We start from the raw sequence: 112681 nt of genomic DNA, 5'->3' as shown, positions 1-112681 counted from the left end.
TGACATTTGTATTTGTATTTGTCCAATCTCAGGTGTTAACTTGATATCAGGGGAAATTAGCTTTTTGATTTTCGACACAAACTCTGAAACATTTGTTCTTCACATTTCATTTGCTAACCACTAGAGGGAGTAAAAAGACCACAGCTAGGAGGGTACTGTCAGTTTGTCCCATTGTTCTCAAATCAAAGCCAAGGCGTCCAAATGTTCCGCTGTCATTTGAAGTTTGATTGGCATTGTGAATACCTGAATGCTTCATATGGAAGTGATGTGAGAAAGGAAGAATGTTTTTTTGGCTCTCCTATGCATGCTCTTGAAATGGATCGCAGTTAGTTCTTGCTGGTATAATACACGGTATACAGATCTGTAGTTCATAAATGCATTTTTTTAGAAGCGTACTTCTGTAAATTGAGGCAGGTTTATTTACTTTACTTTTTTCAACAACAAGGCAACGCACAGACATAAAAGCCATTAAAACTAGAATACACAAGAAACACAAGGCAATATCAAAACACACATGAATAGGATTTTAAAAAAAGTGAGATACAATTAAACTAAAATAGAATAAAATAGATTATTACAAATGACAGTGCAGCAACTGTACAGTGAAAAATATAAAAAAAAATAATCCCAATTCATTTCATAATGGTAGCGGCAAACCGAAAAAATCTTAAACTCTGATTTAAAAGACCCGAGAGTTGTAGCAGATCTCAAGTCTGTACCAGGTGTGTGGTGCACACAAACTGAATGCTGCTTCTCCGTGTGTAGTTTTGTCTCTGGGGACAGTAAGCAGCCCTCTCCCAGGCGACATGAGAGGGTTGGATGGCCTGGTCAGAACAGCACCTCAGAAATATATTTTGGCCAACAGCAACAGTCAATAATTTGATGCAGAGGAAGCCAGTGTGTCAGGCAGACATCAACTCCTCTCTTTACTGTGGAGAGCTTGTTAAATGTCCTTTACACGACTTGTTGGAATGACACGTGGCTTCATGGGCCATAGGTATTCATCACACAGACATTGATTATAGCTCACAGTCGTTTGGTGTAGCAGGGGGACAGTGTGCTTCTTCCGTAAGATCTTAACAGCAGTTGAACAGGTTAATGCTGTTTTCCACTGCATTATATATGAAGTACGAATGCTATTCAAGGTGAATGCACTTTTCAGTTCATCATTTAATGAATAGATGATAGCATTAACATCTTGCATAAGGCTTTACATTTACATTTATAGTTTGCTTTGCAGTTAACACAGAACTTGAGAAATTGATTTGAACATTCATACATCAGAATGATTTTTTTAATCAAATCTTTTTTTTCTTGGATTTTTGTTTTCAGTTATAGTTGAATTACATTTCATTGATTGCGTTTTATCAGATTAGTTGTAATTCAGCACTTCAGTTTAATCACAGAGGTATTACTCACATTGATGTGATCGCGGAGATAATTTAATTTAAAATTGACACAATGCAATAATGGTATTGATACATCTGTAAGGGTCTCAAGATATATAAAAGAAAAAGAAACTGGAAGTTTAGGAAAATAGCAAATTCAATTTATGAAATCTAACTAATAATCTAAATGCAAGATGTTGAAAACTGTAAAATAACCCGGTGGACTGATGCAACCTGCTCAGCCAATAGAACTAAAGTAGGCCAAAAGTGTACACGCACACGCACACACACACACACACACACACACACACACACACACACACACACACACACACACACACACACACACACACACACACACACACACAGACAAACTCCAAAAGCATCATCCACATACTGATATCATTTTATTTTATTGTCACTTCAGTATCATTTTATTGTTTATTATCAATAAAGACATGTTTATGATGGCTTCAACATAATGCAAGGCAATGATTCAATGCCTTGCATTACAAACTTTGTTGAGAAACAAAAAAATCCATTTTCAAAGTCTCTCGTGTTTTTTCTGATGCAATTGACTGATCATCCCTCAGTTGAATCTTGGTAAATATTTAATTTTAAGTTGCAGGAGTTTTGTTATGGTCTTTAGTCCCTACTGGGTCAGACGTCTTTGCAAGTAAAGGTGTGTCCCTCCCTCAGGGCATCAGGTCACCCTGCATAGTGGACAGACCTGTTCACTGCCACCTGTGTGTGTCCCTGTGAGACAGCTTTGAAAGGCCCTGAGGATGAATGAATAGATTAACAGGCTGATGTGTGGATGGATGTGTGGATGGAATAGAAGGGCCCTCCAGGGTGCACCTTCCAGTGGAGAAAACGTGACGCAGTGGGCACTTCTGCAGACAGTATCAACATATTTCACATGCTGCAACTACTGAATTTCTGCCATTTTTTGGTTAAAAGAATGATGTATACAATTCATCAATAATTACAATTTTAGCTGCCAACATTTCTGTTGAACCATTCATTTAATTGACCAATTGCTTTAGTTCCAATACAACCCACCTTCCCTCTGTGTCTGCTGCAAGGCAAAGGTCACGGAGAAAACTGAGTCACAGGCGTTTTGCTTCAGGTTACAAAGATGTTTCCATTGACATCGTTTGAATTTCTTGAAGTTTTACACCTCTGGCGCCAAGTTGAAGTGCTTTTGTATACTGTAATTTACAAGAGTCGAGGAGCTTTTCCAGCTAACGCGTGCATAATTTACATTTCTCACCTTCAACACTTTTGAAAATACCCACAAAAAGCAACGTTATTCTCCACATCCTACTGTAAAAGATGATATATTTTATAACTCTTTTCTGTTTACTATCAACGAAATATCTTTGTTTTCCGTCTCTTCTACCATGCAGTTTCTCGTGATGCGTGGGCGACGTCCACCATCTCCGGGAGGAATGCTCAAACGTTAGCGACAAGCATGGCGGTGTGTATGCATGAACTGCCAGGCCTGTTTTAAAAACCAAACAGACCAGCATCCATTTCTAATGACTGAGGAATGCTTGTATGTTGGGAACAGGGAATGAAGGGGGATGTAGTCAGCGCTATATGGCACCATGCAACAGGAAGTCATTTGAGTTGAGTTGAAACTCCAACTGGTGAAGGAATGTTAACACGTTATAAAGTGGTGGTGGAAGAGCAGGCTTTTCCTAAATGCTCTGCAAGTCCAGGCCTGTCGGGAACATTTCTAGCAGTGACTCCAAGGTGACAATGATGACAAGATAATAAATATAGGCTTGATGAAATATTTAACAATAATTGAGCACAGCTTGTAATTATGGGTGTGATGCTTATTGTAACAAGGCAACCTACTATTGTGATTGTTGGGCATCCCTCCAGAACTCTGGTTTCGATGACATTGTGTGTGCATTTGCCCATCAGCCAAACAGGATGACGAAACATGTGGGACAAAAGAAGAGTCAGAATCAGTTTTTAGTCACAGTAAATAACACGGTTATCCCAGACAGCTGAAAATAAATTTCCAACAATGAGAAAAGGTTCACGCGTTCTTATTCTTGTTTACTTTGATGAGTATCCGGACTCTCTATTGGGCTGAATGCTTGGAAGCAAATTGAGCTGTTGAAACATTTCACCTCACACTTTTTATGATTCAAAAATGTTTCATGTTCGTGACACATTCACAGTGCACACTTTAATTTACCCGTTAAAAAGATATCTATATTATTACACGATTATCCTATTATTGTTACCGGCCCTCAGCCCATTTCATGAGAAAAATCTTTTCCCAGTTTTGTTAGAAAATCCATTTCAGCGAACTGAATCACCCCAAACTCTTTCAAATTTACGGACAGAATTATGACGGAAGGATGCCCCAAAACATCGGACTCTTGAGATAATAATCGTAACAAAACTGTGTCCATCTTACCTCCCAGTGGCCCTGTGCATCAAAGCTCAGACGTCTGTTGTTCTCAGTGTCATAACTGGCGATCATGTGTGAGACGAGAATTACAGCGTGCTAATGCCTGTAATTAGGGACTTCTGTTCCATGAAAGGCCACAAACGGTCTGAATGACAATTCTGCCTTGATTCCATTAAAAGAGCATTTCTGATGGAGTGGAATTCATGAATAGTTCTGATACATGTTCAGATCATATGTTGCTTTAGTCTGTGGTTGCTTTATACAGCCATTTATATCATGTGGCTGACAGATGTCATGTAATACAAAGCCCTAATCCAAAATGAAACAAGAAAATGGGATTGTTTTATAAGTAGTAAATGGCATAATTGATTAACACACACACACACACACAGACTCACAATTAAATTACAGTGTGACTTTTCATGCAATTGACCCAAACCCTGGATATCAAGCTTTGAAACAATGGCATAGAGAATGTTGTGAGAACCCACATTCAACACTGCTCATGGTTTGCAGCCTTTTCCTTTTTTCACCCCCAGTTATGAGAAGAGTAAGATAACACTTTGCCTCAACTGTTGACCCTGATGCACTGTATACGTTACACATCTCAAGAGTGTCGCAGCAAATTACTGTGTGTGTGCGCGTGGGTGTGTAAAAGATGTGGCGAAGAGTTATTTTATTCCCTCTTTGGTTTTAACGGTACCATTTATTGTATTCTTTTGAGAAAAACTGTTTAATTCTGTTGCGCTCACTGAGTGCACATGATTTAGTTCACTGATTTAGTTCAGTCTGCAATTATTACTTTTTTTTGGCATGTGTGCATTAATAGTAGAGATTCAAATTGAAATGCTGCTTGTACATGAATTAATCAGTAATATTACGCATTGTATACTACATGTATACTTCTCCTTTAATCTTCCTTTAGTAAGATTTTGAACTTCCACTGAGATTTTCTTCAACTGTCTTTGTCTATTTACTAATGAGTGAGTGCTGTACAAACGCATGAGAAGTGACTTGGAGTGAAGATGTGCAGGTGTGTGTGTGTGTGTGTGTGTGTGTGTGTGTGTTTGTAGGACTGCTCATGAAGATTGACTGTACAGATGCTTCCTGCCTGCTTCCTGAATGCCTGGCATCGCAGCATCACATCAGAAACGGAAGACCGTGCACAACTTCATCCTTTCTGCCACATTTCTTTCCAGCCCTAAAGAAACTGCCTTTTTTGGGATTGCGTGTTTGTTAGTATGAGAGAGAGGAAGAGAGAGAGAGAGAGAGAGAGAGGACGGGAGCTCTCGTTTGTCTGAAACCTGAGGAGGGAGAGGAGAGCAGAGCCAACAAAAGCCAGTGTTTAATTTTCTCTTCTTTTCGTCTGTTGTCTTTGGTTGTTCCTTCATATTATTTCAGCGCTTTGCAATCACGGCATCTTGTTAGCTCAGATTCAGGTTAAACTTGTTGCAGGGGACGACAACTCCCTCCCTCCCTCCCTCCTCATCTCCTCGTCACCTCCTCACATGTTCTCCTCTCTCCCATTCACACTTGGGGATTTGCATATTCTTTTTAAACGGGTGCCACATTTGTCTTAAGCATGACTGACTCTCCCGGCCTTTTATAATCATTCTGTCCTTTCCTCTCTCCTCCCACCTTTGTACTAGCAGGTGAATTATCTCTCAGGAGAGGCTTTAGTCATACAATAGCAGGTGCATGTCTGCCGGATATGACTCAAAAAGATTAAAACTTTTTTCAGTCCAATAATTAATTCAGTGTTGATGTGCACACAACAACCTTGCTGCTCAGTCTAGTTCAGTTTCAGTTCATTCATTCAGTTTATAAGTACAATCATAGAACATAATGGACTCAGATAAAAACATTTCAATGGTGTTATCAGTTTCATTCCATACGTGTGGACCTCACTGCAAACCAAACTAAAGCTCGTACATTTAGGTTTACGTTCTTTCCCCTTTATAAGATGCTTTTACTCGTCGTATATGTGAGGGGAAATAAGCCTGAATAAAATCACAGTCTGTTGTTGAGTTGTTGTATACAACATTATGCATTGGCATTGTGAAATATATACTTTCAGTGAGTTTCAGAAAGTAAGACTGTAGCTTTGGAAACGATTTTGGACCATTAAATATTCTACCTTAAACTGTATTCTGCATTTTGACTGGAAAGTATTCAGAAATATTAAAATATCTTCTCAAATGCTCAAATCAAAACATTTCAATCCATGTTGACATAGTCAGAAGATGATGTTGCCTGCTGTCAGTTACAGCGGCAACTTCAGTTTTCTTGTGCACTAAAATTGACAGATCTCAGATTTTGAGATTTTTTAATTCACCGTTATTTACTCACAAAAGTCACAAACTGGAACCCACTGGGTCAAAATGGACCAAATTCAGGTTAATACAGCACCATCACAATACTGGCTTAACTTTACCTATAGTACCCATCTAACCCTGAGTCCAAATATATTATAATAATAATATTTATAAATAATAAATAATATTTTAGTTTACAGTATTATAGAAAACATCACTAACACTGGGTCCAAACAAACGTACTGCATAAAGTTAACCTGCCTATTTTGCTATGTTGGCCCAAGCTGGTTACATTTTTAGGGTGCAAGGATTCTATTACACAAACGTCCTAAATCTTATATTTTAAGATTATTTTTGGAGCTTTTTTGGCCTTTATTAAAATGTTAAACCATAGAGAGAGGGAATGACGTGTAACCCAAGAGCCACGTGTCGGATTCGAAACCCACAAACTAAATCTTAATCCCGCTCTTAAACCTTCAGCAGCAATATCTATTTGAGTCACAGTAGGGCTGCAGGGATGAAGTATTTTTGTAGGCCAACCCTAAAAGTTAGCATCAACCCCTCATTGGATTTTGGACAATTGCGGAAAATAAGGTTTGTGGCAAACATAAGTTTTTGATACTTATATTCTATGTTCAGCAAGGTCATTTTCACAAATGAACACCACTTTTATTATTTTTGAAACGTAATGCAATCGGCAGAATTACAAAGCTAACAGGCTATAAACAAACTTCCCAATGGACAGACACGAGTATAAAGAGCCGAAGTCCCGCCCCTTCTGGTGGACCTTCATGGAAAAAAACATATATGGTAGTCAACAGTCAAGACGTAAAAGCTTCATGATTCAAGACTGTAGTATTTACTGATGTATTAAATATTGTAGAAAACAATGTCGCGATCCCTTAAGCTTGCGTTAACCACAGAACTTATTTCAGGCATCGAACCCAAATCCCTAAAAAAAACACATTGACTTTGAGACGAGGAAACCTGAAGTGCGAAAATATTAAATAATTTCCAGGTTTTTGGACTCATTCCGATATAGAAAAAACACAAGAGACAAGGAAAAACAGGTTAATTTATCTCTATGGCAACAGAGTTGTGGACCAAGCAGAGGTCACAGGGATTGTACACCAATACGTCAATCTTCCTTGTTCCCTGTTCTGCAACGGGGCGCACCCTGCTGCGGCCCATGAGCAGGGCACGCTGTGATTTTTCCAGAGTATTGAGGAGAAAAGGATTGCGTGGTTCCTCTAAAACTCAGACGAGCTGAGACACGTAGACTGAAACTGGGCGCGAGACGAAGAAAGGAAAAGGGAGGGCGAGATAGAGAAATAGATTATGGGGAAGTATCACAGGTGAACATGGAAAGTTTTTTCTTCACTTTAAGAAGAGGAGGAATTTGCAGGGTAAAAGTCAATGTGAACTTTATTCAGAAAGTTGGATATTTTACCACTTTTATTCTTATACGAATATTTGTAGAGAAATGTAGAGAATATGTGCACTAGAAATGCATAGAATGACAATTATAGAAGCAATGTAGATGAAAAGTTGATATTTCCAACATGACAGAATCAATAAAACAGACATAAAAACAAAATACGGGATGAAAGAAGGGAATTGTACCAGGAGAGAGAGACGGTGAACAAGTGCTAAACAGCCCTATATACAAAAGAGACAATGTGTGTACAAGGAGGGCATGTCTGCAAAAAATGAGTTTCTGTCTGAGGGTTTCATCACTGAACCCAGGGTGAGGTGGTCTGAACACGTTCCCTACTTTATTTAAGATGATGAAGCAACAGTCCCTGGAAAGCTCTCCTCCTCCACTATCCCACGGGAATATCACCACTCATCCATAGAGGAAGAGGGACAGAGAGGGATGATGGGTGGATGAGGAAAACGCACGAGGAGGTGGGGGGGGGGGGCAGTAATGGGAGGGTGGAAGAGAGATGTTTATCGTCGGGGAAAGGAAAAGATTTGTAGGGAGGTGTTTCCTGCTTCATTTATGAGTGATAATTGATGGAACCTGCACACATGCCTGATTGAGTGTCATTTCCCAGAGAAATATTCTCACCGCTGCCCTCATCTTCTAGAGTTTCCACTTGACTTTGACCCGTGCGTGAACATCCACACACTGACACTGCATGCTGACATGTAACAAATCGTATAAACAGAAAAAGCTACATGCACACAACCAAAAAGATAATGCACCCACATTTGACTCATATACAAACAACTGAAACACTGAGGAACATTTTGCCTTTTAAATGCAACATCGTCCCATTCTGTGGAAGATAAAGGGCACATTGTTGACGCCAGTAACACGTCTCTTTGTGGAGAATATGAGCTGTACTGTATCTGCTGTGAACTCACACCGCCTGCATCTAGTATTACTACCTGCAGGAAATTTCCCCTAAAATATCTGGCTCCGCTTTTCTCCAGGGTGTCGATGGCCTGAGGCTGCGGCGACAAAGTGAGCTCACCTGGCAGATATTCATTTCGCATTATAATTACTAATAATGTGACGCTTAATGCTTCGCTGATTGAAGAATAGACCTTTTTTGATCGATTTTTGAAATTGGTTGTGTTCAACCCTTTCTATACAAACCAGTTGTTTCAAATGTCTCTGCCCATTTAGGAATATTTTTTATGTTTTGGGAAAGCTTATTTCTTGCCAAGAGTTAGATGAGAAGATCGATACCACGCTTCGTAAATACGAAGCTATAGCCAGCTAGCTTAGATTAGCATACAGACTGGAAACAGTTAACCTGACCATGTACCAAACCAGCACCTCCAGAGCCGACCAATTATAGATTTAATTAACAGTTAGATTGTTTGTTGAAGTACTAAATGTAAAAACGTCAAGTGGTGGTTTATGTCCTTCACTGCTTAATGGCAGGGTGTAGTCTCTGCTGGTTCTACTAGTCCACACAAGAAATTGCCCGACACTTAACTTGCTGTGAAACCGTAACTTAGTGTTTCTACACTTTTGTTTTTGTTAATTGAATAAATGAGCTATAACATGAAATTAGTGAGCCTTAGAGGTGCTTGGAGACATATTTTGTTACCTTTGGACAGAGGCAGGCTAGCTGTTTATCCCTGTTTCCAGTCATTTTGCTAAACTAAGCTAAGTTAAGCTAAGCTAACCTAAGGCTGGATGTAGCTTCATAATAAACGCATGGTATCAATCTTCTCAGCAAGAAAGCGGTTCAACATATTTTTAAATATTTCAGACTGTTCTTTTCATTGGCTAAAACTTTCATAAAACATACTATAGCGGCCCTATATTTAGAACTAGACAGTAAGGTTATAAATGTCTTCAGTAATGCACGCTATGACGTGGGAACGGCCTCTCCAACCCCATCAGAGTGCAATTATACACATTTCTTTGCAGTTGTTAGTTGCTGCAGATAAGAGTGTCCTCCGGAGGCTATGAAGTGAAGTATTATCTACCTCTGGCCTGAGGGGTCCAGCATGAAACCTGATATGGAGATGAGCCCAATACCTGCTCTGTGTTTGGGTGGGACCACAGTCAGTGGCCTCAACACCAAATCTTGTGTCTGTGTGTGTTTGCAACATCTTCCCTCCAAATTCTGATGATGGATCTCACATGTCAACCTGCTGCAGTCTTCATTAAAACTGTAAACAAACTCACACAGCTCTAAGATTTCCATCACTCCGATTCAAATATCAAATGTTGCCAGTTTCAATCGTCTCAATACTCTACCAGAGATTATGTTTCTTTAAATCTCAACACGCCTTTTGATGAGTGTCTTGGTAGATGTTTCCCTCTGATTGTGTGTCTTGTGTGACCACTTTAGTTTGTGACTGTGTCCTACAGCCTACATGTGTCATTCTCCAGTGGCTGTTATTTCACCGGCTCTTTCGGTTGTTTTCATACCAATCCTCCAAAAAAACAAAAGCGCAGTCTGAGACAGAAATGAAAGACGAATGACAGACTACAAACACCAACTGACTTTCCAGTATCTTAAACAAACGCTCCTCCTCGGAGTGTTTGGATTCGCCACATACCAAATTTACCGTAGAAAAAAACATCATAGTTTGAAAGGGCAACAGGTATTGATGCAGAAGTAACACAGAATTATTTTCAAAGAGCAACTCTTCAAAAGACCTTATACATGTGAACTTTACTTTTATTCTGCCTGAGGCACTTTGTTGAATTTTACAGCGTCCTTGAGAATTCAAATAATTTCTCAGAGGCTAAAATATTTGACATTGTATTTCAGACAGAAGATCAAAAGGTCAAGCTTCATAAATACTCTGTGGACAAAGTCCTATAATTTGTCAACAAGCATTTCTTTTCTCAAAATGTTGTGCAAACTGCATTTGCACATGTGACATGAGAAGCTAAGCTAGTTGTAAGCAAGTAAACAACTTCTGTCAAGGTTTTTTTGAAATTTCGGTAACTCTGATTTTGACTAAGCTTACAATGTAAAAATGTTCTTATATTCATACCTGGAATATCAGTTATTGGCAAATATATCACAATCATCATAGTCATCTCTTACACCCTGATTGCGTCTTCATTTTCATATCAGACACATACAGTAATTGTTGGTATATATTTTTCCACGATGCAAAACTTACGTTTAGAAAACATTGTTTTCACTCTTCATGCCCGAGGCATTGCAGGAACTGCGCTCCTGATTGTGTTTCCCTGTAAAATCCCCTTGTAGCTACTTTGTCAACTAATTTGCCCTCGAGCAGTGCTCAAAGAAATGCTTTCATATTGAGCAATGCAACCACCATATTCTCCTCTGCAGCCCCCCCCCCCCTTGCCCCAGGTGTGTCTTGTCCTAACCTCCAATAGCCAATATGCAAATGTCAAAGTGGTGAAACTTTGAAGTGGCTGTAGAGCTACAAAACTCTGCCCTTCTGTCACCTCCCAGTTTTCTCTCCTGTCCTGTCCTTTCCGACATTACCATCAATCTGCTGTTTTTTTCATATTCTTGCTGACACCTCCTCATCCATTCTTATACCCAAACCCCTCTCCTCACCTACCCCCAGCCCTGATCCTTCACTCGGGGGCAATGTGGAGTTTCTGGGAGTGGCTGCTGCTGTTTAGCCGGTGCCGTGTGGCTGATGAGGTGGGGGGGGGGTTTAGAGAGTCTGTCCAGACTCTTGGAGCCACTCTAGTCCAGGCCAAACAAAGTGACAGCAGGATTCTGCTGAAGAGGTCTCACCATAGATCACAGTATCACAACTCTGAGGAGGTCAGAGCTCCTGGCACAGGTCAACCAACCATGCTGGTAAACTAGCTTTACACAGAGCGCAGAGGAACAGTGTTCTCAAAACTGTGAGTTGTTTTTAGAGTCAAACACAGATGCAGACACACTCTTAAGAAGATTGTTCCTCTTTGGTTTAGCACACCAGAGCCTGTCATGCTCAAAGCCTGGACACTAGGCCTTGTTATCAGTACGTGGCTGAATCTATATGATACCAAATAGCATCGCAGCAATGACAGCCACATGATTAAAGCTGTTGACAGCAATGAAAGAAATATTTAGATCGTTACTTTTGTAAAAGTGGCCATATAACGATGTAAAAATGCTTTAGTTGATATCTAGTTATAATACTGAGGAGTTACTGGTGTTGACAGATATTCTGAAATCATAAATTGTGGTTCTTGTAGAAGCATAATACTTTTCTTTTTTTTTTTAGAAAACTTTATTTAATTCATACCAGATCTACAGTTCCACAAATGCATCCATGATCCACAAGTATACAGACATGCCCCATGTGCACATGACATGCCCCATGTGCGCTTGTGTCAGAGCTGTAATTAAATCCACTTCCTCCTTAAAACTGCTTTCCCAACAACAAATGTTCTGAAAATGTTGCAGCCAATGTTTACCATGATACTGATTATAGAAAATGTATATGTGGCTCGAAAACAAAGAAACAAACTCCCTTTTAGAAAGTACAATTGCTAAGGCATCTTAACTGCTATATGTCATGTAAAACGACAAACAAAATGCATTTAAATGTGCAATAATTTAATGATTTTACATTTTTTAGCATTTCTACTACGACATATATAGAAGCAATATTCAGTGTTGTAAGCTTGCAAAATGTTGTGTGTCGTGGGAGATGCTTGGACATCTTGGATCCTACATTGTTTTTTAAAACCATATCGAAGATTGCATACATTTCTTCATGTTTGAAAGTAGTTGAGAAGGAAGTGGCGTTATTTTAATAAAGGTAAGCATTGCAGTTATGGTAAACACGCCAGGGCTTTACGGTAACAGGTGCCTCAATGTGAGGAGCATATAGAGAGAAGCATGCCCCAGGCTCCTCATATCTCTGTCAACCCTCAGCACACATTCCTCCATGACAAACCAGGCATTAAAGCAGTTGGAGAGATATAGAGTGAGATGGAGAGATATGTGTGCTGTGAAGGAAGTTGGAAAAAAATATATAGAAAACAATCCACATCTATTTACTTTATCTTCTTCATCATATGCAACTTATTGATTTATTTTTAGAGAATAATTTGCATTATCTTTATATTTGGAGTCATGATGAAAATGTTCTCAAGCAGTAAGAGCAGGACAGGATTTCGTGGTCATAGGGGAAAGGAGGAGCAAGAAAAGTAGGCTATGGCGAAAGGAAGAGTCGATGGTAGACAGGAAAAAGAGAAAGAGAGGTATAGTGGGAGGAGAGGGGTGATGAGAGAGCTCCTTTTCGGCAGCAGTCGTGCGTAGAGCCAGCGCTGATCTCTGTTTGTGTGCGACCATGCATGGCTATGCGCTCACATGCACACTCACACAAACAGTCACACAACAGACCAAAGCACAAGGACACTTGGGTCTTGGTTTCCTACTCCGATGGGTGAGTTTCAAGGCATTGAAAGGAAGTCGTTGTGATATCCATCAATCTTACGCTTCCCCTTCGTTCCCACCCTCGGATTTGGCCAGAGATCTCTACGGGGCCATTAACACTTTTACACAATCAGACATGAAAGTTTCAACACTGAAGAGAAGATTTTTAAGATAAGTCACACTAGATCTTTACACAGGCCGGGGTTAGTGTTCGTGTAAAGGTGCATTTTCTCTCCTTAAAGGGACTCTGTGCGTGTAGTAGCAAAGACAAAACTTGTTGCAAGCTTACCTTTCTAATTTCCCTGCAGAGATAAAACATTACAACATATCGGTAATATAAAAGGAAACAATGTCCTCTTATTGTCAGCATGGGTTTGTGTTCTGCAAGCTCATACACAAACCACATTTGGCTTTACTGGTTCATAACTTCCTGACAATTTCCTTAGAAGTTTCCTGGAAGAAACAATTTAATTCAGAATAAATTATTTAAAAAAAATAGTCCGTTCATTGAAAGAACTGCTCCATTTAAATCAAAGCAGATATTTATATATTGTTCATTTATTATCATTATCTTTATTTTCCATATATGTAGAATGTGTTCTTTTTTGCATGTTCAGTTGACCTGATGTGCTCTAGTGATGTTAAACTAACAATATACAGACTAATGTACAGCAATTAATTGGAAGTGGACTGATCAAACAGTGTCTCCGCTTTCCTTATAATTAGTAATTACATAATAACACTCAGGACACTTTTGAATTCTGGTGATTACACTTTCATTTTACATTTTTTACAATCCCAACTGAAGGTCACAGTCATGATGATTGATAGTTATTATCTTTTTCAGGTTTTCAGGTTATGAGAACATAAATTAAGAACTCGCTGCCCATGTTCACAGTTAAGAATTTAGCAGTTGCTACTTGAACTTCATTGCAAACTTTAGAGCAGTTTATAAAGTAGCATTTGTTTCAGAATGCCTGGTTATTTGTGTTCATCGGGGCCTTCTTTGATTTCTCCTGCGGTTGAAGTGCAGAGAGAGAAATAGAGAGACTGAAGTGAGAATAAAAGGGTTTAACAGTTTGATATGTTAACCACAGAGCACTAATGAGGGACAGAGACAGAAAAACAAGATGGGGTGAGAGAGAAAGAAACCACAGGTGAGAGAAACTGTTCACACCGTCAACGGGCTGATGAAAAGTGAAAGTGGCGTTGACCCACGTCCATGTTACATCCATCCTCTGTTCCCTTCTCCTCGCTCTCTTTAAGAACTTATGGTTCTACAGTCTATACACTACGTCTTACAATATTTGGGATATGATATTTTATTCAACTACATTTAGATAGTGCAGTCGACAGAGATGGGGCTTTCATTCATTTCAATGCATTTTAATTGTGTATATGCACTTCAGGAAATATGGAATGGAGTAATGAAGGTGCGCCAACCGTACACAGAAAGTCTTACTTCTTTCTCCTAACTCTCTTGACTCGATGCCAACTTGCCCTGCAGGGCTTTGCGTCTATGTGTGTGTTATATTAATGAGGGTGTGTGTGAGTGTGTGGGCAAGCTGCACAGCACGCACCCTTGTGTGTTACCACGCCAGATTCCCTCAGGTGCTAGTCCCAACAAGTGCTCACACACACACACACACACACGCACGCACACACACACACAAATGAACAGATAAACAGTCACATGCAATTATACACATGCACATTACTTTCTTTTTGTGTGTTTGCGTAAGTGTGCAGTGTGTGGGTGGAAGATAATACACCTGACTAACAAGAAGACATTACGAGCTTTTGGATCACTGATAGAAAGAGATGTGAGCTTTTACTTTGCTTGCTAGGAAGTGTGTGTGTGTGTGTGTGTGTGTGTGTGTGTGTGTGTGTTTTGCTGTGAAGTCATTGTGAAAGTGAACACATCTTGAAGTCATGATCTACACAATTTGTAATCAACCTCGTCAAATCTGTCTCTATTCATTTCCCAAGGCTTGTCTCTGAATTATTAAATACATATTGTACTTTTAACTCCACATTTGTTACTTCACTGATCATTTTATCAAATTCATTTCATAGATCAAAATTGATAACACCATGTAAAGTAGCTAAAATTTGCTTTAAAAAAACTGTCCTGTAATGTACTCTACGCATCAATAACAATAATAAACCCGGTAATATATATAATAGTATAAACCTCTAAAATAAAACGTAAGTGCCTTTAATTAAGTATCGTTATGAATGCAGGACTTTTACGAGAATGTTTTTTTTATTTGTGGCATTGCTACTTTTACTGAAGCATATCAGGTGAGTATTTATTTCGGCACAAGTCAATTAAAACAGTTTTTAATTAGAGTATGTAAAAAAGGAAAATTCTTAAAAGAAGTTGTTATCATTTATTTCACAATATATTAGTTGTTGTTTTTTAAATGCTTGACTTAAGGAGTAAGGGTTATTAAGTTGAGTTATTGTGTAAACTCAAATGTATTGATTAAAAAGGGAAAGAAAAACAACATATATTTACATGTCCACCCAATACAGACATTGGCTACAATTCTAAATTTAAGAAAAATGTCAATGTTCATTTTTTTGTGTTTAAATGTATGTTTTTTCTGTCTTAATGCACAACATTTTTAATTCCAGTCATGCTTCACTTGCATTTGGTTCCAAAATATTCCTTCATGATTTAAGCTTCCTTTCAGCCCACCTCTCTATCAAATTAATTATTGCATCTTTGATCCCAAGAAAATGAAGAAACCAAAACCTGTGTCATGGAAATAAAAGGGGAGAGTGAAAAACTATACTGAAAAACTATTAACATGTTAAAGCTGAGTTCCAGGCTTTTCTCATAGTCACTACTAAACATATCACACCTCTGGGATCCCCAATCTCACTCTTTTATTCACGACCATAATGAGATTCAAAACCCTCCTGCCTTGGATTGTCTTGCAAAGCGCCCCCTTGGCTGAACACACTCATACGCATGCAAGCCAGTTTCTCTCCAGCCTGTGAAGAGTTAATAATCCTACACCTGTCCTACCAGACACCTGTTTCACTCCTCTCAGCCAATCAGAGAAGAGAGGGAAACTCACTGCTGGCATGAAATACATCTGGGCCCGGCTCGGAGGGAATCACAACACTTGACTCATCTGTGTGTCACTGATCTCCTCTGCTAGACTGATACACTCACTAACTCAGAAGAGAGAGACGCTCAAACAAACTGCGAAATTAAAGGAACCTATTCCGGCTGACTTGGATTGGAGACATGACCAAAGAGACTGAGTAAGTTCTGTGAGCATACTTTTTCATATCATAAAATGTGTGCTTTATCACAATTTTATTTTTCCAAAGTGTGCTTTTTGTCCACAAAATGTTTATGGTTTTTGTCTGGGGGACAGAAACCGCCCCCCCCCCCCCCCTTCTTCATATTTGCAATGAGACCCCCATGTGAAAGATCCCTGTTTTAAGAAAGGGGTGTTTTGTAGGGGAAATTGATATGGAGAGTTTTAGCACACACACACAATTTGGTCTGTGGTGGTAGTGGGTCTGTTTCGGCTTGCGTTGTTACTAACCTAGGGGCCACAGAGCACAAAAGGAGACCGGGAAATAAGAATCTCCTCTTGAGGTGTTGGACACAGACAGAAGGCCATGACGGCATGTGATGCATTGAATTACATAATGGCGAAACCCTAGACACGAGCCCCCCCCGCCCCCGTCCTCTGTGTCTGTGTAAAAACAAAAAATGCACTCAGCTGGTTTTGAGGGTAGAATGGAGAATAAGCAATGGCGTTGTGTGGTGTTTATTGAGGATGCTCGGTGTGAGAAGGAGAGACAGGTGCACCTTAGAGCAGGTGTATGAGGTTAGTTTTAGTATTTGTGATGTAGCTGAAATATCAAGGAAACAGATGTAAACAAAAGCTATAATCTGGTGTGCAAATTCGATATGCAAATACAGAATGTCTTGTATTCCAGGTGTGGGCGTTTGAATGCAGTACTCTTTCATTAATCCTTGTGAGAAATCACTGGATTTCTCCCTAAGCTGTGGTTCTGTTGTGGCTGTGGTCTTTTCCTCCTGTCAGCACATTTAATTAGCTGTTTATCCAGAGTAAACTGCAGCTATTTGCTCATTAGCTACTTCAGGTAAACTCCAAAGGGGGATTTTTCTGGTAGGCAGGATGTTTAAAATCCAATGTCACCGTGAGTCTTTCCAAACAAATTCAATCCTCTGAACACCCCCCCCCCTTTTTTTTTTACGAGTGGTATGGAAAGCCAGAACTCACCACATGTGGTTATACATTTACTTTGTAAGAAAATCTTGTCATTTCTTTTAAGTTTTCTGCAAATAATAGAGTTTATATAAGATTCAACAATGTCGTTTTTGGTCCTTTCACAACTCCAGAAACCACAAAACACAAGCTGTGTGTGCGTGTGTGTGCAGGTGTGTGTTTAGTGCGTTTGTGGGTGGCCCTTGGCTTTCTTAAGTCTTTTTGACACCATTGCTTTTGAGGGATGTTACTCAGCTTTGTGGTTTTGCAATCGAAACCGTCTATGCTCAGAGGCAAGTTTGTGCAGCATCCTCAGGTACTGCTCAGCTCAGGTACTGCTGTTAAACGTACCCTCGCTCTGTCTGTGTCAAATAAGCATTTAAACTACTTAAATATCATAATTCTACATGCTTTATTCTGTTTACAGTATATTTTGAGTCGTCAATCTAATCAATCACTGTCAACTCTTTTCTCCACTCTGCAGGACTCTGGGACTGGTCTTTCAGAGCGAGAACTTCAACTATAACCGTTACAACAACTACAACATGGACTCATGGTCCTACCTGGAGAGCCCTGTCCTCGAGCAGAACCCCCCCAAATCCAGACTCCACCCAGGAGACGACCTGGCAGCCTTAACCATGCTGTATGAACAGTGCAAGGTATACAAGTGGAATTAGTAGTAATGAAAACTTAACTCCAAGATGAATTAATTAATTAATCTAAATTAATTATTAATTAATAATAATTAATAATTAATTAAATTAATTTTCCAGAACCAGAAAGATCAGAAGAACGGCAACCGTATTGGCAACATCTGCAAAACAGAAAGGTAAGACACACGTTTACCAAACTGTTGCTGTTGTAAAATCCTTTACATTTTTTTATATGAATCAGTTTTCATCATATGTTACACTCTTTTTTTTATTTTTTTTAACCAAGGACAGTGCCGATGAAATTAATAGCAAAATCACCCAAAACATGTAGATTAAAAAATAAAAATAAAATATCTTTTGACAGTACTTTTAAGAAAAGCTGCATGATTCAAAATAAAGGTCGTCTCCAACCCCTGTTGTCACTGAATAAAATGCATTAGAGAGAGAGTGTTAAAACAGAAAAAGAAAGGCAGGGCTTTGGGAGGCCATAAACAGGTGAGTGGGTAATCCCCAAGTCAAACATAGTCAGGGGGATCATTGTCTACCTCTCCAGTCCTTCCATCCATCTATCCTCTCTCTATCATCGTCTCTGTTTTGCTTAAAGAGTTTCACAACAGGCCTCCCTCTGTCTTCACTGAGCTCTCCATTCCTACATCTCGTTAGGTGGGTGAGAAACGGCCATTGTTGGGGCGCAGCAGCGTTGTCCCCTCAAACATTTTGAACAGGGAAACTCAAACACAGAGAAGAAAAAAAGATGGATTAAGAGACAAATAGTACCCACCCAGACTCAAACCGCGTCTTTCTGCAAGTTCACCTTGCAGTAGCTGTGTGCGCTTTATGGACTGTTATATATTTGCACAGGCTGTATGCAGGCTTCTGTCATGTTTAACACAGTTAGTCACTTCAAGGTTGTTTGCTTCCTTGCTCTCTTGGTACCTTGGTGGAGTAGTCACAGAGATCTCTTTTCTTCTCACTCGGCCAGGCATCTAACCAACACCAATGAGCTTGTTTCATTGGAGGCGTCCGCCAACGTCATGAAGATCCTCTCTGATAGTGTTCCCTTAAGCCATTCCCAAGAGGTTTTGGGATCCAAGCAGCAGCACGCCTCACTGCATATCTCTGCTCCCACCACCTCCGACACCTACGCCACCCTGACCAGCGTCGTGGCGGACACTTACGACAAGCAGGAGCTCAACATCATCTTTGATTCCCTGCTGACCGGTACTTTCCCCGATCATAGCATCGAGGTAAATTTAGCTTCATTATTTAAAAGCGAAACCCTGTTTCCCGTGTCTTCTATTTTGCATTTCTCCGGGCCTCTCCCTCTTTCCTTTCATTGACAAATGTCTTTTTGTGAATTTCAGACTCTTCCCTATAGCGATCCCTTCCCTGAAGACCAGTCCAGCCCGGTCTACTCAGGCTCCTACCCCGGCTCTCCACCAGAGAGATTCAGGAATGAGTTCCAGTTTTCCCTGGGAGCACCCTTGGCTTCTTCTTACAAGTCCAGTGAGCTGCCCATGGTCTACCTGAACAAGGGCCAGTTCTACCCCATCACTCTCCAGGGAGTGGACAGCAGTTCCTGCCTCACTGCCACTAAAGTCAAGGTGAGTCATTGGGACACATTGTCAGGAGAAATGTTGAAATCATTCTCCAGAGTTGTTACTATTGTTCTTCGTGGCATCCTTCCCTTCAGGCTTTTTTAAACTGGCGCATGATCATATAAATTCTTTGCGTGCCACCAAGCTAACCTATCCCAAAAAATGTCCCTCCCTTGGAGCCAGCTCCTCTGTGACTAATTCCCTGCTGACATGCTGCACACTGGGGTGGCACCATTAAAATGACCTGCCCTGTATAATTTATCCTCACGCTGGTGTAATTAGGCCAGAGTGCAGCGGAGCTCAGCTCAACTCCCCAACAGAGTTGGGTGGAAAAAAAGGAGTGGACGAGGACGGGGGAGGAGGTGTGGTGTGTTTTTAAAACATAGGCGACAAGCCTTTTCTTTGTCAAGCGACTCAGAGGATAAGAATACACACAAACACACACCAGCTGCCTGCAAATAACTGATGACAATGTGGTGAGAAAAGGGGGATTTGGAGTGATATATGACACGTGACGGAGATTCTTCGACATTGAGGCTGGTGAGAGAATTCCACTCAGTTTGGCGAACGTACCTAATTGTCCTGCTTTCCTGTCAACTTTCTTCCTCCGCTTCAGACTGTGGTGATGGCTGTGTTTGAGAATGACAAGAGCCCCGAAATGCAGCTCCGCTTTTGGAATCACTGGCACGCACGTCAGCCAACCGCCAAGCAGAGGGTCATTGACATCGGTATGTTCATCACGTATACAAAAATACGCATGGAACATCACTGTACACCTGTTAAACAGACACGTACACCCAAGGACACGAAAGTAAAAGATTCCCTTGCTGTTCTGTGATATGTTGCGTAAGAGAATCAACACATCGCTCTTATCTATTAACACGTAAAGAAGATTGAAAATGTATTTTCTTTCTTTCATAGCGGACTACAAAGAAGTGTTCAGCGGCATTAGCAATGTAGAGGAGTTGGCCTTCAACGCTGTCTCCTTTGTTTGGAACCCCAATGAAGAGGCCAAGGTAAACACACAGACGCACGCAAATATGTTTCATATAACCTGGCTCTGTAAGGCCAGGGAAGGAACAGAACGGGTGGAGGATTTAGAAGAAAATAGACAAAAGGTAGAAAGGGGGGTGGAGAGGAGAAGGAGCGGCTGAGGAGGGAGGGAAGGAATCCCAGAAATGTGTTTGGCCCTGAGGCTCCTGTCACCACAGCGGGCGAGAGCCGCGACGGCTTCTACCAGCTTCTCTGAGGCCCAAAGGCGCTGGGGCGGGGACACCAAACCTGCTGCGGGTGGAAAAAAGCAGGAAGAAGAGAAATTATCAGCAGAAAATGTGAGAATAGAGAGAAGACTGTGTTTTAATGAATAAATAAATAAGAACAATTGGACGTCAGAGAGAAACAAGTTTGAGGGCTGTTTTTAATTGTGTGCACAATAGAATGACTTGCAGAAACGATATCAGTGGTTAAAAACATGACGACAACATGATGTATTTAAAATACCTGCTCCTTTCCTCACAGGTTTACATCGGCATCAACTCCCTAAGCACAGACTTCTCGGCTCAGAAGGGAGTTAAAGGCCTGCCTCTAAACCTGCAGATCGACACTTACGACTTCAGCTCGGGAACCAACCAGCTCTTGCACAGAGCCGCTTGCCAGGTCAAGATTTTCTGCGATAAGGTATGTAAGCTTGTGTCATGTCCATTCATTCGTCTTTTCTTACACACACGCACACAAAAATACAACGTTTGGCATTTGTGGAGTCAAAGTCATCATTGTGACCATGTGATCGTGTGTCCTCAGGGTGCTGAGAGGAAGATGCGTGATGAGGAGAGGAAGAGAACCAAAAGGAGGGTGAAGCCTGACGCTAACAGTAAGTGTTGCCAACAGGAAGCACGTCTTAAAGACATTTCATCCGTTTTAGAGAGTGTATTCTAACTTCTGCTTTTGTCTCCAGCCAACAAGTCTTCAGTGAGCAGCGACTGTACCTTCTTCCAAAGCTTGGATGATCACATCACCCAGCCAGTTCTCTTTATTCCAGAAACACACCTCTCCAGCTTACAGCGCATGGTAGGTCCCCCTTTAACTATCTCGTCTCCTCTCGTCTCCTTTCCTCTCGTCTCCTCTCCTCCTGTGTTGAGTGAATCATGTTAACGACCCCTGTATCCCTGTAGGCAGTATCACAGCCACGAGAGAGGCAGGGAAAAAACTGTGGGAAAGTATGCAGTGGGAAGGGGAGGGGGTGGTGTCAGCGAAAGTGAGGCGAAACACAGACTTGGGATCAGATGAGCTAATTGGAGTCGAAACCAGGCAGAAGTACAAGCCGCTGCAGCGACTGAGATTAAGCTATGGGGGCTTACACACAAAAACACACGCGCACCTGGTGCAACAGCTCACAGACACCTGACACACACAGTATGCGCCACCCTCATATTCTCAGGGTTTTTTTTCACACACAATTGCAAAAACAGTGAATTGAGAGTGCTGTTCAGACAGGCCAGCTTCCTCACACCGTGGAGTCAATAGGGACATGCATTCAAGCGTGTGTGTAGGGGGAAACGATGGATTTAATTTAGATACTGATTTACAGTGAGTGAAACTGTTGAAAAATTAAACCAGCAATTACAAAATAACTTAATGATACAATGATAGACAGTCTGCTGTGAATGGCAGTGAACACCTTTGATTCGTTGGTATGATAAAGCGGAGGATGGTCCTATCTGTGTCTCTCCATCAGTGCCCACGCTTACGTAGTTTAGAGGTTATGGGAAAAGCAGTCTTAAAGTAATGATAACATTCTTCTTTGAAGGTATTGCGCACAGATAATGGTGGGAAAGGTGACTTTAAGCAATGCTTTTATCAGTGGAGTGGTGTCTAATCAGATCTCTGGTCTCCTCTCTGTTTCTCTTTGTCTCTCTAGGCCCCTCCCATGGACGAGGTTGAAAGGTGAGCGTAGAAAGCACATGGCGACATTAACAGCCGTACATCACAACCAGTTATTTCTGAATAAACGCATAGTGGCTGTTGTAGTCTAATGTGAACGTCTGTTGTGTTTTCCCAGGAGTTCTATGAAGAGATTGTATCCAGAGAGAGAGCAGATCAGCGCTCCACCAAGCAAACAAGCTCGCAGAGAAGACCCACAAAGAGGTACGTAGAAAACGAAAAGTCTAGCGTGAAAAAAGAAGATGCAATCAATAATGAGCCAATTAGCTTTCCTCGTCTTTTTAGCTAAATGTTTTAATTCCTTCTCTCGCTTTCCAATAGTTCTGCTGTACGTGAGGACGCACGCTGACGAGGTGTTTGATGCGCTCATGCTCAGCGCGCCAACAGTTTCAGGCCTACGGGAAGCTGTAAGTAACAAACTCAGACTTCAAACGCATTACTGTATTATCTGACCTGATTTCGGAGGTGGAGATAAACACACACACACACACACACACACACACACCTCCCCCTTGTCTCGGTTGTTGCCTTCCAAAAAACTCACATATGTTACCCTACATTATCTCTCAAGTCCATTGTCTTTCTTTCCGCAGGAGATCATGCTAACTCTCACACTCCTTTTCTTTACTCAGGTTTCAGAAAAGTACGGTATTCAAAAAGACACCATTGGAAAAATCTACAAGAAGTGCAAGAGAGGGTGAGTAACTTATTATTTCTTTGGTATGGCTAAGTTGGTTTTAAATAGTGCGTTTGACACAGACAATGTCTGTGGATTAGTTTAGACTTTTTAATCTCATTTAAAGTCATGTCGACAGACTGGGTAGGTAGGTTAGTTGGCTCGGCCTCCTGGAATGTGTTAATTGCAGCTCCTCCAAAAGAAAGACGGATGACTGAGGGAGGATGAAAAGATTTCAAAAGTACAGATGAGTCATGGGCAATTTTTGTCTTTATGTTTTCACAACCTAATCGGAACATCAGGAAGTATTTCGGTGTTGAAAGAGATATCCAGTGGCTTCCAGTTACTACCTAAAGGTTGTCCATCAAGTTGTGATCTTTTTTTTTTTAAATCTGGCACGAGTCACATTTCCATCAGCTGAACTTTAAGTTAGGTCAGATGAGTTTATACGCGCTGACCATCTCCTGCGCTTTAGATTTGAGATTTAAAAAAGGTGTCACTCCAGTGGCTGATTATTCACAAAGATCTTCTTGTAAAGTTATTAACATCCTTGCCAGCACAGGTTAGCAGAATTTCCAAAAGATGCATCGACTGTAACTCACACAGCCAGTAATAATAGTCTGGGTCACCTCCTGTAAAATAACAGAGGAGATCAGAGGGCTTCTTCTTGAGATGTAAATAAGAACTCCTGACAGAGACTGAAACACCTTTGGGTGATTTTTCTGCTGTTTCCTGCTTGCTGCTGGCAGCTGTCATTTGAGGGGGAGCAGCTAAGCTAACAGGTTGGGTTGCATTCTCCTTGCTGTTCCCTCCCTCCTCTTTCGCTCTTGTCTTCAATCAACCCTGTCGCTGCAGGCAGAATGCATGAGCCGCTGGTTAGCTCAGTCATTAAATCCTTAAAGACTTTAAGGTTAGCATTGGTAGAGAAGGAAGAGAGTGACCTGATTTACTACCCCTGTTGTTGTTGTTGTTGCAACAAGAATCTCCCTACAAAGAAATGACATGCGTTCGAACCAAATCAAAACTCTGGCGACCTTTTGCCTTTGTCACACTTAAGTGAAAAGAGACACATTATTAAGGACAAACTGGTTTTGAAGTAAAATATGTTTATATTTATTTTTTTGATTCGGCCCTTCTTCCGTGCGCCAGATTTTCCTTGCAATCGCTGAGATAACCTTGCTCGTCTCTTCTTCAGGATTTTCGTCAACATGGACGACAACATCATCCAACATTACACCAACCAGTCGGCCTTCCTCATCGAGATGTCCGAGGTTAACAGCGGTCAGTTCCAGGTCACCCTCATCGAAGTATGAGAGCAAGAAGCCTGCTCCATTGAAGAACTTAACGAATCCTTGCTGCCTGTTTGAACCATCTCCAATAGCACTGCTCAGTCAAAGACAATGTAAGCTGTGGACTGGCAACCAATGAGAGGTCTGGGCTGACGAGAGAGCAGTTTTTAAGATTTCAGTTGAAAAAGCTAATTTGTTTTCTCGATGTTGTAAATACCACTCGCCCCATGATTTTGTTATTTGAATTGTAACGTAAGAGCAATTATGATGAGCATCCTGTGTGTATATAAATGTAAATAGAACTTAATATGACATTGTTTTTATAAACTAGCCATGTGCATGTCGCAATCCATTTTCCACTTAATGCTATGTATTTCAATTTTTTTTGACAGAGCTCTGCACATGATTTGTGTATTTTTCAGAGGTTGCTATTCTTGCTGCTTTTAATGTATCCATCATTTCTTCTACAAGAGCCAATGGTGCGTTTCCTCACCCACAACCTGCTTATGGTGTTTTTTTTCACTGCCATAAGTATCTTCCTGTAGGTTCCTGTTAGTTTCACGACTAAAATGGCCCGGTGGTTTGATTCACAACCTAAAGTCAGACATTTCCACCCGTAAAAAACCACACAATAGTTAGTAGTGGCCATCATTTAGTTCAGAGTTGTGGACATTTCCTTTCTTTACAGTGTAACCACAGAGTTTTATCTGGAAACAGTTCAAACCCCCAAACCCTGAGGCCGGCCAGAGGACCTTTTTATAGTGTGTGTGTGTGTTTGTGTCTGTGTAAAAAGCTGTAGGATTTTTCCCCCCCTTTTACGTTATGCATCATTTCAAAACAAGCATGTATCCCTGTAATATTTCATTATTATATCACGGCAATTCTGGTTGTATTTGTCACATCTTGCCTCTTTTGTAAGAAAATAAAGAAAATGCACAATAGGTTTTGTGGCTGTCTCTTAATTATACTTACAGATCAAATTTAGAAGCTAGCCAATCACACCAAGGATCAATTATTACTGGTGTGTGTGTGCGCACTTATATTTATCTTTTCTTCTCTCATCTCTTCATAATAATCGCATGTTAGAAATATAGAAACGGCTGATTCAGTTCTCTCGACAGATCAAACAAAAGCAAATTTCCTATCTGCATGAGAGGGGCTCGGTCTTATGTTTGCTATCTCTGGGGGGGGGGGGTTCACAATCCAACTAGGCAGCACACATGCGTTGAAGAAGAAAAGCTTTCCCTATTTGGTGACACTGACAGCAGGGAGGCAATACTGTCCTAGCTATAACACAGACATCCTTCAGCAAGTCAAAGAGAGAGGCACTACACGCACACACACACAGAAAGTGAGACAGAGAGGCAGACGGTCGGGGCAAGCAGACAAAAAGAGGCGCAGACAAAAGGACAAACGGAGGCAGAGACGGGGAGACTGCAGAAGCAAAGGATAAATGGGGAAGGAAGAGAGAGCAAAGATAACGAAGGGGTGACCGCTCCATCTCCCGCCTGAGAGAGAAACATGTTAGCCATTCAGATGAGAGCAGGGAGGCAGCCAGAGATCTGCAGTGAGAAACCAACAACCCCTCCTGAATGGTAAGTAACTGACTATGTGGACTGCGTCTCTTTGTGTGTTTGCATTCGCTAGAAAATGTGCCCGCATGAGAGTGTTTGGGCTATTTATAACCCTACAGTATATCCATCATTTTCAATTCATGATAAGCCTCTTGGATGTTGTGCCTCTCTGCAGATGTTCCCATATCCCTCTTGCCGTCTCTGCATCAAAACAAACATTCTGTGGCAGCGCAGGAAATGATGTTTCTAATTGCAATGTTAACATACACTGTAATTCTAGACACAGAATGACACTAGACAACAGCTATGTGTTTATGAAATTACACTCTACTCACAGATGTTATGCAACATCCAGACATACATTGTCATGGCACATTTCTATTTTATTTAACATTCTAGTTTGTTCTGGTATATTCCATCTTTCCTGTCTATTCTTAGACTGATATCCACTCAGTTGTCTTTGATCTTTTCTAAATGAAATTCCCCATTGCCTTCAAGGGTGATCGGTCAGTCTAAATATCAGTGACATTTCCAGAAGGGAAATATCTTACCATTAATTTGATCAAATTTACAAATATAATTCACGTAGGCTGAGCATCCTCTCCAGAGTGCACCAAAACAAATACAAGCTGGTTTTTGGCTTACAAATGAATTTTCCACCATCATCCGTAAACACATGTTGCCAGTTCACAAGTGACAGAAATTACTTAGATTGTCTGTTGTATGTCTTGCTTGTAAATGCTACATTTTAGGATTAAATCAACATTAAAAAAAACAGAAGAAACTCAGAAACAGTTGGCCTCATATGTCGTCATCATATTTCTTTCTTATCTAAGACGTCATCATGTTATCACTGTTGTGTGTGTTTGTTTGACAAAGATGTTTACCGATTATGGATGCTTGTATGTGTGTGTGCGTGCGCGTGTGTGTGTGTGTGTGTGTGTGTGTGTGTGTGTGTGTGTGTGTGTGTGTGTGTGTGTTGATCTGCATTAGTCCCACATCTCTTGAAGTTGTTTTGTCTTTGTCCCAGAGGGCATTGTTTCTTTCTTTCCTCCTCTGGACGTCAATCTGCATTCAGACACTGGCCTAACATCACCAACCGAACTGAATTCTTACAAGGTGATTGTTTGCCATCAATTGTCAAGCTTTGAGAAAACAACAACACACCCTCCTGCACACGCACGCACACACAAAGTCCAACGAGGTGTTATGATAAATAAAACAACACACACACTGTCATGTTGAGACTGGCCAGGTTATCGTATCCTAGCAACAGAGACAGGAATCGACCGTTCGATCCTTTCCTGTCCAGCGGTGGAGCGGCAGAGCCAAGCCTCCTTCTGCTTTCTCAAGCGGCTGGAGCGCTCGTCTCTGCTCCTCCTCACACCTCTGTTGTCTTTCATCTCTCTCTCTCTCTCTCTCTCTCTCTCTCTGTCTCTCTTCTCTCATGACATGCACCCCACTTTCTGACTGACTCTTTCTCCTTCACTCAGACTGTCACAATGAAGAATCTGCAGCTAAAAGAGTTTTGACAAAGAGGTAATGGATGAATTTCTATTTTGAACTGATGTTCTTATCACTGTACTGACTCCCTTTGATTTAGCTAACAGCTGAATTACACCTTTTTGTGAAGGAAATATTTCAAGGTTTAAGTTTTTTTTTTTTTTTACAGACACAGATCGGCAGCGTATGCTCAGAGGAGACATTTGTGACGTGAACACTGAGAAACAACAGAAGACAAAACATTCTGAACAGATCCACACTGTTATGACGGGTCCCATGACACTGACACATAATAGTTACAAGCAGCATCCACTGTCAACTTCCTTTAGGAAAACACTCTCAGTTTTGACAAATTAGTTGTAAGTCTTGGGAGTTTTTGTAAAGAATCAGAGTTGCACCACTTACGATGCACACTTCAGCCTCCATGGTGACGGGGATTGTCTTCGCCCCTTTGGGATTGGTCCTCGTCTTCACTGCCGCCATCACACCTCAGTGGAGAGAGAGACAGGCACGTCTGGGCCCGGGGTCATTTCTTCGGTCAAGAGGAAAAGGTCAGGGGACGGGGGTCAGTTCCGCATCGATGGAGGTACTGATCTTACTGCGCTCTGATGGACTTTGGGAGAGCTGCCTGCAGGTGGAGAACTCAGAGCTGAAGCAGTGCTGGCCTGTTGCGGGTCCATATCGGAGAGACCCGAGGGTTCGCCTGGCACAAGGTTTGATCCTGACCTCGTTGTTCCTGTGCGGCACTGGCATTGTGCTGGCGTGTATCGGGGTCCGGTGTTGGACAGATATACCTCTGAGAAGTATATCAGCTACAGGTGGACTCCTGGTGGTGATTGCCGGGCTGCTGAGCCTGACTGCACTCGGGGTGTACACCCACAACCTTGCAAGACTGGGGATGGAAGATCCAAGTAAAGGGATACATAACCCCAGGTTCCCGCCCCACCTCAGCCTGCGTCCTGCCGGCTCGCTCTACTTTGGGTGGCTGGGTTCATGTTTACAGATGCTGGGAGGCAGTGCTCTGATGTTAAGCTTCAAACGACCAAGATACCCGACTTGCCCTTCCTGCCCAAAGCTACCTGTCTGCCCTGCATGTCGTTCATGTCCGCAGATCACCAACAAGCCAGACACCGATGTATATGAGGTCAGCTGTTAGAATGTCAACCTCACACTAAAAATGATTTAAAGGTAAATGTTTTGCAGCTCTCATGCGAATGTCCAATCAGTGTTGATGGTAAATGTAGCCAATTGAAGCTATAAATTCACCAGTTGGTGCTAACATTGACTTACATTCATTTCCTAGAGACGTACCTCAATCATATCCGAATCCTAATCCTTATCCTTACTCTGACCTTAACCTAAACCTAACCTTACCCTAACCTTCAACCACGTTTTAACCCTAAATTGTAATGATTTAGGTTTGGGGACTTGCATTTTGTCCTCAAAAGGAAGGCTCTTGCAACAACCAGTCTGTGTTTTCAGTTCAGGTTCTGGAGGGTCCTCGTCGGCCATATTGTCCCTGGTTGTTAACTCTGGCTCGAATAAATACAGCTGAATGTCTGAGTCAGCCAAAACACTGTATACTGCATCCTGGTCCATTGCATCCTCTGCATTTATATTTTGGGACGCCATTTTTGCTTTTTGCACAAGAAACAAAGAGAAGGAAGTTCTGTTTTTGAGCTACATCTAAAGCTCAGCCCCCTGGCTACCAAGCTGGCTATCCAAGCTGCCTGTACTTCCTTGCCACAAACTACATCATTGTCATGTCCAATGAAGGCACTGGATGCAGTAAGAACAATAGATTTTGCAGCCACAAATTTAGCTGTTTGGGTCAATAGCACACGCCGAGGAATTTATTGCTCCGATCGACTACATTTACAATCAACACCGATTGGACATCCACATAAAACGAGCTGAATTTTCCCTTTAAAACGTTAGTAAAGTAGAGAAAATCTGGACACATAGGCACTAAAGTCCCTTTCAACTCATCAGCTGATAAATCTGCCAACTAAGTAATTGCATCTTGACGTAGACAGAATGATCATTTTGGTTGGGTGGAAAATTCAAAGTGATGAATGAAAGATTACAAAGATTGTTAGAGAAGTAAGTTCCTGCTGCCGTTAAACTGCAACATGTAGTGAAACATGACTGAAGTATCTCTTTGTGCTGCCTTTTACATTGTAGCCATGCCTTTGTACTGTTAGATGTTTTTGTGTCCGAACAAAACTGTGAAATTTAAAATATTTGTGATAAATTCTAATTTGCTTAGATAATGTTACGGCTTTGAATAAAGACCATTGAACAAGCTTGTTTTAGATTACACTCATTTCATCTGTACTTAGTTTTACATCGATGGAAATCTTGTAAATGTGGTTCTGTGGATTGGAGAGAACAAGCTTAATTAAATCATCTTTTCAGTAATTGCAATCTTGCTTTTATTATTTTCACAATTCAGTCACTGGAGGCAATTGAAAAAAGACCAATTCTGGAAGTCCCATTACTGTAAGAACATTACAAATGATCTGCCAATTTCTCAGCCTGCACGGTGAATCTTCATCATATTCCTGACGTCCAGTGAGGAGATGAACAGTGTTTGAGGAGGATCTACAGCAGGGTGTTGTTTGTTCTTTGTAAATGATTCCTTGGTGTTAACTTATGACAGTGTGTTCATACTTGGTGGTGCATTCTGCATTGAATAAAACATTTCAGCAATGTGTCACTGTGTGCTTTATCCTAGTGCTATTCGTTTATGTGCCATCGAGAGTAAAGTCAGATTATGGTATGTTTCAACAGAAAAAAAGCTTGAATTAAAGACCCTGTCTCCACACAAAGCTGAGAGGCAGAGACCATCTCAGCCCACGCACAGCGGACACGGTCACTTCAGTGAATTAGCAGAACGAGCCCCATTATGTGAAGAGATCACCTGATGCGCAGTTCTCTCAGTCAGCAGCAAACAACGTCATTCAGCGAGAAACAGTAAGAGAAAGACCTAGTTGTTACCAGAAGTTCAATATCACTTTTGCAAAAATCATCTAAATTGATTTTCCTCCTCATCAATCTGCACTCACCACAGCAAAATGACTTTGTCAAAACAGGAGTTTTGCAACATATTTTTTGGAGATGTATTAAAAAAAGAGACGCTTCACATTTAGCTCAGGTGCCGCTCGTTTCTCTTGATCATCTTCGAGAGGTTTCTACACCTGGATTTGAGTTCACCTGTGGTAAATTGAACTAATTGGATGTGAGCTGGAAGGGCACGGACATGTCTATATAAGGTCTCACAGCTGGCACCGCATAGCGGAGGAAAAACCAAAAACAAGACATGAGGCAGAAGGAACTGCCTGCAGAGCTCAGAGACAGGATTGTGTTGAGGCACAGATCTGTGGAAGGCAACAAAAAAATGAAGCTGCATTGAAGGTTCCCAGGAGCACAGCAGCCTCCTCTTAAAGGGAAGAAGTTTTGAACAACCAGGACGCTTCCTGTTCTTAGTTAGGGATCTGAACACTTACATCAGTGTGATATATATTACCTTTTCTTTTTAACAAGTTTGTAAAACTTTCTAAAATCCTGTTTTTGCTTTGTTATTATGGGGTATTTAGTGTAGATTAAATGAGGGGGAAACAATTTTAGCATAAGGCTGCGACAGAACAAAATGGGAATAAAGTGAAGCTGTCTATATATTGCAACAAGCACATACTTTGTATTAATATTTATTTTTCAACCAACTGTTGGCTTAGACTGCATGGCAGACTGTTTTGAAAGCAGCGAGCATGACCTGGCAATCAAAAAGAGCAAGTAGACTCCATCTCTACATTATATCTATTCACTGAAATTCACCAGACAGCGTGCAGAGGGTTCACACACGAAGAGCAAGATACACAGAAAAGTCTTAACGTGCTCAAATTCATGCTCTAAAGACAGGCATGGACATACACATGTAAAGCCACGCATTTCATAATCTTTTGTCTTGTCTAAATCCTATACACATACAGAAAAAGAAAAATACAAGCATACAAATAATGTGATATCTGCTTTATCGGGTTTTTCAGTCTTAAACAGGGACTCCGCAACAAATCACGCAACCTTTTTATTAAGCCGATCAATATTACAGTGAATAGACGTCTCAGCCATTGAGGAGTCTTCACTTGTCTTGCTGCGTTCGTGGCGGCCTTGGGCAATTAGGAACACACAGCTGTCATACAGCTCGACTATATGGTTCACATGTCCATATATGTGGGGAAGTATAACGTGTCCTCCACAACGCTTCAAAAAACCCACCTTGACCAACGAGGGGCTACGACAGTGTTTCTGAACCAAACTTTCTGTGCAAAATATTTCAAATGTATATACCTATTATTAAGGCAACGTCAATAAACAAATACATACAGTATTTATAGTAGAACTGTATTTACATATCACATTACACGAGGCATGACTTATATTACAAATTCTCTTTGAATTCGAAGAGAAGTTCTACTTTCTATCATTAGAAGAACCAGACGGCCTTAGAACACCATAAATACATCCTGAACTGAGATTTACACTTGGCATGTTCTTTTCTTTGCTGTAAACTTGTCGTATTTGGTTGTTGTGAACAAATCTCGGTCTAAATCTGCACATGTGCATTTCACTGACTAATCCTAATGTCAGCAGGGGACACAGTGCAATGCACCTCTGTCACCTGGTTGCATGAACAACGTCTTCCATTCGACTGATTCCAGCAAACGCAGCAACTTGGCAGTGATGCGACCGTTCCAGCGTTAAATATAGAAGTAGTTCTCGGCAGGTTCTCCGCCCTCCACCATTTCACTCAGCTGTTCATTTATTGAATCCTGCAGCGATCCCAGAGTGAGTTCTAACACTGGACTGGTGCTCGGAGAACCCTGCGGGATCTCGAGGAGAACGTCAGACGACTCCGCATCCACCAACTGCTCCCCGTCGCTGAGGCTCATTCTGTATGCGCCTTCTGATTTTGCGGTGGCTGTTTCCTTTACGACAGTTTCCAAGGCAACCTCCTCCGTGGGCGTGTCCTGCACGGCCGCGCTGTCCGGTCCTTCGGAGGCCTTGACTGCGGACAGCCTCTCGACTTCCTGAACTAGTTCCTCGTTCTGCTCCTTCCACTGGCGATACTTTGAAGCTGACAGATCAGAGTCCTCTAAGAGCTTGTTGAGCTGCAATAGCTCCAGCTCTTTGGCCTGTAGCGTAAAAAATGGGTTTTAGTGAGAATGCATATATGTTCAAATATGAAACTTCCCGATTTTCAGTGTCTGAGAACAACAAACTTGCTGTACAAGTCAGTTATTTGACATTAGTTCATTCATATTTCTTCAGTCAAAAGAAAAGACATCACAACTCACACAGTCTCAGTGATTGCTAACTGGCCAATGCTAAATTAACTTGGTCTATGAACTGCTTAAGCAGAGTGTTTGACCTGTGTCAGTCTGTCATATGACATACAGGGAAAGTGTCACCTGAGCCATGAGCTGCAGGACCTTTCTGCTCACCTTAAGAGTGCTCTGCAGGGCTCGGAGCGTGTGCGCCTTCTCATTGATGATGGGGTTCTTGTTGCGTCGAATGAACGATTTCCTGAAGTGGTCGTGTGTAATCGGCTGCTCGTGGCCGATCAGAGAGACTCCTCCTTCCTTTATGTTGTTTATCATCATGCCCATCTCATCCACTGGTCCTCCTTCTCACAGGGGAGGAAGACACAGAAAGGGAAGAGCAAATAAAGATGGCGGGAGGGACATCAAACAAAGATGGAATTAAATACAAAAAAAGAGCAGTGGGGTTGGGTTGAACGTTATTTCTCGACAGTTGATTGGGTTACATATCCTCAGGGTCAAGTCAGGAAAGCAGCATGTCATGATTAAAATAAATGTTGCACTCACATATTAATAAAACGTCTATCAGGGGGATACAGTCTTCACAGATTAAAGTAATGAATCATTGAGAGAGGAAATAAGAAAAAGAGCAAAGAGTTAGTTATTCAGTACATACCTGTTCCTTTGCTGCCCCCTGTCACAAGACTGGATAATGGCATGTTCGTCCTCTCCTTGGGGCGAGGCAGCGTGTGGGACAGCACTTTCTGAGGCACAGAATGAAATAGGAAATGATCTGAATGGAGCTCTAAACAGTGTGTGTTTTGTGTTTATTCAGGTGTAAACCGCGAACTGAACCAACCTTGTTTCTTCTGCGGGTTGAAGGTGGTGTCTCGCTTTCTGATTCAGTCTCACTATAACACTCTATATGTAAAAACAGGTGTTGAATTAATGATTTTACCATAACACATCATATCTTTAACTTGCTGGCTGGACTATAATCCCTAAATAAACTGCAGGTAACAACAGCAACAGTTATTATGCTTCTTCCTATGTTGCCAGTTAACATATCATAACCATGACTTAATGATGGCCCCAGGATGACGGAGGTGTCCTGATGTTGAACCAGAGCGGAGAAAATGATTTTGGTTGCAGCGCCAGGACACGTCATCCAGCATTAGTTTTATTTTTAAAATGCAAGTCAAGTGAAATAGATTACATACGAACCAAAGGTATTGTAAGACATTTGAGATGAGTGAAGCTACAAAATACCTTTTTAAGTGCATAGCTTTTAGGGATCAGAAGTATCAACATCAGTTCAAATGTAAGGAGGCTGTTTGCCTACCTTCTTCACTATCTGGGCCTGTGTTCAACTTCTTGTGATGGTGTATGGCTGTGATCAGACAGTTAATCCACCTGGAGAAAGACAGATAATGTATCAACACAGACAAAGCAAATACATTTAATGTCTCAGTCATGTTCAGGATTGAGCTTTGAATTTCAACAAGTGCCCATTGCTTTAATTAAACAGCACAAAAACCGGATCTTGAACAAGCCACCTGTAGGGGGCAGTGCAGACCAGCACCTGTTAGAGTTTGATTTAACACCTCTTACACACTCACTGTTTGCAAAAAAAGAATGAATGAACACTACATTGTGTAGCTGAAGCACCTAGTCTGCCATTACACAGCTGCGTTTTTAAGCTCGTCATGTATTTAAGAAATGTAGCACGAAAGGCTCAACTTGCATTGTTAAAGGCCTCGTTTGTTTCGGTTCTGGAAAGAGAGAAAGAAAGATAAGAAGTACAGGCTGAACAAGGCCTTAGTTTGTTATCAATCCAACTTACTTGCTCATGTCGCTGACATTGTCAGCTGCGAAGAAGAAGTTGTGAAACCGCTGGTGGCACATTTTAAACACGCTTGTCGGGAGAGAGAACAAAGAGAGAGGGAGGCACAGGAAGAAAAGCTTCTCATTACAGTGACATTTAAACACACAAGTTATGCTGACACACAATTCTCGTTGCCCATCTCTTTTGTCCGAGGATAAGACATCATAAATTCAGATTCAGATGCAACAGGCCCTTTGTCTTTGACAGTAATTTGGAAAATATATTTCATTTTGCACAGACTCGTGCATCACGTACATCATATACAGTGTGTCGTGTGCACATGGACAATAAAGTTTCTGTTTCAAACTAACCAGTGGCGACTAAAAGATGAAAACACTGTTACATAATATCAACAAACTATAGATCCTCACATATTCCTGGATGACGTGTTAAAAAGCCCGTGATATGATCCATCATTAAGTTCATACTTACTATTTTCTCTTGTGCTCTCCAGCACTCTCTATGTTGTAGCTGGCGATATTGACAAAACCCTCTGCCTTCTCATCCTGTAAAAAAAAAAAAAAAAAATCCTGTTTTAATGGTACTCCCTCATTTATTTGGTTCTTATTTTTTTGATCTACTCTCGTAGATTTATTCCCACCTGTAGGCTGGTGTACCAATAAAGGCTCGGCCCCTTGAGGACGAACCAGAAGCGCTGCCACTTCTGGGCGATGAAGACGCTCTCCTTTCTCTTCTTCCACAGCCAGCCGTCGCAGTCGGGTTGGTCCAGCTCGCGGCAGGAGACACGGCGCCGACTCATCGCCGTCGACATTCCTGGGAGGACGAAAGGACGGGAAGAAGAAGAAGAAGAGCAGAGATCACCAAACATATATTTTCGTCTCCAAATTCTGAATATTCCTCTATTTTCTTTCCGAACATGACAAACCATTTTAGAAATTAGTAAGCAGAATCCTGTGCATTTGTAATTATTTCCATCTTAAATCCTACAGATAGGTCTGTAAATCGTTCGGAAATATTTTTTTGAAACATTTTAACATGTTTATTCCATGTTCTGCTCTTAAACAACGTTTTGTTTTGGCAGGAAACTATATGGACCCTGTCTTCAATTCAGTGCAACCTTTTGGTATTTCATTTGGCTTATTTCTCTTCGATTAATTTAGTATTACAGCATAAACATTTACCTTTTGTAGAGATCTTCTTCGTGTCCTTATTGCCCTGGAAAGATAAGCCGACGGATTTTATTTATTGTGTGTACACTGTGTTTAATTCAAATGTAGTTTAAACAACATCAACAGTGGGGGGGGTAAAATGTTTAAAATGTCTGATAGAAAATGTTTGCATGTCTTGCTTTCCTCTCACCGTGTGTCCCACCATGTCCGGGCAGGAACTGCTGCTGTCTGTTTCCTGGTCGAGTCCCTGAGGTGAAGGACTTCTCAATGACCCAAATCTAAAGGGAGAAGGACTTCTGGGTGACGGAGACCGGTCTCGTCTTAGTCTTGGGGAGAGCTTTGAATTTCCAAAACTGTCAAATCTAAAGGCAGAAGGACTTCTGGGTGACGGAGACTGGTCTTGTTTTAGGCTTGGGGAGAGCCTTGAACTTCCCAAACTCTCAAACTCCCCTGAGAAAAACATATACATGTGATCACCATGCATCAACCAGCAGAGTCAATTCTAGCATTTGTGTTGACAAAGAAGTCACAATATAACTATTTAAAACACCATCAACATTGAATTTGTGTCAGCAGTCAGTGATCCACATTTAATACTCTTTTAAACAACCGACATCGCTGTATCGAGGCAACACATCTCGTTGATGCTCGTAAATCAATCACACTGACTGGTTTTCCATGAAAAGAGAATTTTGTGTTTTTGATGTCATCTCATATGGGATGTCACAGTGTGGAATCCTTTTAACGTTACCAAAAAAAAATACAAAAAACCATCACCGACCACAGTCTACACTGCTTAGAGTAAGATCTCAGGGTGATATCTCTATTTAAAATTGCTTTATTGCAGCAAAAGTAATTGAGGCTTTCTTCATTATTCCCTTCAGGTACTGTATAATGAATTTCCGTCTTTATATTTAGCATTTTTTGATATATTTGGAGGCCTTAAGCGGTAATTATTCTTTCATATGTCTCCATCCAAAATCCTGCTTCAACGACTGAAACCAGATGCTCTCTTGCCGAAGGCCTGAGCTCCCTCTGTGTCTCTTACCTGAGGCTGACAGTGGTGACAGCACCTCCTGTTGGCTTTGATATGAAGTGAGAGTCAGTCTCTCCTCCACATCCCTGTCAGTGGACAACTCTGATTCCTCCTGTCCCATAGGCCGCTGAGGTCCCTCTGGCCCCTGAATGGCTCTCCTTCAGTGGAAAACACATGGAAACAGATCAAACACCAATCGAGAGAACTCACTGGTGGTGCATTCAGGGTCTTCTGAGAAGCATTGACGTCTGGTATGAGGTGAAACAGTATAAATGACCTGTATTGACATTTAAAGAGGATACATGTGACTGTTTGCCAGCGGTCTAAAGTTTCTTTCCTTAGACTGGATTTGTAGCATATCAGGATGTGACAGAGATATTTACAACCTTAATGCAACATCCCCGCCTACTCCCTCCATTTGTCTGAGTACGTCTGCTCCCCATCAGCTCACACTGTCTCCCTTCGCCTCTCCATCACTCTTTTTCCTCCCTTCTCCCATTTTTACTTTCTGTACTCACCCTTGTTTGTGTATTTCTTCATCTTTATAAACTTCCCTCATCTATTTATCTTTTTGCTCATCTCTTCCTCTTCTCTCATTTCCAGTCAGCCGTGGGTTGTTGACGGTGGAATTTATGGCATTGGCAGTGTGACCTCATCGTAAACCTAGCAGGTCCTGGCAGATTAACGAGGTCAAAAGGGTTTGTAGGAGGTTCAGCGCTATTGAGTAACTCCTAGGTAGTACAGTGACCAACACTTATGTCCATCCTGCTCTGAGATGCAGAGACTTGCTTTTCATTGGTTATATACCGGAAATGAAAACACTTTCCGTTCAAGACAGAATGTATTTTAGATCACAGACCCAGGTACGGCAAGATGATTTGCTTCTAAAAAACCTCTCAAAAACTTTTCAAGTAGCATATTCCGGTCATGTATGCTGCTTTACAATTAAAGGTACCCTGCAGGGTTTTCTTCTTAACATGTAAAAATCCGTTCACGTTCAATGTTTCTCAACAAAAAGGCTATCAAACATGCTAAATGCATTTCCTTCTTTGTTAAATATTTGAAATTTAAAACCTACATTGTTTTACATCAGGGGTAACCAAAAAGGTGCCCGCTAGCATCCGGTCGCCAATAAGTAGCCAATAAGTAGCCAATAAGTAGCCAATAAGTAGCCAATAAGTAGCCAATAAGTAGCCCGCTGGCACATTCTAAAAACAGCATGAGTCAGAGGTAGAGTTGTTTGGTCAAGGCGGGGTTTTTTTCTGAGGCCACTATACTATGCTACAAACGGCAGCAGCATTACGCGCTAAGCGTCGATTTTGCGGTGAGCGTTTGGCTTTTTTTTTTCTGGCCACAAAATCTCATGAACACACAGAGAGGCTGGCGAGGCTGTCCCCTCTCCACCGTCCCTTCATCCAGGGCAAGTACTGACACAATTACGTAAGCCTATATTGTATATTTACAGCTACTTTAAATTAAAGCTAGTTTATGCTCTGACCTCAAAGACAGGGATTCTTGTGAAATGAGGGTTGAGGATCGTAAAAATCAGATTCAAATCCAGTTTTGCCCACAATGACCTGATCAACCCAGAATTGTGAAAGGAAATAGCTAATTAATAGAAGGAACGCTTAATTATGCTCTCACCTAAAAGACAGGGACCTGACAGACGCTGCTACCCTCTCAAATATGGAGTGCCTCGGATTCTCCTTGTCCTCTTCCCCCTCTGACCTCTCCTCTTCTTCCTCCTTCTGAAAAGAAATCAGCAGTAATTCAAGTTATGAGTGTGCACACTGAACTGTCTGCGTAGTTGGGGGTTAGCGGAGGGTAAGAAAGTGGATGTCATGTGGATTGCAATAGCAGCTTTCTCCTCAGGTGTCCAACCCCTCACTGTGTGCCAACGACACAGACACGAACACACACACACACACACACACACACACACACACACAACACAGTCTGTGAAACTCTCGCTAAGAGCAGGGCATCGAGAAAGGGCAATAAGGAGCTGATTCAAAACCTCCATTTGTGTTTTCTCACCCTACGGCTGCAGCGAGATCGGAGATGAACATGGTAGTCACAAGGGGGTGTGAAATGCACAAAATGTTGTCTGCTTGTCTCAGACTCAGTATGTCATTTAGTGTGTAGTTCAGAGACAAACAACAGTCCCCATAGTGACTACTGAGAGTGAGTGTTTATGGAAACGGATCCCAAGGGATTGTTAAATGGAAATCGAAGAGGGGACTCTCGTGGAGGGGAAGCTTAAGGTTCCCCTGACATGAACTGTGTGAATAATCCCAGTTTCTGAAATATGACGATGATGTTTCACCCCTGGGTGTAATTATCCTGAACTGAAACTACACGGCAGAAAGTCTAAATTGTGTGTGTAACAATAACGCTATTGGCGTCCGATTTCTTCTAATGGCTTCACACACAAGTTTTCAAAGCCCAGAAGCTTCTGAGGCAAAGGAAGGAGGAACAAGAAGAATGCCATTCTCTGCGTGGCTCATCGTGAGTCATTGTGCACATTGATGTACAGTGATGATATGCGTATTTTCCTAATCTTCTGTCGAAATGGAATGGTGGAGTTATTGTGTGTGACACATGGATGATGTAATGATTCCAACAGTTCATTAAATATCAAGATATGATAAAGTGGATGGCGCGAACACATACTACACATTCTGCTATTCCTCTGAGGAAACGTTTTAGATATTTTTGCAGAAACCTTACGAACAAGGCAATCTTCACATGAGATTAATATGTTTCTTGTGTGTTTTTTCCTGTTGACACCAGGAACATCTGGGTTCCTGGGTTGTACTTCAACTCAACCCAGTTCCCTTTGTAAATCAGAAAGGTAAATAGAGTTGGTGGAGTGATGAGGTGAGTGGAGGAGGACTTCAATGATCCCTGACCTGCTGTGTGGAGGAGAGCTGGACTGGGTGTCCGCGTCGGACTAACCCAGGGATCTTCTTCAGGACCAGAGTCACTCCGTTGGGATTCTCTCGAAGCTTCTTCACAAGGTTAGCTCTGCTCCAGCCCACCTGAGGCAGCGAAACAGATGATTATTCCACTTTGAGTGTTGTTGTTTCGGACACAGAAACACTTTGCAGGACCGGTGAATGTACCGAGGTTTGTCTTTAGACTGAGAGGACCACACACGTACAGCGCAACGGAGCAGTGCAACATATATGCAGGCTTGTGTACACATACCGTTTATATTGTAACACTCACCACTATCTGGTCGTTGACTTGAATCACTTCATCACCAGCCAAGATCTTCAAATAGGCATCCGATGAAGGCTGCAAAAAGAGAGACAGACAACACAGATAAGAACTCGTAATAAATAAAAGTGATTTATATTGTTCACTGTAACTTTTGGTTTGTTTTTACAAATGACGGTCTTATTCACTGTGACGTGCAATAAGTGAGCAGATAGTGTTTTTCTTTTTTAAGTATGTTCTGTGCATTTTGATATGTTTTGACTATTTCTTTAGGCATGATCATTCATCAGCTCCTGTTAAACACAAAAATATGAGGTTCATTTTGGCATATAGATTTGTATCATACCTCATTAATGGATTTGTGACTAATAACTAAAGACTATGGACACAACATTTCCATGAATTAATAACTGTAATAGTTATTCCTGTGATCGTGAAGTTAATTATGATTTGCTAACTTTTACAGTGCTTTTGTAGCTAGAAATAATTTCAGACCCTAAAATGAAATCCTCTGTTACTCTATGTGACTTTATATCAATATTAATAATATATATCGTGATGAAGTACATGCTCTGGAAAATTGATTTTAAAAATGTGTGCTATAGCTCAGTTTATTTCCAATTTACAAATAAAACTGTAAAACAAATAAATCCTTGCTGATCATGAATATAAAACATGCCATGATGTGTCTGCAAGATGCTTCTTTGTTTACATGCATTTGGACCAATCAGCCTCAAGTAGATATTTATATATTTCATTTTAAGTTGAGTTATACATGCAAAGTATTTGCAGCACAAGGCCTCTTGTTGGTTTCAACTTCAAAGCAGTGGCGCAACGAAATATAAGCAAATGGTTCAAAATAATATGTCACATAAAAGTACTTCCAGGGGGATTTCCGCTTCGTCCAGAGCTCATGCGTCCATAACACATAATCCAGAAGACAATACGTGACAGACCTGAGCCACAGCATCATAGCTTGTAATCTGTTACACTCCTGCAGGTCAGCAATCTTTTTTACAAGACAGAACCGGTTCAGAAATGACACATTTTGAGACTCTTTTGGATGTAAACCCAAGCTGTTATTTCCAACAGTGCTCTTGCAAAGAGACAAACCACAGTTAAAGTTAACCTTTTGGGTCTGGAGTTCAAAAGGAGCAGGGGTTTGAGTCACACCGCTCTTCAGGATTTGTCAAGAGCACAGACCCTTTGTGGATGTGTGGGCTGAGTCATCAGTGAAAGTAAATGAGAGAGCCTGACCTCGACAGCGGTTCCAGTCACGAAGTGGTTACTGGAGCCGGTGGACGTTATTTCAATCCCCTAAGAGGAAGAGAAACAGAACGATACATTAGATCGTGAAGATAAGATAAGAAAGATTCAGGATGATAAACCTGCATATTAGCAACTTTGCAATGCAAAATGTCGATTTTACACATCACCGAGCCAAAAGGATTCAGCATAGTGGACACATAAACATCTCTCTATCTTGTTACTGTCATCGCTGATGGAGTCTGTGGAGATATTGATGTCTGTCTCCAGATGTATTGATGGTTCAGCCTGTAATTACCCCTCAGCCGGCCTTGACCGATTGATTCTTTTGAGTCATAATGGGTGTGGGGATTAGAGCCAACGAATCACACCCCCAGGAAGGCCAGATCACATCATCAATAAGTATCACATGGCAACAGAAACAGAAAGGGATTCAAACTTTGAACTGAAAATGCTTAAAAGTGATTTTGCATGAACGGGGAAAAAGCAAGCGTTCACTTTTAGATGTATTTGATGAATTAAGCAAATGTACGTCATGTTTTTTACATTCAGTGAATTATAATTCTTCCATCCTCTCACTTCTCTTTCTTCCTGTCTTTAGTTCCCGTTACTTTCAATCACTTAGAGGAAAGACCTTCTTATCTCTGATGTGCGCCAATCAATTCCTATCTTTAGCCACCTACACACACAGAAATATGTGTCCATGGACACAAACAAAATGTTTGCCCGATGACTACAGCATCAGAGGTGATGAAGCGGAGATAGAAAATCCGCTTTTGAGACTTTGAGACACACTGGAGATGATTAGGAAGGCCAATCGAGCGAGTGAGTGAGCACATGGAGACTGGACTGCTATGAAACATGTGACATTTGTTTTTGGGCTGAGTACACAAAGAAATGGGACAAATGTATATTTAGAAATAAATGAAAAGTAGATAACAGGCAAAGAAGAGATCTGTAATAGTTGTACCGTATGTACCGACTGAAGGCTGTAAAAGAAAAGAAGAGGTTGTTTTTGACAGAATAGTAAGAATAGAACTGGGTACATGGAGAACCTTGAGTGAAATGGAAGAGGTGACGAGTTGAACCAAATGATGATGGGAAACTGCAGGTAGTGATGAAAGCAAAAAATGAACACTGAGAATTATAGTGGGAGAAAATAAGACAGTTATAGGGGTTCATTTAAAAAAAAAAAAACGGGTGAAGCAATAAAAAGGTGAGAGGATTTTTAAAGTGATAGTAACAATGAGACGGTAAGATGCTGCATGGATGAGATGAACAAACAAACAAAAAGCATCCAGGGGTGACCAGTGAAGTAAATAAAAAACAGAAAGAGTTTAAAAATAGATAAGCAGCTGAAATCACAGGTTCTAAAACATCTTCATATCTCTCGTATAAAAGATTTTGCTTTCGCAGCCACAGCAACAATTGAACACAGTATATGGAAATATTAATAGTGAACCAATGAGTTATTACCATTTGTATTATTGATTATTCTAATGATTATGTTCTTTAGAAAAAAAAGTAAAATAAATCGCAATCACAATTTCTGATGTAATGTCTGACTATCAGTGCAAACCCCCCAAAACAAAATGACTTTACTGTCAAACAAGAAAGTCAGCAAGTCTTTCCAGTTGAGAAGCTGACACGAGGGAATATATTGTTGCTTCTAAAATGAATCAGTTGATTTAAAAATAGTTCCCAACAGTTGATGGCGTCATTTATTGTTCAACTAATTGTTTTATACATTATCAAATGGATAATTGTTCGTGCATTGAAGTAAAACTAAACAAAACGTTCCTTTGGTGGAGATCCCCTGACCACATTTTGAAAATATACAGGACAGTAAAAGTGTTTGCATTTAATATTGTTCATACAATTTTCATCGACTCAGCATAATACTATACTTTTCATTGGTTGTACATTTAATTAAGACAAAGAGTTATTCGGAACAAGCAGGTCTTACCAGCTGATCACCAGGTGCCACGGGCACTAGGTCGACACTCTCGAGCTGAGCAGTGTGGGTAAGAAGCCCCTCAGGACTGGAATTCAGGATCTCATCACACACTGACACCAACTGACGGCACTAGAGCGTGAAACCAACCATCGTTTACTGTCAAGAACATCTCATTCAATTGGTAACAAAATAAAAGGAAACTAAAATGTCTTATAGTAGAAGTGGGAAAGAATATTCAAATACTTACTTCAGATATGATGTCCTTTTCCTTTTCATAGACAGTGGTATCCTGTTGAATGAGTGAAACAACTTGACCTGAGTTCATCGAAACAGTGCACCAAAATGACACCGCAGCAGCCTTTACAATGCTGTGATTGATTTGTGGAAATGGGACAATCTGACTCAAAACTCATGTCCTATTTCCTCTTCACAGCATGAGTCAGGAAGCGAAAAGGCCAAAGGCATCCAGATGCCAAACAGACATCACTCCAAGCCGGGCAGAATGATTATGAAAGAAAAGATCTCATTGTGATCATTTTGACAGGCATGGCAATTGTGATATGATTTGCGATATTACAGGGAATGGTAATTATTTCACACCATATCCTAATTTTTTACAAACAAATCTGTATCAAACACAGATGTTTTCTTAAGTCTGTAGAATATGATGTACAGTATATGTCAGGACATCTCTGCAGCACGACAATATTTGTATTAAAATGGTAAAATTATCAAATTTGGATAAATTGCGCAGCCCTACTCCAGACATTTAATGGTATGTAACAGGTTTATTTATCACAGCAGTGCTCGAGTATAAATGAAAAACAAACAAACATAAAACAGATCATATTCAATAACATTTAGCAATCAATGGTGTGGAGTGTAATGTCGTCTTAACCTCAGGGCTCCCACTAAGCCCCACCAGCACACGTGCGCCACAGGAAGTCAGTGTTCAACATCAATGTTACTAGAATGAGTCGAACGAAACAGTTTAATCTGTGGTTGGGAGGAAGGTGTTGATAATGCTCCTACAGGCAGTACTAGGACTTGGTCTAGGAGCTGGAGAAATGAGGGGAGGCTTTGAATGAAGGAGGATGACGTTTATACGGCATTTCAACTGAATAGCCTAATGCCACATACCATCACTGCCTGAGATCATTTGCAAGACTTGATGATGTGATGAGTTACATAAAGGACTGTAAAGAGAGACTAATCCCTGTGAAATGTGACTCTGGATCAACAGTGCGCACGGCTCAGTTTCTGGGCTAATTAAAGGCTGTGGCACAAGGCTGCATGGAGGGGTATGACTGGGTGAGTTTCTGTCATGACTGCTCAGTATGTTTGTTGTGTTTGAGCGTTGACAGTAGTGAGATGCAGGACATGCGATGTATTGATTTACACCACGACAAACCACTGAAGGAAACACCTAAAGCTGTTCAGATCCTTTGTCTTGATCCCTACTCGAGCAATCTAGCACATGGCACACTGGCTGTATGCAGCAGTAACTTAGTCAGTTCATTAGCTAGATAGTTCGTCACAGCATGAAAATAAATAAATGCATTTTGAACTGATATTTAAAACAGAACATCAGCATTACAGTGCAGAATTATAATCTAAAACTGTAACCTTCTTCAGAGTCAGCTGCTAATTACCAACATATTATTAATGCAAACCAACCTGGGTGAATGTATCTGAAAAGAGATTTAGGCTAGGTTGCACCAAAAAGGATCAATTCAATCACAATTAAAAACTAATCTCCGTTTAGTAAATCCAAGTTCAAAGCAAAATGAAATAGAGGATATTCAATATGATGCTTGCTAACTTTAATCTGCGTGCCATTAGGACCTAGTAAGTGAGCTATAAAAAACAGCCTTTTTCATTTTAAAAATTAAAACGCTTCAAGCGTGAGTTTAAAGTTAATACTGGATCACATTTTAAATTGAAAGTTTAAAGTTTTGGTGCAACATAATTCAATTTAATCTAGGTTCAGAGTAAAAACAAATTTGACATTTAAAGAGAGGTTTAAATGTCCCGTAATCTTTCTTAATTCTTTTTTGTTTTAAAGAAACCATGATTTAATTGGGTTCCTTGGAATCCTTGTTGGTGCACAACCCAGAGTCAGAATTAATTTGAGCCACTAAGAGGAGTTTGTACCGCCATTGCCGACTGGAAACGCATAGGCAATCACAAGAAAGAGCCTAAAGCCATGCTAGAAGCTGCTTCAGGCTGTATTCAGACACAGTCTTTCAAGTGAAGTATTTTACGAATCTGTCTTTACGAATTAAGGGAAATAAATATGAATGTTGTTTAACTGCTGTAAAGAAAGCTAAGACTGCAATGATAAGCTAGATGCAGAAAGGGTTCACTGTTACAATGGTTTGAACCCATCACTGGAGGCTTCCCGACAACAGTACGACCTGTTCTGCATTTCTTTTTAACAGGAAATGACATTGATGTGTGTGCGGTGGGCGACAGGCGCACTTCTGCCCTGAAGCATTATGCTTGCAACCACAAATGCATGCAAACATAATCACTCCCTGATTTGATTGAAGCTATTTCACAAAGTTACCCCAAAACATCTAAAGGTATGTATATATGTTGCTACATTCCCAAGAGTTTTAAAGTGTATATACACTATAATTTCTGTGCACACACACACACACATGGACAGGAAGCACATGACAAGCGCATATGATGCCTGTACATTTAGATCACAGTGTTTCATTGACACAAGAGGAGAGGAAAGGAGATGAACTCGTGAGAAGAGGGGCTGTGGGTCGGACATGTTCAGGCTCTGACAGCCTCTGGCATGTTCACGCTGCCTTCTGTTCATTTCGCTTTACTAAAATACTTCACTTGAAAACAACTGCTCCTGTTTCTAAAGGAGCGCCTCAGGTTTTGCAATACAAGATGTATAAACTGTCACATCAGACAGTAGCGTTACTGTCGAGATTAACCACTTTTAGTTCTCCATCGATTAAAGCAGAACAAGGGGTCAAAGATCACTCGTCATATTCAACGCCATGCAGCTTGGGCACAAGACCGGCAAAATGTGCCACTTATACCTACCAATTCCTGCAGTACCGTCAATAAAAAAACAATCATTCTATCATATGGACCTCTTTGAGCCGCTCTGTGCCCAAACAACAGCACGAAACATCACACCACAGATCAACACTCGAAAAATTGACCTTTTATTCCATTTCATTGTAGCTCCACTATAGTTACATATTAGCCACAGCTGCACCGCAGACCATCAATAATTGGCAGACAATAACCATTGACCTTAGATGTATTTATCATGACAGAAATGCAGAGCAAACATGTCCACAAGTAACATGCATCTGCCTCCGTTCATGAGAAGAAAGGCTTTGTGTTGTGATGTGTTGTGAAGGCTGGTGTGTGTGGCTTGATCAGGCTGGTGAACGCAGCAGCGTTCTGTGCCTGAAAGCTGTTCTCTCACGATAGTTGTCTAGGAAACAAAGACAAGCTATTATGTGGGTGTAACACTCTGAAAAAGGCAAAAGGAATGCACACACAGGCACGCATGGACACACATGTACAAAGAGGCTCAAGCTGTCACACACAGATTCAATGACACACACGCTGTTGACTCGAGACAATTTCACAGATTTCCATTCTTTTTTGTTGTCAAATTAAAAGCCTTGCCGAGTCAAGCGCTGTCACGTTCTGTCTGTGTCTGCGTGTATGTTTACATACTGCGACTTGCACCAGGGGGGTATTTCCTATTTGCCACCAGGTCACAGACTTGCTATAAAAAGACTGGGAGACATAACTAGGTTAGATCTCTTTTTACACCTGCTCCTTATCTTTCCATCTAAATCTGTATTCCCTATCTATGTTCTCCTCCTTGCCTTTTACCACATCTCTCAGCGCTGGATTTCTCTTGCTCGCTCTTTTTTTATCAGCACCATAAATAATAAGTTAGAGTCATTCACTTCTGATGGCTCAAGTCGGTGAGGCCTTTTTCTGCATTTATAGGGTTCATTTTTAGTTCACTCTCTTTGGCATCCTCTCCCATCTATTCAAGCCTCTTGTTGTTTATATCGTTACATAATTAGAGGTTGATCATTGCGTATTGATCAACAATAGAGCTGCTTTTGCTATGTTGTTTTCTATGATGATATCTTTCCGGTCAAAGAAAAGTATTACATCACCAGCATGTCCCCTTTTCAAAGATTTCTCTCAGTAGATCCTGGTTATTCAAGAGTAAGTTAAATATTAAATCGCTTGAAGTTAAATTTTCAGGTGATGGTTATTATGTCAAAGACACTTTCAAAAGTTTGATTTTGCAACATCAAAGTTTTCCTTTTCTTTTTTTAGATTGACTGTTAAACTCACATACCTTTGTGTAATGCTTCCAAATTCATTTTTGCTCTCATATCCAAGTTCACAGTGTAGAGAGGCCTCTTTTTTTCTCTCCCTGTCTCTCTCTCCTGGACTTCGCTTGCTGCTTGGCTGGTTCAAAGCGGACTGAGCGTGTGTGTGTGTGTGTGTACTGCTGCGAAACTCTTGACTTGACAACTCTACTGTGGGATCCTAAAAAAACACCAGCTGACTACTGACCTCGACCGCCCTCAGGGTGCGAGAACAGACACAGACACACAGGAAATAAGAGTCCTTTCTTTGGTGTGAAGGATGTGGTGCGGCTTCTGTGGAAGCAGTTGCCCAGAAAAGGACGTCACGATGAAGCTACGGCCTCCTGACAGCGCGTCAAAAACGTCACAGGGACATCAGCCTCAACATTTTAAGAGGCCATGACTATGTTAGTCTGTCTGTGTGCAATGGTCAATGCTTACACTGTTGATGGTATCGGCTGTCGGGACACTTATGTTATTTGATACAGTTGTATAGTGCACGACAAGTGTTCTTTTACAAAACCTGCTACAAAGCCTGTACCCTAAACTTTCATTCTTTCGAATAGCCATCAAGGGGCGAAGTCAGATTGTATAGGATAATATAGATTGTATGTCTGTGAAAAAATGAGTTTCAAGTCTTCTTCAACAAAGCATTATGTTTATTGGTAAACTATGGTCTTTTGTTCGGGAGTAAAATAGACGATTAAGCAGTGTGCTTTAAGGCGTGGCTACCTTGTCATTGACAGGTTGCTACCATCGCGTTGTCTGGTTCGGGGAGTCGTCCGAGTTTTTGTCTTAGAACTTTAGCCCTTTCACAGAATGATTTCAGTCCACGAAAACGGCCAAAAACCAAGATTGCGACAGCCAAATATGTCAAACTCAGGGCTTCTAAATGGCAGTCCACAAATCGATCTTATATACAGTCTATGGCTTATAAGGCTATGATGACAGTTGAACTGATATAATATCAAATGTAATTTTCTTGTCTTAAACAGTTGTGAGGGTGACGTTTCAGCTCTTGGTACAAGACTACTTCTTTATGAACAGTAAGTCTTGCCTTTAAAACACCTGCACACACAAACATAGAAGTGCGCACCAAAGCTCAAAAACAGGAATTGAGCAACAATAGCTAGACATTACCAAACGATGATGCGAGGGACCACCGACAAAAGCAGTGAGGGCTTTAACTTACTAATCACTCACTCAGTGCTAAACTGTCAATAAATGAAAAGAACAGCCAGCAGGCCAAGATCTGATTCACCTCACAGTCACAAAACCATCCTATCAAGTCAACAAGCTCTTTGAAACCAATACTTCCTTCCTTCCTCTCTGGTCTACAACAATAATGTTACTCTTACTGTACAGCAACACAGAGACCACAACTCTCATTTGTCACATGCTAAATCTGGTTCAAACCAACCATGTATGGCTGGTATAGATTTCAAATGATATTTGAATAAACTCTTGCATTATTAACAACCCCTTAAAGAAAACAGAGCATTCCAAAAAATACACATGGCTACGCTTGAGCCATTTTAAAGCAGTGCAAGATCAGCAAAAGAAGCATCACCTGGTGGGGAATTATCCAATCAAAGAGGTGAGAACTGTACCTGTCGTGCTGTGTGCAGGCGTCCAAAGCTGGCTGTAGAGGGCTATATATAAACTCTAAAGCCTCCTATTTCACCCACAGCTCCTCTGCACCTCTGACTGCCTCCTTACCTCTCTCTAATTATCTCCCATTCTGTTGCTACCGCTGTAGCTCTGTCTTCGTCTCTGCTGTGTGTATATTTATCACGAATGTCACTACAGCGTCCTTTAATAGAGTCTCTCTGCCTGTTGCGCTCTACTGTTAATTCAGAGACATGCACTCCCCCAGGAGTCAGAAGGTGCAATCCCTCTTTCAGTCTCCTCCTTCTTTCTCTGCCTTCCCCTTTGCTTCCTGTTCTGCCCCTCCCTCCCTCCCTCCCTCCCTCCCATACTTAGGCGCTACAACATATCCAGGCCTGTCCCTTCTACTACCTAGTAAACACTTTTCACCCTCTTTACATGAATATTCCTTCTCCTCCCATTTCATTCACACATGTCCCACTACCATGCAGGAGTAAACACTAACAGAATCCAGCCCTCCTCGTGCGTCAAACCTAAGCTTCTTCAAGGTACAGCCGCCTCCAAATATGCCAGGAATGTAAAGATAAAGAATTCATTACTCGGGCTCAGCTGAGGATCAGGGATTCTATTTGTGCTTCTGTTTTTCTTGCTTGGGGTTGATTTTAAAGAAGAAATCACACAACAGGTTGTAGTTCCTCTTGGACTATAAATGCGTGGTTCCTCTTAAGATAAAACAACCTCACGTGTCCATGAACATATGTGCAGCAAAGTGCACTAAACCAGACCAATTCACCAACCAATTCAATTTGCATAAAAGAGATAAATGGAAGTTCACTGTGAAAGGCAGCCATTTGATGGAAAGATTACAACAGTTTAGATGTAATTACAAGTCACACAACAGTTGTATGAGTCACTTAAAGCCATAAAGGGACCAACCTTGTGGACAATGTCCCCGAGCTCTCTGCAGCAGTTGAATATGTTCTTGCTGTTGATGTGTCCACTGAGCTGGGAAAACTGATACCTGGCAAAACAAGGATTACTATTTCAAGTAGGTCTGGATACAGACTGGGAGGATTTGTAAGTACCGTACGGTGATTGGATTTCACACGAGTAATTAAAAGGAACAAAGCTAAATGTAGGATCTTAGAAAGTAACACAAAGAGAAAATAAAACAAACAGGGGGGGGGGGGGCGTTTAAGGAATAGGTATCATGTTCTTTTAACAAGGTGCAACAGGTAAAAATACAATGCATGCACCAAAACATTCCCATATAAAGGCTTCACCTCTGATTTAACCCACAGCCATGCTTTTTACATACAACCTACAGCAACAAAAACAACATTTTACAAGACACAGCAGAGAACATTTTCGGAGTGAAAAATAGCTGCAGAATAAAATAGAATTTGGAGGACTGTATATATATCGGTTAGATAACTCCCTCTTTACAAACCTGTTGAGCAAAGAGAAGAGTCCTTTGGCAGAGGTGAGGAGCTCCACTACAATCTGCAGAATGGCAGCAGGCAGCTTGGTGGTGCTGCGTCCATCATAGGTGTTGAGGCGCCAGCGGCCCTGGATGCCCATCTGGAGGGTGTGGGCAACGGCACGCAACTTCTCCGTCAGACCGCGTAGGCACTCCCCACCTCTGCCATATGTCTGGAGAACACACACACACACAAACCAAACACACACACACAAGACTGATTAAAGATGTTTTCTAAATACTCCCACACTGTAATACATAATCTGTGATGTTTAACGCATTACGTCCCCTCTTCCAACACTTAACAGAATGCAGGGGTCTATAGGCACATTTCATATATTGTGATTGCAACATCCTTGTTTTTATTCCAGCTGGAGGCCTATACCCCACATCAATCCTCCTCTCTCGCTCATATGAGGCCCGTCATCACAGTTGTCCGCCCAATAGGGGGAGACGTGACTCTTGACAACCACTGAAGAAGAAGCAAGTTATTGTCGTGACCCATCATTGATGTTCAAGAGGTTTGGACCGGTCAGGCTTTGTTGTTGTTACACATCCACCGGCCGGAACCATCCTCCATCATACATAATTCATGGCCTCGCTGACATTGTTAATTATGTAATCGTGTACTTGAATGTGTTTGGTCTGCTCCATGTGAGCATGTGATGGTTGCCATTATGAATGAGTGCAGTGTTCGCGCTTCACAGAGCATTAAGACGGGAAGACTGGCACACACACACACACACACACACACACACACACATATACACAATGTACTCAATATTTAAGCTGTACAGCTGTGTGTCTTATGTTAAACAATTTCACTTTGAAGCTTGAAGCTTTTCTGACAGTGAGACATTATTCACACTCATTCATAATGACTTGTGTTAAACTGTTTCGGACTATTTCAATCTGTAAAACAGTCACTGAAACAATTCGACAACAAGCAGTTTGAGCAGCCTGTGCTTCAGCCTGTTACAGCACCAGAGCTGGAACTTTGCCTGATACCGTCCTGCCCAATTAGTCCCTCCAATGACACAAAAGCCATTCTGGAAACACATCAACACCCCCACACACACACACCAACAAGAATATTTAAGTGTTCTAAAACTCCCTCTCAAAATTGGACAGGGAGTAAAATGAATTAGGCAGCAGAAAAAAACAGGATAGAGAATCCAAGGGGAGCGGAAGTGTTATCTTTTAGCCGACAAACAAACTTTCCCTGAAATTTGCATGTAAATTATTAGGTGTAAGCTTTGTATTCTGCTTTGGTTGCATTGGAGCATGACAGGTCCTTTGATGTTAGCTATGAAAATAAAGTAACTATTTCACTCTGATAATCCTTTACGCGGGGGATTTTTATACAAACGTGAAGGGCAAAGTGAAGCAATGGACTCAAACCTGCTCCATGTTGCTAGCGGCTCTGAGTGTGAAGCAGGACGTTTATGGCAATAAAAGCAGTTGTGTATTTTGGCTGGAATTGCAAAAGATTGTCCAACAACTGCTGGTTGCACTGTGCAAACAAGAGCTGGGTCTAAAAACTGTGTAATGATGGAAAACAAATCACACCTCAGTGCTCTAACATCAGAATATAGATGACACCACAGCAAGAGAAGAGGATGACTGCATAGAAAATATCCAGTGCACAGCAACACACACAGCAAACAGCCTTGGATACACAGAGTGCTGCTATGGACACATAGTGTACACAAACACACATGTTTCCGCTTCGTCCCTCACCAGAGAGCAGAGTTTCTCCACAGCATCCAGTATGAGCTCTTGGTGTCCAATCTTTTGTACTCCCAACTTTTCCAGGTCTTCTGATGTCAGCTGGAGCAGATCCAGACCCGACAAATGCCACTCAGAGATCGGGTACAGATGCAGGGGGGCATCCAGACCTGGCAGCAAGACACAAAAGCAACATACACTCAGGGCTTTAACTACATGCAGAGCACAAGTATAAATGGCAACTCACACATAGTCATAAAGTCACATGTGAGTACAGGTACAGACATGCAGACTAACAGAGGCAGAATACCAGCCTGCAGAAAGACTTCTGCTCCACATGTTGTACCACTACGTTTGAAAACAGTAAAGATGTGTCTGTGAAACACAAGTGACTTATAGAATTGACTTTGTAGTAAAATTGATAATATACTGTGTGATGATGATATCATTGATGATATCATCATATGAATGTAATTTGTCTTAACTGTGCAAGTGTTTAAATTGATGACCACTTCAAAATATAAGTTGTTATTACATGTAATAGCCGGTGGTTGGAGGAGTATTCAAATGATTGTCTTACGTAATACTCCTTGTACAGTAGGCTACTAATCCTACATTCAACGTTTTACTTAAATAAAAGTAGTAGCAACAGAATGAACTTAAAGTGTCAAAAGTAAAAGTACTGGTTATGTTGAATGGCCCCTGTCATTTCTATTATTGGCTCATCATTATTGATGTATTACTATGTAAGCGGTGCTTTAATGTTGTAGTCGGTCCGAGTGGAACGAACATTAACTGTTTAATCATATTGTTGGACACGTTAACCTGAAACCATGCATCATATTTCATACACGGAGCATGTGTTTTGCTGTCCAAATCTTAATCTGCACATTAACAAGTTATGATTGCTGTTGAATAAAGGTAGTGGATACAAAGTTAAATATTTCCCTCTGAAAGTTAGAGTAAGAGTGTGAAATTGATTTACTCAAATTCCTCAAAACTGTACTTAAATTGAGTAAATGTACTGAGTTACTTTCCAGCACTGATCGCTAACCTTTACTTTAGCCCGATATTTCTAATAATAATAATCGTAATGTCCCCTATAAAACAGCATAAGAGAGCATTAATCCACAGACCAGTGAACGCAACATCTAGAAGCCGTAAGACTCTTTCTGATAGTAGCCTACCACCTGAGTTGTTGACACCGATCAGAACGACACTTTTGTGGCTTCTCTCACTCAGCACGGGCCATTTCCTCATTCCACCTCCACCTCCACCTCCACCTCCACCTTTCACTTCCAAGGGGATTTGCGTGACGCCTCTATTTCTGACGAAAGAAATCCGACCCAAAATAGCAGCGATCAAGGCGAGAAAAAAAAGCAGAACCACCCGCAATATGTTCCTCACCTTGGAGCCACTCGCCGACTCTCTCCTCGCTCCACGACGCGATCGGCTCCATGCTCGGAGTCCTGCTGCAGTCGCTCGTTGAGATTCAAGCCTTCCTGGCTGACTTCTACCTCAATGGGCTGCTCGAGGAAGGAAAAGTTGATCCTGATTTGGAATCGGGCGATGACGAATGGCACACCTTCACACAGGCACAGGTGAGAGTCCCCCTGCTGTCAGCCAATAGTGGAACCGTCAGGCTCGACCAGGAGCAAGGACCCCTCCCTCCTAACCCCCCACACCCCCTCCTTACCTGGAGGAAAAAGAAAGGTGCTGCAGCTTTAAGGCTTCACAAATTCCCTCATAGTTTTACTTTCATGCACACTCCTGTCATGCGCACGGCGAAGGCGCAGGGCCTATGGTAGTTCCACAGCAGTTTGAGGTGGACACAATAGTAGGAACACTCGTACCTGTATAGTATAATGTAATCCAATGCAATAGCCCTGTAATAATGATACTTTAGTGACCATGTAGTGTATACAGAAAGGTCTGCATATGATTGCACTCTAGTGCAACTAATACTTATTAAAATAAAAGGTACTCTGCACAATTTTGATCCCCTTCAAGAAAAATACAAACAACTTATGATGCAAATTTTTTAGTTTCCTTTAAAGTGCATGAAATGTCAAAAGACTTAAGGGGATAAATAAGTTGTTCTCAAGACCAGCAGACCTAATCCTCTTTTCCAAGTCTGGTCATGGCTGCTGTCCTGGGACCTTTCCTGGAAATGTTTCCTATTTTATCCTTTGAACTGTGTTGACTTCTGGGCTCCAAAAAAACATTTATATACACTGCCTTAACTTTATCAATATTGTATTAATGTCCGATGTTTTTACAGCATGAGAACATTCCGGCTTGCCGAATTATTTAAAGTATTAATTATGATATCAAAAGCATGCTACTGGAGGAATTATTCATTTATAATTTACCCATAACACACATACACAGATGCAGTTTATAACAAAAGAGAGAACTATTCATAATATTGTGATTTTATTCAGTTTATGGTTCCTTGGGGAACAACCTTTCCACTAAACTCATTGTTGTTTATTCTGCATAAGCACGATACGCCAAGCAATTGCTGGCTTTGGGGTTCAAAGTTCCTAAGTTCAATGATTACCTCCACATAATTCAATTGTTTGCCTTTACTCTTAAAGGAGACGTTGAGTATGTGTAGTTGATCAAAATGCTACTTTTCAGCATCTTTGAAGCAGCGTTCAGCTGTGAACTAGCAGAGCTACACTTTGAAGTTATAGTTAAAGTCTCATAGTACACATTGCACAACAGTTCCCCAATCTGCAGTTCGATGTTTCCCTGCAAGGAAAGGCCAACGCCTGACGAAAAGGCTGTAATGAAAGAGCTGCCCTCCGATATCTGGCACCCCCTGCTGTTATCCTCTTTGAACCAAGAGAAAGGGAAAAGGGAAGAAGAAAAGTCAGATTTAAATGTCAGCCAACAACATGGCACGTTGTCCCCATATTTTCAGATATTTCGAGAAAATCGGCATACAAAAATCTAGTCCTGAAAGGTGTCTCTGCAGAAGACGTGTTCATGTGACATGGCCTCCAAGTCTGTGTTTGCCTCCAATCCACATTAGATTTGAAGCATGACAGAATATGCTGCTTGTTACTGTACATCACTCCACCATCAGTTATGGAAGAGTGTATTTCAAAGGAAGAAGAAAAAAGGAATCTGTATACTGAATAGTGGAAAAGGGTTTTTGTCATTATGAATTCTGACTGCATCACTATTGATCTTCTGCTGAGTCAAGATGTTTTCCGCTGGAGGGAGAATAACTGAGCTTGAATGTAAGACATCGGTTCACTAGTCTGACAAATCAAGTGTTCTGCTGCTTTTTGTTTCCCCGAGCTCATGTACTTGACATTGAATGTTTACATTGACCTTTACAATGGCTTCATCCATCTCTCAGTGAAATTCAATAACACGACGATGCGTCACCGTAGCTTATTTGCGCTGAACTTGGTCTCAGGGTTGTTTTTCTATGAAGAACTTGTGCTTGCCCAGCCCAAATACCAGAGATACAAACTCAAGCCTCAACATGCGGCATTTGCTTGACAGCGCACCCATTGCAGGCATAATCATCAGACTCTGTTATGCATCGGGAGCTGTTACTGCAAAACGCAGTTTTGACCAAAAAAAAATCAACAAGATTGTACTTTAAGCAACTATGGAGAATTGTGTAAAAACTATTAGCCTCTCTCCCATTCTCTTCATTTATTATCAATCAATATTCCCCTCCCAGTCCATCTGCAGCCTCGCTGCGCTGCTGTCAGCCACTTCTGTGACAAATGATCATTCCACAGATGTTTGAAGTACAATAACGCTATTTGTTCATCATCTTTATATGGCACAGAGGCAATTTTGAAAATCATACAATGCAATCTTCTCCTGCCACAGTCAGTCAGCAGAGATTTGACAATTGCCTTTGCTCCACCATTGCACATCTATATTAATTTGTTCCGTGCTGCAGCCCCACTGATGCCAATGGTCCTTGCACTGCAGACATGAGCTCATTGAGCTCAGCTAAGAAGGGATTTTTAATAAAGGTCTGAAAGCAAAGTGTGAAACCTGACACACCCAGAACATTACATTACTGCAATGTATTAAGATTACATTTACTGTAATGGAAAAGACCATGTCCATGACCCTGTGCATGCTGCATTTATCTGCACTGTAGATTGGGTATATTTAGTGTTTTGCTTTAATGCTGGGATGTTTTTGTCTTTAAGTGGAGTCAATTCCTGGCTCCCGTGTTGCATCAACAAAGTAATCCCCTGGATTAACGAAACAGCTTGCTTGATGCATCAACTATATTTAATCTACTTTAGATGCGGTTCAGATTTTCAGTTCAGGAAAAGAACAGTAAAACAGCATCATTATCAAACACTTCAATGATTTTTAGCAATATGTAAGGTAGTTCCAACATACAACATCCAGCAGCAGTGTCATCTTTGCATCAGTTTATCTCATTTGCACTCCGTCGTTTGGGGACCAACACTCCCCACTATTTAGTCACAGCTCAGCACACTTTGCTCCTGCGTCAATTCACCAACAATTCGGCGTTTTGCGCCATTGCACATGCACTGCAAGCCGGACTGAGTCATATTACCCATGATGCTTCTTGTCTAGCCGAAGGTGGGGGAAGGGTATCCCCGGAGTCTCTGTCTGGGTGGGAGACACCTCTGAGTCATCGCTGTCACCTGTGATGCCACTGGAGCAGCATGATTTAAAGAAGAGATTCCCTGCAGTCAGACTACCAATGGACCTCACATCCAACAGCTATACGTCAATATGTCATTCAATATCAATGGCCTTTCTGAGCGGTTTCCTTTTGGCCCCTATAGCGACCAATGTATTGACTTTTGGACAGCATCACTTTTAAAAGAGCTGTCTACCCAGGCCTGCTTTTCATTTGTTCCCATAAATCATCTTTATTACACCCTCACAGGAACCAAACCAAGCGTATGAAATGTATCATATCATGATGGAGGAGCTATAAACAGCGAGAACTGTGAGCAGCAGACGTCCTGTACAAAATGGAAAAGGGGAAGAATGGTCCGTCACACGGCTGCACTGAAATACAAACACCAATATAGCATTATGAGGTGCCATAAGTGTTCCCTTTGCAGCTGCTTATCCATCATGGAGATGAATCGATGGGTTAATTTGAGCTTTGGGAGGGCAGGGACTTTGAATGTACCATACAATGTGACTGTGATGGATAACCCTCCCCCTCTGTGTAGTCATCTTACATTCCAAACCCCCTTTGGTGGTATTTGTCAGAAAATAAATTAGCAATACATTGACCTTAAAAGCGCTCTCTTTCCATTGACTTCCTTCTCCCTGGTGGAGGAAAAGGTGCCAACAAACAGGCATTCAAATGCATCTGTTGCATCACTAAATGATGGATCTTGTAAACATGTATATGAAATACTGGCAAATCATCCACAGAAACTAGCATATGAATAGCTTGAAAAATGAACAAATGAATGTTTTTTTCTGGTTTGAAGAGACACAATGTTGCATGTTAACTGCTTGGATGCAAAGTCCAAAAGCCACAGGTGTTCTCAAGAACATGCAATTTCAAAAAAAGGAAATATTTTCCTCTCCAGTACAGATCAGTGTGTTTAACCTGTCACAAAACTCAGAGTGGTCAGTGCAGTTAGACATCATCAATGCAGCACTTTGTTAAACAACACATCAATCAAAAGAAACAAACGATCACACCAATTCATTTTTACATATTTGTTTTCATGAAATGCCTTCATTATCTTAATTTGACCAAATAAATATAAAATACACAATCCATCCATGGCGAGGCGGTTTGATGCTCTCCAGTTGCCAATAGTAACCAAAAGCTGGCCAAGAGCAAAATCCACTCTGCAGTGAATGAAGCAGAGAAGTGTTGGAGGGTTGTATTATATCACTGAAGATTCAAGGACCATGACAAGAGCTGTTGTCAATGAAAAGCGTGCCTCATCAATGTAATGTCCGGACAGAATCAACCAGCTCTGGTCTCGACCCAAATTCCAGCCTCTATTAATCTTTACATTGTGTTTATTGTGTAATCCATGTCATGCACTTCTTTGCAACAGGGTGTGTTGTTTTCAGACCTATAGGAGGTGGTGATGTGTGTCAAAAGGCAATGTGCATGAAATATATTTTCAGAAAACTGAATTATAATGTTGTTTGGGAAAAGCAGACACGACAAGTCAGCTGCACACTGCAACCCCCTGCAATTCCACCTGTTGCGATCACGTTCACAGCACACATCGTACAGCCACATAGTTCTCTTCGGCCGCCATTCAGTCCCATTCATGAATTGATTGACAGTTTTTGTCCTGGAACTCAGAGGATCTAATTCTCCTCTGATGCACCTGCTGCACCACAAGCTTCAAAGAAAGCAGGCCGGTGCATTAATAGCGGGATCCAGTCTGCATTACGTATTTGCAGTTCATCTCTGCGCCAGATGAGGGCACGATCAGACCTGGGCGGAACCAGCAGGGAAGGGGGCTGGGAATCCTGCAGGAGTCCGCCAATAACAGCTCGAGCTGGAGCCTGCTTGTACTACGGAGCCACACTGAGGTCTCTGCGCGCATCGATCGCACACTGCTTGGGGGACCGTGAGAAAACACAAGCACGTAAGGAGGAAGCCGTACACATTTCATACGGCGTCGATGGCAAAGGCAGCACGAACTCTGGCTAATTCCTTCAGTTGGCATTAGACTCCCGCACAGTCCTGCTTACAGGATCACACTGTTGGGCTGCCCCCCCCCTCGAGTAGCCACCGCGCGTACCTGGACGGGCAAGAGGTCTTGTTTGGTGTTTTCAGCTGGATTATCACTTTCAACAATTACGCACAAGTGGCCAGTAGCTGCGGGAGTCAAATCAAGGGATTACATGTTTGTAAGGCTCTTTGGTTGTGCTCGCAGCGTCTGCGTGCGCATCTTCTTCTCTGAGCGGAGAGCAAAGTGCTGACAAATCTACTCCACCTGGACTTTGGATCTGAGTGAGGAGCTTCCCGGTGAACTGCACCTGACAGGAGCGGCGCGGCACCAACACAATCTGGGGGAGACCCGAATTCGTAGCTGAGAGGGGGAAACTGAAAATCCTGCGAAAATGCCTCTCGCTCAGATCGCAGATCCATGGCCCACGATGGAACTACTGCAGCTCGAAGCGGAGGTAATGAGAGGTGAAATCACATGTCGACGCAGTGTTTGCATGCATTGTTTGATTCGCTTTTTTTTGTATTGTTTCATTTGGTTTGGTTCAGGTTAAAATGGCACATGTCAAGCCGGTGCCTCAATTCAAGGTGTTCAGTCACCACTCTCTCGAAAAAGTTATTTCAAAGTACAGGCTACATAGCCGACATAGCTGGCGGTGAGTATACGTCATAATGAATAATGTATGTCCAGTGTTATAAATAAAGCAAGTCAAGAGTTTGTGGAGGACATGCCACTTATATATTCCACACAGATACTCTTTGCAGACAATCGTGTATCATTTTGTAGGCTGTGATTGGCAGTCTGAACCAATATGAAAATGATAATTTCTACCTATTCATGTGAGATAAGCACCTTTCAGAGCTCAATATAGACATACTTCACTTTCTCTTCTTCCACTGAAGCTCTTGGACATCTCCCTTTCAAAGCTTAACACCAGAGAGAAGAGCAGTCGGTGGTCTGAAGGGAATGCCTGAGGCAGATGATCCTCACTGGCTGTCCCTGCTCTCACCTGCACAGTGGTTTCCAGTGAATTCTGTCTTATGCCTCTTCACACATGGCATCGCAAATTTAGGGACAATCTACTTTGCTCATGTGGACCATTTGAAGTGAGGTTTAGAATTGAATAATGTGAAAACTTAAGTTTGTTTTTTTTCCCCTTTTTTTTGTATTCTTGCAATTGTTTTCCAGTTTATTTGTAAATGCACTGATGCTGCTGATGTCTCATGCTGTTGCACAGACTCATACAGATGGAATGTTTTACAGTTTTTCTCAGAAATTGTACAATTAAGGGTAATAATAGAGAGAGAGAGAGAAGTGGCCAGACCCATATTGTCCCGATGTATCATTATTATTCATGAATTCTTCAATTGTCTCTTGAGCAGGCTGGTTGCTTAATGAATATGCATCTGTCACATTGTGTTGATGATGAGCAGACATGGGCTGCGTGGAAGCAACCTGTGTCACATTATGCTCCACTTTTCTTTTTTTAATGTTAGTCATGTCATACTTGTCATACTCTTTTAAATTAGACAGCCAATTAAGCAGGTGAAGCGAGCCTGTGGTACCCATGTTTTGTGTGACTGATCTCACTGATGAATAGCTCTGCACACAATATTGCACAGTGTCCTCAATCAGCCTTACGAGAGACGAGTCTGATTATAAATGAGGCTCATTCTTCCATCTCTCGGCCTAGATAGCCTCTCTGGTTTGACGAAGCTGAGGAAATAATTTCCAAGAATTCAGTGGAAAATGAATAATTCATGAAAGCGATGCAATGTATCAGAAATGTTGGAGAAGTAGACATTATCTAATGTACACTTGCAGTTACAGTTAATTGTAGAGCGGACACGGGTGTTGTTATTCGGTCTTACGATGGATGAAAAACCTGCGAATAATGCAGAAAGACGCACTTTCATCGTGACTTATAGTTTGTCCCGCAGAGTCCACTATTTACAGAATTCTGCGGCTTATTAGTTGGCTGAGTAGCATGTCACAGCTGAACAGATGGTAGTGCCGAGGCTGTGAAGAGTGCTAAGTTTAACACAACAATATCCTGCCTTTCATAAACAAATGAGTGGGATCATTGCTAAAAATACAGTAAGTGTGTAAATATCAGCATGTACCTGTGTGTGTGTGTGTGTGTATATTGTTATTGTGAGGAGAAATTATTTCCGATCTCACGTCAGCATTCCCCCCCCCCCGAAATCCAGTATCTGTAATTGATTTGATGGGACCAGTCACACAGTCAGTCAGAGTGGGTTCTTTGCCATTTCTCTCTGTCACCAACCTACCAGCCAGCTGCACACTTTGGTCCCTGGTGGCAGAGCGAGACGGCTCAGGGCTCAGATTGATTGAGCAGAACGAGCGAGTGCGACTGGGGGCCATGCCAGCGAACATGTTGGGAGAGTCAATCGGGAGGCACAGCCGTGGGTCTGCTTGTCACACGGACCGATGGGATGGACACAGAGACGCACTTTTGGCTGATTTAGGCAAAGAAATGATGAAAGGAAAAGAAATGTATCACAAAGGCATTCCTGTTCTCATCTGCACACATTTCAACAAAAAAAGGGAGTTATGATATCGCCGTTGTCTCCCCGCCACTCATTCTGTGAGTTGCTTGTGTTTGGAAGGTGTCATGAGAACGGAAATCAGATTTACTAGCTTTTGTGCTCGAAGCTGTGGCAAAGCAAACACTCAATAAATGTGCAAATAGAGCGATTTCAAAGTATGTATTTGATTGAGCCCCTTTTATTCATCACCAAACCCTGTGTGTTACGAGTTAACTTCTCTGTGAATCATCTCAGATAAAGACACTTTTAACAAATCATCCTGTCCCAGTTGAGTCACCACCACCTGCATTGGGCACTGTCGTTAGGTTAGTGAACGTCCTCCAAAAAAGCTGAGTCATGCTTCTGTCAATGTTTGCTTATTGCAGATTTCCTCTACAGAAAAAGCATTTTAACTCTTAATGAAGAATCCCTCCAGTGCCAACCCTGAAACTTATGATATTTATGATATGATTTCATTGATACAACTCATGTTAACAAAAAGTCAATTGGAGAAGGGACACCGTTGTTTTGTAACCGAGTCCTTGCCACTTGCCGTCTTCTTTAACAACCTGAACCCCTGTCTGAAATTCAGTTCCTGCTCTGGAAGACATTGTATCTCGGCCAGCATCTGGACTCAAGTCCACCCATTGAGGCAGAAAGTCAGATAAAACTATTTCATACTTTTTATACTCTCCTCGCGTTTTAGAATGAGAGTGGAATTCTGTTTCTTCGATAGATAGAGGTGAGATGGAAGCAAACTTAAAAAGGTGTATTTCTAAAGAAGGACTGACTGCACAAACTAAGACTTAAAATGCAGGATTGCACAAGCCCAGGTGGTGGGGAGAGACAGAGATATTCAGTTGTCACGTAATGTGCCATGTAGAGGAGAAATTAGGGTTAACGTACGGAATGTTTGCACGCTAGGCGTGGTCAGCAGTGCACGCTCGAGTACTTGTGTGTGCGTGCATTAACGTACGTACTGTACTGTTGGCTTAGCTCCAGCTCTTCTGGGTGTAACCTGTTGAACACCTGAACAAGGCTGCGGGAGTGGAGCACGGCTGGGTTGGCATGTGATAACAAAACCCTTTGCTTGATAGGTGCCCCGAGAAAGAGAGTCCTAATTTATTTTGAATTCAAAGTAAAGAGTTAACCTGTAAGTGAGGCCATTGACCAAAAGACGACAGTAGTAGCAGTGTGACCTGTAGTCAACACTGTCAGGAAAGATTACAATACATCTAGTCAGATAGGATCAAAGGCACAGACAAAATAGTGGTTTTTGTATTTGTTTTAGTTGCCTAGTTACAGGAGAGCGCCGCTCTAATCACGCTGTCAAAACACAAATCTATCAAACACACACACAGCATCGGTGCTCTGAGATTGTTTACTTTGCCCTAACCCTATAGGAGTCCTGTGAGAAATTTTAAAAGTTCTGTCTCTGGCAGCCTTAATAGGCTGGCCTGTACATCCGTTTACAGCATGCCTGTGGCCTGTAAATCCCTTCTAGTGATCTTGTGTGCATCTCCTATTATATGTGCTTGTGCACATATAGATCAAGCACTTCTGCAATCGTTTGTGTGTGTGTGTGTGTGTGTGTGTGTGCATTCCTGTGTTCTCATTGAGGAAGCCCAGGGGAGAGAAAGCACCATTAACTGGGCCACTTGGATCAGCCATGCACAGCTAATGAGGTTGAAATGCGTTGAGCAGCAATGTTGGGAAGGCATTGTTGACCAGACACAGAGAAACTCAGACAGTTGGAGGATTCCCACCACTGGTCTCCAGCATTCTGGGTTAAACAAAGCCCACCCCACACACACACACACACCGCACTGATGGCATGTGAGTTGAATAGAAGGGACGAATCAGAATGAAGTGGGGCAAAGCCCATAATAACAACACACACACTGCACTTCCTCAAGGTTTTCTTTGAAATTACCGCAAAAAAAACCCCACCGTGCTTGACTTCAAACTGCGCTGGTCCGTTTAATTGTTTCCGCTTCTCCTGTCGCTTTAATTGAGTGGATGATTAAACTCCAACCAGATGAGCTGTTGGCCTGTAAAAAAGTACCCGAGGTCGTAGCACCCATCCAATTTATAGCTGTTGGTCATTGCTCGAAGCAAGAAAAAAAAAAAAAAAAGGAAGTACATCCAGTTGCCAAACGCATTCCAATCTCTCAGCACAGAATGTATTGTGAGGTATAGCGGCGACAGTAAATTAGGTCCACAGTCTGTTTCCTTTCTGTTCAGAAGGTCTTTCTTCCCTTTCAGTATACAAGAGCTGAGCGAAGCCGCACTCTTGTGCTTCCGTCACATCTTTCACTGCATTACCCGTTCTGTTTAACGTCTGATTGTTAAGGCCACTGCCCGTCATTGTGTCGACTGCCTGTTGTATGTTGTGCAGTCTAAAGGAAGAGGAAAGAGGACATGGAGGAAGTGTACAACCTCAGGGTCGCTCCTCTGTGATGGGAAAACAAAGAGGAAAGCGGAAGAGGCTGGCGAGTAGTTATTTAGGGTGTTCTTACACTTCGCCAGAATACTTGACTCTGGACCCAGGAGGGTTTCTTTGATCATTGGAAGGGGGTCAGTTATTATCATGGATTTATCTTCACATGTTTCAGAGGTATAACGCTATACATCATTAATAAGACACATATTTCACATGTTACGGTCAATGTACTGTTCACAGGGAGGCCTGTGTGTGTGTGTGTATATGTATATATGTGTATATATAGTGCAATTGAAGTCCTCTATAAATGTATAAATGCCATTTATATACGTCGGCTTCAGAACTCATCTCACTGATTGTTCCTCTGCAGACTTAACAAAGGCAATGGCCAGTGATCCTAATTTGACTTGACATCATAATGCCCCCCCCCCCCCCCCCCCTTTTTCTTTTCACATCCCAGGTATCTCCTCTGCATATAATACTCATTATTGTTCTACCGTTGTGTGCAACAGAATGATATACGCATATAATCATGTAATGTGACTGAAATGCTACCTTATGTCCAAAGTTAGCCACCACCCCCTCCTGCCACATGAACAATATGTTGATATTCCGATTATCCTTCGGTGAGCCATTGTTTTACAAATAACAATGATTACCCTTCTCTGCAAGACTTACCCACTGGGGAGCGGATGAACGATGTGCATTTATGTGTCGGCCCTAGATTATTAGGTTTGCCAGCAGAGGAGCAAAGTGCTGGATGCAGCGGACTGTTGCCACCCCCACAGTCTTGCAAATATTCTCTTGTATCTCTCCGCCACTCTTTATGTGTCTGCCGTCTCCGTACACACACACACACACACACACACACACACGCATGAAATATGCACTGTCACACTCTGACTGTTTCTCACATCTGCTCTCTTGACAGAATGGGCAGAGCACTGCTGAGGACGGAGTCACGCCTGCTGTCAAGGTACATGGCATCTCTGGAACACACACGCACACATACTCGCACATGCAAAGACACACAAGTGTGACTCACCATCCATGCGTCCAATAAATTAGAGTGAGGACTTGGACACGCTGCACCAAATTCTTTGGCTTTTGTTTGTGCTTTTCTATAAAGGCGAGCAGCAGCAGCAGGCGAATGTCCATCAAAGGGCAACATTGTTGCGTGACACTTCATTTTGAGCCATTTTGATTTCTACTAAAGGAGGCAAAGAACAGCGTAATGCCTCACTCGCGTGTCCATGCAAATGTTTGACTGTGCGTTGATTTATTCATTTAGCAATCGCATTGACGGCCCTCCGAGGGCATTAGCTCGGCTGGACTTTAATGTGTTGAATACTGTCTGAGTGAGGCTGATCGAGCGACGGGCCAGCTACCGTGTTTAGTAATGTGTCTGTATCAATATAATACAGCCATAGTGTTGCATATTCTGCATGTCCTCATGTGTCCTGTTCACTATATCCCACAGAGACGAATACACACAAGCATGCACGTAGGGAAACACACACACTGAGAATCATCCAGTCAGCTCTTTCCTGACTCTTGGCTGGCCTCTATGCTTTATTGTCCCGCTCTGAAACGTGATACTGTTTCCTTCTGTGGTCTGTTAATCTCCAGCCATGCAGCAGAGGACAAGACCAATTTTCTTTCTTGCTTAGGCTCTTTCTTTTTTCTCTCGTTCTCGAGGGGGATAGACACCGAGGAGCAATGTGGCGTTGTCTTTCAGTTCAGAACAATGTGCTGTGACTGCAGGAGAGCTGAGGGGTTTCAGTCAAAGGAGTCGGCACACAGGGACCAAAGCCATTAATGTCTGATTGCAAGGGGGGGGGGGTATATTCAATATATTAATAAGGATATTTTTCAATGTCGATACATACATGATATGCCAAATGGAGATGCATCGAGACCGAAACTGATATCAGTCCAATGCTGACTCAAACAGCTGCATCGGGTATCGGTGACAATCTGGTGTCGGATAACGTTATTTTAATGAATATTAATTCAGTACATTTATATCTTCACATTTATTTGTTACATTTAGTTTTTCACAGTTCGGAAAGCAATGTTTAAGTCAAGCCTCACTTCCACACAGTGAGGCATAGAGATTATTAAATGACTTAGACGACTCTTTTTTTCCCCCTTTTGCACAGATTTAGATCATTTTACTCTGGTTACCTGCTGATGCAGAGTACCACTGGGACCTGTGAGGTCGTTGGAATCGCCTTTATGTAAGGTGACGTGATGCCAGAGATGGCTGTGTCAATAAAAACCGAGTTAGCGGATTGTCACGACAGAAGAAATATGACTGAAAAATGACGCTGAAAAAGATACTGGATTGGTCCCATCATTGCAGATACCCAATCCACATAATAAGGTTGGTATAGGCGCAGATACAAGCTTATTGGATTGGTACATCCATAATCATATCATCACAATATGACTGCTAAAAGTTGAGAATATTGGATTATGGCTCGGGCCTGGGCAGTTCTGTAATTATGTACGTTAAATGTGTTTTGCTAATTGATTGGAGAGTATTTCAGTAATGTGATCAGTTATGCGATCTTGTTAATTAAGATGGCCTATAAATGGGTTTAGGGATTTTCTGCCTGTGTTTCTACAGGAGAATTTGCTCATAGATGTTGTGTAGCGTTATATGTTGATGGATTTTGACATGCATGATGTGAGAATAAGTCGGGATAAAAAACAACAACCTGAGGCATCAGATTACAGTTGTCGTGGACACGGGGTGGGTGGACCTCGTCCCCAGTCCCCAGGTTGTTCTGGCACCAGACGGGCAAAGACGTTTTAACCAGGCGCTGCGGCGATCGATGTCGAGCTGCTGTATGAATGCTGGGAATTTGATAATAGCGGCTGTTATCTGCTCTAGCCATGGGAGTTACCTGGCTCCAGCAGACCAAGGGGGGGGGGGGGGGGGGGAAGGATAAAGGTAACAATTGGGACCAAGGGGAGGGAGAGAGTGTTTCTGTCCTTGCTGGCTGAACTAACATTTAAACCTGATATAGGCTTTAGAACAGTGAACTCATTGTCCTTAGCGTGTGTGTGTGTGTGTGTGTGTTTGAGGTCGGTGAGGTGAAGTCAGTCCTCTGCTCCTGAAGAAGACATCTACAGCACGAATGAGCCCTCTTCTGTGTCCTGACACTTCTCTCTCTTTAGCTCTTCACACGCTGTAAAAATGGCGAATACACAAAGAGCATATTACTCAGCTAGTGGTGTCACTTCTGTCTCTCTCATGCTTTTTTTCTGAGCTATTAACCAGAGGCAGTAGGTGAGGCACCCTGCCGGGCTTCTGCTCACAGGGTTTCAACCCAGTGACTCTTCTCTTTTTTTTTTTCTTTTTTTTTTTCTTTTTTTTTTTTTATTTCTTTTTTTTTAAGGCTTTTTTGTTGTTTGTTTGTAGCACAGGAATCGGATACAAATTGAATGACACAATGTAGAAAGCAAGTTCTATAGTGCTGACTAGGGATGCATATCATTTTCATTATTAATAGATTATTATCGTCTTTTTGTTTTGTCTTAGTCCAGTGGTTCCTAACCTGAGGGCCGGGACCCCTACATCAGATTATGAAATCAATCTAAGGGGTCGAGAGATGATTGTAAATGGTAAGAAACAAGAGTGAATTTAATTTTTATACATACAAAAAAACAAATTCAGGCTTTTCTCTAATCTTTGCTTCTTTCTTGTGAAATACTGTATAGTATCACCATCACCAATGCTTCAGAGAGTTAAGAGAGCACAATATGTTTTCTTTTGAATTGCTTGTTTCGTCCAAAACCCCAAAACATTTGGTTTATAATAAAGTAAAACATAGAAAATTGGTTCATTCTCTGGCTGTATCAATATACGAAGTAAAAATACTATAACCACCCTCTCTCCTTTTATTGCATATTCCTCTATTTGTCACTTTATGCAGCTCTCATCATCTCAGTGCAGTTTTAAAAGAGATAAAAGCTTGAAAATGACTTAGACTCTGGTGTGACAGAACAGTAGCTGTTAAGGGCAAATGGCCTCTTCTGAGGTGTATTGATGAGACGATCAGACCGTCACCTGAAAGGATCTTCATCTGATCGGTCTCATCACAGAGGGATCATATTACACAGCAATTTACTCCCTGGCAATAAGCCAGGCTCACAGTGATCGGCCCCCACGCCAGTGTGGAAATGGGCCTATTTCTATTTCTTGCAACAAATCTCACCAACCTCATTGTCTTTGAGGATACCTGGGAGAACGATTTGTTCAAAAAGCTGAAACAATGAATGTGACGGCCTCAGTTTCCAAGACAGAAGTGCTTTCGGAAGATACTTTTGAGAGAGAGTGAGAGTTCGGCTGTCTACCACGAGACTACCATGTATCAGCCTAGCAGGCAAAGGTGACCTTACATGAGGACATGAATCAGGCCAGCAGCTATATCTGGACTTCTTGCAGTTATTTCGAAAAAATGTGGTTGCTGCTGTTTTTAAAAGTGTTCTTATAAAAAAAACAGCTGTATCGGCATCAATTGTAATAATCAAATGATGTTTCTCACGCAAAAACAGCAATTTTTCTGGTTTCATCTTCTTCAATGTGACGATTTGCTGCTTTGCCTGTTTTGCAAACCCAAATACATCATTTAGAAAATAAGTACTCTCATTAAAGTAAGATTTAGTTTAAATCCACTGAGCTGATAAATGGAGCAGCTATTCCTCGTCTGCTGCATCTCGAGATCAACAGCTGCTGTGATCCGACTGAAGAACTGCAGACCTGATGAGGCTTGCAGGAGCTAATTTATTCAGCCTTGTTGTAACGAACCCAACCGAGTACATTAGGCTGCCTTACTAATCGACGGTCTAAATTAAGTAACAATAGTCTCATTGTTTGTGTGCGTCTGTGTAACAAAGACGGTCAGACACAAAATGTGTTTTTAATCTACGTAAAATAAAATGTGTGTCACACATCTATATATCCTTCCTCATTATTTATTAAGAATGTAACCCTCATAAACTCTGCTGACCTGCTCCATCAGGACTGTGTGGGTCCACATCCTGTTCCTGACAGGGCCATAGTAAGGATTCAAGTGATATTTTACCCTTTCATGCCTCACCCGACCAATCGCGCGTCTTAAATCGATGTATTCATGAAAATATTAAATTAGCATGATTTAAACAGCGGCCGTTCAAGCAGTCAGGGAAAACCTTGCACTTTATTGCCACAAATTGTTACAGTTTTACTTTTTACGACCTCTTTTAACGCAACGTGAAATGATTGTCTGACCTCAAGAACTTGTAATACTCCAGCAGTGTGAGGAGGATTGGTTGTCATGGTTTCACATCAAAGCAGCCTGACGGCCAACCCAGCAACAGAAAAAGCAGGAATATAATTGTTTAATTCCAGGTTTTTTCTCTGTTCCTGAAAATGGAGGAAGCAATCTGAGCACACAGCCTTTTGCAGACATAATGGGGGAGCGCAAGGCAGCCGCTAGAACCGCTGTGGTGTTATTCATTATAAGCATGACGTTGAAGGACCAAACCAAGACATTCATGAGAAATAATGTCTCTGGGTGTCACAGTGTCTGGTTGACACTTTGACTCGGCATGGTTCTGCATGAGGGTTAGGACAGGAATGGTGTAATCGTGTTTTGGCAAAAAAATACGAAGCTTGGGGTCTAGGAAACTGTATTGAGCATTTTTTAAGGTTATTTTTAAGGTTATTGGCGGAGTGGTTAAATGTTTCTTTGGACGTTTTGATATTCTCTCCTCCAACTACAAACTGCTTACAGTTGCCTTCTGAGTCTGCATTAGGTGAATTTGATTTAACTTTGTATCTACTTTTAAGCTTTTAAGGACGAGATGTCCTTAACCTCTTAACCTCTTAGGGATTAAGAGGTTAAGTGGCCTTGTTTATGATGCATGATTGGGTAAAGTATAAAAATGTATGTATACTTTTTAAAGCCCTTAGTTCCATAATAATAATGCAGATTACAAGTTTCAGAACAGCTGCTAAATGGACCTTATTGTGAGTAGGGCTGTAAGTAATGATTGTTTTAATTTCTAATCTATCGTGACAGTTATTTTCTTCAATGTTTACTCCATAGAATGAACTTTTCACACTCTTGTAATTTCCAGAAGCCCAAAGTGATGTCTTCAAAATGCGTGTTTCACAAACGCATTCCGAAACCCCAAATGTATTTCATTGATACATCATGTAAGACCAGCAGCAAATCTTCACACATTGCCAAGCTCGAACCAGCCATTGGTTGCCATATTTGCTTGAAAAATGACAGAAACAATGATTTGATTGTCAAAAAGTTGCGAAATCGACTGCAGCTGTGTAGTGAGATTGTTTTGTCAAATACACAAGATGGTTTAGTTCTAAAACAATCTTTTAGACTTAAAAGACTCCGACATGCATTGATAACTAATGAAAAAAGCGCAGTATGTGAATTATATACATAGTATGTAGTTTTGCTTCTTTTGCGTGTGTGTGTGTGCTTTCATGTCGGTCTTATTTCTGCTGGTGCGATTCCCTCTTCAGCATGAACTCCCACCGACCAAGCCTGAGGGCAGAAGGCAGAAAGCGGTAATGCTTTTTCCAGTGTTGTCGGTGACATTTAGTTGTACTCCCTAATGAAGGTAATGTCTTTCTACTGCAGCTATGTGCTGAGCGAGTGCTATTGGTGCTTTACTGACAGAGTGATGCGAGGGCACAGCGGAGGGGGAGACGGGAGCGAGGGACTTGTCAAAAGCATGAGAGGGGGAGGGAGGGGGGAGCAAACTGCATAGGAGGACTGCAGGGGAGAGAGAGAGAGAGAGAGGAGAGGAAACAGTAGGCTGCCCCTGCATAGTTCTCCCTCCAGACAGTCGAGCACACAAACGCAGTCAAACAGTTCAGAGCTTTGTGACTGAAGAAAGACCAGGCATGCAGGAAACCAAAAAGGAGGAAGTGGCAGAATAACTCAGCACTTCAGAGACACACACTCTGGCTCTTGGGAATGATGCAAACACACACACTCATGTAGCTCTCTGTGAATTATGATCCAATATACATCCGGCTAATCTGTGTATATCCTCAGATCATGAACCGCAGGCTTCCACATGGCGGTGCATCTTTGGCTTTCTGTTTGTGTGTGTGTGTGTGTGTGTGTGTGTGTGTTAATCACAAGGAGGTCTCGGTGTTGAGTGTTTCCAGGACTGATTAAATATTTACCAGTGGCGAGAGTGTGTAGGCGGGGAATAGCAGCTTGCATGTTGAGCTGTTTGACCTCGGCGCTGCCGTAGAGCGCTGCACTGCTGTCGAGTCAGGCTGCACAGCCTCACGGCATGCGTTTGTGCAGCCGTAAGCCTCTCTGTGCTCTCGCTTTCTTTTGCAAACATGACCTTGCATTTGATTCTTGTGGCATTACCACACAATATCCAATTCCTTCTATGTTATCGGTCTGTTGGGTATCCTGCACCTTCCATTGTTCACACGTGGTTTACCATCCTATTTTAAGATGAACTCGGCGATGATGCTTAGGAAGTCACATTGATGGGAGTCAACTCTGCAAAGATATCCACTCCGTGCCTGTGTGAACTATACTTTGATTTATGTGAGAGAAAGACAAGCGGTCTCCCTGCCTCTTCACGAGTAGTTGTGGTTGATACGTGACCGTCAATGCCACTAATTAGGACTGTAGAATGTTACATGTCTGTATGATGCAGACTAAAGAACAGAGCAATGAATCGCCATTCAGCTCGCAGCCTGAGTGTGACTTGGAGAGTTTCTTTTTTGTCTTCTAATCTTTGAGTTGAAGAACGTGATGTTTTTTTTGATGTTTCGCCCCCACACTTTGATTGTAATGGCACGAAAAGCATGCATGCTGGTGTCTTTATTTAGGTGAAGTAGTGATGAATTGCCGTCATGCATTATTATATATAATACAACAACATAATAATGCAAGTAAAAGAGCAATGCACTTTCAATTCTTATATTTAGAGATTGGAATGTGAGTTTTAAAAAAATCACACAATCAAAACAAAAAAAATTGGTCTCTGTTAACAAAAATGCACAATGTCTGTGCAATGCCAAAGGTCTAAAAATGGTATGGGAAACCCTGCTAAAAACCCTGCTGTGAATAACAGTTTTTTCCCCCCTATTTCCAGTTGTTATGCTAAGCTAAGCTAACATGCTGCTTGCTATATCTTCATATTTGTGGCATCATGTTCTCCTCCAAGTCAGCGAGGAAGCCAATAAGCTTATTTCCCAGAATGTCTTCTCAAAGGGAAGTCTCCTCATATGGGGTGTACTTCCTGTTTGTCCTCTCCCGTCTGTCTATATGTGTCTGTTATGGGGAGCACTCTCCTTAGCTGGTATACTGCAAGTATTGCTCCTTTCAATCTGTTAAATTCACTGAACTCTCCTCAGACGGCCCGAGGGCTGAACGTCAGAGTCGAAAGAAAATGTGACTCGTTTGTTTTCTACCTTCTCAGTTGCTCGTCTCGTCCTCTGTTCATCTCTTCCTACTTCAGCCAACTCCCTTTCTCTTGGCTTGCAGCCCTGCAGGGGCTGTTTGCATTTTACCTCTTGATGAGATGCATCCTGTCATTTTCTCCACTTTCTTGCCCCTTTGGGTTTTGCTGACTAACGGTATGATTTATGTATATCATCATCATCATGCACTGGGCACTTTCGCTGTGTGGAGGCGTGTGATTTTGCCCCGAGCTCATATTTACACCAGGATGTTGTGTTGCATAAAAATCTGTGTTTTTGTCAGCCTACGTGGAGTGCCAGAAAGCTGAAGATTGCAAAAATAGAACACGTATATCATTTTTGCAGTGTTTAATAAATAACCTGACACTATGTCAGTATGGTACTAATCAACCATCTGCTGCTCCTGTTTGCCAGCTTCCAATGAATGCCAAAAGATATTTGCAAATACTGATGATGTATCACCAGATCTGTGATCCTGGATCAGTTTACTTCAAAATATCTGAATTTAAGCCAAGAGTTATAATGTTTGGTCGGCAAATTAGACTTAATATCTTTCTAGATGCTATTTTGACATCTCCTTTTATGTCCCCTTTTCGCTTCCTCTGGCCTCCTTCCTCTTGAAACATCCATGTGTGAGGGACACGACCTCTACTCATTTCAGTTGTCCAATAGGTGATCACAAATTAAAGATTTGGGTTAGTCTGCAGAAGGCGACTGTGCATAACTGGATGAGCGTATAAGCGGATATTGCTGAAAAAGGGCCTGCGTGCCCAGAGGACCTTCCCAAGCTTAATAAAGGACAAATACATACAATAAAGCTTGAAGGACGGAGTGATGAGCAGGACGGACGATGACTGTTGAGCTGTACTTCCTGCTCAATCCTGCACTTTGTTATGTTCATTCCAACTCCGCACAGCATCGTCAAACATTGTCAGAGCTGGAAAGTGTGAAACGCTTCTTAGAAAACCCAAACCACCATCTTGCAAAAGTGTGTTGAGTCTTGCCAGGGGAGTAATGCATAATGCCGGCATCTGCTTGGCTGTGGTCCCGAGTGAGCAGAGGCCTGTATTAACAAGGTTTGGACACGCCTTGGAGCTCGACGGAGCAAAACACTTCACATTCCACTGCAGGCTTAGAGGGAGGGGCTGACGGGAGAGAGGGTTGGGCTTAAAGAGAATAGAGCTGTCTGTGATTATATCACTCTGGGTGTCAGGATGGAGTCTAACATGCACGTAATATAGTATTGTCTAGTCAGTGCACATGCTATGCGGGGGGTTCTTTCAGTCTCTGTCTGTGGCAGTATAGGTGTCCTTAACTCAGTTGAACTTGTAAAAAATAACATACGTTTCATATCTTAAGTTGATTCTTCCCGTTGCTTAGATAAACCCGAAAATGTTGCAGCTGTCCAGATTTGTTTGGTTCTTGCTGTGAGCCGTGTAAGTCTGTTCTGTGGGTGTTTTCTGCATGTTTTTTTGCGCACATGTACGTACGTTCCCCCAAAATGTGACTGCTTGAACAGGGTGCAGCCGTTGTGGAAATAAAAAAAATGTCAACTTTTACATTTTAAAGGGGCTGAGTGCTGATGTCGGCACAAGCTCAGAGGTGACTTTGGTTGTGCCCATCGCAGATGTGGTTCCAACACACACACACACACACACACACACACACACACGCACACACACACACACACGTACACCAAACACACCCTGACAGCCAGTAATAATAGCAAGCAGGGTGTGAGCTCTAGGGTTTGTGTTTTTATGGCATTGCTTTGCTAAAAGCATTCTATCAATCAGTATTTCGAGAGCTTGGATCCACTTTGTGACAGGACACCTTGGAGGCAGCCTACAGCCGCTCGCACACAATGTAAAAACGTTCATCATTTCTCACTCTTAGATGCATTATCGTCCACTGTCTTACCGTTCTAACATGACTCAGACGGTTAACACTCCTCTGAAATGACTGCTGAGCAGGATTGTGTTCCCTTTGCAGTCCCCCCCCCCCCTTTCTACCCACTATTTTCTCTCTCTCTCCCTTTCCTCCCCTTGGTAGCATACAATACCTTCATACCTACTTTCATTTCCTGGGTGTGCGATAACTTGCCAGTTAACTATCGCAGTAATGAGCCGAGAGCTGTTCGTACAAGATGAGGGCGAGCATGCACGGCGCAGTTTGAATCGTAATTGTAGAGATTAAAGTGTCCGCTTGTAGTGCAGTCTGAATATCTAACCTGAGATCAAAGTGAGAGTCTGAAGTAGAAACAATCGAAAATGATTATTCTGTAATTAGACCATACGCTTTAAGTACCTCAAAATACGATTAGTCTTATCAGAGGAAGTGGTGGAGCCGCTCACGCTCTCTCAGCCTTGTTGGCACAATATGAGCAAAGGTGCTGGACAGACCACCGGTTGACAGACGCCAATGTCCCTTGAAGTCACAGGAGTTCTGGGGTTGAGTCGGGCTGGATTAGGAAAGTGAACGCGCACTAGCAAGAACATCCTGATTCTGAGAAGAAATAATTCACAGTAGTTGTATTTTCATCATTAGAAGAGGTGAGGCTTGCTAGACGGCAACCTTTGCCTCACAAAACAAATGATGGTAATGCTTTCAAACAGCTTTTAGGACGGAGAGTGCATTGAGATTTGATGCATTGAGAAACCGAACACTGTGTTCTCCTCTGCTCCTTTCTTAGACCAGAACATCGATGCAGTCACTTAAGATTTATGTGGTCTGTCATCTTGTATTTGCAGTCTCCCAGAACAGTACCAAGAATCTTGGGTTTTTTATACAGGGGACATTTTTTCCTTAAGACCACTGTTTGTTAGATTATAACCTCTTTCAAGTTATACGTTTTTCTGATTTTAGGTTTTGTTTGAAGAGAACAAATTGCTGTGGTTTGTGTGACTTTCATTCCATCAGTGTGCAGCATCGTGCATTTATTCGTCTTTCTTTCTGCGTGTTTTTGATTCTACCACTAGGAGACACCAAAGTCTAAAATGATCAAATTCTGCAGTCGGTGGCTTTAATTGGATTTTTGGCAAAGAAAGTTGTTTATATCATACCCTTTGTGTTTGTATAGTAACATGGCTTCACTCGCACTGTATATGTCTGCACTAAACATGCTCAGCCGGCCATTCGCTGCTCTCGCAGGACATCATTTGAATACATCGACAAGCACATTAATGCTGTTTTTGTTTCTCTTCAAATCAGTCTGGAATGTTAATGGCTCTCGTGCTGCTGTTGTTAAAGGGCTGTGAAAGATTTTACAATATTAGTGGTGTTAATATTCCACTGTAGGAGGAATGAGGGACGTGCTATAGAGTCCTAACAAACATGGTTAGCTTTTACCTTTTAATTCTGTTCATTCTGAACTCCATATTTATATAGAGCTGTCATTGTAGAGCTGTATACGTATCCTACATATTTCTTTGAAGAAGGTAGTTTCTGTCAGAGTTGAAATTAATTGATGATCTTAGGAGACTAATAAAAAGTGAATGGATACAAGAGGCACTAACGAAGAGGGAAATGACTGACGGCAATCTGAGTGAAGTCGTAATCACGCTTGTTTAATACTTGCTTGACACGAGAGCAATTCAACCGCGTCTTGTCACGTTAATTATATACATTTAGTTATAAACATGAGCACTAGAACTCACTCTGTTATTGATTTTACCGAGTGAAAAGGTTTGTGCTCTTGGGAGGATGAGATTGTTTGTTGAAGCTGATGCAACAATGCAACAAGTTGTGATTGTTCTCACTGGTGATCCGCAAATGTCTGTTCAGAACAAGAGACCTTCACGAGAAAAGGGAAGTTGAATAAGCCAAGATTATGTAAAGAAAATACAAGGATTAGTAAGTGAAATGCCTCTTGGTGCTTTATTTGCTTGGATATTATGTCCTCATTCATACCTAATGCATGTGCTAAGTGCTTTATTTGTTAGTTAAGTGCAAGAAGATGATCTCTTTCCTTGAACTGCAGCAACCGGTATAAACGCGCACACTGTAAATATGTAAACCAATGCCGTATCTATCACCCATACAATTTCAACCCAACAAAATGAACTTTTCTCTTCAGACATTGCCGCTGCAGAGGGATGTGTACAGTTTACCTGAAGTGTATGGCCTCTCCTTAAGTTAATTGCAGGCCTCCCTGCAGCGCCTGTGCTGCAGCAGAAGTCATTGAACTGTGGGGAAAGTCTCAAGTGATTGGCAGTGATCTGGTCTGAATTGTGAATTAATGGCCACATGCTGTCAACTCGGGTATCAGACTACATATAAAAGAGGTGGAACACACTTTTATAAAAACATACATGGATTAAAAAAAACAATTCTATTAGTTTTAAGAGAAAAACTGGATGAAAAACTTTGATGACACGAAACTACTTTCAAAGAACATTTGAACTGTTGTATTGTACAGTAGAAATACATCAGTTCCTCTAGATCAGCGGTTTCCAAACATTTTAGGCCACGCACCCCCTTCTACATCCCGACGGGTCCCCCCCGTTGCTGCCTCTCAGTCTACTTCCATCACACGTGGTAATGGGATTGCTTGTGTCAGTTTCAAACCCATCGATGTCTGGCTCATTTGATTGTTTTGCGAGCAGGCTGACGTGGAACAACCAGACCTGCTAGTTATTGCCTTTTAATTCTTGTTCGATCGGACGATGCAAATCTTGGCGATTTACAAGAAGTGGAAGCGTGCTCTGGTTTCTGTCAAAGTGCCGCATTGAGTGGACTCTGGTGTTCCAGCAGCAGCCCTTCAGATGACAACATGGGAGGGAACCCTGATGACGCACACACCCTCCTAAATGAGAAAAGGCACCAAGGCTTGACGATGCCCTCTATCATCATTTTACTCTGTACATTCCAGTACAGCATCCTCTTCGTCGCTTCCTCTCCCCTCGTATCTTCCATCAAACGGCTCAGCACACCTCCCAAAAGTCGAATACATCGTGACGTCTCGTAGTCCAGATAAAGCCTGCTTGTTTAATGATTTGTTAAACAGGTGTCCTTTACTGTCCTGACCCCTTCTATCCTGTTTGCTTTTGTTCTTGCAAAGTTTCTGAGCCAAACCTTTCTCCCTGTCTGTGAAGTGTTGTAACTCAAAGGACAGCCTTAAATCAGCTCAGACTGAACCTTTGGTCACATCCTGAATCTTTTGTTTTTTTTCCAGCAAGGTCATGCAAAGTCTTGCAAAAACATTGTGAATCCTGATTGAATGGCGTTTGGCGAATCAATAGCTTTTTGTGAATAGTCTGAGCCGCGTTTGGTTCATCTGTTATGTATAAAGAACTCTTTCGTGTTCCTCCTCCTACGTGGCAAGTTAGTCAGTTAACACAAGTGTGGAATGGAAAATCAGCTTCATTACGCAAGCCGGACGAACTTTGCTCTGACACACACACAATCTTACAATAAAAAATCTATTACCTAGGCTTATCACCATGCAGGCACACGCAAACAAAAGCACCCATACACGCCATCATTCACGTCTTATCAAGTGTGAGTCATAGAGTTGTGTTTTTGCGGAAAGTTAATTGAGCCTCTCCAGAAGGTTTTAAAGCAAATTAAAAAGGCTCTTTATTCTTTGCAGTAGCTAACAGACCTGGTTTTGATTGCCTCTTCAAGCCCAGGAGGGGTGTGTGTGTGTGCATATTAATGTATGTGTGTGTGTGTGTGTGTGCAGTAGTGCTTGAAGGTAGTAAATCAGTGATTGTTAGTGATGTGTCAGTGCAGTTTGTAGTGTGTGTGTGTGTGTGTGTGTGTGTGTGTGTGTGTGTGTGTGTGACGTGTTGGGGGGTCAGTAGTGTTTGATTGAAGCGCCTGTCAAGTGGGTATCCTCTTATCTGAGTTTATCATCAACAGAAACTGATGTTAATGGTGGCAGCGGTTTAGATGGCTTGGTGTACTGGTTGACACACACACACGCACACACTGGGGGATGGTTTACATCCCAATTACCCAGCCTGCCTCTGTGCTAGAAGGGGCCTCTAAATCTTCCGTTGTCCACAATATGACCTCTGTTACAGTACTCCTTCCTCTTGGCCATCAGCTATACAGTTCACCTCACTGCACTCTGTTTCCGTGAGATGCTGTTAAACTATCTTTCATCACTCCTTCAAGAGTTTTTCACATCATTCCAAAGCATTAATTTAGCTACAGGTGACCATGAGAGGAAGATTCTGGTTTATTGAAGTCCTATTTTTTTTTTGTAGTTTGGGCCATAATTTCTGTCGGTTACGATACTATTGTATTCACCAAAGTCATGGTTTGGATCTGGATAAACAGCGACATCACGACAACTAAGTCCAGCAGTGAGACAATAACAGGCTGTAAACAAGCCAGCAGTTAAATCGATTCATCTAAATCAAATATCAACATTGTTTTTGTGGCCTGACTGCTGATATCTGGAAATCATAACACATATTGTACAGTATAGGTCTGTCATTTTGATACCCCTGAAAAATCTGTTTCCGGATTTTATTTTATTGTGTTTACGAGCGATATAGTAATGGAGCATACAGTATGTAGATTGAGTAGCTAATTGGCTGGTGATCTATTGATGTTGTGTACTGATGACCTACCTGAGCTCAAAATCAGTAACTTGTTGTTGGTGGTGTCATAGTAATTATAGATCGAATATTTAAAGTTTGCGTACTCATTTTAGTTTTCACTTTTTTTCTTTTCTCTTCCAAAGAGCATTTGGCTGACCTAAGGAATTATTGTTCCAATGGAGTTCGCCTTACTCTCGATGATTTGGTTTGGCCGATATATCAGCCCATCACAGATGTGTTTTTTTATATATATATATATACATATATATATATATATATATATATATATATATATATATATATATATATATAAAAAAGTTTATAAACCGGGACGGCTTTACGCAGTGACTCAAATATTGGGCTCAATAATCCAGGATTGGTTCTGGAACTTCCCAAATCTCAGCAATGTCCTTTTACCAGATGAATCGTCGGTCAAAATAACAAAACAAAAAAAAGACATATCTTGCATTAAACCACTATTTCTCTCTTTTTAAAATAATTTCACAGTGCGTTCAGCCGGACTGATGTAGATATATGAATGAAAAACCTCTGGACGCGACCACAGAAGGCTTTTGAATGGATGTGGCGGGACTGTGTTTGTGCTCTGAGCATTACAAGTCCCAATATTAGTGTGTTTCATCATCCCAGAACAAACTAAAACCCTACTTTACTTGAACCAGATGCCCTTCAGACTTTTGGTCCATCCATCTATTCACTTCCTCCTCCATCCATTCATGGCTGCTATGGGCCTAGTTGTCATGGTTACAGTGTCCTTGTCGTTGCTAAGCCCCGATTGTGACTTGTGCTGCCAGGAAGGAAAAAAGGTTCATCACACACAGACACAGACACAGAGAGAGAGAGAGAGTAAAGTAGTGACTACACAGGGCTACGCTGACAGAGAGTCGGCCCCATCAATCATCCAGTACGCGTGTGCATCATCTTATATGTACGTCTGTGTATTCTGAAAGGTCTATGATAGTAGAGTCACAAGCTACGTCGCAAACCTTTAAAGGCCGCCATGATATATATAACTTGGAGTTCATCCTCATGCAGCATGGTTGGTTTTGGAGAAGATTCTGCTTTCAAATTGCATATTGAAGTAGAGGAGGAAGACACAAAAGTACTCTTTTTGTGGCGCTGGAAGCTGGCAAATGTTACCTGGAAAAAATTGTGTGTGTGTGTGGCCTTGCTAACACCTCTTATCATAGAAAGAGGATGCTGGGAGATTGAGACAGACACAGTTGCCATAGTTTCACGCATCTCCCTCTCGGGGTCGTTTAAGGAAAATGTTCCGACCAGTTCCTCTCATCCTTTAGCTCTCATTAATATGGATGCTGATGGTGATTGTTATCTCTGCCCTTCTCTCACGATTCAATAAAACCGCTGCTGCATTTCCTTTTTACTTCAATTTGTGTGTTCTGTCTGCCATGTTTTTTTCTTCTTTTCGCTCTCTTTCTCTCCTCTCTCTCGTGTGTGTGTGTGTGTGTGTGTGTGTGTGTGTGTGTGTTCTCCTTCTCAGCAGTTTTACCAGGATCATATAACCTTTTGCCATGACATAACAGCAGTGTCATAAGCATTACAGGAAATGCAACATTCCATTAACAACATATTTCACAGTCAATTTAATGTATTTGATAAAAACACAGATCTGATTATTCTCCCCTAGATGAAGATATTTATTTATTTCCGCATCTCATTGTAATACTCTCACCTGAGTGTCAACTTCTGCAATTGATTTACTCTCCTGGGCTTCAGGATGAACTGGTTTAACATCGCCTGACATGGCCAAAGGCAGCGGTCCAAGTTTTCAGCAGCCAAGTGCTTGTAAATTCTGTCTTTGCTGGCCCCATCATACTTTCAGAAGCTTTGACAACTGGACGATTCATCTTCCTTCATTTATTTTCAACTCAATTTAGCAGCAACAGTGAGCTTCTTTTTCCCCCTGCGTATTACAATAAGGAGAACATCTTGTTTTCTGACATATTCAAATCTGCACAAATCAATTATATAACTATGGGTCAAATGATGTGTAATGTATAATTAGTCGCTCGAAGTGATGAACCCGTGGAGAACTTGCACAACTCTGCAGTCCCCCTCGGCTCTACGGGGCATTTCAGCTTTTTTTCCGCTGATTGTTTTGGTTTGGCGGCAACACAACTTGGTTCAGTGTCGGCGGTCTCATCAACTTTGTCCAACCACAGCTGGCAGCTGTTATCTGATTATTATCTGATTTCATCAACCCTGTTTGAATGTCATGCCTGGCACCAAACAGTCAGTGAACGACGAGCTGGTGAATGTTTTGGATTTACGTACCTTCATCAGGTGACCATAAACACGATTCCAAATGAATGTTAATGTTACTGCTGGATCTGTAAATAGACAACTGTTTGCCAACACATATGCATATGAGCTTTACAATATGTCAATGTTGTGTTTACAGTTTGTTCTGCTCTCCCAGAGTGGCTGAAAAAACATCAATACAGCAAAAATGAAATTCAAATAAATACATCATGTTATGAAGGTCTCAATGCTATTCATTACCATTAAAGATCATATGATTCTTCCTTTTTAGCCATTAAAAGTCGTTAACAGAGAGAACGCTACCACAATGTGCTGTTTTAATGAAGTAAGAGGAGAAAATGTACTTTCTTAAAACTTGTACTGCCTGGACTCCATCCTTCAGTGAACATACATGCTCATGTTTTCTTAATTTAAATCCACGTCACGTCCATTTCTATTTCATTGTGAGCATGCCAGTGACATTTTAGCCTGACATAGTGTATTAAAGTGAAGCGTTACAAACAGGAAGGGTTAGATGCCACTGATCTGGCCTCAACGGAGAAGGATGAAGCTGTGTCTACCTGGGTGGCAGTGCTCGGCTGGTCAAATATTCATCATACAGTTTCCCATCTCAAGTGTCGGAGGTGGTGGAGTTTATATATGAAAAAAAGACTGATAGTCTGATGTGTTTTGGAACAGTGCACAAGGTTATGAATCGTGTTTAAGTTCAGGAAGGATGCCTACGCCTGTGTTTTTTGATTTATACCCATGTGTGTTTTGAGTGTGCGTTTTTGGCAAGTGGTCAGGTTGATATTTAAGGAAAGAGGTGAACCACGAGAGGGAGGAAGTAGTGACTGAGATTTGAAGCTGCTATTTTAGGCTGCTCTGGCTGGTGTGAGGAGTTAAAACTGTGAGAGTGGGACCGGTTAGGTAATGACATAGAAGTTAGAAAATGGTTGACGAAAAGAACGCTGCTCACGTAATGTTATTGTTTATTAAGGCGTGTACTCGTGTGTGTTTATATGCAGGTGTTGCTCTGTTGTTCTGTGAATGGTGAAGTAGAGTGCTGCACATTTCCACTGCAGTCAGTCAGCCCGCTTAGCTTTAACTCTGATGACCTCAATGTTTAAATTACCAGCACCCACTCTTTCACCCAATCGATATTACATAGACACCGCGATTGGAGATCGTAATGTCGTCAAATATTTTTTTTACTTCCCAGATTGTTCTAGCTGTTCTATGGTTCGTGGTATATTACAGCCACATTACGGATAATTATTTATAAAATATTTTATTGTGTAAATATATTGTGAAAGCATCAATAGTCAACCTTTCAACAGCTTAGCAATATCGACATTGAGCTATTTCTGGTCAAATGAATCCTGATAGTGTATTTGATTTTCCCCCATATAGCCTAGACCTATTATCCAGCCCTCTCTCTTACTCCCCCCTGCCATTTCCGTCCCTCTTTTATTTATTTATTGACCGTCGCCGCCACTGTGGATATTACACAAGGCCATTAAAGGCCTCATGTCAGCTGGCCCAGCACTGAACTGCCTCTCATCTTACTGCTATCCTTGCTGGGGATATTATTAGTATCTATGCCAACACAGGATTTCCTGTAGCATCTGTGCTAATCCTGTAACATCCACCTTTAACTTGTCTTATAGCATTTGATATAAAACTAGCATCTGTGCTAGTCGAGAGATCCTGCTCATTAAAACATTTGCTGGTATTTGGTCAGTGTAGTAGTGGTTTTAGATTACAAATATGGTTTGTACTGCTTTGTTTGTTTTAGTGTGTGTGTGTGTGTGTGTGTGTGTGGATGGTGTGATTGTGTAATTGGATAAGCAGATGGACAGATGGTCTGCTAAAGGATGTTTATCAACTCCAGAACCCTTTACAAAGAAGTCAAGGATCTAAACCTGTTGCCTATCAACAGTGATGGATAAACCTGTGACTCGTCATAAACCACCGTTTCATTATCTTCTGCTGTATCTACATATCTCTGCTTTTGTACTATAGTCTAATGCGCTAAGGTAGCTCTGATTCCACAAACAAATCATTAGTTATTGTAGGTATTGCTCATACTTACAACAATCTTTCTTATTCTACTATATTACGTTCTATAGATGAAACTCTTGTCTATATTTCTGTGGGATAACAGCACTGGCAAAGGTGGAGATAATCACGTTAAGTCGTGAGGGATTAAGTCGATAAATCTTTGCTGGGCTGCTAGTGCTTTGTTCTCATTCAGCTGCAACCTAAACTTTTTCTCCATTTGTCTCTTCTTTTATGACATTCTTTAAATCTGTTCTCATCCGGCCTGCCCCAGCTAGTATTAAAGCACCATGTTGGGATGTCTAAGGATTGCGCTGGGAATGGATGATTGTCCAGCTGCAGCGCTGCCTCTTCTCCACTAACCTTCCTTCCCTCTTTCCACCTCTTCCCCTACCGACCTGTCAGTCGTGGCTGACTGCAGGCGTTGCTAGATGGTCAACAGAGTAAGTGGGAGAACGAATGGGGGGGGGGGGGGGGGGGCAGGGGAACGGACCGATTGAAGTCGGACAGGTGGAGAAACTTTTTGTGGCGAAGTGGAAAGAAAGGTGTGTTGTCGGAACAGGCTGTTCATCAACGGAAAAAAACAGATAATGAACAGGAAAGGATGAGTCAGCCCTGCCCACCAAAATATAGCAGCCCTGCCTTCAGAGATGATGAAGGGGCAGAGAGGGAAGAGTTTCAGACTGAAACAAATGGAGGGAGACATTCCTGCCTCTCACCGGACAGATTAGGGTGCCTGCCTGCACACATTTCTGGACACGTTTCAAGCACCCAACACAACTCTGACCCAAAGGCACACTGGCTCGATGCAACCAAGCCATCACTGAATAGAGACTAAACCGGTGCTTTAATCTGCGTTTGTTTTTATGCAGTCCATCCAGTCTGCAGTTATACATGTTAGTAAGCTGTTAATCGACTGGTTTGGTTTATTATCCAGGACATATGTGGACAAAAGCTCAATCGAGTGTCATTCTGGAGGAGGATAAACAGCCAGCTTGTTTTTATTAATGATCCTTAAAATATTATAGAAAATATTAGATTGATCGATGACTCGACAGAAAATGAATCGACCGCCACTTTGATCAGTCATCAATTGCTTCAAACATTCACTGTTTCCAACTCTTTCTGTGTCTTTTGCTCTCCAGTTCCAATTAAGTAATCACACATTCTTTGTCACAGTCGAGGTACTGCAGTGTATTCTCCCCTCTTTGTGTCCGCTCAGGCAGACAAAGTCTATTGTAGGACATTTGTTTTCATAGTAATGAGACTGATGCACGGTTGGTTGGTTGGTTGGATGGATGTTTAGACTACTCTGTCTCCCTTCATGTACACTCGTCGTTTATGCTGCCTCCCACTCTGGACTTTCTCAATTCAGCAGTCAGAACTGTCATGCATTTGACAACATGCAGGAGGTGCTCCTGCTTCATTTTCTAGGAAAGACGAGAGGCTACAGTGAGACAAATATTGTAATTGTCTCACTCTTCTAAACCTCATTGTCACAGGGCGAACGTTGGGACAAGACATTGCAGTCAAAGGGCTTTAACTTGCTGCTGTGATTTGACCGTTCTTTTGTTCAGCAGGTCAGCCTCTGTCACCTCCCACAGGCTCCCATCGGTCCCAACGTTTGTCTGCTTTGTTGTAATAATGTCGGATCCAACAGTGGAGGAGGCATGTGCTAACTATGTGAACATGCCCGTACTTGGCTAAAGCGCTTCTCTCATGGCACTCTTCTTTGGAGCACTGGCCTGGCTGTAGACTTGCACTGACCCCTTGTGTTCATCAAAGACCATTACACCATGTTGGTCTGACAGCAGGTAGTACATCTTTCTATCTGTCAGAAAGATACAAGCTACTGAAGGTCCAAGTTTTAACTGACATGCAACTTCTAATTCCAACGGATGCATTTACCCAGAGGAAATGCAAACTTCATACAGGATTGTCAAATCTCTGATTCTTGACGAGCATGCTTCAGCATGCAATTCCTTTCCTCCCCTTCTCTGGGAACTCCTGCGGTTGCCAACAGAGGCTTGTGTAATCACACAGGGTGCTTAATTATGCAGAGTGAATCTCTGTTTTTTTTGTTCAACTTCACTTCAAAGTGTGTGAAGCAGTTGAGTAGACTTGCCTGGAACTGCTCTGTGCTCCGGCAACAGTGTCTTTTCCCCCTTCTTCCTCTGTCACTATACCACTCCCTGCTGCTTCCAATGAGAAAACACTTCCCAAGAGACACTTCCTGCAGCTGTGTACCCATTTCCTTCCGCCTATCTCTATCCCCAACCAGTCAATCTGCTGCACATTTACTTCCTACTAGAGTACACTTGTAGGTCTGTCATTTTGGTATTGCGTACAGAAAGTGTTGGCTAACTCTGACGTAGATGCCGTGTGCTGCATTTGTAAGACCGTGCATGTCACAGAGATTCACTGACACCAGTGACATGGACATATACGGACATGTGGAGGCTCCTATTCCGTACCAACACCCGTCGCACACAAGAGGCAAGTGGTGGCTTTTGTTCATGTTTGCTTGTCATTAACCTCAAGTTGATGTTGAGAGCGTGGGTGTGCCGGGGCCAGGCATGCGTTTGTTCGACTGGGGACTTGCCCGAAGCTTCGTGTGTGTGTGTGTGTGTGTGTGTGTGTGTGTGTGTGTGTGGGGTATTTTTGGAGGCGTGGAAGGGGTTTCCTTTGTGCGGGTGGCCGTGATGCTGAGCTGCCAGCTTCCCGGTATTGAAGAGAGAGAAACGCAGGAGGACTTATTTAGCTTCCACCTCCTTTAACCCTAAAGCACCTCCTCGACGCTTAATTCTGTTAGTTTATTGAAACTCAAACTTCTATCCTTTTTTTTGAGTTCACATGTGCAATCGATTTCAAGCTAGTGCTAATCCAGGAACTCACTTTCTGTTTGGGCATGCTGGTGTTCAGCCTGTGCGTTGATGCACGAAATAGTCAAATGAACACAACAACATGTAAGCAGTTCATCCGAACCATTGTGATGTGCAGAGAGGCCGTTCAATTCTTACACATTCTTAAACACCTTCATGTGTGAGTCGGATAAGTGTGGCGAAATTATAAATTTGAGCGGCAGTTATACTGGGAAATGCAGCCCCCCCCCCCCCGCTGCGAGCAGAAACTTGTGCAAATTATCGAGCAGGAAGGAAACGAGATCAGTTTAAGAAAAGAGGAAGTGAGAACAAGGAGGGAAGAGACATTTCCTGTCACTAGTGTGGCAACCATTGCCATTTGGCCCTTTTCTAACCCTGTGTGTGTGTGTGTGTGTGTGTGTGTGTGTGTGTGTGTGTGTGTGTGTGTGTGTGTGTGTGTGTGTGTGTGTGTGTGTGTGTGTGTGTGTGTGTGTGTGTGTGTGTGTGTGTGTGTGTGTGTGTGTGTGTGTGTGTGTGTGTGTGTGTGTGTGTGTGTGTGTGTGTGTGGTGCCTGCAAGGACCCTTTTTATTTGTGTCCAATACATCTGTATTTTTATTTCCTTCATATTGAAATTGTACAAGTATGTTGTCTATAACTTATATTAACTTCCAACCTCATCTCAGAACGTGTCTCATATCACCTGGATAGAGAGGGAAATTGCCAATATTAGAGTCAAGGTAAGCTCTGAGCACTTCTACTGTACAGCTGTGCTCTATATCACAGCAGTCTGCAGCCAACACACACTCAGGCTGGTGCTTACAGTAACACCGCTGCGTTTTATCTTGGTCAGGCTAACACACTTTTGCATTTCTGTGTCTCTGCCTTCTGGAACTTCAATTCACCAATCGGAAAATTGTTCAAGTCGACCTTTTTTCCCCCCGAGTAAGGACCGCAATGCAGTGCAATCAGATGTTTGTGAAGCAGAGGTCTGCTGACAGCTGGGTCTCATGCGCTGTGTTTGCACGGGTGTGTAACAGCCTATTCTCTTTTGTTGAAGAGGATTTACTGCACAAAGAGCAATAAAGTGAGGGACGCATGGAGGAAAAAGAGAGAGAGGGCGCTTATGACCGGTGAGAGCTGTTTTAAGAGACAGGATAAGCTGGAATGGACTATTATAAGAAGGAAGAGAGGGACGTGCCTTTCCACAGACGGGGAAATGTCTCTCATCCGAAAGGCAAGAGGTCGTCAGAATCGTCTGCACACCTCATCCTCTCTCTGCCTACCTCACCTCATCCTCTCTGCCTACCTCCCCCTGTCCTCAAGCTTCAACTGCTGTTGATCTGTGGGTAAAGGGAAGTGGAATAGAGCTGGGTTTTGGAGGAAAAGTACTTTTGAGGCAAATTACAACACAGAATCATGTAGTGAGATATCGTATGATTATTTGTCACTACTGTATTTCCAACTCTCTTCCTTTTTTGTGTTGTCTCAATTTCAATCTCTCTCTCACTCACTCACTCACTCACACTCACACACACACACACACACACTGTGTCTCTCTTAGCTGCAGATGTGTGTGTGTGTGTGCGTGGGACTTGTTGGGTGCAGGACTGTGAGAATATGAGCAAGTTCTTCCTTCCTGCCCCGTTTGGTTCGAGTTCACTTCAGCTGCAGTCAGTCACTGAGGACACAAGGGGCGAATCAGACCAACACAGAGGGCAATGGAGAGAGGGAGGACAGGAGAGATGATGGAAGAAGAAATGAAGATGGAGAGTTGATTAAAAACGTATCGCTGAAGGACCCTCAAGAGAGGATAGATAAAAAGGAACAGGCTGAGACACGTTTCCATATTTACTCTGTCCACAGAACTAATCCTGACACGAGTGCACAGATGAGTCTAAAGTGAGCTTGTGGTGAGATGCGGTGCGCTTTAAGATGATTTATGTGAGCTAGTGCGGCGTTTGCCTTCTCATGGACATGAGTAGGATGATGAAGGAGAGGCTTTGGCAATGCTGAGATGGAAAAGGACAAGAGAAAGTTCAACCTGAGCCGCTTGCTGACCCTCTACCTGTTCAAAAAGGACAAAGCCTTGGCTGTTTGCCCTCCGCACGGTAACGGCTGCAGATCAACGGCTGCAACAGGCAACAGCACTGACACTTTACCTGCGCCGAGGAACCACTGGAGGGTAACGTGATACCGCCTCATATTGGCGTCTTGATAAACTCTTGAGTATAGCCTCCAGTGGGCTGTTAGTGGCGTTATGTTGTCATTAAGCACAGTCGTTTTTACATGAAGTAGCAGAAGTGGGATTTATTAATGCTGCAAAGCGCCAGTGATGCTCGCTGTTATCTGTGGTTGTTTAGAAACAAGGTGCAGCTGAGAAACTGCATGTTCAACCAACTCTGGTTTCCTGTTTTCAGACAAAGCCCCAGCCTGAAGTGGCCTGTGGTGTTTGCTGTTTATGGTGTGTTGTTGAAACTTCAGCATTTTTGTTATGACTGATTCCTCAGTGTTTTTGGTGATTAAGATACTTTTTTTTTTAGTTTCGGACAAACTAAATGTTTCCACATTGCTCATTTTGTCCAACCACAAATTAACAATCATATTAAAATGGTATTTGTACTTAATAAATGCCAGTGTACATGACTACCGACTGAAATGGTTTGTCTATGATTTGGCATAATAGATAGAAAGAAATAAATAAATAAAAGAAATCATGTTGTCCCACCAACCGCAGTATGAGCACAGGAAACTGAGAAAAAGACTTGTTAATGTGGTTGTTGCGTTTCTGAAGGGTGTTGATGTGTTGTGGGTGAGGTTGACACCAGGTCAGCAGTGTGGGATGAGGTTGTGAGCAGTGGCACTGCTCCACCCTGTAAACAACCCGAGAAGTTTTCTTAAAAGTCTTTTGAGGTTATACATCTTGTGTACCTAAAACCAAACCACTGCATTTTACATTGCATTGTTTAAAATGCGTCGCATGTGATGTTGCAGTCACCATCATTTCCAGAAGCTACTTTTGAGCCAGACTTACTGGGTGTTATCGCTCATTCTTACACACGCATCTCACTTTTTACTGTGCTTCCTCTTTCTGGAGTGTTTTTATTTTTGATATTTTGTTTTTGGCAGCAAAAGAAACTCCGATGAAAGAACTTCTCTTTTTGCCCAGCAAACAATCTCTGACATTTACTGTCCGTCGCACAATCCTTACAAACACACAGTATCCTCTTTGCTTCAGCCATTTGTTCTGTGAGTACTGCCTGGGTTAATTGTGTTTTTCCCTCTCTATTTTGCACTCTTCAGGAAGATGGAGACATCAAGGAGATCAACATCACCCACGTGGTCAAGGAGGGCTCAGAGAAGGCTGACGCCTCTCAGTTTGAACTGCTCAAAGTGTTGGGACAAGGATCCTTTGGCAAGGTAACTGCTGCTACCTCTGCTGCTCCCTTTGTCTGACATTGGTCTTTGCCCTCTCGCGCTCTCAATCCCTGATCTGATGCAATTGCAGGTGTTCCTGGTGCGAAAGGTGACCGACCCCGATGCCAATCAGCTCTATGCCATGAAGGTCCTCAAGAAGGCCACACTCAAAGGTACAGCGTGTGACGTGCTTCAATGGTTTCATCACAGTGGGACGCTATAAAAGGCTGGCTTTGTTCTCAGAAAGTGTAATCATAACCAAAACTGTTTGAATGTCCCGACCAGCTGTTAACGCTGTAAACATGTTCTACAGCACACCACCAGATGCAGGGCATCTTCTTGTAGAGGGAATGTTCGAATTATATGAATTGATTTCGTGCTGAAGTGTTTAGTCTATTGTCCAAATATGAATTACAGCATTACAGCTGTGGATAGGAACAGGATCAACAATTTGATGAAGGAGGAGGGATCTATTATTGGCCTTGCTCTAGATTCTCCGGAGATCATCACAGAGCAGAAAGGCAGGGGGAGGCTGAGGAGGGTCTTCATAAAGAGTAGCATGAGCAACATGCTCCTGTTGCTGTTAGGCTTTTTAATGAACAATGTTGATACAATGGCCCTTTTTTTCATTCTCTGCATGCTGCAACTACTATTACGCTATTGTTCTCTGCATGCTAATTGTGTGTCTGTCTGCTTTCTCTTTGGCTTTTGTGATGATTGCATTGTTTGTTTTTAAAGTGACAGTACCCTCAGTTTTGTTTAAAAAAAAAAGGGTGTATCTTTTCCTGTAAATCATAGAGAATTGCATACAGTAGTAACACAACCACAGCTTGCAGTTGTTGTTTTTTTTACTTTTGTGCACAGGTGGTCTCATCCTCCTGATAAACATCAGAGTATGATATTTGTTCACATGGTCCCGCGAACGGATGTGGTGCAGTTTCACTTTGCTCACCAAACTGAAACTCTGCGTGGCCCCGGCGGCTTCTTCAATTATAATTCAGCAAAGTATTGATCCTTTTATTGTGAAGCCAACTAGAAACCAAATCTTTTTAATAACTTAATTCGGCCATGCCATTACCAGACCACAGTGAGTAAAGGGAAAATAGTTGAAGGGCTTTGTCAGCCTACTTTTCAATATCAAAGTTTCATACGTACGCACTTAACTATGTGCTGTTATTCGTCCTTCAGTGAGAGACCGTGTGAGAACCAAGATGGAGAGAGACATCCTCGCAGATGTCAACCACCCGTTTGTTGTCAAACTGCACTATGGTGAGTCGGCTTGAGTATTTATTTCATTTTACTTCCCAAACTTAACATGATGCATTCATTCCCGTCTTATTGCTGTAAATTCAAGAAACTTTCCTCAGTCATGTTTCCTGATTTGGTGTTTGTCTTTGTGTTTGTAGCATTCCAGACTGAAGGGAAGTTGTACTTGATCCTGGACTTTCTAAGAGGAGGAGATCTATTCACCAGACTCTCCAAAGAGGTGAGAGTGATAGGTCTGATTTTTGGTGTTTTACTGGCCTACGATCCAAAAAGTCCAGTCATTTATGATTAATAATATATCACATTTTTCTCCATCATCTCTCTCTTGTGACGTCGTTCTCTCTCATTTATGCATTCACCCCGTTTCTGTGTCCCATGCCTTCCAGGTGATGTTCACAGAGGAGGATGTAAAGTTTTATCTAGCAGAGCTGGCATTAGGGCTGGACCACCTCCATAGCCTGGGCATCATTTACAGGGACCTCAAACCTGAAAAGTAAGAGCAAATGGACATTCTGAACATATATAGACAAATGCATATTTCATGAACCATGCCTATTGGACCCCAAACCATCTGGATGCATGCCAGACCCCTGTGCCTGACAACACCATCACTGACCTCTCACTTAAACATTCTTGCACTGCACTGGCCATCAGTAAGACAAATCCGAAAAAAGTGGCACAATTTTATATTCGTAAAGTGGTGTGGCGTGCATATGCCACACAGTGCTGCTACTGATCTTATGTTGTCACGGTTATTATTATTATTATTATTATTATTATAGCACTAGCAGAATGAGCAGTGTGTGATATCTTAAGGATTGATTGTTTACACCTTCAAATCTGTTGACTATTCAACATCTCACTATGTTTTCTTTAGCATTCTCCTGGATGAGGAGGGACATATCAAACTCACAGGTGATTCTCCAGCTCCTTCCTTCATACCCAGTCTCGCTGTCGGACACACACACACACACACACACACACACACACACACACACACACACACACACACACACACACACACACTTTCCGCTCCTTGATCCTTCATTAGTGACGGGGGTGACAGCCTTATCTTGCTGACTCCAGATATCTGCATATGGCCCTGTACTTGTTACCTAAGTTAATTATTACATTTTTATCTTCTCTATCCACTTCTATCGTCATCCACAATCACCGCCCTTTATTTACTCGCGGGTCGTGCCGCCATTGAACCAAAGGTGACCGTAGCAGATTATAGAGAGGCAATTATAACAAGTCTCACTGAGGGGCAAATGCTGACAAAGAACGTGCTGTGAAATAGTGTTTATTATTTTTTATTAATGTCAGTATATTGACACTTATTAAAAAATGTAAAATAAGTGACATTTGTAAATCATTTAGAATAACGGACTACTACGCTTTGATGATGTGTAGGGATGAGCTGACTTTGTCTGATGGTGTGTTTTTCCAGATTTTGGCTTGTGTAAAGAAGCCATCGATCATGAGCAGAAAGCGTATTCCTTCTGTGGTACCGTTGAGTACATGGCACCAGAGGTTGTGAACAGGCAGGGGCACGACCACAGCGCCGACTGGTGGTCGTTTGGAGTACTAATGGTAAGCAGGAACATTTTACTGACAATAAAGCGACTGATTTAGTTTCTATATTATACTGAGCACTTTTAAAATAGATGGTCTATGCACTCATGTATTCACGGGCATGTAGATAACCGTTGCATGTTCTGTGTCCCAGTTTGAGATGTTGACTGGATCGCTGCCATTTCAAGGGAAGGACCGCAAAGAAACTATGAGCCTGATTCTGAAGTGAGTTGACTCAAAGGTGGAAGAACAATCCAACACAGAAGCCAGTTGTCACACGCTGTTGCTATTGAAAATGCCTCTCTTGATATCTGGTGAAATGATTTGTGCTGCCTGCCGTCTGTCTCTCTCCGTCAGGGCGCGTCTGGGAATGCCTCAGTTCCTGAGTTCAGAGGCCCAGTCTCTGCTCAGGGCTTTGTTCAAGAGGAACCCTACCAACAGACTGGGTTGGTATCAATTCATGACACACAAACAGCAACCTCTGCACTTTAGCTCCGTTTCATCACCTATGTGTCATTGGTTGAGATTGCGAGATGTTTCTTTACAGCAGCGAGTGCTGACGGTGCAGAGGAGATCAAACGACACGGATTCTTCTCCACCATAGACTGGAATGTGAGTGACGGTCAAGGTTACGTTAATACTTGCACAGTATAAAATACACTCATGGGAATTTTATTTCGAATGTTGATCAATCTTTGTGGGAGGAAATTCTTCCACTATATGGTGTGATTAAAACAAATCCTTTATTCCTTTTAGAAACTCTTCAGAAGAGAATTAAAACCTCCGTTCAAACCGGCGGTGGCGCGTCCGGACGACACCTTCTACTTTGACTCTGAGTTCACCTCCCGCACCCCGAAAGGTCAGAGATCAAAGCTGAATGCTAGCTAATAGCTATTAGCTTCATGTCTATTTCCTTCCTGAAAGCACTTCAGTGGGATCATTGTATTTTTTTTTTTGGCCTCTGCTTAAAAAAAATCAATACAGGATAGTTAAAGGAGACCCAATTATCATCAGATTAACACCACCATTAAGATGCAATAACACTTAAAAAATATAACATAACATCACTTCCAAGACAATACTAGACTTCCTCATTATCTTCTAGACTCCCCTGGCGTGCCCCCCAGTGCCGGAGCTCACCAGCTCTTCAGAGGCTTCAGCTTTATTGCATCGACTCTGTTGGAGGAGGAAGGTTCAGTGGAGTCAGTCAAGCCCCCGCCACACCCAGTGGTCCAGGTCAGAACAAGTAGTTGCTTCACTGTGTTTTTCTTCTTCATTTACACTGACTGGAGTGAGATCAAGTTCAAGACAAGTTTTAAAAGATCCATAGAGTTGCTTACTTTTGCAGAGTTAGATTTGTTACTGAATACACAAACTACAGCTATCTAAAGAAAGAGGGGGGGGGGGGGTACAAATGTGCACGGTGTGTAAAGCACACAGGGAGAAGAAGGGAATAAAATGGCTTAACAGACAGTATTTCAACCAGTATTGGACACGTTTCTACCTCCTCAGCTCTGTCAGTTCCCAGGCCTTTACTTACCACGCTCTTCTTCCTCTGCAGCAATTACACGGGAAGAATCTGCTGTTCAGCGACGGCTACGTATTGAAAGAAGACATCGGCATGGGCTCCTTCTCTGTCTGTAAACGATGTGTCCACAAAGCCACCAACACAGAATACGCTGTCAAGGCACGAACAAACACACACATTAAGAAAAAGAATCCTGTGAAAACGCACAACAGTGTCGGCTGTATCTTAATGTGTATAACTGTCATGTCATTAATATATTGTGATGACAGATGATAGAAAAGACCAGTACAGACCCCTCTGAGGAGATTGAGATTCTACTTCGATATGGACAGCACCCAAACATCATAACACTGAAGGATGTGAGCATAAAAGCATGCACGCCTATCACACTGTTAATTGCCGTGGTGCGTTAAGTGTGCCAAGTGTCACAGTGAGTGTTGAGATAATGTGTGTCGTTCTGTCTCAGGTGTATGACAATGGCAAGCAGGTGTTCATGGTGACGGAGCTGATGCGTGGAGGAGAGCTGCTGGATCGGATCCTTAAACAGAAGTTCTTTTCGGAGAGAGAGGCCAGCGCTGTGCTTCACACCATCACCAAGACCGCAGAGTACCTGCACTCACAGGGGGTGAGGACAACTAGAAATACGAATCGTGTCTTCTGGAGACCAAACCGCTGCATGACAATCCGCTTAGTCTTCCCCTTTTAAAAATATCTGACAACTTTACTGTTAAAATCAGTAGAATCACAACCCAATGAGCCTTATTAATATCTTATCATACAGTATTCACTTTTCTGTTGCTTTGTTGTGCCTCGGTTATCCGTATCGTCTTCATCACTCCCTCCTGTTTCGCTCCAGGTGGTGCACAGAGACCTGAAGCCCAGCAACATCCTCTACGTTGACGAGTCGGGGAACCCAGAGTCGATCAGGATCTGTGACTTTGGCTTCGCGAAGCAATTGCGCGCCAACAACGGCCTGCTGATGACCCCGTGCTACACTGCTAACTTTGTAGCTCCTGAGGTGAGCAGAGTCGCTTTTCAGTGTCGTGCCTTGAATGATGTTGAATTGAAGCTTTACGGTGTTGAACGGTGAAATGAAATGTCATTGAAGGTGTTGAAGCGTCAGGGCTATGACGAAGGATGTGACATCTGGAGTCTGGGAGTCTTGCTGTACACCATGCTGGCTGGGTGAATAGCAACACCTTTTTCTTGAAACAGATTTTTTTTTCCCCTCACTGTACTTCTAAGTCACTCCGTCATCTGTCTCCTTTTCTTCCACCAGTTTTACTCCATTTGCCAACGGACCCGAGGACACCCCAAATGAGATCCTGAACAGGATAGGCAACGGCCACTTCAGTCTGACTGGAGGCAACTGGGACACTGTGTCTGAGGCAGCCAAGGTAGAGCTACAAATCTCACTGACGGCTCCGTTGCTCATGTTCCTCAGCGATGACTCCAGTCTCCTTCTGTCACATTTTCATATTTAATATGTGCTCCCTCTAGGACCTTGTTTCCAAGATGCTTCATGTGGACCCCCATCAGAGACTGACTGCTGATCAGGTCCTCAAACATCCCTGGATTGTCCAGAGAGACAAGCTACCTAACAGCCAGCTCCCACACCAGGACCCCAAACTGGTCAAGGTGACAGATCTTAAAATTTCTCTAATTACCGCTGAAGGGATTTGTTTTTTTTATGCCCACAATTTGGATCGTTTAATCATTTGGTCTGCAATCACCATGCTGCTGTTTATGTACAGGGTGCGATGGCAGCCACCTACTCTGCCCTGAAGAAGTCCCAACCAACTCCAGAGCTCAAGCCCATCGAGAGCTCCTTCCTAGCTCAGAGGCGCGTCAAGAAGCTTCCCTCCACCTCCCTGTAGAGACTCAAAACAACCGATCGGCTCACTGGCGACTGAGCAAAACCAACCACCCAGTCAGCTTGCACGAGGACTCAAGTGTCCACCCGCCTCTACCAGCCAAGGAACACTGTGGTCCTGCCCCCATCTTGTGAAATCACTTGTCCTGCTATGGCGATCATCCTCTTTTGGGCTCATCAGCTGCTGTAAGATAGTCTCCGTGGACTAGCAAAAGATCGTGAAGATAGATGGGGGCGATGAGGGCAAAAAAATATAAAAATGGCTGCAGGTTTTTGGCAAATGTATTAGCGCTGTGTGTATGTGTGTGCGAGTGTGTGTGTGTTTGTGCATGACTTGCCACAGAGTCGATGCAGCCATCATTTTTCAATTGTGACGATGAAAGTTTTCTCTCCTCGTCATTGCTGTGATTGGTCGTCATCCGGCTTGCTGCACGCCTGTCTGTCCGCCTGTTTTGTTGTCCGTCATCCTGTTGTTTTTGTAAAGTTAATGAGCTTTATATTAGCGGGCGTGCTGCCAAATCAACCTGTGCCAACCGCACTCGCCACAGTACGGTCCAACTGCTGTTAAATGTTTTGGAAAGAGCATTATTAACATGAATATTAAACATTTCTGCCATAAATGCCTCTTTGGCTTTGGTACAGCCAGGATACGTGGATTCTGGGAAATGTCAAATGCTGATGTTTTGGTTAATGTCAATCTATGCTTGTATTTAGTTTTACAGAGAGTGTGTGTTTGCGTGCGTGAGTGTGTGTCAGTTGCATGACTTGCAGTCCGCGTGTGTGTGTGCTGTCTTGCAGGATCCTGCAGGGTCATGTGCATGGTCCGGTGACGCGATGATGTCATGTGGCTTCGTTGTTTCTCTCTGCTCCCTTTTCTCTGCTTGGTCAACCTGCTGGCAACCATTTGAGATGTCTATTATTTTTATGACTGCAAAACTAGTAAAATAGGTGGCTTTCTGTGAAAGAAAACGTGCCCAGGGAACAATGTGGCATGTTAAAATTCTATATTTGCTTTTTTATTCCTTCTTGTTTTTTCATTTTTATTATTTTCTTTGTGTTTCTTGGGTAATGCATATTGAATGCTGTTTCCTGTGTTTGCTGCTTTTGTTGTTGATTGTTTTGTTCTTTTTCTTTTTGTCCAAAGAAAGTGGTGATCAAAATAGTGAAAGACACGCTGAGCACTTCACAGTCTGTGGACTTAAAGCCGTACAGGTCTCTCCTTCTGTTTTGGGATGTAAAGGACAAAGCACAGCCTCTCTTCTTACCCTTGAAAACGGTCAAATCACTGGTTGCTATTATCACACAGACCTTCAGCAGTCTTGTGTTTAACTCTTGCAACTCATGCATTATATTTCAATTCTGTTGATTATATAACATGTTTCATTTTGTTGATCCTCAATTTGAGACATGCTAAATAAGAGTAAACGTGTCTCTGTGTAAGTAACTTCACATGATAGGTCCTGCTTTCAGCTCAGTGCCTGGGCCTACAGGTGAGGCAGAATGTCTTGCATAGATGACACGTGCTGGACAAACCAAACAGCCTGTACATGTGTGCAGGGGAAGACCTGTGTGGCTAAATAATCTATGAACCAGCTGTCTTACCTCAAACGGTTCTATTATAATTCTTGTTTGGTGGCAAAATGATCACTCCTTTGACAAAATTTATGTTAACATGTTATTGTATGATAAAGATGAAGATTTTTATATCTTACAACTATTAAAAATTCAGTTGCAACAACTGTCTTGCTTGATTGGTGTTAACTCTCCCTTAAAGTGATTTTAGTATTGCACTGCAATTTAAGGTCAGTGGTTGGATATAATGGTCTTAAAATGGCCATTTAGATCTACCCTCAACATGAGTTTCACGCACAATGTCACGTGACCAGAGTCTGGGAAAACAACAAAACGCATAGGCAATGACATGGGACCTCACAAATTTGATACCACGTGGGACTGATTACCAGCTGCAGTTTGATTGGTTATTTGCCAAGTAGGCCTGCTGTTGTCGTTTACTGGTTATTTGCCAAGTCCTGTTGTCCTCAGTATTTATTTTAAAGGTTATACTGCGGTCGCTAGATGGATTATCTTCTACATCACACATTTAAAAGTCTTCAAGAACATAATGAGATTGAACACCTGGGTGCCCACCAGCAGCTGGATGTTGTTAGAAACCAAACTGCTGGTAAAATAATGATAATAATAATACTATCACATTTAATGTGGCGCGGTTCTCCAGGGGGAAAAAGATCTCAATCCTTTTTCTAAGAGGATTATCAAACATGAAAGATGCAGGACACGCTCGCATGGCTACCCAAATTGACACGGCATACAAACCTGCAAATGGGAACTGAGCAGCAGTACAACAAGGAGAACAGGTATGTGGCCAGTGATTCTCACCAGAGTAAAATGTGACACAGCACATCGTGTCAAAATGTGGAGTTGACTGGTTTTGCATCTGTATAAATTAGCTGTGCCCTACCATTTTTTTTTCTTCCACTTAGAAATGCCACTGATTTTCTTCATCACCAACAAACGAACCTGTATGTAAAGGCTACAGTCGGTGGAGCGTGTAAATGACTTTTCAGGTAAAAATATTTTCTCATTTTCAATCGAATCATGAATCGGGCTTTAATTAATTCAGTGTGGCTTTGTGGCACAGCGGCAGTAAAACTGATACAGTGCAATATTACCGGGGGGACGTGATCTTAAATTTTTTTTACGAGACAACTATAACCACAAATTCATACAAGCCAGGACCAGAGTGCAGTGTACACATTTTAATAGAACAAAAATACAAAAACAACTAAGTCACTGACGGCATGTAGTGCTGGAAAAATATTAAACAAACCATCCCTCCTTGTTTTACAGGATTTAACGAGAAAGTGGGAAACTTAAAAATATCAAAATGAAACAGACATTCCAATAAACATTTAATTTGTCAACAAAACTTGAACGCAAAAGCAGGTATCTGTTTAAATTCAAGACTTAGTATCAGTTGTGATAGCTAAGAAAACTCCACCGTTTTGTACCTTAATTTATTATTATTATTATTAATTTATACATGCATACAGACAAAAAAATCAACCTGTGCTTTACACAGAGTTTTATCACGGCTCTATCTTCGGACAAACAGTCAAACATGTTTTATATGTTATGTTTTAGGGGCATTTTGTTTCAGTCATTTTAGAATTCTGCTGTATTTTTTTAAATACAATATCTTAAGAAAAGCGTCACTCAGACTGTCTTTAGGGGTAGTAATACATGTACAATTAAATAATCAAACATGTACATATGCTCAGCTGTACGCTTACACATCTGTACTAAAAACATCTCTTGTTGTGGCTTAATATAAGTATAATAAGCATAATATTTGGAGATTAGTATGTTCGTTGCATAATTACTTAAAGATAAATTAATCTATCTTGATTCTTTGATGTGAAGCATTTTGTTTGTGTACTATGGCCACATTCTGTAGCCAATCATTTCAACCGGACATTTAGTTTAGGTAAGGTGGGAATGAAACCACCTCATTTTGGAAGGGCTTCTGGTCATGGAAATATCTTCTACAGCTATCCTCGGCTGGCCTCCCTTTGTACTGGTAAGTGGGTTGGGTGTAGTTATGCATGATACATTGATAATACATTTTAAAAACCATTCTTTCAGTCATTTATTGCTTCATTTCCTGTTGCAATGGTAATTAAACAAGGCAATACAACCATTGTATTCTCTACATCTCTCCCACAGACACAGATCATGTGGTGTACCTTGAAAATACATGCTAAGTTACTGGTAATATTGGCGTGTGTATATATACGGTATATTGCGCCGTCTTCGGGCAGTAGAATCATTTTGACAGTTATTTTGTTTTTATGAGGAGGGAGGGGATTGTTGGGGGAGATTACTGTCTAAAGAGAAAAAGATGAATCTGTAATATTGTTTCATCATACGAGCCGATAATTGAATAAAGTTTTGGTATTTAAAAAAAGTAGCTCCACCTGCAGCAGTAAAATGATGCTTCAGTGTTAACGAGTACTTTTGATACTTTATTTTACTGACCAGCACGTACAGTCAGGGCCATAAGTATTTGGACTGAGACACAATTTTTCAAATTTTGCCTCTTTACACAACTCCAATGGATTTGAAAAAAAATCAGCCAATATGTGGTTGAAGTGTAGACTTTCAGCTTTAATTCAATGGATGAAACAAAAGAAATCAGAATAACCGTTTAGGAATTCCAGCCATACACAGTCATTGGACAAACTAACATAATTATGAATATCATAATTATTTTTAATACTTCGAGGAAAATCCTTTGCAGTCAAGGATTGCCTGAAGTCTGGCACCTGTAGACATCACCAAAACGGTGAGTTTCCTTCCTTGAGATGCTTTGCCATGCCTTTTATTGCAGCCTCCTTCAGCTGCTGCTTGCTTGTGGGTCTTTCTGCCATTAGTTTTACTGAAATAATCATCTCACTGGTAACATTTTACTGTGTTTATTCCATTTTATCATGTTCTATGTATAAGAACATCTGGAGCACAACACATTTCTTTTGGGAAGAATTAAGTTGTTGAATATTTGACACCTCAAATACGAAATATAAAATCCTGCATTAATTTATCACAGCGCAAAACTGCATTTAAAAAATAGAAAGTTCATGTGTGATGATAATTTCTGCTCATATGTTGCACAAGATAACATATGATCTATCAGGACTGTGGATATGATCGTTCTAAAAACAAAACACCAGCTTTGCATTATTTCAGGCACAATGATACATTTTTTTCACACATATATTTGTCAGTCAGTCATTCATCTCAGAAATCGGAACATTCACATAAACAAACTGGTAGCCACGGCAACTAGCTGAAGGGCAGAATGGATGACATCATTCATTCTGCCTTCTTGGCTTTGTTGACATCAGTCCTGCCGGTATCCAGGCAACTAGCTCAAGGGCAGAATGGATGACATCATTGATTTTGTATGACATGCATTCTGTATGAGAACTCACAGAGCCAATGGAAGTTCAGGAGATACTGAGAGGACACACTGCTGTCCAGCAGGAGACAAAGGTGAAAGACATGGATCGTACAGAGAACACGTGGAGGCAGGAGAAGAAAGCAATGCAGGAAGAGATAAACAGCCTGAAAGTCATGCTGCACAAGTCTCTGACTGACCACCAGGACTACCTGAAAGCACAGGTGAAAACCGAGGACCTGCGGGTCAGACTGGAGGAGAAGAACAAAGACACTGAGGCCTTGCTCAGTGGTGTAAATCGGATGTTGAGTGAGATGGAGCATCTTCTAAAACACAAAGAGGCTAAGAAGGCTATTGGAGGGGTTTCCTATTTCACCAAAAAAATCACTGCCCTGGGGTTAAAGAGTAAATTAAAATTATCGGCCCATCCGACGGAGACCGAGGAGAAGCTGAAGGCTGTACTTGATGGAATTCAGACGGACGAGAGTTGCAACCTGGAAGATCTGGAAATGTCCACAAGCACGTTTCTGTCCCAGGCGTTGATCCATAAAAAAGAGAAGGATCAGTTCATGGCCGACCGTCTCCAGTGGGAGCAGGAGAAAGCCTCCCTGCTGCAGGAGAACAGAGACCAGGCGGCGATCCATAAAAAAGAGACGGATCAGTTCATGGCCGACCGTCTCCAGTGGGAGGAGGAGAAAGCCTCCCTGCTGCAGGAGAACAGAGACTGCTTTGTGGCTCGGCTCAACCATCAGAAAGAGGAGGTTGACCACTTTGCGGCTGCACTGAGGAATGCCGAGCAGCATTTTGAGGGTTTTGAAAAGTGGAGGGAGGAAAAGTCGTCCCTCATTCAGGCCGCGGAGGAGCTCAAGCAGACGCTGCAGAAGAAAGAGCAGGAGTCGGTGAGTAAGGAGGCCATCCTTCTCTCTGTGAAGACCCAGCTGGAGGATGTGCAGAGAAAGGTCAATGAAAAGAAAAGGAGCAAGTGGTACAGGTTCTCTGGTACACTGTTCACTCCGCGCCGAGCTGCAGCTAACCCGCTAACTGATTAGTTCAGCCTGCTGCTGGCAATGAGGCTGACTGTGGGAGGCACAGAGGGGAAATACTCCACCTGGGTGATCTTGGTTGGTAAGTAAGTAAGCAGCAAAAGTTCAGTCACCACCGGATGACCGGTTTTAATACTCCACCTGGGTGATCTTGGTTGGTAAGTAAGTAAGTAAGTAAGCAGGTAAGTAAGCAGCAAAAGTTCAGTCACCACCGGATGACCGGTTTTCACCCAGCTTAGCTGTCAGAGGGGAAATACTCCACCTGGGTGATCTTGGTTGGTAAGTAAGTAAGCAGCAAAAGTTCAGTCACCACCGGATGACCGGTTTTAATATTCCACCTGGGTGATCTTGGTTGGTAGGTAGGTAAGTAAGTAAGCTAGTAAGCAAGTAAGCAGAAAAGTTCAGTCACCACCGGATGACCGGTTTTAATACTCCACCTGGGTGATCTTGGTTGGTAGGTAGGTAAGTAAGTAAGCTAGTAAGCAAGTAAGCAGAAAAGTTCAGTCACCACCGGATGACCGGTTTTCACCCAGCTTAGCTGTCAGAGGGGAAATACTCCACCTGGGTGATCTTGGTTGGTTGGTAAGTAAGTAAGTAAGTAAGTAAGCAGCAAAAGTTCAGTCACCACCGGATGACCGGTTTTAATACTCCACCTCGGTGATCTTGGTTGGTAGGTAGGTAAGTAAGTAAGCTAGTAAGCAAGTAAGCAAGTAAGCAAGTAAGCAGCAAAAGTTCAGTCACCACCGGATGACCGGTTTTAATACTCCACCTGGGTGATCTTGGTTGGTAGGTAGGTAAGTAAGTAGCAAAAGTGCAGTGACTACCGGATGACTGGTTTTCACCCAGCTTGGCTGTCAGAGGGGAAATACTCCACCTGGGTGATCTTGGTTGGAAGGTAGGTAAGTAAGTAGCAAAAGTGCAGTGACCACCGGATGACCGGTTTTCACCCAGCTACATCAGTGCGTTTTAGTTCCAGTAAGAAGTCCTTCTCGATTCATGGACGCCAGTGAAGACAGTCGAGCCTCCCCAGTTGTACTTCCTGAATAGGTTTTAATGCGTTTGAGGGCTGAAAATGTCAGCTTGACAGAGGCAGCAGATATTGGGATTGTCACCGCCCAACATGTCACGCTAGCCCACTGACCAATCACTTACTTGTAGACCAGCTAGCAGGCTCTGGCACGTCAAAGAATACGTCCAACATGTCAAACTAAAGATCTGATTGGTTGAAGAATATGACAATCAACAATAACATCCCCATTCACTTAAACTGCAAAGGGATTCACTTGTGAGTCTTCACATGTTCGTAGCATTCACTGTTAAATTACATATGCACGCACAAAAACCTAAGATTGAAACATAATCTCGCTCTTTCGCTCTCTTCGCAACATGTCTCCAAGAGTAATGTGTTTTTATGGCAACACAATGGTCCCCCGGATTCATTCTAACCCTGCACAAAAACACAATGCTAGCTTTTCTACATACAACACACGCTGCACAACTTCAAAGTGTAAAGAAATGATGCGCGTGCACCTGCCATCTGGTTAGATGCGTGTGATATATGACCTAATACATGCAATGTATATGATAATAGCTGCACCAGCTATGAAGGTTACACTACATTTATCAAAAGCACTTCTGCTACAGAGTGCCAAAACTTGGACAACCTTAAACATGCTCTTCTTCATCATATCAGCCAACTATTCGGCAACAAAATAGTATTTTTGAATGATTGCTAGGCTAGGAGAGGCAAAATAGAGAGGTGAAAACATAACTAATGTGATGTCATGAGAGGGAGGGTCATCAACGGGAGATGCATCCCCTCCTGGTGGCTGCAGCAAAGACTACAAACCATCATGGCATCGGGGTAACGAACTACAATTCCCATAGTCAGCAGGGCAGCCGGGGCCAAGGCGGCGGCCCAGCTGAAAGAGAGGGGACTGATTACCCGGGAGAGGTTGTTGTGGGGACAAGGAAGGAAATGTTTGGAGAGAGGAGGACAGGAGCGCACAAAGAGGAAAAGAGTTTTATTTTACATTAAAGACAACGAACCCGAAGAAAACAGAAGATACATGTGTTTGGTTGTTGTAGCGGCTTTCGGCTGGAATGAAGTTTACCTTTTGTTTAAAGAATCTAAATATGTTATTTTGAGTTAGAACACAACCGCTTGTTGTCTTCATTTGTTCACCCACGCCTCACAAGCTGATCCCGACCTCTCAAGACATCACAATAGGTATTGGAATTCAAACATTTCTAATTCAAACATTTTAGTATTTCTATAATCCATTCAGTTATGCATACATTTCTTAAATTTGACATGACAGTATGTGTCACTAGTTTATCCTATTAGAGACATTTATTACTTGTGTGACTCAGTTAAATCACCGTCATCCTGACCCTCAATAAAATCATAAAATGTGTTTTGCTTATTGACTGTTTAATAGGTAAGAATCCATTCAAGTTCATTTATTAGCACAGACTCACATACATTATCTGAGCTGCAGCTGTATCCCCATCCTAACCTCTGCAGGTCAGACTTTATTCACTGAACTCACCTGATTATGTAATCTAATCATTATAACTACTGCCAAGTTGCAACCCTGCTAGCATGCAATTCTGGACACACACACACACACAACTCTGATACTTAAGACAAATAGCTGAGGGAAAGCCTGACAATGAACCCCAGTCATTTTAACCAAAAGCAGACTGGACAAGGCAAAGGCACAGAGATGCTGTCAATACACACATACCACACAGATTAATCTGGAACAGAGTGTGAGGTGGGAGAGATTGAGAGCAGGCTTTCATCAGAATTGGAGCTATGACGAGAGAGGAATAGATGGAGTTGGAGATAATTGTATTTTGGAAGGATTAGGCACTTTATTCATCCTGCCTAGTGTGTGCGTGTGTCTGTGTGTACAACTGTGTGCTTGTAAATGTAGACGAATGCGTCCAAGTACATGTGTATGACTTTGCCACAACAAAATAGTTTTTTGGTTTCGCATCTTTCTGTTTAACGGGAGACCAATGATGATGGCAATCTGTGTGTGCAGCTCTGCAGGCACCATGTGGGATTAGTTTAGAGTGAGTAATCTTAACTGCGGGATGTTACGCAACCACTAGCATCTTCCGAAAATGGGCATCATGCTAAAAAAAAAATACTCCACTTGACGAGAGCATCTTGTCTTGATCCCAAAAATCTTTACTTACTCAAGAGGCATGTGTATTGGACAACTTTATAAATCGAAGGGAAATTGTGCAACACATTCAAGGAAACCTATGCACCATGTACATCATTAAATACGACGCAAAATCAAAGTTTCTTCATAAACATTTTGGTGTTTAAAAATGTTTGTCTTTTGTATCCTTTGCAAACAAAGGCCTTTTTTATGGCTTTTTGAATAGTACAGTAGGATAAACGCCTGAAGAATGTCTTAAAAGGTTTCCTGTCATTCCACATGCAATGGCCTATACAACCTCCTAGTTTTTCTTGCTTTTGCTTCTCTGTCTTTCTCTCCCTTCTCTCTAGAGATCAGTAGATCAGTCGAGCTAAAAGCAGAGGGAGAGCCGTCAGTGCTATACTGCTAATGCAATGTCAATCCTTCGATAAAAGCAAAGGGCTAAGTGAACACTCAAATATGCATGTGTGTGAGTGCAGAGAACCAGCTCTGACCCCTCGAAAAGCTTCATTGTTTTGATTCACACTTGCTGAAGGCAGTTATTTGAAACATCACTTGTTAGTTCTCCAGTGTTAACCTTTTCAGTTGATTCAGCTAGTGTGTGTGTGTCTGTGTGTGTGCGCGCAATGTATTTCAGTGAACCTATCTTGTGTCTTACTTCATACTCTTATCTTATTACTTCTGCAATGCCGCCGCAGAACCGGTCAATATTTGTCTCGACGAAAAGGCTGCTAATGGAGTGGAAAATATGATAGCAAGCAGAGGAAAAGGAAGAAGGAGAAACCAAGGTATTATATCATGATGACGTAACTACGATCAGATTACTTAAAGTGGAAACTGTCATTATTGCTGCCACAATTCAGGTATGAAACACGAGTTCAAGTTTCAGTTGTTCATGTTGCTGCATGTGATTGAACAATCAAAGACAGGTGTGTACCTTGAAATGGCCGCAGAAGGGGTACCAGAAGCAACAGCCAAGGTGGTTCGATCCAGGATTACACATATCACAATGGCTTTAAGTTCAGTTAAATATGTCGAAAAAGTGGACTCCTGAGATCACAAACTCTGTGACAGTAGAGATTGCCTTTTTAGTTCGCATCTAATTTGGGGTACCTTTTGCAAACGTGTTAAGAGATATTCACTTCATCACTGTATTTAAGAGCACAATGTAGAATAGCAAGCATACAGAGGCCTACTAATGACAGAAACTGCAGTGGGAGAATGTTGTTATGAGCCTGGTATGATTTATTGGTACCACACCTCTGTGCATTGTGTGTGTTGTGCCAGAGAGTTGTATGATTTCAACTTAACAAATTCAATTTAGAATGTTTGAAGACAATCTTTTTTTCTGTTAAAATGCTGCAAATGACAGTTTCTTAGCAACAGCGACTCTTCATTGCTTGCCATTTGAGTACCAATACATCTGTGCATAAATAACAGTTACTTATAGTGTATTTGTTACTAGAGAAAATCTAAATGTGCGTGTGTGTGTGTGTGTGTGTGTGTGCCCTTCTGTTTATTTGTATGTTTTTGTGAACCAGTGTTACGTACTTATATGAGACTCAATGTTCTTAATTGTTTTTAAATCTCCTTTTCTTTTGCCTCATGTTTTGACGCTTTTAATGGTTTCATGTGAAGCACTTTGAATTGCCTTGTTGTTGAAATGTGCTATACAAATAAACTTGCCTTGCCTTAAAGAGGAATACAGTTTGCGGTGAAGGCTGTGAGCTGCCAAATGGGTCGAAAGGGGGAGGGAATGCGGGAGAGAATGAGTACCGGGAAAGGGTGATAACGTGACGCACCAAGGTGATAAATGGGAGGGAGAAATTAGAGCATCATCCCTCCCTCCGGCGTGTTGCTAGGGGCAACCATCCGAGCAAGAGAAGGGGAGAAAGAGAGTGATATGAAGAGACCAGCTGGTAGGAAAGAGGAGAGACCTGCGTGTCTTGACTCACTCTGCCTCGCTTGACTGAGCGGAGCTGATCGAAGCAGAGCTGCAGATGACGACGAAGCAGAACAGAGGACACGACAGCCTGCCAGCATCAGCAGCACACCGGCCGGCTCCCCAATCATCAGCTGACATGCTCAGCAACCAATGAGCTGCCAGGAGGCTCCTCCCCCAGCACAACCACTCAGATGCAGAGGCAGAACTAGCCCGGATCAGATCTCTTATTAATGAATGGAGCAGTGCGTAGGCTGCTCAGCTGCACTCCACTCTGACACAGGAAGACGGGGAGGAAAACATCAACAGCGACAACAAGGACAGCAGCAGCACAAGAAGAGATAAACAGTGGCCATGAAGGGACGACAGAGACACACAGACCCCCATGATGAGGACTCAACCGAGGACAAAGCAGCAGCCATTAAAAACAAGGACCCGCATCCTGATATCCTCCCACCGGATTCACCTTCTCCCTCATCATCTTCTCCGCCTCTTCCTCCATCAGCCATGCCACCGTCTACATCTGCCTCTGCTCTCCTGGCGCTGGCCTCTCCAGCCACCAGGCGCTCCATTTCCATGGGAGACTTCCGGAGGGTGACGGGGGCTCTGCTAACCGGTTCTGAACCGCCATCCACCTCCGCCACGGCCCCCTCCTCCAAGCTCGTAACCCCCAGCTCCAGCATGGAGTTCGAGGCAGCTCGACGGCGACTCCTGGAGGTCGAGGAGCGTCAACGTGTCATCAGAGAGATGGAGCGGCGGCTGGAGGAGCTCAGGGAGGTGTTTGTGCGCTCAGAGCAGGAGTTGGTGGTTCACGGGGAGGTGGTGTCGCGGATATCTGGCGCAGCCCAACAGGGGGAGCTGTACGTGGTAGAGAACAGCCAACGACTGAAGAAAGGCTTGAGGTTCAAGAAACATCGACCCAGCATCGTCTTCTCCTCGATGCTGGGACTCCGCACGTGCCTCCCCTGGCCTGTGAAGCTCAAATAGGACATTGAGACAGCTTTTCCACCGTCGCTTTAGAATTGTGCTTTACATAAACGGGAGGATAGACCTCCAAACTTCAGCTGTCGCTCATTGACATGGTTGCTCTCTGGTTTCCGCCGCTCTGCTCTTGTATCCTGAGGCTGGTCCTCCAGGTCTTAGAGTGCCTACAATAATCACAAATGCTAGTAAGGAGCTTTTTGTTCAGTGTACGTCTGAGGAAATTCTCTGGCTAGCGAACCAATCAAGCCAGTACCGGTGCGATGTTGTCCAGGATATCATTATTACTGCTTTGCTTTCACAGATACTTTGCTGCTTGCAGTTTGGTGTGGTGTTAGACTTTCATCGGAGAGATTGTCAAAAGATATTGAATCAGATAAGTCTTTTTTTCAGGGGATGTGGGAGGAGAGGTTCAAACTGGCCCGTGAGGTAAAAAGAGCTTTGTTGTACGTCTATTAAGTTATGCAGCAATGAATGAAATGTCATTAAGGATTGCATTACTATTATTATTATTGTTAGAGGAGGAAGAGTGGGTAAGAGGGAAAGGAAAAGAGATGACGAGATGGAAGAAAACACTGACCAATCTGTCTCCCCAACATGAGAAGTGAAGGGCAGTGAAAGAGAATCGGAGGTGAAGCTATGATGGGATTGCTGCACTGTTACATAAAACCCAAGCATGCAGTAAATAGGTGGGAAATGGACAAGAGTCTGGAAAAGAGAAAACGCACAAAGTGGATTTCAAATGGCTGAGACTTGCACAGGAAACGTGCCTTGGCTTCTCTGTGACCACTGCCACGAACCCTTGTTTTTGGCAGCATACTGGAGGAAAAGCGAGGGAGCAGGAGACGAGTTCATGCTGGGACGATTCCACCTGTGGCCTCTTTTTATCCAGTCACCTAGCAACCACTCATCTCTTTGTCCTCATTCTGATTTCACAAACCTACAGAATGTATCCGGCAGAGCACTGTAACTGCAACAACACTAGACAGCTGTAGAGGTCCTATCGGGGTTTTAGGAGCCAATATTTCTGCTGCAATTATTGAAATATATATGAACTGTCTTTCATCGTGAAAAACATTCTTGATAAAAGCTGTTAAACCTGTTCATTTATTGACGATGAGGGGGAACTTAAAGTTAAGCCGTGCATGCGTTAGCAAGGCAAGCTATGATGGGCCATCACCTTTTGGCTGATTGTGTTATAATCGCAAGATATTTAGAATTGCAGTTTTGCCCAATAGAATGACACTTGTGTCTCGTGTGCACAATAACATCTTCACTGGTATCGTAATCAGTTTGTGAACGAAATGTGTTAATTCAGGGTATGAATGTCAAAGCCAAACGTATTGTTTGGTTCATTTGGGAGCTCAATCTGTTATGTTGTCTTCACATGTACAGCAGTGTCATTGTCCCATACGCAGCGAGTGACCTGATTTCGACTTATTATAGATCACATTCATTTTTTCGGCCTAATTCCTCTCCTCCCTCCCATTTCTCTTCTCTTTGGATTAGCAATGACTGTCTTTTGTATTCCGCTGTACTCCACCAATCCCTTGCTTCAGCTGCACATGTATGTGCAGAAAGCACTGCCAATACACCGGGAATATCCATTTTTGGTTAAGGCACGAGGCAGGTATTCAATCTGGATGCAGCATTCGTTGGGGAAAAAAGCACATATGGCGACGTAAGTGCATGTTAGTATCCATCTATGTGTGCTACGTTGATGGTGCTTTGTTTGCGCTCCTATCATGAATGATCTCACCGAAGAAGAGAGGTGCATAGTTTGACTGCATAATAGCTTATGTATAAAGTCACCATGTGCGCTTAGATATTCCAATTTTAATTGCTTCTTAGTTGCAAAGATTCACACGAGTGGGCCATGTCACTGCATCATTTGAGATGCATTAGAAAATGGGCACTGATATACTGCTCAGAGACCAGGCTGCCTGTATCAGGGACCTTGCAAGCAAAGCCAGAATAAAAACATGATGCATGAAATTGGACGTGAAGACTAAATGCACACGTTTAAAAATGTAGGCCGACGCAAATAAAACGGAATGAATAGCTTTTGGCTATTTTTTAATTGGACCATGAGGGCTTCAATGATTAGCTTGTCTAAGTTTATTGGGTGCACAAAGGGGCTTTCTACCGAGGACTACCTGACCTGCTGTAAAATGTCCCCTGACGAGTCCTCAGGAGGGGACAAAAAATACCCTACTGTCATAGAGATGTTATTGGGTTTGAGGCTTGATTTTTAACAGAAAACTCTACGTTACAAACGAAGCATGAGGAGTTTGAAATAAGTGGATCATTTAGAATGCACTGAGGTTTGTTGAAAGATGGTATCCAGTAGTGTAACGGTAAATGTGTCCAGCTTTTCTGGATCCTATAAACGTCCATCTGTCAAGAAGTGCAGTTGTAAACTGTCGGAGTAGGCTACTCCTTTTGAGCAAAGAAAATGTTAAAGATTCATTATGTGTCACTGTTGACATTTTCCAGCTTTCAGATTTCTGATAGCCGTGATGACCTTATCGTTGAATATTGACCAACTTTATTCCACATGGCCATGGGAAGTACTTTTTGCCGTCTTTGTGCACATCCATATACCAAACAATATCCAGCCGAGCCGGTTGCTGGCAGAACGCTTTGTACAGAACAAAAGGGTCTAGTAGGCCTCAAACATGTATTGATGGTCCTATGTATATAGCTAGAGTTATAACTGAATATACAGCTGGCCTATATATTTCTTTTCATATGCCTTATTCAATGTTGGTGCACGGCAGTGATACTTTGGTGATCGTACTGATTATGAAGGCAATGGTAAACCGCTGAACTCATGACCATAACAGACCTAAACATCATCTGGGCGGAGGAAAAAACAACTTGTGTGCACTGTTGTGCGACTGCACCTTCTGTGTTTTTCTATGGTTGAAAAAGACCACGTTTCCCAAAGATCTATCGGCCCACCTGCAGAATGAATGTAACTCGTATATTTTCCCCATAACACAGAATATATACAGTGTAATCACATCTATCTTGTTTGAACATGTGGTTGGCAATGCATCCCCTTGTATTCATTTCAGGGGCCTTGTACTTACAGTTAAAGTTACATTAATGACTTTTGATACGAGGGCTTTTAACCATGAAGCCCAAACAAATACCTGTTTGGAGAACTAGAAGCTACGACCAACTACAAACACAGCGCCCACAGCCCTTTACTGAAGCACAGTTCCAATAACGGTTTTATTGATCCCTTTGACTCTTTTAATATTTTGTGTTTGTTTATTAAATGTAGGATATATTGTGTATTTATGTTGTGGTGGAATAAGCACAGAATATTTTCCTTAAATCCGGTGTTTCGTATCTTCATTCACACTCGGGTGGTATTTTTGTCGTCGATTGAGAGCTGTATATTCTATTGTATGAATGTAAGGTCAAATTTGACTTGTGTGCAACTGTTATATGCATAACAGTTACAGCAGGTTTGGAGTCAATTTGGTTTGCAACAGCTATTTGCAAAACTACAAAGCCTTCATTTTAAATGTTTGTGAGGGATTTGTGGTTGTGAGACTCACAGGAAAGGAAAGCCACTTTCCAAATTTGATTGAAAACCAGCTGTATTGGAAGTTAGTTGTCTCCAAACCCTGATGTACTCGCACTGGTTCTTAAAAGGCTTTTGCTTTCTGCTGCACCGTAAAATAATGAATGTTCTTCTGTTTAATGCTCACATTTGCTGCCAATTAAATTTCTTGACACTATAATTTACTTGACCACAGAGCTACGATGTACAAGACTAGTAAATATTAAATGATATATTTCATTTTGATTATCAGGTTTTGTAAGATATAGGCTGAATCATTAGAATAAATGGAGAAAATGAATGAAATGTTGTCGTTTTTTTTCATGCCTCAGACTGGAGAGAGAATCCTAAATAGGCAACGGCCTCTTTTGGGGATTCTTCTGGAAACTGCTGACAAAGTGTTTCAGGTCGGATATTAAAAATAGTATTACATCCTTTGCTGCATGAAAGGTCTAGGAATTATTAGGGTCACCTTGCCTCAGCCCACAGCCGTGTAGTGCCTGATCAGCAGTAAACTACCGTACTCATTCACAAGCTGTGAAAATAGCAAAACTGTGAAAAAAGACATTAAAGTAATTTGCTTGTCCATCAGAGCCTCTTCTCAGCTGATGGTTTGCTTAAGTGGAGGTTGGGTAAGCCTGTGTCCAGACGGAAAAGGGCAGAATTACTGGAAATATACCCCACTTCCAAGTACCCATTAATGCAAGAGCCAGGATTTGTGAAGATATATTAAGCTGATGGTTTTGCTCACTCAATGAAAGGCATGACAGATGTAGATGGGTTTTAGATAGGCAGATCTGAACATCCTCTATTATATGACATTCTATTTAAAGAGATTACAGACCCTGATGCATAAAAAAGTCAAAGTTCAGTATGCGATAAGAAGTCATAAACAAGGCATGGAATAGATTGCTTAAAAATGTCAGTGTCTTAG

At 42.1% G+C, this 112681-nt stretch overlaps 5 protein-coding genes across 10 annotated transcripts; 4 read left to right on the top strand and 1 right to left on the bottom strand.

Annotated features, from left to right (window-relative positions):
• Window positions 1–16122: 16122 nt before the first annotated feature.
• grhl3 (grainyhead-like transcription factor 3) lies at window positions 16123–25321 on the top strand. Its single transcript, XM_079285954.1, has 15 exons — window positions 16123–16255; window positions 17723–17897; window positions 18012–18067; window positions 18874–19138; window positions 19256–19495; window positions 20106–20217; window positions 20411–20505; window positions 21008–21166; window positions 21290–21359; window positions 21444–21556; window positions 22407–22432; window positions 22548–22633; window positions 22751–22836; window positions 23062–23126; window positions 24301–25321. Exons 1-15 carry the CDS (start codon window positions 16239–16241, stop codon window positions 24416–24418), a joined length of 1683 nt encoding a protein of 560 aa, XP_079142080.1. The 5' UTR covers window positions 16123–16238; the 3' UTR covers window positions 24419–25321.
• A 616-nt stretch (window positions 25322–25937) lies between these two features.
• cldn23l (claudin 23-like) lies at window positions 25938–28627 on the top strand (the record flags this gene model as incomplete). Its single annotated transcript, XM_079287222.1, has 3 exons — window positions 25938–25989; window positions 27462–27507; window positions 27641–28627. The coding sequence occupies exon 3, from the start codon at window positions 27878–27880 to the stop codon at window positions 28625–28627; it is 750 nt and encodes a 249-aa protein (XP_079143348.1). The 5' UTR covers window positions 25938–25989; window positions 27462–27507; window positions 27641–27877.
• Window positions 28628–31336: 2709 nt separating this feature from the next.
• On the bottom strand, window positions 31337–54044 carry cnksr1 (connector enhancer of kinase suppressor of Ras 1). Of its 2 annotated transcripts, none has more exons than XM_079287345.1 (21): window positions 53891–54044; window positions 52496–52653; window positions 50726–50928; window positions 50212–50296; window positions 43536–43577; window positions 43298–43417; window positions 41323–41382; window positions 40075–40143; window positions 39756–39884; window positions 38488–38591; window positions 36856–37001; window positions 35998–36257; window positions 35820–35853; window positions 35279–35451; window positions 35110–35183; window positions 34636–34707; window positions 34135–34205; window positions 33652–33713; window positions 33469–33556; window positions 32976–33160; window positions 31337–32666 (listed from the first exon to the last, which is right to left on the bottom strand). In XM_079287345.1, exons 1-21 carry the CDS (start codon window positions 53940–53942, stop codon window positions 32232–32234), a joined length of 2622 nt encoding a protein of 873 aa, XP_079143471.1. In that variant the 5' UTR covers window positions 53943–54044; the 3' UTR covers window positions 31337–32231. The 2 variants fall into 2 exon arrangements, with proteins under 2 accessions (XP_079143471.1, XP_079143472.1); XM_079287346.1 differs by having other exon boundaries at window positions 32976–33157; window positions 53891–54043.
• On the top strand, window positions 53906–97788 carry rps6ka1 (ribosomal protein S6 kinase a, polypeptide 1; the record flags this gene model as incomplete). Of its 5 annotated transcripts, none has more annotated exons than XM_079287350.1 (22): window positions 53906–54084; window positions 65096–65140; window positions 89695–89811; window positions 89900–89981; window positions 90997–91077; window positions 91215–91294; window positions 91461–91567; window positions 91952–91989; window positions 92525–92667; window positions 92804–92874; window positions 93007–93095; window positions 93200–93261; window positions 93406–93508; window positions 93755–93885; window positions 94211–94336; window positions 94447–94536; window positions 94644–94802; window positions 95034–95195; window positions 95286–95362; window positions 95457–95574; window positions 95678–95815; window positions 95932–97788. In XM_079287350.1, the coding sequence occupies 22 exons, from the start codon at window positions 53941–53943 to the stop codon at window positions 96052–96054; spliced, it is 2286 nt and encodes a 761-aa protein (XP_079143476.1). In that variant the 3' UTR covers window positions 96055–97788. The 5 variants fall into 5 exon arrangements, with proteins under 5 accessions (XP_079143476.1, XP_079143475.1, XP_079143478.1 ...); XM_079287349.1 differs by having other exon boundaries at window positions 93197–93261; XM_079287352.1 differs by lacking the exon at window positions 53906–54084 and adding an exon at window positions 59071–59629 and having other exon boundaries at window positions 93197–93261.
• A 9755-nt stretch (window positions 97789–107543) lies between these two features.
• Window positions 107544–108176, top strand: LOC306790744 (uncharacterized protein; the record flags this gene model as incomplete). Its single annotated transcript, XM_079287224.1, has 1 exon — window positions 107544–108176. The coding sequence occupies one exon, from the start codon at window positions 107544–107546 to the stop codon at window positions 108174–108176; it is 633 nt and encodes a 210-aa protein (XP_079143350.1).
• Between the last annotated feature and the right edge of the window lie 4505 nt (window positions 108177–112681).

The sequence above is a fragment of the Melanostigma gelatinosum genome (assembly GCF_949748355.1).
Source record: "Melanostigma gelatinosum genome assembly, chromosome: 16".
NCBI lineage: Eukaryota > Metazoa > Chordata > Actinopteri > Perciformes > Zoarcidae > Melanostigma > Melanostigma gelatinosum.
This window is presented reverse-complemented; position numbering and strand designations above follow the sequence as displayed.

What these genes read in the sequence shown, in the direction of transcription:
- grhl3 (XM_079285954.1), top strand. An exon ending in CAGAGAAGACCCACAAAGAG is followed by an intron (nt 22,634 to 22,750) that starts GTACGTAGAAAA and finishes GCTTTCCAATAG; the next exon opens with TTCTGCTGTACGTGAGGACG. An exon ending in TACAAGAAGTGCAAGAGAGG is followed by an intron (nt 23,127 to 24,300) that starts GTGAGTAACTTA and finishes TCTCTTCTTCAG; the next exon opens with GATTTTCGTCAACATGGACG.
- cnksr1 (XM_079287345.1), bottom strand. Translation starts at nt 53,942, where the DNA reads ATGGAGCCGATCGCGTCGTGGAGCGAGGAGAGAGTCGGCGAGTGGCTC. An exon ending in CTCTTCTCTTTGCTCAACAG is followed by an intron (nt 50,297 to 50,725) that starts GTTTGTAAAGAG and finishes TTGTTTTGCCAG; the next exon opens with GTATCAGTTTTCCCAGCTCA. An exon ending in AATGTCAGCGACATGAGCAA is followed by an intron (nt 34,206 to 34,635) that starts GTAAGTTGGATT and finishes GTCTTTCTCCAG; the next exon opens with GTGGATTAACTGTCTGATCA.